The following is a 144,179-nucleotide window of genomic DNA, read 5'->3' as shown; positions in this document are numbered from 1 at the left end:
TCACTGACCTGCTCAATCCCACCTAACGGCTTTTGAGCTGAATTATTCTAGAATGAAAGAGAAAGGAAAACATGAGGAAAGAGACCAGGACAACGTTCGGCTTCTTAAAAGGCTAAATGTTCTTAAAAATACTCTGTGAAAGAAATGTGTTCCTGTTAAGTAGTGCTATTTACAAAAATTGCCGATTAGTAGGGACAACTCAAACAACAAGTGAAACTCTACCATATTTAAATTTAGCAATATGTAAGAAGCTTGAGATGCAATACTGGCTAAGACAGCAATGTTTCTCTATTTTTAGGTAAAGTGGAAACTGAATTCTTGTTATTCAGGAGAAGGAGGTTTTGTTGTTGTTGGCATGAACCTAAGGTTCATTGCTATTGTCTCCCTTTCTTCTTTGAAGGGATCCAGGGGAATCAGGGAGGACAGTCACCTTCCAAGGCAATGAGGAGGCTAGAAGGATAAACTAAGGTTTACCTTTAATTAGCCTGGGCAACGCCACATGTAGATGAGAACACAGGTCACTGGGAGAAGTAGAGGAGCCCCAAACTGGCCTGAAGTCCCAGAAGCGTGGCCTGGGGGGCGGGGGAAACCGACTCCAAGATAAGCCTTCATAGTGAATTATAAAGACTAAGACTGTGTTACCAGGGTTACTTTAAATCAGAACTCATAAATATTAAAGATTGAATACAACTAACTGTTAGGAAAGTTACCAAATTGTATATAGCATGTGTTTCATTTTTGTGATAGATATATCACGTTTAAACAGAATATCATTAAGCATTTCTACTTTCAGCCATGATGGACTAGATTATACCTAACCAACTCTCTCACCAAGAACAGCTACAAAGGTTGAATAAAAGACAATATACATCTGTTTGAAGGCATCCAACAGCTACCAAAAGAGTTAAGAATTGAGAGCCCATAATCTTGTCTTTGTGTTCCTCCCAGAAGTAGGTTCTAAGAGAAGGATTTGGCTATAAGGAGGTGATTCCAGGAAACACTAGTAGGGAAGTAGGGAAGTGAGACAAGGAAGGGAAGGCGATTGAAAAGAGGATTGGTTATCACACAAGTTGCCACTGTGAGTGTCTGGGCCTAGCGTCTATAGGGGACATCTGGAATACCTCATGTTCCAGAGTTATCTCACCCAAGCAGCAAGACAGCTGGAGTATTTATACTCCAACTGCATTTTATCAAGCCTTCATGACCATGATACCAAAACTAGACAATATTCCAAGAATGAAGGAAAATAGACCAGTCTCTCTTATGAACACAGATATAAAAATCCAAAACAAAATATTAGCTAACCAAGTCTAGTTATAAGAGGATAACATACCACATCCAAATTAGATTTATTCCAAGAATACAAGACTGGTTTAAATTTGAGTGTCAATTAGTTTATATCACCCCATGAGCAAACTAGAGGAGAAAATTATATAATCATTTATATAAAATGTTATTTAATATACACTTTGGATACTTATTAAATATATTTTTAGTTTTTAAAAGAACAAAGAGTGAACAATACATATAATTTCCACTCAGCTAATTGCCTGGCTTATTTTAAATCTTAAAGTTAAGTAAAATGACCAGGGTATAAGAGAGGCTTACGCTAATTACAAGATCAAGTTTTAAAGGGCCTAGGGAACCTCTTGGATGGGCGTAGCTATATTGAGAGTAAGAACAATGATGGTAAAACAAAATGTGTATTATGAACCAGGGAGTCAAACTCAATTCTTCAGAGGTGGCAAGTTGGAAAAGATTGAGAGAGGGCAACAACTAGGCCAAGTGTACGTCGGCTCGTGATATAGGTTAAAATAGGGCTGTATGTACATAAAGTCGAGGGGTATAACTGTAGGGACAAGCCTATAGAAGCATGAATCCAGAAGATAAAGGAGACCAATATATCAGTCCAGGAAGGAATAGATGAGTATCTTAAGTAATAATCCAAGTAGAGTCTTACACGCTACTCTAGGTGGAGGTAAGGCAAGTAGAAAGTGAGTTGCTATGCCAAGAAAGCCAGCGACATGTGTGGAAGTTCAACAGGAATGAAATGAGTTCAGAAGAGAGTCAGGTCTAGTTGATGGCCTGAGGGTAAAGCCCTATCAGGCAGCTGAGCCTATAGCGGCCCAAGAGGCAGATGCTGGTGTCAGGAAGATGCCACACTATTCACTCAGTCAACAACATTTACTTAGGGTCTACCATGTTGAAAGCAAATCCTTTCCCTCAATGATGGCAACATCTGGTGGGGAAGACAGGCAAAGAAAAACAGGAAACGTAACACAACAAGGTAAATGTAAAGTTAGAGCAACACAAAATGTATTTTATGAGCACAAAAAGGGGTACCTACCTCAATCTAGAAGTGTACTACCCAGTGTGGCAGACATTAACCACATGTGACTACTTAAATTTGAATTAATTAAAATCAAGTGAAATTTAACATGCAATTCCTTAGTCACACTAGCCATATTTCAAGTGCTCAAAAGCACTTGTGGCTAATGGCTACCATATAAAACAGTATAAATAGAGATTACTTCCACTGTTGCAGAAAGTTCTGCTGGACAACACTGAATTCTAAAGAAATCACAGAAGGCTTTTTGATGCCTGAGTTAGTCTTTAAAATACATAAGAGTTATACAGGTAAATTAAGAATATTGCAAAGAATAAGAAATGAATCTAGAAACTGAGTCAGGAGTATATCATTTAGAACTAAATGCTGTATAAATGAGCTTAGATTCTATCCCTTTGCTGGAGTGTCACAAATTTACTCTCAGTTCAACTCAGACATGCATAGAAAATGTAGACTTCTTTTAACTATGGCTTATGTAACTTCACAGGAAGTGGGAAAGAGGTTGTTAGGACAACATCTGTATTTGTTTGCTGTTGCTGGGTTATGGGGTCCCTTAACCCTGGCCTCTGTGGTGATGGGGTCCCTTGTCCCTCTGGGCACTGCTTGACCCAATGATGATGAGGTGTTGCAGCCAGTTCATGTCAGCTGGCAAGAATCAAGTATATACATCTTTTCTCAACTCTGTTCAGTAACATCATGTTGAGGGCTTGCAATTCATCACAGTAGAAGTATTTACACCACAGAAATCAGCAAACACGTGAATTTATTTCTTTTTTTTTCCCCCCCACAGAGCACTAGTTTAGCAGCATACCACAAATTCCCACTTCTGCAAATGGAGTAGTTCATGGGCTGGACTCTCAACTCACCCAGGGCCGGATGCTCTCCTTGGCTACTTCAGCCTTACCTTGGCCTTCACTGGCACCTGTAGAGTCCCCTCAGTCTCTGCCACATCTTCCAAATGATTCTCTGTCCAGGACTCAGGGTCCCCTTGCCTTTTACTGTGACTGGCTCTAGGGCAACCCTCCTGGCTCTCAATTCAGTAGACAATATAAAGGTGGGGCTACCCAGGGGAAATAGGGGTAACTTATACTAGGCTCTCAGCTTAAAGGATATAGGTGTCAGTCAGTAGTTATTTCAAACTTGGCCTGGTTTTCATTTGGATGGTAGTTCTGTGTCAGTAATTCAATTCTTAATGATGTCCAATAGTCACTTCAGTCCAAAATGTGTTCTAGGTTCCTTTTTGATTGGTGTATAGCTAGGTATTCCCAGCTGAGAGGTTTAAGATTTATGAAATTTTTGGTTTATTAGATTTAAAGAAGATTTATAAGATTCAAAGTGATGTTTTGGTCCCAAGATCCATCTGAGGAATTCTTAGATGCTGTATTCCAAAGAATATATAAAACCCAGAAGAAAAGAAGATCACCAGTGGGACTACTAAGGACAAGACCTTGTAAATGGTGGCAAAGGCACAATTTACAAACCCTTTAGTCTACTGGATACTCCTCCCTGCAATCACTGCTTTTATGAGCTGTGGGTTGTCATGGTGATTGAGAGTAGGCTGAAGTGGGGAGTGCTTATGAAAGATTTATAATATGCAACTTACGGTACATAAATCCTGTCAGCATTTACGCCCCTGCGCCTGCTTTGAGACAGCACATGTCCCACGGTCACGTTTCCATGGGATGCCACGTGGTCAATAATGTGGCCTGGGGATCTACAAGACAAACCTCTGTCTGACCTCAGTCCTTGCCTGTACCCTGAGGAGGATACTATGGGAAGGAGGACCACAGCAGAGGACCAAGCTAATGATGACTTGTACCTGGTCCTGCCTAAGTTAGCCCTTACAAGGCTGCACCATGTTGTCTTTTTCCAGCAATCCAACCTTACATCTATAGGAAGAGAGGAGACAGATCAATGTAGGGTTTGAATTATATGGGTGAGTGTTATAGAAGGGTCAGGGTGCAAAGGAATTGGTAGAGTACTTTCAGTGAATCACCTTAAAGTCAGGCAGGTACTGAAGAAAGCCTAGAGGGCTGAAAAGACCAGAGAAAAGTGATCAAGCGTCAGAGGTCGTGGAGAAGAGGTGGAGAAAGAGTTAACGTGGGAGTGAAGCCATGGAAAGATAAAATGACAGATATTTGAGGTGAAAGGATAAAAAATTAATGTTAAACTTTAGTAGTTATTTCTAGTGATAATGCAATTGAAGATGTGGCCCAGGAAGCAGGTGGTTGCAAATGATTAGAGGTGAAAGTCTGAGGAAGTTCAGGAACTACAAGGCGAAGTTTGGGATAAGACATCAAAATATCCTAGATTGTGGGGGGCTTCTTTGCCAAGAAGAGTAAGCTCTGTGTCAGTCTTCAGTGAATAAGGTAGATGAGCTCCAGCTAAGCAGTGGGTGACCCCCAGAAGGAGGGGAGGTCGACCTGGATACCTGAGCCTCAAAGGAAGATGTCCTTTTACATCAGAATAGAGAACCAGTAACCAAGAAATGGCTGAGGGGAGCCAAAAGGAAACCAACACCTCCTCCACTGGTGATCCTTGGGTGGGAGACTAAGAAGCTTGCAGAAGTGGTATCTTTGGGCACTGAGCAAGATTTTGGTTAGGCCAGGATGGGGGAAAACAAATCTGAAAATATGTAACATGTCAAGGAGTTTGCTAATGATGGAATAAACTTACAAGGTGTGTACTGAGAAGGAGGACAAACATGGAAAGACCCAGGGCTGAGACAATTGCAGAACAATAAGATGGGAAAGGTACAGAGAGGTCAAGAAGGGTGAGGGGAGAAGGTGGATTTAGCTTTTTTGGTGATAAAGGAACACAGAGAGGAGAAGCCCAATGGGAAGCAACAGACAGAGCTGAGGTTAGGATGAAGCAAGTGAGGCACTTTCCTCAGTTGCCTCAAAATTTAAGGGGTGCCAACAAAAACCTTCATTAACCAAAATAAACAATATTTTAGTGCAAAATTTAAAAAATCCAAATGAATGCCAGAAACTCCATGGTGAGAAAAATAGAACAATTTTAAATAAAGACAAGTTGCTTGTTTTCTGACTGTATTATTTTGCAACGGGAACAGTCATTTCCAATCAGCCTGCTATTACCAGTATCCACCTGTCAAGTCCCCCTGGACGGGTTTATGAGAATTGACAATGGCATGCAACAGGTTGAGCAACCCAGGACTTTATAGACTATTCAAACCTAGGAGGCCATTTTGATAAGTGTATATGAGGGCCCACATTTCTTCTTCTGCCTCAGGCCCCACTATGGCTCAGCAGAGCATTAGCCACTGACCTCAGATGTGCTGACTTTAGCCTCGGTTGCTCTGTGCTAGAGTGATCGAGAGGTCAGGCAGAACTGGCCTGCTCTCAGACAGGTAGGGAGGATTTCCTGAGACGGCTGGAGCCCCATGCTACTGACAGAGCTGAGTCATGAAGTCCAGAGCACTGATAGAGCCATGGTTAGTGCCAGCGGTCCTTCACATCTGTGGAGCAGATGTGAGGTGTCCACAGACCCTGGAGAAGGGATCCTGAGCAACTGCACTCGAGGCAAGGCCCTAAGAAACACAGAAAATGTAATGAGTTCTTGTCCCTGCTTCCAAGAGTGAGACCCATCCCACATAGGAGGGTGGGCTGCGCCCCCTGCAACTAAAGATTGAAAGCGCAACTGGACTTGGAGCTGTGCTGCGCCCTCCGCTGCTAGATTGGAGGACAACGACTTGGTGGGCCCTGGAGAGGCACACTGTTCCCCAATATTCCTCAATAAAATTAAAAAAAAAAAACCTGCTCTTAAAATCTATAGTGTCATTACATGTATGTAAAGCTTATATATATGTACCTGTCCCTGCCGAAGTTAGCTCTCAAACTCACTCAGTCATTCACCCAGGAAGTAATTAAGAGTTGACCGAGTGCACAAAACACTATACCAGGGACTATGATAGATTTTTCGGTTTATGGAAGTAAGAAATGAGGATCTTTCCAGCTCTGGGCCTCTGGTAAAAAAAAAATTCTTCCTCATTTCCCTCCCTTATTTCCTCAGTTGCTCTATGAACAGTAACCAGGGTCTCATGTGATTATATCTGGGTGTACATTACTATGTCTTTCAAAGATGGTACTGGAACAATCGAATGTTTGTTGCTATATTTAATTAAACTAAGCTATATTTAATTAAACTAATATTTAAAATCCAACCCTCTTTGCTGAAGAGATCAACAGATAATTTACTATACTATCAAATCTAGAAGTCTGAACCCCTTGAAATAACACCACCAAAGGGTTCTAAGCAGAATAGATGAAAGGGATATTCCTTATGGCATGAATTCATTTGAACTGATACTGTAAATTGCATATGCTGCTTATGGTTTTGTTTCAAATCCAGTAAGATAGAACATATTCTTATGATATTTTTCCACTAAACTTCCATGCCCCATTATTACTTGAATCACGATATAAATATAAATCAGTTCTTATTTCAGAAGCTTCTCCTATTTTATCACATTGACATCCATCAACTGACAAGATGAAAGAAACTTAATGTGCAACTGATGAAATTCTAACCCAAGGATTATTATTAGAAAATAGAGTTGCCCTTCAGGCACCAAATAAAATTTACACCCAAAAATTGCCAATGCGTGATGATGATGAATAACAGCTAACATCTATTGAGCACTTTGTGTTCCAGGCACTGTGCTAAGTGCTTTGCATGCTTTGTTTTGTTTATTCAGCACAGCTACTCATTACACGTACCATTATTATCTACATTTTACAAATGAGGACAAGAGACATAGGGACATGAGTAATTTTCAAGATTGTACAAAGAGTCACTCCCAAGCTTCTGATGGTGGGATAGCTGCCTGTTTTTCTGCCTTCCCCCACTGGACTGTGAGCTGCTTGAAAGCAGGGACTACACTCCATTCACTATTGTCCCCCAGAGGTTTAACTCTTGTCTCACATAAAGTAGACACCCATCAAATAACTCCCTCCATCTTTCCCATTTGTCAAGTCGAAAGCCTTGGAATTGTGGAGAAGGAAGAAACTGTCCTCTACCCTCAAGGTTCTTTGGCTGGTCTAATAATCAACTAGACATGAGACAGATTAGCAATAGAAAACAACCAAATTTAATACATACATATGTATGGAAATTCTGCAGACATGAGAGAGTCAGAGTCCCCGTATGCACAAGAGGTTCAGTGATAGAAAGGGAGATTGAGGTATATGTGACATACAGAGCTAGGGATGAGGTAATGCACGGTCACTGAAGGGAGAACATATATTCTGTAATTAGTAGTTTGCCCTCCCAAATAGGTAGGAAAAAGTCATTTCTGGTGATAACTCTTATCATGGACCAGGCTAACTCTTCTGGTGATAACTCTTATCATGGACCTAACTTAAATTCTTGTAAATAGGTAAAGGGGAAGCAGAAGTTTTTCTTGAGCCCACGAGGTCTTAGTTGCCTTTAGCTCAAAATAATCTACATACCATTGAGTCACATCTTGGGGTGGTTTGTTCCAAAACTCTACATAATCATCCTTGATTTCTCTCTTTTATACCCCACATCCATCCATTAGCAAGTCCCATCAGCTCCACCTTTAAATAGATGCAGAATCTGACAACTTCTTGCCCATTCCACCATCATCATCATGGTCTAGCCACCATCACTTCTCCTGAATTATTGCAACAGCCTTCTACTGGTCTCTGCACTTTTAGACATTGTCCTCCTACTGATCTTGCAAAAACTTAACGCAGATATTTTTATTCGCTACTTGAAGCCCTTCAGTAGCTTCCCATCTTACTCAAAGTGAAAAGCCCAGTGCCCTAAAGACCCCCCCAGGAGCCAACCTCTGTAATCAGTCTGTCATCTCCTAACCATCTCCACCTCACTCCTCTGTTCCAGCCACACTGGCCTTCATGGTGTTTCTTAAACATGCCAGGTGTGCTCCTGCCTCAGGACCTTGGCACTGCTCCCTTTGCCTGGCATGTCTGGCCTCAGATGTCTGCACTGTGCACTCTTTCAACCTCATTTAAATCCTAAATCAAACATCACCTTCTCAGTAAGGTCTTCTCTGGCCACCGTATTGATTATTACAATCCAACCCACCCCCTACAGCACTCCCCGTCTCCCTTCTCTACTTCATTTATTTCCCAGCACATATCATCACTATATGCTATATAGTGCACATTTTAATATTAGTTATTGTCTATCTTTTCCCTCCTCTAGGCCCTAGGCCTCCTGGAAGTGGTTGACATTCTGAAGTCCTTCCAAGAATATTAATGGTGAGCTGGAGGAAATGCTCAGTGCCGGCCTGCCTTCTGGGTATCCTACCTCGCTTACGAAAACCTTAAGTGGAGATCCCCAAAGGTACCAGAGAAATATTATAATCCCCATTTATTAATAGAAAGTTTGGTTGTTTTAAAATCATATAATCACAGTATGTTAAAAGTGAAAAGACCCGATAGATCAGGCATTCTTAATCTTTTTGTGTCCCAGAGCCCTTTAGAAGTCTGGTGAAGCCCATTAACCCCTTCTGCGACTAATGCTTTTAAATGAATAATATTAATATAAACAAATAGAATTACAGAGAAACCTATTATATAAAAATATAGCCATCAAAATATTTTACAAAATATTTTACAGGTGAGGGTTGCACAACAGGGTGAATATATTATAATTAACGTTAGTAAATTATACTTTAAAAATGGCCAAAATGGAAAATTGTATGTTATATATTTTACCACAATTACAAAATATTTAAATTTTTGTGATATAGTAATATGTATTAAATAACAAGATCTAGCCACAAGTCTCATAACTACTATAATTTCAAAGCTGTGAGGGGAGTAAATGATACTTGCAAATTTCTACAACTACCGTAATGTGAATGAAAACATCTGTGATTTCTATTGATAAGAAAGTCTCAGATACTACTAACACGACTGTGGTATCTGGCCTATATTTGTCATTGAAGGTAACACTAAATTTCAGTTAGAGGTTCATGAAAATAGAGACATTACAATGAACTCCCATTACACACCATCTTGTTCTATCTGTTCCCGTTAGAGATGAAACATAAGATGAGGGAGATCTAAGAATCTAAAATAAGATGTCTAAGTAAACTCTCATACCCAGACCCCCAACTCTAGACAAGACACATAGAATCAGGGGACGCTCAGTGGACCGGGTAGGGCCTTGAAGACTCGGATAAGTCATCTTGCTTATGTCTAGGAATGAGTCAAGTAAAGGAGAACTTAGCTATTTCCATTTTCCAGTGAGGATCACACTTACTGCCCTCAGAAAGCTGTCTGCATTTTGATTCCACTACTACTGAGACCTAGGACATATTTTTAATCTCAGTATTTGAGTTTCCTCGTCTGTAAAATGAGACCAGTGACTGCATTCACCGCACTGGGCTATTGTGAGGATTATATAAAATAATATATTTAAAGCTCATATAACAGCACCTGGCATGTTAAGATCAATAAATACTTATTAAATTACCTCCATAGTAACTTACCCCTCAATTTTTCCTAATGATAAGAGGTAATCTGTCAATTCAGCTGTGAGAGTTAAATGTCTGGGAATCTTTTAAAGGCAACTGATTAAATTTAGATATTATGTTCTATGTCTTTCTAGCCCTACTTTAATTTCTAGATTGCTGTCGCCCAGCCTCCAGGGCCTCCCTCCCTCTGCAAAGAATGAGCTGCCACAAATCCTCTTGAAAGAATGCCTTCGCATTCTCTCATGGCTGTTTTTTGTGTGTCTAGGATGAAAAAAGAACACCTGAGTGGGGTAAGTAAGGGTGGCCACTCTCTGCCCTCACTTAATAGCTGTTCTTGAGTTTTCGTATTCTGCAGGCTAATGCGTAAGGGTTGGGCAAATTAGACGTAAGTTCAAACCTCAAAATATTTAGTGTTTTAGGTGAATGTTATGCTGAATTCACAGAAAGGAAAAAAACTACTCTAAATAAACATTTCCTGGCACAATAATTTTCTGTGAAGGGGAGAGCAGTACACACTGGAAAGTAGAGCTAATTTGGGGCTGTGGGATAATAAAGGAGGCTGATAGGAACCCCAGGATGCAGGTAACGGGTGGAGCATTTTGTGAAGGGCTCAGGGGACTCTGGGTACTCAACACCTAGGGTGGGAGCGACTACGTAGGAGAAGTACCAAGCCCCTTTGTTTTCACATTCTTCTCTTTCTCCTGTCTATACCACAAGTCTGTTTTCTCTGTCTCCCGACCTCCATCCTGTCCACTACCCAGGACCACCTAATAATTTGTGAGGTCCAGTTCAAAATGAAAATATGAGGTCCTTTTGTTCAAAAAGTATTTTAAAAATGTTAAGATAGCCAAAGCAGCCCATTAAACCAAGCACAGGTCCCTTTGACGTGCAGCTGGATCCTACAGCACTGAGCGGGTCACACACCCGTGCAGCTGGCCCTGCCTCTTCCTTTCTCTTCTGGTGCCTCATTTCTCACCCATCTGCCTCTGTCTTCATAATGACACTTACCCGTGAGCCTGCCTCATGTAAACTTTAGGATTATAGACTCCTAGATGGTTCAAGCTGCACAAGCTCCTAGAAGGCCAGCTTCTTTAGTTTTACACAACAGAAAACAAAGGCGTTGGTTAAAGGACAACCTTAAAACCTACTGATCACACCTGGTTTTTCTGACCACCAGGACAGGGCTCTCCCCACTGAATCGCTTAGCTGCCTACTTCTCTCTTACAGCAAATTTTCTAGTTAAACTCATTTGGAGGGTTCCTGTTGTCTCTTACTCCACTTGACTGCAGAAAGACACAAGGGGGAAAAAAAGACAGGAGGAGAGCAGAGATAAGAATAGCCTGAAATAATCAACAAATTTAAAAGTATTGAAACTATTTCTTCTTCAGGTAGGGTAAAGAGTTTCATAGCCTAGGGAGATACAGAGAGGAAAAAGGTGGAAAGAAACAAAATGCTAATTTCAGCTCTTGCAAAATTTTGCTCGGGTAACTGGTATTTATTTGCCAGGCACTATTGTAGGTGTTACTAATGCAACAGTGAGTAAGGCAAATTTTCTGATTTTAAGGGTCCCAAGAAGTCAGATTAGTAAAATATAACCCCCTCCCCAAAACGCAAGCTGTTAAACTACATATACCTATAACACTAATTATATTTGTAAAAATATTAAAATAAATAGGGACCTAAATGGTCCCTAAAAAGTGGTTTTGCTGGCTAATGAAATTACAGGTTATTTTATTTTTCTTTAATGTAATTTTCATGCATTTATACTGTCTTGCATTCACAATGAGAAAAACATTTAATGTTTTTATCTTTTGACAATGTAGAGAATTTCTTTGAAGCTATTCCATAAGGAAGTGATCTGAAATATGAATAAGTTTGATCCTTACAGTATTATTTACAATAGTGAAAAATTGAGAACATTTTGCTCAAGATCCTTCCCTTGAGTGTTCTTGAATGATCTCAGTGTAGCTACCACTAGGTGGCAACAAGGACCCGTGAGTCCAACTTCAAAGTTAGTTTCCCAGCCCTAAACGCTCAATGCTTATGGAACACGCACTTAGAATCTTTCTCAAAGTGAATCACAATGTTACATACAAAAAAGCCTCTAACCTAGAAATCCCACTTTTAGAAATAAATTATGAAAGATAATAGAATAAATGAACAATGTATAGCAAAAACTGTGAAACAACCTCATAAGTGGGGGATTGAGTACATACATTATGACACCTTACTAATCATGAAAATCTATATTGACATAGAAGATGCCCATTTAATGCTATTTTCAAGTAAAAAGAAAGCAGATCACAGAACACTAATATAGAAGATAATTTGTTATAATGGTTAAAAGCACAGGATCTAGAGTCACGTGGTCAAATCCCAACTATTAGTTGTATAATCTTGAGCTGTATAATCTTAACCTCCCATAAAATGGAAACGATATTACTACCTCACTGGGTTGTTACGAGATTAAATGAAGTTTTACAGGGAAAGCCCTGAGAGCAGTGACTGGCATATCCCAAGCTCTCAGCAGGTGTTAGCTACCATTTTACAAACAATGTGATCCCACTACTTTTAAAAATATCCAATATATTTATATGTGGACACATGCATTTTCCAGAAGGATACATTATTAAAATGTTACAATAGTTATAGTATCTGAGATTGCAGGTGATATTTTAATTAAATCATTTGGGGAGAAAAATTCTGATGGTGACTCTATGTGCTAAATACACAGAGATCCGTAGCTTTCCTGCCATACCATATTTCTAAGAAAAAACAAAAGATCTTTTATTTAATTAATAACCAAAATCATTGTTTTAAAATGATTTTATTTAATAACCAAAATCATTGTTTTAAAATAAAGTTTACAGTGAATCTAATTTTCCTTTTTTAAAAATTTGATTCCATCTCTCATCTCAAGAGAAATTGTTTGTACATTTCTTTATACGAGGTGTGATCAAATAATATGAGAATGTTTAAATTTTTAAAAAATTATTACAGTAAAAGACATATTGCCATTAATCCCCCTCAGAACACTCCCCCTCACTTTGAACACACTTATCCCATTATTCTTGCCACTTTCTAAAGCAGTTCTGGAAGTCCTCTTTCGTGAGTGTCTTTAGTTGTGCTGTCCTGGCAGCCTCAATGTCCTGAATCATTTTGACTTTGAGGAAGAGCCAGAAGTCCCACGGTGCCAGATCTAGTTAATAAAGTGGATAAGGACACACCGTAATGTTTTTATTTGACAGAAATTGCCATACCAGGAGTGATGTGTGACACGGAGTGTTGTCATGATGGGGATGATTTACAGCACACTTTAAAACACACCTTCTCTCAACCGTAGCTCATACCCGACTGACTGCACCAAACAAGTTGAAATTTGTCACACACTGTTACTAAGGTTTGAAGCACCACTTCCCGTATTGAAGATCCCTGCCTTTCCATTATATGGCACTTGGCAGCAGCATTCTCCATATTTTGTGATCACAACAGAAAGGCTTCATGTCACACATCGCTTCTGGTACAGCAATTTCTGTCAAATAAAAATATTACAGTGTGTCCTCATCCACCTTATTCACCAGATCTGGGACCATGCGACTTCTGGCTCTTCCCAAAAGTCAAAATGACCATGAAAGGAAAATGTTTTGAATCGATTCAGGACATTGAGGCAGACACGACAGCACAACTAAAGACACTCATGAAAGAGGACTTCCAGAACTGCTTCAGAAAATGGCAAGAACAATAGGATAAGTGTGTTCGAAGCAAGGGTACTTGAGTGGGATTAATGGCAATGTGTCTTTTACTGTAATACTTTTTCTTTTAATTTAAATACTTATCATATTTGTTGGTCACACCTTGTACCCATCCTCAATTCTAGCGTGTTGCTGCAGGGCCGTCCTCCCCAGCCCAGGACTGCTCCAAAAGTCACAAACAGCCCTGCTTTCTGCTCTAGTCCCACTTCACTGTTCACCTCCAGTCCTCCAGGTGGGATAAAAAACTTTCCTCCTCCATTCCTACTTCCCCTCTTTCTACCACAGGCCCCCAAATCACTTCTTGTTTGAAAAAAATGAATTCCCCTGATTAGGTTCCCTCCAGTCACACCACTTCTCTGTCTTTCTACCATCATTTCCCTTTTTATTCCTTTTAGATAAAAAGAAGAGCTCCTTTTCCTCCTCCACCCACCCCTCAGCTCAGTTTCCCTTACTTTTTCTTTGTCTTTTTCTCTGTGTCCCTGTTCCAGTAATGAAACATTTAGCTGTTTTCTCTTTATAAGCTTGCCAGTTCATTCAGAAACCAAGATTAAAGTGTCAAAATCCTGGTGTACACCAGAACATTTTTAGAGAATTAACAACAAATTACACTGCTTTCATTACTTCAATTCATGGCGTGAGCTTTAATTGCACCCCTCTCAGTTGCTAACATAAACTTGATACTGGTTATTGAGTTATCTCAATTAACTTTTTTATCTATGTCCTCATTCACAGTGCTAAGAACAAATAAATGGCCTTCAAATAGTAGTCTCTACATTTGAACCTTTGGCAGTAAAAATCAGTTAATTCTTAGCAGACAGAAATCAAAACTGAAGTTGGCTCCCTCTGCTGATTCAAAAGGGCCCCAGCTTTGCCGTCACTAAGAGTATGACGTGACAGACACTGATTCTGGCATAAGGAAATTTTTTTTTTTTTTTTTTTTGCATTGGCTTAGTGATTAAAGCAATTAAAAGCAACTACTACTACAATTTTTTTAAGGGAAGCAAGAAGCAGCTATTAAATTTAACTAATGTAAATGTGTATTACAGGTATTATAATAGTACAATTTTGTAAGGATAAAATATAATAAATGAAAATAAGTTCTGATTTTATTTTTAATCAGCCTTAGAAATTTTGATTGGTTTAAAAATAATTTTTAAATTAGCTTGATCATGTTTTATGTTTAAATCAAAGATTTTTCTCTGTAATCAAAAACAAAGCTCACTTTGAGGATTTATTCATTTGTCAAACAGCTCAGAACGGACGACAACATAATATAGGGAGCAAAGTGGGGGAGGGGTGAACTACAAAAGCAGAAGACACAGTTTCTACTTTCAAGAAGTTTATAATCTACTTAGAGAGCAAAATATACACATAAAATAACTCATGGACAATTTTGGAAGCAACGTAATAAACGTGTAACAATGTTTGGAGATTATCTGTGTTTCAAGACCTTGAAACTTGAGTTGCCAGATAAAATACAAGACCCCAGTTAAATTTTAATGTCATAAACAACAGATAATTTTATTATAAGCATGTCCCATATTAAAATGAAGAGGAAAAAAGTATTGGTTGGTTATTTATCTGAAATTCAGATAACTGGACATCCTGTATTATTATTTTCGAAATCTGGCAACCTTAAATTTGAGGCATGTGGAGTACAGAGAGGATCCTAACACAGTGGTGTTGGTCAGATAAGCTTCCTGGAGAATGTGAGTTTTAAGCCAACTGCTGACTAAAGCAGCTGGAAACAGAAAACATTCCAAATGTGGGAAGTGTGTGTTCATGGCACTGAAATCGAGATGAGCAAGTAATTCCTGGTTAGGATGACAACCAGATTATTTTAGCTGCAGGAAGATTTTCAAGAAAGACAAAAGAGTTGAAAACTGCTGATGTGAATGGTCACTCTTAATTGGATTACTTTCTAGGGAGTTTGTTTAAAGGACAATATTCCTACTTCCCAATCAAAGAGTTTTATTTGTTTGTTTATTTGTTTAACTATTTCCTCTATATAAGCCAAGACCACAGATTTCAATGGTTTGGATACAAAAGATTTAAATTGTAAAGGTATTTATACTTTAAAGATTTCCTTATTAGTTTTTTTTTAATAGTTCCTTTAATTCTTATAATGTATCTCACAGGGGATGCCAGTGAAATTATGCTGTTTTTAAGTCAGGTAGAATGGTTCCTCTCTCTGGTAGTTATGCCACCAACTGGATACACATTTATGTTCATTTGTTTCCTTTCTTTGTTTGATGTTAAAGATTGCTTTTTCTTAATTTAAGTATAAATTATTTAAATATTTACATGATCCAAAGTTAAATCTACCAAATAAGGTACATCTAAAGAAGTCTTATTTCTGTTGTTTCTTCTCTAGTTTATTTCCTCACTTCCCATGGGTAGGTATTGTTATTTTTATTTTATGATTATACTTTTGTTGTTTTAAAATATAATGGTATATGTTTATTAAATATAAGTAAATATATTTTTATACCCCATTCTCATATAAGTCATAGCATGCTATACAATTTCCCTTGATATTGCTTTCTCTTTTTTTAAGTTTTGGAGTTTATACTGTCAGTATCTGAGATTGTTGCATCTACAACTATGTATAAAACAAGTGAGTAGTTATGTGATGTTCAAATACCCGACATTACCGAAAACTGGGATTCTTGGCATGGAAGGAAGGAAGGAAATAAATGAATTATAAGAGGTTAAATAAAAATCCTATAGTCATGAATTTAAATATGAAGTATCAGCATGAACAAACGATGTATTTTATCTTTAAAACAAAAACTATATTTCCTAGCTCTATCTGATGAAAAGTTCTAGAAACAATGACCAAAACAAAAGCAGCAATGAGAACACTAGTACCCCAATTGTGAACCTAAAATACTATTTCCACTAACAGAAATAAGGGCTCCTTAGAAAAGATTGATTGTAGGAGCAGGAGCAATAAAAGATGAGCTTGGAACATCTTGTCATAGGAGACAACAAAGAAGCTATTAAAGACTGCAGTCACATCAAAAGGGCTCAGGAGCCAACTTGAAGGGGTTCTACTGACAAGACCTGGGACCATTAGAACATTGATACAAATAATAACAGCAATGAATTTAAACACATCAAATAGGTTTACTTCATGAGTTGGTAAAGATAGTAAAGCAAAATAAAAACCTAGTAGTTACTATTAGAGGATACTAGTGAGCAACTTACTATCTTGAAAACTGATAAAGGGAGAAAATCAAGCATTTATCCTCCCTTCCTATATAAATTGTACCACTGTGTAACCAAATAGTATTCCAGCTAAGAAATGAAGAATAGGGCCGGCCCAGTGGCTCAGGCGGTTAGAGCTCTGTGCTCCTAACTCCGAAGGCTGCCAGTTCGATTCCCACATGGGCCAGTGGGCTCTCAACCACAAGGTTGCCAGTTCAATTCCTTGAGTCCCGCAAGGGATGGTGGGCAGCGCCCCCTGCAACTAAGATTGAACACGTCACCTTGAGCTGAGCTGCCGCTGAGCTCCCGGATGGCTCAGTTGGTGGGAGCATGTCCTCTCAACCACAAGGTTGCCAGTTCGACACCTGCAAGGGATGCAACTAGCAAGGGCAACTGGACCTGGAGCTGAGCTGTGCCCTCCACAACTAAGACTGAAACGACAACAACTTGAAGCTGAACGGGACCCTCCACAACTAAGATTGAAAGGACAACAACTTGACTTGGAAAAAAGTCCTGGAAGTACACACTGTTCCCCAATAAAGTCCTGTTCCCCTCCCCCAATCTTTAAAAAAGAAATGAAGAATGAATGACAGAATTAGAATATCACCATTCTGCAACCTCAAGCAAATTAATGGATCTAGGCATTAATCAATGGCTGCTAGAATCACAAAGAGAGACAACTGCACATCACAGACCACGTGACCTACAAAGTGGTCCTGTTGAAACTTTTAACCTGAATCTGACAAAGCCTAAGCTCTAACTACCAGTCCACAAGAAACATAGGAGACGAGAGAACATGCCACACACAATGGGGGACCAGTTTCTTCAACAATTAAATTGCAAGAGGAAAAAAATGGAGAGGGTGAGGAAAATAAAAGATTAAAAAAGACTTAAAAGATATACACCTAGTAAGAGAGAGGCAGGGGGATTACACAGAAACACAGAAAGAAGAAGGTGATGTGAAGATGGAGGCAAAGATTGGAATGATGTGGCCACCAGTCAAGGGGTGCCAATGTAGGAGCCATCAGAAGCTGGAAGAAGCAAGGGACAGATTCTCCCCTAAAGCCTCCAAAGGGAGTAAGACCCAGCTAACACCTTCATTTCAGCCCAGTAATACTGCTTCTGGACTTCTGGGATTCAGAACTGTGAAGGAATACATTTCCGTAGTTTTAAGTCACCAAAAAACATAATAATAATAAGTTAAAAAATAAATAAGAATTGGAAAAAAAAAAGGCTTAAGAGACATCAACAATCATGATGTGTAGACCTTAATTTGATCCAGATTCAAATAAGTAAAATAATTTTTTTAAATTACGATCTTTATGAGAAAATTAAAAATTTGGACAGTGGCTTGATAGTTGATGATATCAAAGAAATTTTACTCATTTTAATATGTGATAATGGTATTACAGTTATTTAAAAACATAAGGTTTATTCAGCCAAGTGCCTTTCTGTGTCTCCAGGGGATGTAGGGGACAGACACCGTGTGATTCAATGTATTACTTTTAAGCCCCCGAGAGTGTGGGTCAGTGTCTGCATGAAGTGGAATAAACTGTGTCCAACACCCCCCCCAAAAAAAAAAACCATAAGGCTTTATTTTGTAGAAACATATACTAAAATATTTATGGGTAAAAAGATATAAAATCTGTGATTTGCTTCAAATGAATCCTGGGGAAAGGAGTGGGAAATAAGATGAAATCAGATTGGCCATAAAGTGATGATCCTTGAAGCTGGGAAATGAATACCTTGGGGCTTCATTGTACTTTTCTCTCTACTTTTATACATGTTTGAAATTTTCCTTAATAAAAAGTCTTCCAAAATCCGTATTGCCCACTAATAAACGGCTGCAATTTATGGAACACTTAACATGAATTATTTTTTTGATCATGACAGCAACTTTGTGAGGCGGGTACTATTCCCATCATCTCCATTTTAGAGATAATGAAACTGAGGCTTAGAGAGGTTAATTTACATATCCAGAAAAAAGATTCAAATTCAGCATATTCACCACAGTCCTATAAGCAATTTTCTGGATACTGCCTAATACTGCTGAGTCCTGTGTCTAGCTTTAAATGAAATGAGAACAGAAGCTGTCATGGGACAATTGGCATCTGAGTTTCAGTCACTGAAAAATTTTTTAATTTCCAAAATACATAACAAAAATAATTGGAAAAACAATAGTGTGTCCACGCCATGCCAAGGAAAATATATCTCTACTTCTATTCATAATAAAAAGCCTATTTAAGCCAACACATTATCCCCAAAAATGTATTACTGAGCCTTTCAAAGAACGAAAAGCTAGGAATAATACTTGCAGACAGGCAAAAAGACATATGGTCCTTAAGGGAATATGAATTTGAATAGAAAAACTTGAACAATGGAATGCAGTCTGCTTCTTAGATCCTCTGATGTATGAAATTTGGTCCATTTCCAATAGCCATCAGAAGGTGCTGGCAGGGGCCCAGCTGGCCAACCTGCAAGACCATCTGGGAAAAAGGGAAGTGTTGGGCACACACTGGTCAAGCTGACACCAGCACTGTATTGTTTATTCATTTTTACAGTACCTGTTGAACTACTAGGTAAGGTTAACAAGGAGTGAATCAATTTCAAATCATCCATGACTTCAAAGGAATTAAAGTGTTTCACTGAGACATTAAAGGGGACTTTTCAGCAACATAATGTACCAAGCTTAGAATGACTTATTACCAAGTCTTTGAAAACTGGTCTGAAGTGGATCCCTGGTCTAATTTAAGGCCAGTATTATCTTTTCCCCTGAATGTAACTCAGGCAAGCCATTTTTATCATTCTGCTTGTATCTAATGACCCAGACAATGAGTCTCTGACTGAATATATAGCTTTGAGGTTGAAAACTCTTATCTCCCCTAAACATTCTGTTCTGGAAGGAAATCACTTTTTAAATAGCAAGAGAACAGCCTAATTCTTTACTCTTTTCAAAGAAACAAAGATGCAATATTCACAAGTGTTCTTCAGACACCAGAGATAAAATACTTGATCATAAAAAAGGTGATTTTTTGGGCCCGCCCAGTAGCTCAGGTAGTTGGAGCTCCTAATGCGGAGGTCGCTTGTTCCATTCCCACATCGGCCAGTGAGCTGCGCCCTCTACAGCTAAGATTGTGAACAACAGCTCTCCCTGGAGCTGAGCTGATGCGGGCTGCGGTGTGCTGCCATGGGCTGCCCTGTGACACCATAAGAGGCCGGTGGCCAGTGTGAGTGGCCGGCAGCCATCATGAGCAGCCAGCAGCCAGTGAGAGCTTCTGTGAGCTGCTGTGAGCAGCCAACTGACAACCAGTGACAGACTGCCTCAGCGGGGGGAGCGCAAGTCTCATAATACCAGCATGGGCCAGGAGCTGTGTCCAATACAACTAGACAGAACAACGGCTTGAACCAGAGTGGAGGGCGGGGAGGTGGAAAAAAGGGGAAAAAAAAAAAAAAAGAAGAAGGTGTTTTTAAATGCCACAAGATTCATGGAGAAAGTGGGTGCAGAATAGATTTTCAATAACCCTTTCCCTATCTTGAAAGATATATAGTCAGAGTTTGTTTTTTTTATCGCAGTTTTACTGAATTTCAAGCCTTCCACGTGGTAATAACAGGCAAAATATTAAAAGAGTCAAGAAAATTCAGAATCAATTACTGTTTAATGCAAATGCTCTTTCTGAAAAATAAAAACCTTAGGGGGGAGAGAAAACCCTATGTAGATTCTCTAGTAATGCCCAAAAGTGTTAAAAAAAACACACAATAAAACTGAGAAAATATGTAGTAATATAAGTGCAGATGAGTTAGGAAATCTAAAATTGTTGCAGTAGATTTTCTATATCAATTTTTTCAAATTATTGATAAAATTTTTCTCAATTTTCCAAAATATTAAAGAGAAAATGTCAATATTTGTTAAGCAATCAGAAAAATAATAGATATTGAATTGCTGAAAGAAAAGAAGTATAACTGCAAATGAAGTCTAACATCACTGTCAGATTACTGATAATGTAGGTGCTATCATCCTACTTGCAGTTTACAAAAGCACCTATTTATCACTCACTTACATAAGTCTCTTCCCCACTGTAGGTCAAAGCAATGTAGATTAAATATTTAGTCATTCAGTTAACAAATATAGCACTAAACTTGACAAACTACCATATTATATGCCAAGCACTGTCCTAAGCACTGGGAATACAACTATGAATAAGACAGAGGGTCCTGGCCTGCATGAAGTTTGGGGAGAGACAAATAACTAAACAGACAATAAGATATTAGGAACTAATGTAATTACAATTATAATAACTCTTAGAAAGGAAAGTATAGAGTGCTATGAGGGAATATAAAAGTGGAACCAAAATTTGAATATTTATTTTACCAGAAAACTCACTAAAATATTTAGTGTTGATAGAATATCCATGTTGTCTCCCAAATTTTCCATCCTACCTTGCAGTTATGCCGGGTCATGTGATTGGTTCTGGCCAGTGGGCTGGAAGGAGAAAGGTGTCACTTGTAGGAGGAAGAATTTAGGAGACAGTGCTACCCTCCAACTCATTCCTTCCCTGCTCTGAAGATCCTGGAGGCCACATGTTGAGATGAAGGCCACATGTTCACAAGATGGGAGCAACCTGAATTGGTAGGTCACAACAAGGAGGACAGATACCCTGGAAAGTCACCAACTTTCATCAACATTCTATGGAGCAAGAGATTAACTTTGTTGTGCTAAGCCATGGAAATTTTGAGGTTCATTTATTACCATCGCATGGCCTATTCTTCCTCGACCATATTCTCACAGAAATCATGCTCATTTTCATGACATCTCTCCATTTTACCAACGGAGAAATGAAGACACAGAACAGTAAATTGCCCAACATTAGTCAACAATGAAACAGAATCTCCTGCCTTCTTGGTGAGAGCTGTATTCAAAGAAAAGTGTTTTTCGAAAACAGGTGGAGACCCACTAAGTCCAAAATCAACTTATTGGGTTACAACCAGGAATTTTTAAAAGATAAAATAAAACAGACTAGCCCAGGGTAGAAAATATCAGAGTGCATTCCATGTATTAAGTATTGTTTTAGGGAACTTTTGTTCAAAATATACATACATATATATTGCATTATGCATGCATACACATATGTGTACATATTCATTAGAGTTTCCATTTATATGGCTTTAGTATTACTTTGTGTTATAGACAAAAAGTTTGAAAAATGCTGCATTATACTGCATAATGAGTTGTTTAATGAAAGTCATTTAAAAAAAAAAAAAAAGAAAGTCATTTAGATAAAATAATATAAGGCTATTAATGATGTGGATACATTGTTTTGATACCATTTACTCAGAACTTTATTATCAGAAGAAAAGAAGCATAATGAATTCATTGTAAGATGCCAAAAAAGAAATTGCAAAATTTGCCATTCAGTGTTAATTAAAATAATATTAAATGTAAGAGAAAATGTAAGGGAATCTTGGGCAGCAAGAAGATGAAAGTTAGGATTCAAATTCACTCATTCATCCATCCATTCATTCAGAAAATATTTATCAAGCACCCGCCAAATGCCAGACACTGGCCTCGGCTCTGAGGAAATGCTATGGATAAGCTAGAAATGTTCTCTGCCTTTATGGAGCTTATAATCTAAGCAGAGAAGACAGACACTAGATTTTTGAAATACACATTTCATTCTTGAGCTCTGATGCAGTGAGCTCTGATGCTAAGAAGGGAAGGCCTGGAATGCCGCAATGTGCTGGCAAAGGGTTAACAACCCACACTGAGTCAAAACTTTTTGTGTATATGTACGTATATAGATTTGTCATAACTTTTACTGACATAAAGTATGTGTAGCACATAGTTGACCAATAATAAGATGTACAATAGTCTTTATGGTAGATTCCATATAGGCAATTGATTTCCATGGAATGCTTTCACTGATATTTTGGTGAACTCTTGTATCTGTAGCCAAGGTATGGTTTCAATGGAGGAAAGATTGTAGTTCCAAAATGAGTGTGGGCACATATTTTCATCTATAAAAGATGAAAGTGAAACAGCAAAGACATATGTCAGAACTGGACTCACTCATCAATGATGTTTAATGAATTCTTTGCTGAATAAGGTAATAGTTTTCAAACACTAGAAAAATATTTCCTGAATTTTTCATGCTATTCACAGACATGACATACTTTTAAGTTTGATTTGCTTTAATAACATTTTCTCCATCACTTTCTTAAGTTTAAACAATCAACGAAATAATAAATCAGGCCCTGCTTTGTAGCATTTGCAGATTTCGTGATGTAAACTTCCTGAGGAGCACCGTGCCAATTTGAAGCTACCAATGTGACATCACGGAAGAACACAGAGCTGGAAAGAGATGTACAGTAGTAGCACACCATTATATAATTTTCCGCCATATAGATATGAGACATAAATTACCTCAAGAGCATAAGTAATAATACAATGTAATTAAATAATTCAGGACTGAGGAGCTTTGAATATTTAGCATCTTTATTTTAATATAATTTATTTAATTATAAGTGAATATAATTTAGTTTTTAATAATGGCTGTCTTTAACAACTATCTCACAAAAATCTTGAAATGTTCACAGTTGGCTCTGGTGAACATACCACTGCCTGAACCCAACAAGGCTCAGAAAAAGAGCAAAGTGAAGATGGGGAGCATCTCAAAGGAAGTCTTGCTCTTATCAGTCAAGAAGGCCTTGGTATCCTGGAAGAAGTTGATGACAGCAGGGGATAAGCCCAATGACACCAAGTGTAGCTCCCAGGTATTATTCTCCACCAGTTCCAGTGACTGGGTGAGCCACTGGCTTTTCCTCCAGAGTAAAGGCTTAGGTTAGGTTAACAGCAAAATACTTCCAAAATCATTCTCTTCCAGCCTCTTCTCATCCCTTTTTATTCTCTCTAAAATGCTTAAATTGTTTTTTTTTAATATGACGTAGATTTCAAAGACTTTCTTTTATCTCCCAACATCTGTCTTCCAGTTTGCTGAAAGCCCTTTAGCAACAGAAAAGTCATTTTCTTCTAAAGTTGAAGTTAAAAGATTAAAAACATGTTTAAGTAACACAGTGACAGAAATGGTACAGTAGGGACAGGCAAGCAGTTTGTCAATGAACATTAATTGACATACCAGATCCTTTCCCGGTCGACAACCTGAAGAGACATGAAGGCTCCTAAGAGAGGGAAGAAATTCAACCTAAAAGAGCTAAAGTTGGTCCTCTTTAACAACTTACTTGGGCAAACAGATGTTAATGGGGGTACTGCTGATCTCTATAGCTGGCACATTTACATCACTGCTTGAGACAACACAATGACAATGTCTGTATAATCTAAGCCTTTATTTTTTCATATACTTCATCATAATAAAGGAACCCCCACTCAGAAGATTCATGAAGAATTAAAAGGGCTACTTGCAGTAGTTATGACTAATAAATTTCCACCTCACTAAAAATTTATGCGCATTGCTTTTTATTGCTCTTTCTCACATTCCATTGTAATTATTTGTGTATATGTTTGCTTCATCAAGGGAAGGGATTCTATTTTATTTATATTTCTTAATGTGACACATAGAAGTACCAGCACAGAGAAGGCACTCAAAAAGAGGATCTTAAAATAAATGGGGAAATGTATGTACATTATGTCTTTTTTGTTTGAGATCTTCAGACCCTCACTCCAGCTTGACTCCTTTCCCTCTAGAGCCCCTAGGGTAATGCTCATATTTTCCTGTTCACAGGAATCTATCTTGCCTGGCAAATAACTCAGTATAAATGATCAAGAAGCTTCCATGGCCTGACTTACGCAATACTTTAATATCTGCTATCCACCAGATTCACTATTTCCTGATCCATAGCCTTTTTAAAGCAGCTAGATTCCATCCAGTCGTGTGCTGGTAGGTGTTTAACAACCAGCAACTAGAGCAGGGAAGTGGGGGAGAGAACCGATTTGTAGCATTTATCAATTGTTGTGCTGTAAATACTCTCACTGTGGATGATTTCAAGCTACCAAGGTGACTTCACTGAACACAAATTTAAGAAAAGATATACATAATAGGCTCTCACAACCGACTTCAGCTCACCACTAATTTACATCTCATCAGCAGGCTGTGCTCACAGGTATAACCTTGGAGTTGGACAGAGCTGGAGTCTAGTCCCAACTACCACTGGGTGACTTTGGACAATTTATTTAATCTCTGTAAGCTTCCACTTCTTTATCCATAAACTGGTGAGTGTTAAAAATAAGATAATACATATAAAGTGCTTACCACAGTGACTAGCACATAGTAGGTGCTTGAAAAATATTAGCTGCTGTCATCATCACCATCATCTTTATTAATCGCCTACCCTTCAAGGATCACCATTCAGTGCTTCCGTAGGTCATCAGGACACCACCTTTTTCATCTATACAGCCTGCCAGTTGTCACAGGCAAACTCACGTCATTTGGCTTATTGTACAAATATTTGCCTAAGCATTAGCGTACCAAAATCCTGCTATATTTTTGTTATTCAGCTTCAAACTACTAGGAGATAGGTCTGGAATATTATGAATGGAACTGATTTACTTCTGAAACAGGAAAAGAGAAATGGAGCCTGCATTTGTTGAGTGCCTACTTCAATCTACAAGGCACTGTGCTAGGGATTTTATTTGTTACCTCTCTTAATGCTCACAACAACAAAGAGATATTGAATTTTCATCTCATTTTGATGGATTAGAAGACTTCAGCTCAAAGGGATTAAGAAATGTGCCTGAGGTCACACAGCTAGTGATACAGAGCCAGCCCTCTTCTGGTTGATACGGAAGTCACTCTGCACTGTGTCATGCTATTAACCTCTTCGAGAATACTCGAGTGGTGAGATGACAGGCACTATGAGAGTACACTAGCTGCTACAACTAGCTAGTAGCAAACGCATTAGACAATTAAGAATGAATTTAGCCCACGTGCAACAGAAACTCAATTACAGTATCTTAAAGAAGGATTCTTTTTGTCATGTAAAGATGTCCAGAAGGAGGTACACCAGTCCTCATGCATTTCTTCCTGGAAATCATCAAGGCCTCAGCCTCCTTTAGCTTCCTGCTATTCAGTCCTTCATGGCGCTAGGAGGGCCACCCCATCACCAAGTATTACATCTACTTTCCAGACAGGAAGCAGTATAAAGACACATCTCTTCTAAGTGTTCCTTTTTTGTGCAAGGGAAATAATCACTTTCGCAAAATCCCCATCCTGTAGCCTTTGCTTACATCTCATTGGCCAGAACTAGGTCACAAGGACACCCCAAGTTGCAAAGGATCCAGAGAATTATGTCTTTTTACCTGGACACAGTAATCCTCTACCACAATTGGGTTTCTGTTATGAAGGAGACACTGAATATCAGGAAAGCAAGCAGACATCCTGACCTCCAGTGGTCCTGAGAGCAGCCCACAATTTTGGGGGGTTGAAAGGATAAAGCAGGAATAGCATAGAATTTTCAAATAAAAAAAGAACTTTGAGATCATTAGTCTAGTCAAATTTCCTGACTAATGAAGGAGTTACTTCTACAACTTCTTAAAAAAAGGTCAACTAACTTCTGCTGAATACAGACAACATGTGGTGTCTGGATGCTTGACTATTACATGCAAGAGAACAGGACTTAGGGCTCTAGCAATAAATTGATGACAGAATTGTGGTCAAGAGCCAGAAAAGAAAAATACAAAAACAATGCACAGTTCAACTAGACAGGAAAGGGGTTATTATAATCTACATGAGAGAGTGGAGAGTTCAGTGAGTTCTAATCGTGCAGTAAAAAGATTTCCATCTTCCTAAATCAGATGATAAAATGTTGAAAAAAATAATTAGGGATAAAACTTAAAAGATGCCTAGGGGACACATGATGAAAGGAACAGACTTTCCCCCATTGGCACAGCAGACAAATCCCATGTGCAAGGGCACTCTGCATGTTAATCTGTGGCTTAGGTAGAACTATCCTGGCACGTAGCACCCAGATCCTGGCCTGATTACTTAACTCATTGTTATCTAACTCAGTGGTTCTCAAAGTGTGGTCCAGGAGTGTCTGAGACCCTTTCAGGGTCATTTATGAGGTAAGATTATTTTTTATAATGCTAATAAATTCTTGGCCTTTTTCTCTCTTATTCTCTCCTTAGTATACAGTGGAGTTTTCGAGAGACTACACGACCTGTAATGTCAACATGGAGTGAATGTGGAAGCAGATATGAAAATCCAACTCTCTCTAATTAAGGCAGACACTAAAAAGATCTACAAAAATGTGAAATAATGCCACTTTGCTCAATAATTTTTAAAGAATATTTTATGCTTTGGAAATAACTTTTTCCATAAAAATGTATTATTTAGGTTAACACGTAATGGATTTATTTTTATTTTTAAATGAATCAATAAATGGTTTTAATTTCTCAGATTTGACTTCTATTGTGGTGAATATCAGTAGTTATAACCACACAAACAAAAGCTCTTTGGATTTCTCAATAATTTTTAAGAGTATGAAAGCATTCCTAACATCAAAAAGTTTGAGAAGAACTGGTTTAATCTGTAATCCAGTGGGGATGTTTTGAGAACCAGTAACCCCAGCCCAGCTGAGGTAGTAAATCTGCTCAATGCATAAATGACTCTATAATAGTAAGAAGGCATTAAAATAAGAATAAGGGTGGTGAAGTAACCAAACCCATTATTAATTATTTGGTGTTAAGTTTAGGAATAAGTTTTTAAAATATCCAAAAATCTTGCAATTTAAGGTGTTTGAAATGCTTAAAGGTATCTGACATATTACAGAAACTGATGTATTAGCCCTATGACTTATTGAAATTTTCCATTCGTCTTTTTTTTTTTTTACTTATTTTAGACTGTGTAGCAGAATTTGATTACATTTATAAACAGTATTTAGACAATTAAGAGAACAACATTTAGAAAGCTGTATTGTCTTAGTCTGTTCATGCAGCTATAACAAAAATACCATAGAGTGAGTAGCTCATAAACAACAGAAATTTATTTCTCATAGTTCTAGAAGCTGAGAAGTTCAAGATCCAGGTGCTGGGATTTCCAGTCAAGATGGTGCAGTAGGTAAACACTGTGCACACCTTCTCTCACAATCACACCAAAATTACAACTAAACTACAAAACAACTATCATTGAGAATCATCTAAAATCTTGCTGAACTGAAGCCCTAACTAAAGACATACAGAAGAAGCCACCTCGAGACTAGTAGGTGGGGCAGAGACACAGAACAGGCTGATCCCACAGCCACATGTGACCATTAAAAATTGGGAGGGATATCTTGGCTATGGAGGTCCCCCGGAGGAGCAAGAGGTCCCAGCCCTTCCCCAGCCCAGGATTCCAGTGCTGGGAAGAGAAGTCCCCATAATTTCTGGCTGTGAAAACCAGCAGAGATTGTGACTGAGTAAGATGGAGGGCAGCTGCATTCCCAGGAACTCCTCCTAAAGGGACTGCACATGGATTTACTCACCAGTGAAATCACAGACACTGAGCTCCACCACTTGGGCAGCAGCTGGAGAGGCAGCAGGGACATATGGGGGAACTTAGTTGTCTGACTTCAGGATGGAGGCTGGAGGGGCAGCTTTCTCCCAGACAGAGCAGCTGGCTGAAGCCATTGTTTCTTTGTGGAGCCCTTCACCTTCCCAGTGTGCAGACGCAGGTGGCCACCATATCTGAGTCTCCATCAAGCTGGCTAGCGCCATTCATTTACCATGCCCCAGTGATTCAAGACCCAACCCAGACCAACTTTTGGGCATACCCAAGCCGCTTCCAGTGGCATTTTGTACAAACTTCCTGCCTTAGCTCAAGCTGCAGACTTTCCTTAGGGTCTCTCAAAGGTTCACAGAACCCAGACAAGCAGCATCTGATTTTAGCATGTCTTGAACCTCTGGCTGAGCAGCCCTAAGTCTGGCACTAGTGACAGCAGGCCTTGATTTGCTGCTTGACCTCACAAGGTACTGCCAGGCATGCCACAGGTGGTAGCCATCTGCAGATTTCTTTGTGGCTCCTGCTGGGTGGCTCTGGGTGAGGCATGGGCTTCAGCTGAACTTGACCTGCAGCAGGTCACCGCCCAGGTGGCCCTGGGGCTGTTTCCCCCACCCCCAGCAGCCAGCTTCAAAATAAGCTGGAAGATCACTCAGCCACCTCCAAGAATGACACACCCAAGAAGCAGTTTGGGCAGGTGCCAGAGCCATACTAAGGCAGATCCTGCTCTGTAGGGTCAGCACCTGCACCATAACTCCTCCACTATAGTCAACGCCAGTCCTCACAACCAGTGAGCCCAAGGGTCAATCCCTCCCATTGACGTGCAAATAGCAACCAAAGCTCAACTACAAGAGGAGGACACACACAACCCACACAAGGGATACACCTGGAGTGCACAGCTCAAGTGACCAGGAAGATTGTGCCAATGAGGCTCACATAAGGTCTACTACATAAGGCTACTCTACAAAGACTGGAGACCTAGCTAATACATAGAAACAAACACAGGGAGGCATCCAAAATTGGGAGACAAAGAAGCATGTCCCAAATAAAAGGACAGAAAAGAGCTCCAGAAAAAGAACTAAACAAAATGGAGACAAGTAATTTAACAGGTGCAGAATTCCAAATACTGGTTATAAGATACTCAATGATTCCAAGGAGAACTTTAACAAAGAGATAGAAAAAATAAAAATGGAGATAGAAAACAATTAAGAACCAGTCAGAAATAAAGACTACAATAACTAAAATGAAAATGCATTACAGGGAATCAACAATAGATTAGATGAAGCAGAGGATCCAATCAGCGATTTAAAAGATAAGGTAGGAGAAAGCACGCCATCAGAACAGCAAAAATAAAAAAGAATCCAAAAAATTGAGGAGAGTTTAAGGGGCCTCTGGGCCAACGTCAAGCATACCAACATTCATTCACCTTATAGGGGTAGCAGAAGGAGAAGAGGGAAAGCAAGGAATAGAAAACCTATTTGAAGAAATAATGACAGAAAACTTCCCTAACCTGGTGAAGGAAGTAGCTATACTAGCCCAGGAAGCACAGAGAGTCCCAAACAAGAAGAACCTAAAGGCGCCAACACCAAGACATATCATAATTAAAATGCCAAAAGTTAAAGACAAAGAGAGAATTTTAAAAGCAGCAGGAGAAAAGCAGTTAGTTACCTACAAGGGAGCCCCCATAAGACCGTCAGCTGATTTCTAAACAGAAACTTTACAGGCAAGAAGAAATTGGCACAAAATATTCAATGTAATGAAAATCAAGGCTCTATAATCAAGATTATTCTATCCAGCAAAGCTATCATTTAGAATCAAAGGATAGATAAAGAGTGTCCCAGACAAGAAAAAGAAGTTCATGACCACCAAACCAGTATTACGAGGAATCATAACGGGACTTTTCTAAGACGAGAAAAAAAAAAATCAAAAATATGAATAATCAAATGGCAATAACTACATACCTATCAACAATTACTTTCAATGGAAATGGATTCAATTGCTCCAATCAAAAGATAGGAGAGCTGAATAGATAAGAAAACAAGACCCTTACATATGCTGCTTACAAGAGACTCACTTCAGATTGAAAGACACATACAGATTAAAGATAAAGGGATGGAAAAAGATATTTCAAGAAAATAGAACAAACAAACAAAAATCTGGAATAGCAATACTTATACCAGATAAAACAGACTTTAAAACAAAGACTATAACAAGAGACAAAGAAGGACCTAGTAATCCCACTTCTGGGTATTTATCTGAACAAATCCAAAATGCTACTTTGAGAGGATGTGCTCATCCATATGTTCATTGTAGCATTATTTACGTGAGCCAGGATATGAAGCCACCCTGAATGTCCCTGAAGGGATAAATGGATAAAGAAGAGGTGATACATATGTATACACAATGAAATATTACTTAGCTGTAAAAAAGAACAAAATCTTGCTATCTGTGACAACACTGATGGGCCTGCAGGTCATTGTGCTGAGTGTAGTAAGTCAGACAGTGAAAGACAAATATCATATGATTTCACTTATAAATGGAATCTAAAGAACAAAATAAACAAACAAATAAAACAGAAACAAACTCATAGATACAGAGAACATTTTGATGGCTGCCAGATGGGAGGTGAATTGGAGGTAGGTGAATAGGGGAGGGGATTAAGAAGTACAAATTGGTTACACAGTAGTCATGGGGATGTAGGGTACAGCATAAGGAATACAGTCATTAACATTGTAATAACTATGTATGGTGTCAGATGGGTACTAGATCTATCAGGGTGATAGGTGGGAGGTTGGGGGCAGGGTATAAAAGGTGAAGAGATTAACAGATACAAATATGTAGTTATAAAATAGTCATGGAGATGTAAAGTATAAGGAACATAATCAATAATATGGTAATAACTATGTATAGTGCCAGGTGGGTACTATCAGGGGGATGACTTCCTAAATTATATAAACGTCTAACCATTATGCTGTACACCTGACACTAATATAAAATAATATTGAATGTCAACTCTAATTGAACAATTAAAAAGCGGGGGGGAATGTAAAGAAGAAGAAGAGGTTCAAAGTTCCAGATATAAAACAAATAAGTCTTGGGATGAAATATACAGCATAGAAATATAGCCAATAATATTGTGACAGTGTGGTACAGTGTCAGATGATTGCTGGACTTACCATGGTGATCACTTTTTTTTATTAAATTTATTGGGGTGACAATTGTTAGTAAAGTTACATAGATTTCAGGTGTACAATTCTATAATACATCCTCTATAGCTCACATTATGTGTTCACCACCCAGAGTCAGTTCTCCTTCCATCACCATATATTTGACCCCATTTACTCTCTTCTAAAACCCTCCTCTCCCCTTACCCTCTGGTAACCACTAAACTATTGTTTATGTCTATGAGTTTTTGTTTCTTCATTTGTTTGTCTTGTTCTTTTGTTGTTTTCAGTTTTATATACCACATATCAGTGAAATCATATGGTTCTCTACTTTTTCTGTGTGACTTATTTCGCTTAGCATTATAATCTCAAGATCCATCCATGTTGTTGCAAATGGTACTATTTCATCTTTTCTTCTGGCTGAATAGTATTCCATTCTGTATATATACCACAACTTCTTTTTTTTTTTTTTAATTTAATTTTATTAAATTTATTGGGGTGACAATTGTTAGTAAAATTACATAGATTTCAGGTGTACAATTCTGTATTACATCATTATCCATTCATCTATCAAAGGACACTTTGGTTGTTGCCATGTCTTGGCCACTATAAATAAAGCTGCAATGAACATTGAAGCACACGTGTCTTTATGGATAAATGTTTTCAGATTTTGGGGGGATACCAAGGAGAGGGATTGCTGGGTCATACAGTAATTCTATTCTTAATTTTTTGAGGTACCGCCACACTGCTTTCCATAGTGGCTGCACCAATCTGCATTCCCACCAACAGTATATGAGGGTTCCTTTTTCTCCACAGCCTCTCCAACACTTGTTACTATTTGTCTTGTTTATGAGGTGATCACTTTTTTAGCATAGGGAACATAATGAATAATGTGGTGAGAACTCTGTATAGTGCCAGGTGGATACTGTTGAATAAGTATGCTGTACATCTGAAACCAATATAATATTGTATGTTAGCTATATTTTAATAAGAATCTTTTTTAAAAAAGATTCAGTGTCTGGTGAGAGTCACTTCCTGATTCATAATTGGCATCTTTTTGCTGTGTCCTCCCATGGAGGGAAGGGCTAGGGAAATTCATACATTCCTTGATCTAATCTCATGGGCCTGCCAGTCATAATTTCAAAAGGAGACAGTCTATGTTTGTTAAGGGGAGTAGATTTTAGGTTGAGCAATACCAAGAGAAGAGCCTTAGACCAAGGCAAATTAAAGATTCTATGAGTTTTGCCAGTTGAGTTTTGATTATCCCATTAGTTTCTTTTACAAGACCAGAGGACTAGGGATGATAAGAACAATGGAAATATTGCAAAATCAGCCAGATGTTACAATCAGATTGTATGATATGTCCTGTGAAATGAGTTCCCCGGTCATTATGAAGCTCTGAGGGAATCCCCCAAGTAGGGAAGGAGTATTTTACTTACTGCTGAGGCTGTGGCTTTGTGGCATGGAATGCTTCCACCCAATGAGAAGACATAGAAATTATTTACTAACACATATTTGTATCCTTGAGAAGGAGCAACTGAATAAAGTCCATTTGCCAGATCTCAACGGATCCTAAAGGCAAGGGAAAATGCCCCATATAGTTATGAACGGTTCTCCAGAATTGTGCTTTGGACAGATATGACGTTTTTGGTATACCTGACAGGATATCTTTAGAGATGGCTTCCAGTGGTATTGTTTTCTTCATAAAACCATTTTGTCAGTGTTCCAGTGAGTTAAGTCATGTGTATATTCTAAGATATGATGTTGTATGGAATTAGGGAGGAGTGGCTGATCATTTGGACCTACTCATAAGTTTCTTTTAGAGCCAAATTTACAGCTTTTTGCTAATAATTTCTTTATCTTTTGTCGAACAGATAAATGCTGTGCTTCCATAATGTTATTTTTAAATCCTCAGTTGCTTCAGCCAGTAGCATAAGTATTTCTATTAGGGGCTGAGATTGTTTCAGTGCTGCTAACTTATCAGCAATGTCAGCCAAATGATTACCCCTGCCTTCCATCATGTTTGCCATTGAATGTCCAGGATTTTTATGATTGCTAAAGATTTAGGTAATTAGATAACCTCTAAGAGTTCTATAACATAAGGACTTATTGTATCTTTTGCCTGAAAGAAGTCAAGAATCCTCTCTGTTTCCAGAGCATACCAAAGTCATTGGCAACACTAAAGGCATACCTGATATCAGTATAAATGCTAAGTGTTTTAACTTTGGCCAAATTGCAAGCTGAAATTAATGCATAGAGCTTGCTTGTTGAGCAGAAGTTGACTGAGGCATTGGACTGGCCTCTGTGGTTTCATTTAGAAAGACAACTGCATAGCCTGCTTGATAGTGGCCTGTTTCCTCTCTTAGGTAAGAACCATCATTAAACCAAATTAATTCAGCATTTTCAAGAAGCGTTTCCTGTAAATCAATGTGAGGAGTTAGCAGTCAGTCTTAATTTCAGGCAGTCATGAAGGGTTTCCTTGGAAGGTAGAGGAAGGAAAATAGTAGGGTTCAGAGTATTCAATGAGTAATAGTCATATTAGATGAAGACAATAAAAGAACACCTAGGAGGTTAGTCTGCTAGCAGAGAGGTGCTGAGTATGATGAGGGTTAAGTAGGGCTTCTAATGAGTGAGGCACATAGTCAGTGGAGAACCCATTATTATCTCTTCTATATGCTCTGGTAAATTGGCAGTGGCTACAATAACACTCATACAGGGAGGGAGACCTCTGCCTACCAGATCTAATGTCTACGACAGTATCTAATGGGCTTGTTGACTTTCATGCATTGAGTCTAGACACCTATGGCATTTCCCTCTCTTTCATAGACAAAAAGGAAAATGGGCAATTGATAATTATGATGTCCTAAAGCAGGTGGATCATAAAGATTGCCTTTTATTTCATTGAAGACTCTCTAGGATTCCTCTGTCCATATCTGGTCAGCCTTAAGAAGAGATTATAAAGTTTGAGCCATGACAGAAAAATTAGGAATCCAATTTCTACAATATCTGGCCAAACGTAGGAAACTCCTGAGTTGCCTTTTAGTCTTGAGGAAAGAAAAAGTTAAAATACCCTGAATCCTATCGGAATCCAAGAGGAAATCTTTATAAACAAATAAATATCCCAGCGATTTAACTTGAGTTTTATGTAACTGAAGTTCTTCTGGAGATATCTTATGTCCCTTTTTTCCTAGTTCTTAAAGGAGTTGTAGGTTATCTTCAAGTGTTGCTTCCTCAGAAGGTGAGCAGAGGAGGACATCATCCACATATTGTAAAAGGGTGGGCTGATAAGGGAATTCTGCATTGGCAGCATCTGCCTTTAAAGTTTGAGAAGTCAGTCAGACTTCCAGTGTAGCCCTGAGGCATTACTATCCAACTATATTGTGGTCCTTTCCATATGAAAGCAAATAACATTGGCTTTCAGGATCAAAAGGGATGCTAAAGAAGCACTAAAGAGATCTATAACCAAAAAGAATTTTCTTTCTGGTGGTATGGGTGAGAGTAAGTTATGAATTCTAGGCCAACTGGGTGCTGAGTTATGACTATGTCATTTATTCCTCTTAGATCTAGAATAAATCTCCATCCCCTACCGTGAGGTTTTCTAACAGGGAGGACAGGTTTTCTAACAGGGCTTGTGCAAGGAATGATGAGGCTTTGTTTGAGATATTCCTCAATGATAGGTTTGATTCCTTGAATGGCCTCTGCATTTAAAGGGTATTGATGGAAGTTAGGCAGAGGTTTATTTTTCTCAATTTAAATTTTCATCACTGGTACAGAATAAATGAGACTGATGTTAGTGGCACTTTTTAATGAAATTTCATTTGGAATGGAATCTCAAAAAGGGTTTGGGTCAGCTTTTTCAGTCCAGTGACTGAAAAAAACTGGAATAGCTATACAGCAGTCCTCTTGAAGGTCATTATCTAGAACTTCATGATGTAAAAATAGGGCCGGCCTGGTGGCTCAGGTGGTTGGAGCTCCATGCTTCTGACTCCGAAGGCTGCCAGTTCGATTCCCACATGGGCCAGTGGGCTCTCAACCACAAGGTTGCCAGTTCAATTCCTCAAGTCCCACAAAGGATGGTGGGCAGCGCCCCGTGCAACTAAGATTGAAGACGGCACCTTGAGCTGAGCTGCCGCTGAGCTCCCGGATGGCTCAGTTGGTTGGAGCACATCCTCTCAACCACAAGGTTACTGGTTCGACTCCCACAAGGGATGGTGGGCTGTGTCCTCTGCAACTAGCAACGGCAACTGGACCTGGAGCTGAGCTGCGCCCTCCACAACTAAGACTGAAAGGACAACAACTTGACTTGGGGGGGGGAAAAAGTCCTGGAAGTACACACTGTTCCCCAATAAAGTCCTGTATCCCTTCCCCAATTAAAAAAAAAATCTTAAAAAAAAAGATGTAAAAATATTTCCCCCTTTGAAAGAAAGAAATGTGGGTTTTGTGAGTCAAGAAAAATCTCATCCTAGGAGATGAATAGGGACAGAAATTGGTGGGTTCCTTGAATATAGATCCAAGTTGAAGAAGAACTTAGAAGGGTTTTGGAGATGGTCACGGGTTGATTGGAAATTCCCACCATTTGTATGGTTTCAATACTCTGAGGAAGGGGAATGGCAAGGCTGGTGGGGTTAAGAATTGATATGGTAGCTTTGGTAACCAGGGCCTTGGTTACCTCAATTCCAATAGTCAGATCAACTTCAATGAAAGAATTAGTGAGGAGCATGAGAAAAAAAACCTTTTGATCCTCAGAGCAACCCTACTGCTGAGAAACATAGGTTGGAATCCTTGAGGAGGATTCTCAAATTTTATGGACCATTGGCCTTATAATTGTCTTTTGAGCTTTAAATAATTTTTTTCCAATGTCCAGGCTTTTGCAGTAACAATAAACCCCTTTGAATGGTGGTTTGCATTGCGGGGCTTGAAAGGCGGATTTAGCCATCAATTGCTGTAACTCCAGGTTCATTACTCAGGCTTGGGAGAGCTGCTCAGCATAATATAGTAAATCATGGATTTGCATGGTGGCCCAATTAAGTTGTAATTTTTTTTATAGGTTGTGCAAGTTGATCTTGTAGATCCTCCACAAAAGCTGAATTTAAAAGCATTGAGGTACCATTATTGACTTTATCTATGCTGGAATACTGTTTAAAAACTTCTTCAAATCTATCATAGTAATCAAAAACAATGTTATCATGTTTTGGAACATATTTTAAAATTTTCTTCCAACCAATAACTCAAGGCAAAGCCTCAGGTATCTTTTCATGGAACCATTTAGCCAATTTTGAGGTTTTGTTCATGGCTTGTCACCCTCAATAGGAAAGGTCTCTCATAGGATTTTGCCATCCGTTCTTGTTTAACCACCCTCTGGGATGTTCTTCTCCCATGAGCATATGGATAAACTGATAGAGTCAGAGAACCCTGGATCATATGTTTGGATAGTGAGCAGATAGTCTCTAGCAAACCCAATGGGCTCCTCTATGGGATTAGGGAAATCTTTAGTAATGGTATGTAGCTCACCTTTAATCCATGGGGTATAAGTAATATGGGTTTGTCATTTGGGGCCAGGCCCATCCAACAGTTTAACTTTAAATGGGATAGTAAGACCAGAGGATCTAATGGAGCCTCAGGTTTATCTTCATTAAAAGGGAATTCAGAAAGTGAAAGGCAAAGAGGGAGAGGGCAGCAAAGCAGCAAAGGAGCAGAAGGTGCAGATAACGAGACATCAGACCGACATTTAAAAGTTTCCTCAAGTTTAGTGACCCACTGAGATAATTCTGAATTTGTTTTGGTTAATTTAGAATTTGAGTTTTGAAGGGAAATAATTTTTTGAATCATTTATATGTTTGCAGGCCTCAAAATGCCAATTAAGATACACTTTCCATTCACGTTGCTTAGTCTTGTAGTCTTTTTCCAATTGAGTACACAGACAAACTAACTTGGGGATTTCAAAAGAGCTCCAAGTTGGCCAGTTTAGCTATAAAGCATCCTGAGTAATTATAATCCAGCAAGATAGAAAGATGCAGGATGAGGGCCCATAAATTTTGTACATAAATCCAGGAGAAATCAGAGGGTAGCTATTCAGCAGCCATTCCTTAGAAAGTAAACTTCCTATATTTCAATAGAGTAATTGCTCATCAGACAGGCATTTTAAATTTTGCAGACAAAAATCCAGTAACAGAGGACACCCATATACATCCTGAACCTCAAACAAGGCAGGCAGCTCAGAGGACTTACCACAATGATCAGGGTCCACCAAGAAGATGATAGAGTGCAATGGACTTTTATATGTACCTTACACAAATCCACAAAGGTGCTGGAGTAGGAGGAAAGTCACTTTTGATCCCACTTCTGACACCATGTAAAGTCAATTTTGTCCAAGAACTATGAGGCAAACAAAAGCTTTATTTGGGGGTCTCTAGGAATTGCAATTCTACAAAGTAGAATCCCAACTGTGTTCCTAATGGGAAAGAAAAGGACAGAGTTTATAAAGACAGAAAAAGAGGGCCTTTTAGAGGGGTTACATAAGACATTTTTAAAGAGCTAAGATTGGTGCTGGCAAGCTAACTTACAGTATGTTATACATGATTGATTGCTTATGTCTATTGCTAGGTAAAAATTTTATTTCTTAATAAAGAGTTCAATGCAGAGCCAGTTCCAGGAACTGTATCAGGATGTAGCCATTTGGTTTATCCCATTTCAAAAGTGTAGTTTCACATGGAGAGGGGTGTGTTAGCTCTGCTTCCTGAAGGCCTCCCAAATCCATTTCAGATTGCTCTCTTGGCAGTATGAACTCCATTTTGCTGTTTTTCTTTCACAGTATTAAATTTATAATAGTTTTAAACGTTTATGGAATTCAATAATTGATCTATTTGTAAATGAAAGGAACACATTAATTTATAAACTAATATAACATTAAAAAGAAAGTGAAAGCAATTTTTCTTAATTTTCATAAAAATTCACTAGATGTATTAACATAACAAATTTGACATGGGGACTTAAGAAAAACAAATTTTTCTAATTTTTAATTATAAATTGGATATTAATTAAACACAAGCAAATGTGGGATGTACTTTCCATGCCTAATAATACCACACTCAGATATAAGCTGAAAGGACGTCATAGAATGGCATGCAGAATGAGGAAAACAATCTCCACTGAGAGTTTTTATTGATGTTCAATGAGTTAAAAAATAAATCATTGCCTATATATCCCTGAAGTATGTTACCTTTCTCAGTGCTGAAGTTTGAAGTTAAGCAATAGGTCTGACAATTAAGCTTGTGAAATTGTTGCAATGATGTTGCTGACTTTTTTTGATATCAGAGGGATTATTCATTATGAATTTGTACAAACAGTTAATCAAGTTTACTATTTGGAAGTGCTGAAAAGGCTGTGTGAAAAAAGGTAGATGACCTGAACTTTTCACCAACAATTCATGGCTCTTGCATCACGATAATGCACCAGCTCACACGGCACTGTCTGTGAGGGAGTTTTTAGCCAGTAAACAAATAATTGTATTGGAACACCCTCCCTACTCACCTGACCTGGCCCCCAATTGACTTCTTTCTTTACCCAAAGATAAAGGAAATATTGAAAGGAAGACATTTTGATGACATTCAGGACATCAAGGGTAATACAACAACAGCTCTGAGGGCCTTTCCAGAAATAGAGTTCCAAAATGGCTTTGAAGGGTGGAATAAGCACTGGTGCCAGTGCATAGCTTCCCAACGGGAGTACCATGAAGGTGACCCTAATGATATTCAGCAGTGAGTTATGTCATACTTTTTCTAGGATGGGTCCACGAACTTAATTATCAGACCTCGTAGGTTAATTGTGATTGGCTTTACACAAATTCATCAACATTTTTTCCATGATAAAAATCTTATGAACAAGAAGTTCATCTGCACTGGATAACTTGTCATGGTGTTTTCAAAGAGGTTTTCTTAAGATAATTTTTATTGTAAGTACTGCTAAGACAGAGAAAATTCATCTCACTAGAGGAAATGATCCGACTGTAATGGTATTACCAAAAAAAGCAATACGGGAGCAGGACTGAACACCTTGTTTTTAAACCCCGCTACTTGTCCATGGTTAATGACATTACCTGCCATTCAAGTGAGTCAGCTTGATTCCTTTTCTGTTCCCATATCCAATCAGGAATCAAACTTCAGTTCTTCCTTTGATGTGGTGTAAGGAGTTCACATGGTGTGAGCCTCGATTCTTCCTTTCAAATGATATGACTGTATGATGGTGGCAGTGAGAATGGTGGCAAGTAGATATAATCACCTCCCAGCCCATTTTCATTTCCCCCATCATACAACCCAGCTTTTATTCTTTCCCATTTCCTAATATGGAAATATTTAGAAGTTCAAAACCTAAGGTGAAAGGCGTCTCTCTCAATTGCTGCAGGATTTACTTTAAATAAAAGGCAGTTTTGCTTTTCTAAAGTAGTGTGTTTTGTCTTCAGCAGGTTACTGAAGAACTAATATGATAATTGCGTGTGGAAATACTAACTTAATTTAAAAATTCTGCAGTTCCTTTTCAGTACCTAATCTCTGATCTCTTGCTGGAGTACCAGTCCTTCCGGTGTCCATCAGATGTCCCTCCTAAAGCCATCAGAGTAGACCCGCGGGCTACCCCCAGTTTTCTTAGAATGACCAGCTCAGCCTTTAAGGTCAGAGTCAGAACCTCCCAAAGGGGCCTTCATAGCCAATCAGCTGTTTCTTTTGGCTCTGGTTCAGTCCCAATCCGTAGTTTATTTAAAGTACTAAAAGTTAAAACTAAGCCAAAGAAATAGCTAGGAGGTGACAGCAGCTAATCTCTCAAGGATTTAAATAGAATAAGACACCACATAAGGAGAAGCTTCACTGGAGTGTTTTTACACGGTGCAAGGGATCTTTCATGACAGTCATTCTGTGTATCACCTATGGTTGCACTGGAGTTAAAGCCCTGGTCACAGCCAAATTAAGAAAAATTTGGGGCAGTGGTGCCCGCATTTGCCAGGAAACAGATTTCTATCATTATAGTATGGGAAAATACCATTTGTTATGCCAGAGAAAAATATGTTTTACAAAACAAAAGAGAGAAATATATCTATGGATCAATTATTATTTCATCTTACTCTATGAATTATTGACTTCAGATGAATGATTCTTCACCACAGGAGATTTTAATTCCTAAAGAGTACGGGAAAGGCAGGGGTAGGCAGGCCCCCAAATGTGCTGAAATAAGGTGGAAAATAGGGATTAACTGGTAAATTCACCCCATCAGCTCCAGGGCCCATCAGCTCCAAGTTGTCCTTCAATCTAGTTGTGGAGGGCAATCTTGTTGAGAGCTTGCACTCTAACCATGTGAGTCATCCGGCTACCCCTCCGGAAGCTCAGCAGCAGCTCATTGTCCTTCAATCTGGTTGTGGAGGGTGCAGCTCACTGGCCCATGTGGGAATCAAACTGGCAACCCTGTTGTTCAGAGCTCGTGCTCCAACCAACTGAGCCATCCGGCCACCCCATTCTTTTCTTATTTTTAAATGTCAATAACTTAACAAAAGTATGCCTTGATGTTTATTGTGTTGTATCAGTTTTTCTAGCACATAATGTGCCCTTGTACCCATTTGTTTAGTTCAGGAAAAGTTTCTTTTATTACATACTCAAATACTTTTTCCTATTCTATTTGTTGTCTGTGTTGGATGGTCTCTGTCCTCCATATTGATGGCCTTCTACATATTTTAACCTCTTTGTTCATTTGTCTATATTCACTGATTATTGTAAGCATTTCCTCCATGCCAATAATTTTATTTTCAGTCATTGACTATAAAATTAGTTGAGCTAGACCTCAGATGATTCTCAATGATGATTGTTCTGTAGTTTAGTTGTAATTCTGAGGTGGTCGTGAGAGGAAGCACGTATAGCACTTACCTACTCTGACATCTTGACCAGAAATCCCAACTATATTTATGTATATGTTGACTATTGACTATCCTATTCTTTGCTCTTCCTAAATTATTTACTAGATCTATAAGGGTGCTCTTTCGGGTCTCAATTAATTTCCTTAGCTCTGAAATTTCCCTGTTCATTTCATTCTGTTGTCTTATTATCTCAGTTTTGAGCCGAGTTTTACAGAATAATAGTATTATAAAGTCATTCCATACTTTAAAGCACTCTCAGGAAATCTTGTTTGTTTGGAGAAGGTATATTTTTATTATTTTAAAACCCATTCTCCTCCTTAAAACATCTGGGTTTTTTTTAATACCATGTTGTTTCTTTCTTTTTCTTCTTATTCATTTCTTTCTCCTTCTTCTTCTTCCTGCACTAATGTGTTTACTTACTTGTCATACCACTTCTTTTCATTTTTCATTAGCTAGCTATGTCCTGATCTCTTACTTGGTCTCATATAATTCTTCTACTTTATTTAAGACCAGGCTGTCTGCCCCATTTGTATTAATTTAATATGTTGGAGTTGCTTTCAATCTACTTATCTTTAGCCTAAGGGCATGGGAGAAGGTTTTGAGAGGAGATCCATACTAGGTTGGGAAGAGCTCTGATTTGTCCTTTGAAGTCCAGTTAAATATCCTGCAGCAGTGCCCACCCCACTCAGCTGTGGGTATATCCCTCTCATTCATCCTACTTCCTCCCCACAGAGACCTAGAAGATCAGAAGCCATGGAGGCCCTTCCTACCTCTGTCAAGGCACCATAGGAATAAGTAAATCAGCTGCACATGAAGCATTTTTCCTTTATTTTTCCCAGGGCTACCTCCTCACTCCCTCAGACTGGTTCTGTCCAAATTGGAAGACATTAATAAAAATTATCCAAATTCTCAATAATATTTCTGCATAATGGGTGTGAAGGAAGAGCTATTCCAAAACTTCTATCACTCTCCTTTGCCATCGCTTTTTGAAGTTTATGATGTAAAGTCATTCTCCTTTATTTGGATGCCATTTATGAATTGTTGTCTTTTTAAAAATTTTTTTACTACTGTTCATTTCATTACATTGGGAGGAATATTATTTAATCTTGTTTTATTTTGCTATTTATATTCAGAAGCCTCTTTACATTTCCTATTTTCAAATCTTATAAACTTGTAATAATGTATGGATTGGAAATATGTAAAGAAATATTGCAACTACATAATTTCTTAAAAAGTAAAACTTATTGTCAGACTGTTTATTGCTCTTAGGCAGTAAAACATTCCTCAACACTGCTACTCTGTAATAGTTAAAAGGAATAGATTTCAGCCCCCAAACTCTGGATCCCACAGACCTGTGTTCAAAATCTCAATTCTACCACTCACCAGTTGTAGGATACTGAACAAGTTATCTAATGCCTTCAAGGTCTCCGTTTCTTCATCTGTAAAAAGGGGATAATAATAATACCTATTTCATAAATTGAATTAAATAAAATTAAATGCTTATAACAATGCCTGGCACTGAGCTCATTTACTTTCTAAGTTCTATGTGAGTCTTCCCCTTTCCATGATGCAGACCAATGCAATAGGAAATTTTAGAATTAAAAGGAAACTTAAGGATGATCTTAGCCAAACATCTAATATTATTAAAGATGAACTAAGATATATGAGAAATTATATCAGAAGTAATATTATACCTATTCTCAAATACTCTCCTACTGGGATTAGACATTTGGTCAATAAATATGAATGTTCTGATCACGCAGATGGTGCATTTCTCATTGTAAATTATTAACTATGTATCCAATAGATTAAAAACACAAAATCATTTCAGCAGGACCTGTAACAACAACCTAGGCTCTCTAAATCTAGGTCCAGTGCATTTTCCTTTGATTGACAGCTTTCTCTTATATTATTAAAAAAAAACTATCGGGACGGCCCAGTGGTTCAGGTGGTTGGAGCACCATGCTCTTAATGCCAAGGTCGCTGGTTCAATTCCCACATGGGCCAGTGAGCTGTGCCCTCTACAGTTAAGATTGTGAACAGCTCTCCCTGGAGCTGGGCTGCCGTGAGCAGCAGAGGTTGGCATGAGCTGCCTCGGGCTGCTGAGTGCTGCCACGGGCTACCGTGTGCCACCGTGAGGGGCATGATCAGCTGGTGGCCAGCGTGAGTAGCGGGCGGCCAGCATGAGTGGCCAGCAGCCATCGTTAATGGCCAGCAGCCGGCGAGAGCTGCTGTGAGCAGCCAACCCATGACTGGCGACTGATTGCCTCAGATGGGGGGAGCGCAAGGCTCATAATACCAGTGTGGGCCAGGGAGCTATGTCCTACATAACTAGAGTGAGAAACAATGGCTTGAACAGGACTGGGGCGGGAGGAGGTGAAAGAAAAGGGGAAAATAAAACTATCTTTAATTCCATGAAGGGTTATAAACATATACATAAAGAAATATAGTTGGGATTTCTGGTCAAGATGTCAGAGTAGGTAAGTGCTATGCGTGCTTCCTCTCATCACCACATCAGAATTACAACTAAACTACAGAACAATCATCATTGAGAATCACCTGAGGTCTAGCTCAACCGAAACCCTACAACTAGACATATAGAAGAAGCCACTTTGAGATTGGTAGAAATGGCAGAGATGCAGAATAGGCTAGTCCAATACCCACCTGTGACCATTAAAAATTGGGAGAGATATCTTGGCTGCAGAAGTCTCCTCTGATGAATGAGGGGCCCCAGGCCCACACCAGTCTTCCCAGCCCAAGGTTCCACTGCCAGGGAGAGAAGTCCCCATAATTTCTGGCTGTGAAAACCAGCAGAGATTGTGGTTGAGTGAGACAATGGCAGCTGAAGTCCCAGGCACTCCTCTTTAAGGGCCATGGCACAGATTTACTCACTGACAGACTCGCTCACTCTGAGTGCCAGCATTGTGGCTGCAGCTCCAAAAGCACCAGAGACATATGAGCAGGAACTGAATTGTCTGGCTTCAGGGCAAGGACAGGAGGGGCAGCTTTCTCCCAGACATAGGAACTGGAGTAAGCCATTTTTTGCCCCCATCCTGGTGTGCAGATGCAGGCAGCTGCCATTTTGAGTCTCCATCAATACAGCTAACACTGTTCATTTGCCCCACCCTCATGATTCCCTGAGATCTCACCCAACCCAAATTTCCAGCACATCCAAGCCACTTCCAGTAGTTTTCCCATACAAATGGCCTGTCTTGGCTCACAATTCAGACTTTACTAAAATTTCTCAAAGTTTCACAAAATCCAAATAAGCAGCATCTGACTTCAGCATGTCCTGTACATCTGGCTGAGGAGCCCCAAGCCCGGCACTGGTGGCAACCGGCCTCTGTTCAAGGCTTGGCCTCTCGAGGCACCTCCAAGCCCAGCACAGGTGGTGGCCATCTGTGGATTACTTTGTGGCTCATGCTGGGTAACCACAGGGCTGGCATGCCTGTGGCTAGCTTCGGACCCAGCCAGAGCATCACCCAGCTGCCTCCAAGGACGACACACCCAAAGAGCAGATTGGGCAGGCACCAGAGCCCTATTAAAGTGAATAGGGCTCCTGCACAACAGTTCCTGCACTGTAGTCATGGCCAATCCTCACAACCAGTCAGTCTAAGGGTCAATCCCTCCTATTGACGTACAAACAGAAACCAATGCACAACTACAACAGGAGAGCACACCCAACTCACACAAGGAACACACCTGGAGTGCCCAACTCAGGTGACTAGGGAGATTGCACAGTGGGCCCCACAGTACACCTACTACATAAAACCACTCTACTAAGACCAAGAGGCATAGCAGCCCTACCTAATAAATAAAAATAAACACATAGAGGGAGCAAAAATGGGAAGACAAAGAAACATGTCCCAATTAAAAAGAACAGAACAAAGCTCCAGAAAAAGCTAAACAAAATGAAGACAAGCCATCTATCAGATGCAGAGTTCAAAACTCTGGTTATAGGGATGCTCAGTGATCTCAGTGAGAACTTCAACAAAGAGACAGGAAACATACAAATGGAGATAGAAAACATAAAAAAAGAACCAGTCAGGAATAAAGAATGCAACAACTGAAATGAAAAATACATTAGAGGGAATCAACAGTAGATTAAATGAAGCAGAGGACCGAATCAGCGATTTAGAAGATAAAGTAGCAGAAAACACCCAAACAAAAGAGTGAAAAGAAAAATGAATCCAGAAAAACAAAGATGGTTTAAGGGTCCTTGGGACAATATCAAGAATATCAACATTCGCATCAGATGGGTATCAGAAGGAGAAGAAAGAGAGCAAGTAATTGAAAACCTATGTAAAGAAACAATGACAGAAAACTTCCCTAGCCTGGTAAAGGGAATAGACATACAACCCCAGAAAGCTCAGAGTCCTAAACAAGATGAACCCAAAGAAGTTAATCAAGACACATCATAATTAAAATGTCCAAGGTTAAAGACAAAGAGAGTATCTTAAGAGCAGCAAGAGAAAAGCAGTTAGTAAAAAAGAAAGAAAGAAAGAAAGAAAGAAAGAAAGAAAGAAAGAAAGAAAGAAAGAAAGAAAGAAAGAAAGAAAGAAAGAAAAAGAAAAGCAGTTAATTACCTACAAGGGAGGTCAACTGATTTTTCAACAGAAACTTTGCAGGCTCGAAGGGGTTGGCATGAAATAATGAAAGTGATGAAAAGCAGGGACCTACAACCAAGATTACTCTAACCAGCAAAGCTATCATTTAAAATTGAATGACTGATTAAGAGCGTTTCAGACAAGAAAAGGCTAAAGGAATTCATCACCAACAAATAGTATTAAAAAGATTCTTAGAGGGACTTCTTTAAGATGAAAAAAAAGATCAAATATATGAATAATAAAATGGTAATAACTACATATCTATCAACAATTTCTTTAAATGTAAGTGGAGTAAATGCTCCAATCAAGATAGGGTGGCTGAATGGATAAGAAAACAACCCTTACATGTGCTGTCCACAAGAGACTCAGTTTAGATCAAAGACACACACACTGAAAATAAAATAATGGAAAAGGATATTTCATGAAATAGGAAACAATAACAACAAAAAAAGCTGTGGTAGCAATACTTATTCCAGACAAAATAGACTTTAAAACAAAGGCAAACAAGAGACAAAGGAGGACCCCCTTCCAGGTATTTATCCAAAGAAAGTTAAAACACTACTTCGAGGGAATATATGCATCCATATGTTCATTGCAGCATTCATTACAATGGTCAAGATGTGGAGGCAGCCTTGGTGTCCATCAATGGATGAATGGATAAAGAAAACGTGGCACATATATACAATGGAAGGGAATGGGTTCTTGTCATTTGCAGCAGCATGGATAGACGTGGAGGGTATTGTGCTGAGTGGAGTATGTGAGACAGAGAAAGACATGTGCAATGTGATTTTGTTTAAATGTGCAGTCTAAATAAAATAAATAAACATAACAGAAACAAATTCATAGATACAGAGAATATTTTGATGGTTGTCAGATGGGAGGGGTGTTAGGGTGGTGGGTGAAAAGGGGAAGGGATTAAGAAGTATAAATTGTTTCTTACACAGTAGTCATGGGGATGTAGGGTGCAGCATGAGGAATATAGTCAATAATATTGTAATAACTATGTCTGGTGTCAGGTGAGTACTAGATTTATCAGGGTGATAGACTGGAGGGGTTTGGAGAACAGGGTGAAAAAGTGAAGGGATTAAGAAATACAAATTGGTACTTATAAAATAGTCATGGGAGTGTAAAAAAAGCATAAAAAATATAATCAATAATATGGAAATAATTATGTATAGTGCCAGATAGGTATTAGTCAGACGGATCACTTTGTAAATTATATAAATATCTAACCACTATGCTCTACACCTGAAATTAATGTAAAATAATATTGAATGTCACCTGTAATTAAAAAATTAAAAAGGGGGGAAGATAAAGGGGAATAAGAGGTTCAAAGTTCCAGGTATAAAACAAATAATCATGGGGATGTAATATACAGCACAGAGAATATTGTGATAGCATAGTAGTGTGAGATGGTTGCTGGACTTATCATGGTGATCACGTCTTAAGTATATAAATGTTGAATAACTGTGGTGTACACCTGAAACAAATATAATATTGCATGTTAGCTATATTTCAATTAAAATCCTTTTGAAAAAAGAAATGTAGTTGGATTTTTTTTAACTTGTTTAGGTTAGATAGACACATTAAAGTTCCATACTCTTCATAAGCTATAGGTCTTGCACAGAGATACACTAAGCTCACCAAAGGCTTGCTCTTGTCTATACCCACTATAGCATAAAAATTTTAACCTACTTCATAATTCATCATAATATAGCCATTAAAAGATCATAGTTTTGAAAATGCGGTGGTATATAACTAACTGAAAAACTTACAAATCCTTAGAGGAAAAAATCTGTAATATATTAAACCACAGTGACTTGGACCACCATAAAAATGCTCACGACTCCCAACCCAGACATTAGAAGCCAGAGTATGAGCAGCCTTGGAGAATACAGTTCACTGGATGAGACTTGCATGCCACTCCTGTTTTTCTGGTGCACAGTCACCAAGTACTTGCCTTTGTGCAACACAACACCCAGGCCCTGCCCTCCTTGGCTTATCATCCTCCAAACAGCCCCTGGGCATGCAGACTGTATAGTTGCTGACAAACTTATTCCAACTTCGCTTACTCCTGATGTGGCAGCAGTTAATCAGATAAACAAGTCAATTATAAATGGTTATGAGCTAAAGAAGCCTACAGATTCAACATCACACTCCCTTGCCCTCACAGAAAATGTAAGAGACTGTGGCTTTCAGAGACATCTTCACCTTTATTGCTTAACATAAAGGAAGGTCTTCAGTGGCAGAAAATTCATGCCACTGGAGCCAGAAATAAGCTGACGTCTCATTTGTTAGAATTCCCTAATGGCTGTAGTAGACTACGGCACAAAATATGTCTGGGTGAGACTTGGAAGACTCCTCAAAGAAGTCCAAACATATGGTTACTTATTCCTGGTGTGGCATTAAACACCTCAAGCCATAGTGGCTCTGGTGCTGAAAGAGATGGCCACCCCAGTCATTCCCTCACCACCTGCTAAGGTTCTCAAATGGACCTGAGCAGAGAAGTGTTACGTGACTCTTCTGTTGAGTTGGGACTCCTGACCTTTCCATTCGTCTTTTCCTCCAGTCCACTTGGACCCAGGCTGGGGCAGTGACATACCACTTGCTCTCAAGAGGTGCTCTTTCCCCTTTCCCAGGGCTGCAGCAGAGCACTGACCAGGGGCCTGGAGAACAGTGCCTCCCTCCAGAGCAGCTCTGGTTAAGGTGGACACTGATGATGCCTGACAACAGAGTCTGTCCTGTGCACAAAGGGAAAGCACTTTCTATGGTTCAACAGAGAAGCTCTGTCTAGTCATACCCACCATGCTATACTCTTAACTGAAAACTTGGCCACTCAGAGCATTGAATTTTCTCAGTAACACTGATTCTACCGTAACATTTCAGAACAAAAGATGAGCCAGAAATTTCATTACAGATAGGTTGTTCATTGTTTTTATACAAAGTGTTACTGTAAATAAATTCAAAGGACAAATCTTTGCAAATCAAACAACATACTAACAAATTATAAGGAGGCATCCATTGCTGAGATCCGTAAAATAGTTAATTATACTCATCTACTAGATTCAGTTTTCGACAACAGATTTTCAGCATTTTGCTAATGATGCGTAGTCCTCCTTTTGTTTTTTCTTTCACAGTTGAAGCCATAGTCAACCAGGTTAGTTCAATGAATATTGATTTGAGACTGAAGAGTCACAACTTTGGCATGCCATATCCATCTTCTCATTTTCTTAAGATACAAAATTCTGAGTTTTAGCTGGGCATATTTCCCATCCTCCCTTGTAGCTAAGTGTGGCCATATGACTAAGTTCTGGCCAATAGAATGTAAACAGAAGTGACATACGCAATTTCTTGATTGTGTCCCTTAAATGGAAGATGTGTCTTTTTATTCTACTCCTCCCATCTTTGTGCTTGGAACTTAGACATGGTGACAATTCATCTAGGACCATGCAGATGAGGTTAATATTTTAGGGACACTGCTGGAATTACAGAATGGAAGGAGCTGACATATCAATATTAGGTGAGAAATGAGTCAGACGGTTGAATGAGAAAATTCTGTGTTGTTTAAACCTCTGTCTTTGTTAAAGCAGCTTAATCTGTATCCTAATTGTAACATCCTATAATTTCAATTTCAATTGTATTACATTTAGAATGTATCCTTTGGGTTACTAATTGCTATTTTATTTACACTAGTTGTTATGAAATATTTATAAAGAGCAATAATACATTCAAAGAATTATACACATTTCTGTACAGAGGGATGACAAATTTGCTAAAATTAAAATGCAATTGTTCAAAATGACATTTTATTGGCTAATCACAAAAATCCAAATCTAGTGAGCAAATCCTATTCTCAAGGTTATGCACAGTGCTGTCTACTCATGAAGAACACAGTCTGTTAGGGGAAGTGAACCTGAACATTGAATTTGTTTTTTGGGGAGCAAGTAGAGTGAAAGCTAGAAGAAGTCATTCCAATTATTCATAAAAAACAGTTCCCTGTTGTTAAATCCTCTTGGCAGGTGTAAACAAAGTACTCCAACTTTATATTTAACAACCTTTTGAGTTTCAGTTTTAAAGCTGGCTAAGAATAGTTGGTTCAAAAGAGATAATACACATGTTCAAAAAGTTTCTGATAGGGCCGGCCCGGTGGTTCAGGCGGTTGGAGCTCCGTGCTCCTAACTCCGAAGGCTGCCGGTTCGATTCCCACATGGGCCAGTGGGCTCTCAACCACAAGGTTGCCAGTTCAATTCCTTTAGTCCCACAAGGGATGGTGGGCTGCACCCCCTGCAACTAGCAACGACAACTGGACCAGGAGCTGAGCTGCACCCTCCACAACTAAGACTGAAAGGACAACAACTTGAAGCTGAACGGCACCCTCCACAACTAAGATTGAAAGGACAACAATTTGACTTGGAAAAAGTCCTGGAAATACACACTGTTCCTCAATAAAGTCCTGTTAAAAAAAAGAAAAAGAAAAAAAATTTCTGATATAAACTGAGATTGTTGTAACTAAAACAATTTCAGAAAGTAGATTGCTATTAGATGCATATTTTCACTCATAAATAACTCAGCTGGAGATGTAAGTGAGAAAGTTTTAGTCATTTCTCTTAGAATTATAAAGAAAAGGAAGCAGTCGGGAAAAGAGAAATAATTTTGAAATAAAAAGCACTAGTGCCTAGGAGTTTTCTTTCACTGTGATGCCCAATATGACCATAATTTCTATTTTACTCTGGTTACCACAAATAAAAGACAGTAAAGGTAGAAGTATATTATTAGAAGAGAAGAATTGTGTGTGTCTAATCTTCCTAGTTCTCTTTGGGCTACCAAAATCAGGAGAGAGTGATAATTCAGAAAACAGAAGCCCTAAAAATGTTGCTAAAAGAGAAATCACATGGCCTCAGAATGCCTTAGGGAGATCTGAAGAAGCTATGCGGACTTTCAGTTTCACAGAGTGTGCATAAGTCCTAAGTGGCATCTCATTTCAAAATGAGGATTCATAGTAATCAATTAACCTCTCTTAACTTCTCTATTTTCACTAATGGGATAGTGATCACCATGTTATTCAATCACAGAATGTCAGTCATCCATGATTCTTTCTTCCTTTTTATCCCACTTTCTTATTGTCACTCATTGTCATCCTTTCACTTCTTTTCCACCACCACTGAGTTGAGGCACTTGGTACCTCACATCTCAGACCACTGCAACCGCTTCTCTGCCACCCCATTATCCAATCATTATATTCAATAGTTCACTAAACAAATACTTATACTAATAGACACTGCAGTGAGTGCTAGGAGTGCTACAGTGCACAGATCAGACATCCTTCCTGCCCCCATGGACTTTATGTTGTTGCAAGGGATGCTAACAAATCAATTTTATGATATTCTTGTCCTCAAAGACTCGATAGAACCCCAGATCTTATCCTGTTATGGACTGAATTGTGTCCCCTCCAAAACTTGTATATTGAAGCCTTACCCTTCAATGTGACTGTATTTTGAGATATGACCTTTAAGGAAGTGACTGAGGTGAAATGAGGTCATAAGGGTGGGCCCTAATTTGATAGGATGTGTATCCTTATAAGAAATGGGAGAGACACCAGAGACCTCTCTCTCGCTCCAAACATGCACAAGCAAAAAGCCATTTTACACGACACAGAGAAAAGGTGGCCGTCTACAAGACAAGGAGAGCAACCCCAGGAGAAACCAACCCTGCCAGCACCTTGATCTTAGACTTCCAGTCACCCAATTGTGAGAAAACAAATTTCTGAGTTTAAGCCACTCAGTCTGTAGTCAGCCTGAACTAAGACATCCTGTTACTCTTACTTCCACCAGGTAGGCACTGTACTCTAATACCAGCCCTCAGTGCCAGTGAAGTAAGTCTCCAAAGACACACCACTTCTTTTTCTACTTCAAACCCTGCTCTTGTTACTCCTGATCACAAGTACACGTTACTGTTTTAATAAATAACTTTATTATTTCTTAAAGCATAACTGTAGGCCAAGTTTGTTAATCTCCCCTTTAGATCTTCCTGCCTATGATTGAAGTCTATTTGGAAGAGGAGGCTATAACTAAAGCACCGATGGGATATTCTTACTCTAATTGCAGACAAAGTGCACACAGTGGACTAAATAACCTCTTAGGAACAGAAATCATAAAGTAATTGTCTGCTTGGTAAATTTGCATTGGTCCCACACTTCCACACATTTGATGATTCATTTGATGATTCATTTGATGCTCATAGAAGGGTAGGAAACTGATAATTATCTTGCCCAAAATGAAATATAGCTATGAAATATTATTTTAAAGTAATTAGGTATTCTATATTACTGTTTTTTTTGTTTGTTTTTATTTTTCAAGACAATAATGTCCTAATATATTTATCACAAAAAGATGTTATCTATCCAAAATGTCCTTTTTTGGTAAAGATAACAGGTTTATGCTGAAGCAATCAAAGTACACATATATATTCATAAAATGCCTCAGGATTAAGGGTTACAGTATAGACAAAATGAATTTCTCCAAATAGTAACCATACCTCATACGTGCAAGTCACTGTTACTTGCACCATACATATATATATATACACACATGTATATATATATACATATATATACACACATGTATATATATACATATATATATATATATACATACATACATACATACATATAGAGAGAGAGAAGAAAAAAGAGAGAGCCCATTGAGTTTAAGTAAGTCATCAAATGTAGGATATATTAGATGTAGCAAGGTCACATTGGAATAACAAACTTATTGCCAAAGTTAATTATTTTTTAAATTACACTATCACTACTTTTGTCAACTTTTGAGTATCTGAGGTTATTAATTTACATAAACACTTTGGTCCTTCCCAGCAATGACCTCTGTTTCTTTCTTTTCTGCTCAGCCACCAGAATAGCTACTCATTTTTATGGATATTAGGTCTTAAAAGAATTTTGAGGTATGATTTTTTTTTTTTTTTTTTGTCTTCCAGCAGGACTCTTCTCACCTTCTAAACAAGTTTTTCTCTTAGTAATAAAGATTTCACAGGTTCAGAAATACATCTTAAAATTTAACTGAACTTCAGAAGCCGTTGGTTATATTAATAATGACATGGGTTGGCATATTTAGTAGCAACATTATTCAGCAAAGTGGGCCTCAATGAAACACAACACTTAAATAAATATTACAACTCTTTGGAAACGTTTCCCAGGATGCATTCCTAATTTAAATTATACTAATATATATATTACCTCTAAAATCCTCTTAGGAAAAATTTTTCTATAGGTTAATAATGAGCTTCTTTCTAATTTTTTAAAACATGAATAAAGGGAAGCTGGATGGCTCAGTTGGTTAGTGTGAGCTCTGAACAACAGGGTTGCCGGTTCGATTCCCACATAGGCCAGTGAGCTGCACCCTCCACATCTAGATTGAAAACAATGAGCTGCCGCTGAGCTTCCAAAGGGGCGGCCGGAGGGCTCAGTTGGTTAGAGTGCCAGCTCTCAACAACAAGGTTGTCGGTTCAATTCCCACATGTGATGATGGGCTGCGCCCCCTGCAACTAAAGATTGAAAACGGCAACTGGACTTGGAGCTGAGCTGCCCCCTCCACAACTAGATTGAAGGACAATGACTTGGAGCTGATGAACCCTGGAGAAACACACTGTTCCCCAATATTACCCGATAAAATGTATCACACACAAAAAGGATGAATAAAAACTTATTTTAGGAAGAAGGAAGAAAAGAGTATTCCAGAAAACAGAAGTTGGCCTCTCTGAACAAATTCCTTCTGTGACCCGGCTCATGTGTGAAGCCCAAATGTGTACCATACAATGTTCCCACTATTTCAGCTTTACCTGCTAGAGACAATGAATGATTTTGTATAATTTATATCCCACTTCCATTGTTAGTCACTGTTCAGATTTAAAACGTCACCAACATACAACAGCTTCCCTAGGCATATAGGCAAACCATTCTGTTTCCATGCTTTTTTAATTATTTTTATTGGGGAATATTGGGGAACAGTGTATTTTTCCAGGACCCATGAGCTCCATGCCAAGTCGCTGTTTTCAGTCTAGTTGTGGGGGAGCACAGCTCAGCTCCAAGTGAAGTCGTAATCTTTAATCTAGTTGTGGAGGGCACAGATCACTGGCCCATGTGGGAATAGAACCGGCGACCTTGGTGTTATGAGCACTGCACTCTAATCACTGAACCAACCAGCTGCCCTGTTTCTATGATTTTTGAGGGAGTATATACAAGGTCTGACAATTAAGTTCGCAAAATTGTTACAATGATGTTGCTAACCCTTTTTTGATATCAGAGGAATTATTCATTAAGAATTTATGCTAACTGGACAAACAGTTACCAACTTTACTATTTGGAAGTGCTGAAAAGGCTGTGTGAAAAAGTTAGATGACCTGAACTTTTTGCCAACAATTCATGGCTCTTGCATCATGACAATACACCCTCTCACACGGCACTGTCTGTGAGGGACTTTTGGCCAGTAAGCAAATAACTGTATTGGAACACCCTCCCTACTCACTGACCTGGCCCCCAATGACTTCTGTCTTTACCGGAAAATAAAGGAAATATTGAAAGGAAGACATTTTGATGACATTCAGGCCATCAAGGGTAATACGACAACAGCTCTGATGGCCATTCCAGAAAAAGAGTTCCAAAATTGCTTTGAAGGGTGGACTAGGTGCTGAAGTCAGTGCATAGCTTACCAAGGGGAGTACTTCGAAGGTGACTGTAGTGATTTTCAGCAACAAGGTATGTAGTACTTTTTCTAGGGTGAGTTCGTGAACTTAATTGTCCAACTTTGTATGATGTGCTGCACAGTCACTCTGTAGATGAAGTTTCAACAAAGGAAAAACAAGCCTTATTTTATTCTAATTAAAAAAAATAATATATTTTCATACAAAATATTCAAACAATTCAAAAGAGTATATAGAAAAAAATAAAAACACCCCCAAATCCTAGTTGCTATAGGTGGCTAATAATAAACTAAAGAGTTGGGGAAATAGTTTTCCAGATGTCTATCCATGTATACACATATACATGTTCTAAAATTTTAATAAACTAACACTAAGTATGTTATTTCATAACCTGATTTTTTTCACTTACCAGCATGGCTTTCCATGTCAGTGAATAATTGATATTCATAAATATATATCATACTCTTTAATGAGTGAATAATGTTCCTATTCTTGTATACATCACAGTGTATTCAAGCAATCACCTCTTTAGTTTGCTTCCAATTTTTTGAGATAATAAACTATAATGTAATGGCTATGTGATGTCACTTTTGTATATTTGTCCAATTATTTCTTTTGGATAATTTCCTAGCAATGAACTTTGCTAAGTCAATAAACACTTACCTTTTGAGCTTTTAATTTAAAAAATAAATCTATATTGCCAAATTGCCTTTAGAAAGTTGTGTACCAATTTACTCTCAGCAACACTATATAAGAACGTCTGTTCCTCACAGCCTTGCAAACACCGAATTTTACCCATCTTTTCCAACTTAGGCAATTTGTTATATAGCAATAGAACCAATACACCTATCATATCTATTATCTCAGTTTCTGTGAATCAGGAGTCGTGGCATAGTTTAACCAGGTCCTCTAAGATCTCTCACTAGGCTGCAATCAAGGCATGAGACAGGGCTGGGGTCTCATCTGAAGGCTCAACTGTGGAAGGATTTTTTTCCAAGCTCACTTACATAGTTGTTGGCAGGATTCAATTCCTTTTGTATTGTTGGGTTAAAGGCTGCAGTTCTCAGCTGACTGTTGGCCAGTGGCTGCCCTTAATTTCTTGCCACATGTGCCTCTCAAACATGCCAACTTTCTTCATCAAAGCCAGGAAGAGAGAAAATCTGCTGGCAGATGGAAGTCAGAATCCTCTGTAATCTGATCACAGAAGTGGCACACCCTCAATGTTGAGGGTCTACTGGTTCTTAAAAACAAGTTACTTGGGAGGATGGATGGGACTACACAAGGCCATAAATACCAGAAAGCAAGGACCACTGGGGCCATGTTGGAAATGCCTACCACAGTCCACCCTCTGGTCCCAATGATTAACATCATTTCCATATGGAAATCACATTCATCCTTTCCTAAGGCTCTCAAGAATTTCATCTCATTGTATCATCTGCTCAAAGTCCAGAATCTCATCATCTAAATCAAGTCCAGGTGTAGATGAAGCTCCTGAGATGTACAAGCATATCTTGTTTTATTGTGCTTCACAGTTGTGTTTTACAAATTGAAGGTAAGACACTCCACCAGCAGCAAAAAAAAAAAAAAAAATTATGACTTGCTTTGTTGCTATACCAGCTTTATTGCTGTGATATTGAACCAAACCTGCAATATCTCCAAGGTATGCCTGTAGTTTTGTTAAGTATATCTCCTGGGGTACAATTCCTTTCAATTTGGTGGAAATTGAAAGGGGAAAATGGGAGGTACAAAGGCATCAGTGGTCAGAGCAGTTCTGAAATACAACAGCAAATGTTGAAAGTTCCATGATTAGGGTTCAAGGTCTAGGAATAATTCTCTCTGGGTCTTTTCTCCATCCTCTGGACTCAGTTCCACGTCTGAATCTTCCTTCCTTTTTCATGAAAGGTAGTACAAGATTGCAGCTGAACAGTTTTATCAACCTGCCTCTGGCCAGAATTTTGGAAGTCCAATGGCTACTTTTTATTTTCTACTTTCTCCCTTTCCATTCAAAATGGCAGTGTTTGTGGTCATACAATATTCTCAAAAACTTTGTGAGCCTTCTGTGAATTTCACTGGGGTTCATTCCATTGGATAAGAGCACCATCCAAAAATCTCTTCTAGGTAAGAACTTTTCTACCTTGTGCCCCTCCTAATTTTACTGAGGAACAATGCTCTTAAACTTCCTTGACGCACACCTTTAATCTCTCTCAAGTCTCTTTTGTGTGACTGAATATTCTATCCTTTGAGCCTTCTGAAGCTTTAAGGTTGGGTAGTCACACTCTCAGCGTTTCCCCTTATGCCACTTTTCCAGTCAGTCCTTGGAAGGCATTTCGTAGTTTCAGCATCTTTTATCACCTGGAGAGACTGAGAATTTTCAAAATCATCAAGTCCTGGCTCCTTTCGTTTCATAGTTCCTCCCTCTCTTAATTTATTTCTCTCCTCTCGCTCTTTACCATAAATTTCGAGAAGAAACCCAGTGGGACTTTTGACACTCTTGCTGGGAAATTTCCATAACTATGTATCAAAGTTCATCACTTACATGTTCTGCTTTCCATATAATTGCAGGAGATATTTGGCTACATTTTTTACCATTATGTAACAAAAGTGTCCCTTCCTCCAGTTTCCAAAACATGCTACTCATTTCCCTTTAAGCCTCACTGGAAGTGTCTTCAAAGCCCATATTTCTAATCACAGGCAATTTATCTTTCTTTATCAGGCTCCTCAAAATTCTTCCAGCCTCTGACTGCTGCTTAGTTTCAAAGCCACTCTTGCATTTTAAGGTATTTATTATAACAGCACTCCATTACCAGGTACCCAAATCTCAAAATTAGTTATCTATTGCTACATAATATTACCACAAATTAAGCAGCTTAAAACAACACATTTACCATCTAAAGTTTCCGTGGGTCAGGAATACAGATGTGGTTTAAGTGGCTGCTCTGCTTTAGCATCCTTCAGAAGGTGTTTGCCAGGACTGGGGCCTCGTCTGATGCTCAACCAGCAGATGATCTGTTTCCAAATTCATGTGGTTGTTGGCAGGATTCAGTTCTTTCCGGGATGTCAGACTGAAGGTCTTCCTTTCTTACTAGCTGCTAGTAGGAGGCCACCCTTGGTTTCTTGCCACATGGAAGCTTGTTTCGCCAAAGCCAGCAAGAGAAAGAAAAAAAAGAGTCTACTAGCAAGATGAAAACTACAATCTTAAGTCATATGAGCACAGAAGTAACATCTCATCACCCTTTGCCATAGTCTATTGGTTAGAAGCAAGTCACAAGTCTCTTCCATGCTTGGGGGGGAGGGGGGGTTACAAAAGGAATGTGAATAGCAGGAGCTGGGGAAAGGGGTCATTTTAGAAGCTTTCCTCCACAAAATATTGATGCCTTCAATTAGGAATATATCTTTGTTTGCACCATGTATAAATAGCTATTGTTTTGTTTTTAATTCACATTAATATCAACTACTCTTAAATATCGCCTGAGCATCTATCATTTATGCTAGGCGTTTATGCTAGGTGCAAGTTATATAGTTCAATGATGAGCAAAACCTGACACAATTCCTGTTCTCGTGGAAATTATAGTCAGAAGGTGAGAAAAAATACTGATATGAATAAATGTGAAATTACATGTTCACAAATACTATGGAAATTTGTGGTGCTACAAAAATATGTAACATGAGAAAGTGACCTAATCTAGTGGTTGGGCACAGCTTCTGAGGAGAAAATGGTGTTTCGTATGAGATAAAAAGACTGATCAGGAATTAATCAGGAAACGAACTCTATGCCCAAGAAAGAGCAAGTGAAAGGGGCTTGTAAGAGTAGAAGCATGAAATGACTGAGGAATAGAAAGTGATTGTAGCAAAGAAACCAACAGGTACCTCCAACTCTCATCTCTCCTCTAGAGTACACAGTCGTGTATCTACCTGCTTGTTTGATATCTTTACCTAGATATTTTGGACTCTTCAAAATCAGTGTGCAAAACACCAAGTTACTAATCTTGGCTTGCCACACTTAGTTCTTTCCTAATATTCCTCATTTCAGTGAATGAAACCACCATCTGTCCAATTGGAAGTGAGAAACCTACGAGTTGTCGTAGACAATTCCCTCTTCAGTTCCTCATCAAAATGTTTTTTAAAAGATTTTTATTAAAAAATATAGCTAACATACAACATTATGTCAGTTACAGGTGTACAACATAGTTGTTCAATATTTATATACCTAAAAAAGTGATCACCAGTAAGTCCAGCAACCATCTGACACTGTACTACGCTATCACAGTATTATTGACTGTATTTCCTATGCTGTATATTATATCCCATGACTTCTTTTTTTTTTTTTTTAAAGATTTTATTGGGGAAGGGGGACAGGACTTTATCGGGGAACAGTGTGTACTTCCAGGACTTTTCTCCAAGTCAAGTTGTTGTCCTTTCAATCTTAGTTGTGGAGGGTGCCATTCAGCTTCAAGTTGTGTGTCCTTTCAGGCTTAGTTGTGTAGGGTGCAGCTCAGCTCCAAGTCCAGTTGCCGTTGCTAGTTTCAGGGGGCGCAGCCCACCATCCTTGTGGGAGTCGAACCAGCAACCTTGTGGTTGAGAGGACGCTCTCCAACCAACTGAGCCATCTGGGAGCTCAGCGGCAGCTCAGCTCAAGGTGCCATGTTCAATCTTAGGTGCAGGGGGCGCTGCTCACCATCCCTTGCGGGACTCGAGGAATTGAACTGACAACCTTGTGGTTGAGAGCCCACTGGCCCATGTGGGAATCGAACTGGCAGCCTTCGGAGTTAGGAGCATGGAGCTCTAACCGCCTGAGCCACCGGGCTGGCCCCCAATTTGTACTTCTTAATCCCTTCACCTTTTTCACCCTGTCCCCCAACTCCCTCCTATCAATCACCCGGATAAATATAGTACCCATCTGACACCATACATAGTTACAATATTATTGACTATCTTCCTTGTGCTATACCCCACCATCCCCATGATTACTTTGTAACAACGTATTTACACTTCTTAATCCCTTCCCCGTTTTCACCCACCCCAACCCCACTCCCATCTGGAAATCATCAAAATGTTCTCTGTATCTGTGAGTGTGTTTGTTCTTAGATTCCACATATAAGTGAAATCATATTTCATCTGTCTTTCTGTTCTGACAAATACTCCACTAAGCACAATACCCTCCAGGTCTATTCATGCCACCACAGATGGCAAGAACCCATTCCCTTCCATGGCCAAACAATATTCCATTGCATACATGTACCACCTCCTCTTTATTCATTCATCCATCGATGGACACCCAGGTTGCCTCCACATCTTCACCATTATAAATAATGAACATATGGATACACACGTCCTTTTGAAGTACTGTCTTGGGTTTCTTCAGATAAATAGCCAGAACTAGGATTACTGGGTCCTTGTCTCTTATTATAGCCTTTGTTATAAAGTCCATTTTGGATGGTATAAATATTGCTACCCTAGATTTTTTCTTTTACGTTTTTTCCATTTTCAGGAAATACTTTTTCCATCCCTTCACTTTCAGTCTGTGTATTTTTCAATTTGCAGCATCTCTTGTAGGCAGCATATGTAAGGATTTTGTTTCTTTATCTATTCAGCCACCCTATGCTTTTGATCACTTAATCCATTTACATTGAAAGTAATTTTGTTGATGACGTCATAAAAATGGCAGCATGAGGTAAGCCTTTTGAAATCTCCCCTGGAATTTACAACAAATTGAACAACTATAACTCCACAAAAGACTCCCTGTACAACAGACAGGCAAGACTTAGAGGTGCACTACTGAAATCACCTAAAGGTGGGCAAATTGTGCGAGTGCGGAGCAGGAAAGGGAGAAGTGAAGAGACAGGGCCACACTGGCACAGGACGCAGATCTAACTCAGTGCTCCAAGCTCGGTGCATTCCAGCACTACCGGCAGCTGCAGGAGAGGGAAGAACTTGGACTGCCAGGGCTCCGCTTATGGCCCACAGGACTGAAGGGACAGCATATAACATGGCTAAACCCAACACTCACAGCAAAGACCTCAGAGCAAAGACTGAGGGAAGAAGGCTGAAAACGGTGGTTTAAGCCCTCAGTGAGGAGCAGAGAAAGGAAGCCTTCGGCACTGAGCCTAGCTGCCCCTTCCCTATGCTCCGAGAGCTTGCCTTGCCCCTACCTGCCCAGTGCCAAAGCTGAACAGTAGCAGTGTAAGAGCAAAAGAACAGAATATTTGCAGTTCTGAGAACTGTGGTCCGCAGAAACGGACTCACAGCCCAAGTAGTTCCAGCAAAGGGGAGGGAGCCATGGAAGCAGGACTGGCTGTGGTGGTGGTCATCACCATTGCTCTGGGCCACCTCTAACAACCCACCCCGCCTGTCCCCACCTATATGGGTGGATCCCTGCAGAAGTAAACAAAGCTACTGAAACACATGGGCTTTGAATCTGGTGCAGGAAGAGATTTGGAACTTCAGAAGCTCTCCATATCCCCCCATGGTGGTGGTGCCCTATGACCCAGGTGAACTATTCACAGGGGAGAAGCCCACCTTCCAGAGAAACCCCCATTGCATGAGAAACTGGAATAGTGCATAGAAAATGTAATACTACAGCGTGAGAGAGAAAAAAGGCTGCAGTCGGAGAGAAAATAAAACATTCTACCAACACCTACTGGAAAACAAAAGAAAGACCTCTTCCTATCAACCTGTTGCAGAACCCACTCCTGTAGATGTCTGGGAAGAGAAATAATAAACCAGTAATTGCATGAATAACCAAGGTAACAAGACAGCTCAGGAAGAAAATGAAAAGTCTCCAGAAAAAGAACTTAAGGACATGGAAATATTTGACTTAAATGACAGAGAATTCAAGATTGCAGTTCTGAAAAAACTCAACGAGATGCAAGAAAACACAGACAGGCAGTTTAATGAATTCAGAAACAAAATCAAAGAACAGCATGAACATTTTACCAAAGAGATTGAAATTTTAAAAAAGAACCAAATAGAATTTCTGGAGATTAAGAACTAAACAGAAGAAATGAAAAATGAAATAGCCAGCTTAGGTAATAGAGTTGACCAGATGGACAAAAGAATCAGTGACATAGAAGATAGAAACCAGGAAATGACATGGATGGAAGAGAAAAGAGACTTGAGACTTAAATGAAAGAACTCTACAAGAACTTTCTGACTCCATCAGAAAGAGCAACGTAAAAATAATGGGCATACTAAAAGGAGAAGAAAGAGAGATGGTAACAGAGAGTATATTCAAACAAATAGTCAACAAGAACTTCCCAAACTTGTAGAAAGAACAGGATTCTCAAATCCAAGAAGCAAATAGAACACCGAATTACCCCAACCCCAACAGGCCTTCTCCAAGGCACACTGTATTGAAGCTGTCAAAAATTAACAAAAAAGAAAGAATACTCAAGGCAGCCAGGGGAAAAGAAGACGGTAACCTACAAAGGAAAGCCCATTAGATTATCATCAGATTTTTCAGCAGAAACTCTACAAGCCAGGAGGGAGTGGAATGAAACTTTCTTTTACATAAACTAAAGGGTAACCACACACAAAAAAATCCAGAACTGAAGTATATAACATAATAAAAGAAGAAACAGAGGGGAAAATCATAGAATACCACCAAACAGAAATAACAGACAACAACAACAAAGGCAAAGAAACAATGGAGACACAGTCTTACCAGAAAACCAAAGATAGAATGATAGGAAATACTCACATATCAATCATCACCCTAAATGTAAATGGACTGAACTCACCAATAAAAAGGCACAGAGTAGCAGATTGGATCAAAAAACTACACCCAACCATATGCTGTCTCCAAGAGACACATCTCAGCTACAAGGACAAGCATACACTCAAAGTGAAAGGGTGGAAATTGACACTCCAAGCAAATGGTATCCAGAGAAAATCAGGTGTGGCCATACTGATAACAGATGAAACAGACTTCAGGTGAAAAAGGTAACAAGAGACAAAGATGGACATTTCATAATGGTAAAGGGGACTATACAACAAGAAGACATAACAGTCAATAATATTTATGCCCCCAATCAGGGAGCACCGAAGTATACCAAGCAACTACTAAAAGAACTAAAGGGAGAAACTGACCAAAACACAGTTATACCAGGGGATGTAAATACATCATTGACAGCTATGGATAGATCATCCAAACAGAAAATAAATAATGAAATAGCAGCCCTAAAGGACACATTAGATGAAATGGACATAATTGACATTTATAGAGCACTTCATCCTAAAACATCAGACTATACATTTTTTTCTAGTGTACATGGAACATTCTCAAGGATAGGCCATATATTGGGACATAAAACTAGCTTCAGCAAATTTAAGAAGATTGAAATCATACCAAGCATATTCTCTGATCACAAGGCTTTGAACCTGGATATCAACTGCAAAAAAGAAAGCAGGAAAAACCACAAATACATGGAGATTGAAAAACATACTTTTAAAGAATGACCAGGGACTTCCGGAAAAATGGCGGCGTGAGGTGAGCCTCTGTAAAGCTCCCCTGGAATTTACAACGAATCGAACAACAAAAACTCCACAAAGGACTCCCTGCACAGCACACAGGCAACACGAAGAGGCCCACTACCGACTGAAATCACCTACAGGTGGGAGATTCGCGCGAGTGGAGGGAGGAGGAAACGGAGAAGTGCACGGAGACGGAGACGCGCGGGCGGAGGACGCAGACCTAGCTCAGTGCGCCGAGCTCGCTGCTTCCCGGAACTACCGCAGCTGCGGGAGAGGGAAGAACTCGGACTGCTAGGGCTCCGCCAGGGCTCCACAGGGCTGAGGGGACAGCATATAACACGGCTGAACCCAACGCTCACGGCAGAGACCTCGGAGAAAAGACTGAGGGAAAAAGGCTGAAAACGGTGGTTTAAGCCCGCACTGCCGAGCAGAGAACGGAGCCTTAGGCACTGAGACTAGCCGCCCCATCCCTCCCCTCCCAGAGCTCGCCCCGCCCCCACCTGCCCGGTGCTAAAAGCGAAACAGTAGCAGTGTCAGATCAAAACAACAGAAAATTTGCTGTTTTGAGAACTGTGGACTGCAAACACAATTTCACAGCCCAACTAGTTCCAGCAAAGGGGAGAGAGCTGTGGAAGCTGGACGGGCTGTGGTGGTGGTTGCCGCCATTGCTCTGGGCCACCTCTCACAACTCACCCCGCCTCTGACCCCACCTATCTGGGCGGATCCCTGCAGGAGTAAACAGAACTGCTGAAACCTACGGGCTCTGAATCAGGAGCTGGAAGAGCTTTGGAACATCAAAAGCTCTCCGCATACCCACCGGGACACTGCGCCCTGTGACCTAGATGAACTATTAACAGAGGAGAAGCCCGTCTCCCAGGGAATCCCCCCATTGTGTGAGAAGTTGGAATAGTGCAGAGAAAACATAGCACTACTGTGTGGGAGAAGGAAAATAAGTTGCAGTTGGAGAAATAATAAAACATTCTACCAACAAGTACTGGCAAACAAAAGAAAGACCGCTTTCTATCAACCTGTTGCAGAAGACACTCCAGTAGATGTCTAGGAAGAGAAATAGTAAACCAGTAATCGCCATGAATAACCAAGGCAACAAGATAACTCAGGAAGAAAGTGAAAAATCTCCAGAGAAGGCACTTAAAGATACAGAAATATGTGACTTAAATGACAGAGAATTCAAGATTGCAGTTCTGAAAAAACTCAACGAGATACAAGAAAACACAGATAGGCAGTTAAAGGAACTCAGAAACTCAATCAAAGAACAGCATGAGCATTTTACGAAAGAGATTGAAATCTTAAAAAAGAACCAAATAGAATTTCTGGAGATTAAGAACTCAATAGAAGAAATTAAGAATGAAATAACCAGCTTAGGTAGTAGAGTTGACCAGATGGAGGAAAGAGTCAGTGACATCGAAGATAGAAACCTGGAAATGACACAGAGAGAAGAAGAAAGAGACTTGAGACTTAAAAGAAATGAAAGAACTCTACAAGAACTTTCTGACTCCATCAGAAAGAGCAATATAAGAATAATGGGCATACCAGAAGGAGAAGAAAGAGAGAAGGGAACAGAGAATATATTCAAACAAATTGTCGATGAGAACTTCCCAAATTTGTGGACAGAACTGGACCCTCGAATCCAAGAAGCAAATAGAACACCTAGTTACCTCAATCCCAACAGACCTTCTCCAAGGCACATTGTATTGAAGCTGTCTAAAATCAACGACAAAGAAAGAATCCTCAAGGCAGCCAGGGAAAAGAAGACGGTAACTTACAAAGGAAAGCCCATTAGATTATCATCAGATTTTTCAGCAGAAACTCTACAAGCCAGGAGGGAGTGGAACCAAATATTCAAACTATTGAAAGAGAGAAATCATGAGCCAAGAATAATATATCCAGCAAAGATATCCTTTAGATATGAAGGAGGAATAAAGACCTTTCCAGACATACAGAAGCTGAGGGAATTTTCTAATACACGACCTGCACTACAAGAAATACTAAAGGAGGCTATTCGACCACCATCAACAGGGACAATTTGTGGCAACCAAAACTCAAAAAGGGGGAGAGTAAAGGCCTGAACCGGAATATGGGAATGGAGAGAGTAAGCGTGCTGAAGATAATGGAATACTCTAAATATCAAACTTTCTTTTACATAAACTTAAGGGTAACCACTCAAAAAAAATCCAGAACTGAAATATATACTGAAATAAGAGAAGAAACAGAGGGAAACATCATAGAATACCACCACACAGAAATAATAGACAACAACAAAAAGGCAAAGAAACAATGGAGACACAGCCTTACCAGAAAACTAAAGATAGAATGACAGGAAATCCTCACATATCAATAATCACCCTAAATGTAAATGGACTGAACTCACCAATAAAAAGGCACAGAGTAGCAGATTGGATCAAAAAACTAAACCCAACCATATGCTGTGTACAAGAGACACATCTCAGCTACAAGGACAAGCACAGACTCAAAGTGAAAGGGTGGAAATTGACACTCCAAGCAAATGGTACCCAGAGAAAATCAGGTGTAGCCATAATGATATCAGATGAAACAGACTTCAAGGTGAAAAAGATAACAAGAGATAAAGATGGACATTTCATAATGGTGAAGGGGACTGTACAACAAGAAGACATAACAGTCATCAATATTTATGCCCCCAATCAGGGAGCACCGAAATACACCAAGCAACTACTAACAGAACTAAAGGGAGAAATTGACCAAAACACAATTATACTAGGGGACTTAAATACATCATTGACAGCTATGGATAGATCATCCAAACAGAAAATAAATAACGAAATAGTAGCCCTAAATGACACATTAGATGAAATGGACATAATTGACATTTATAGAGCACTTCATCCTAAAACATCAGACTATACATTCTTTTCTGGTGTACACGGAACATTCTCAAGGATAGACCATATATTGGGACATAAAATCAGTCTCAACAAATTTAAGAAGATTGAAATCATACCATGCATATTCTCTGATCACAAGGCTTTGAAATTGGATATCAACTGTAAAAAGAAAGCGGGAAAAAACACAAATACATGGAGATTAAACAACATACTTTTAAAGAAGGACTGGGTCAAAGAAGAAATTAGAGGAGAGATCAAAAGATACATAGAAACAAATGACAATGAAAATACATCCTACCAAAATTTCTGGGATGCAGCGAAAGCAGTTTTAAGAGGGAAATTTATCTCATTACAGGCCTATCTCAAGAAACAAGAAAACTCCCAAATAAATAACCTCATGTTACACCTTAAAGAACTAGAAAAAGAAGAACAAGTAAAACCCAAGGTCAGCAGAAGAAAGGAAATAATAAAAATTAAAGCAGAAATAAATGAAATAGAGAACAAAAAGACAATAGAAAAAATTAATGTGACAAAGAGCTGGTTCTTTGAAAAGATTAACAAAATTGACAAACCCTTGGCTAGACTTACTAAGATAAAAAGAGAGAAGACACTGATTAACAAAATCAGAAACGTAAAAGGGGAAGTTATCACGGACACCACAGAAATACAAAGGATCATCCAAGAATACTATGAAGGACTATATGCCACCAAATTCAACAACCTAAAAGAAATGGACAAGTTCTTAGAAACATATAGCCTTCCAAGGCTGAACCATGAAGAACTGGAAAATCTTAACAGACCGATCACCAGTAACGAAATTGAATCAGTCATCCAAAACCTTGCCAAAAGCAAAAGTCCGGGACCAGATGGCTTCACTAGTGAATTCTACCAAACCTTCAAAGAGGATCTAATACCAATTCTGCACAAACTCTTCCAAAAAATTGAAGAAGAGACAGTACTCCCTAACTCATTTTATGAGGCCAACATCACCCTGATACCAAAACCTGGTAAGGACAGCACAAAAAAAGAAAACTACAGACCAATATCTCTAATGAATACCGATGCAAAAATCCTAAATAAAATTCTAGCAAATCGAATACAACAATGCATTAAAAAGATTATTCACCACGACAAAGTGGGGTTCATCCCCGGGGCACAAGGATGGTTCAACATCCGCAAATCCATCAATGTGATACATCACATAAACAAAATAAAGGACAAAAATCATATGATTATATCAATTGATGCAGAAAAAGCATTTGACAAGATCCAACATCCATTTATGATTAAAACACTTAATAAAATGGGTATAGAAGGAAAATACCTTAACATAATAAAGGCCATATATGACAAGCCCTCTGCTAATCTCATAATTAATGGAGAAAAGCTGAAGCCCTTTGCTCTACGTTCAGGAACACGACAGGGATGTCCCCTATCACCTCTGCTTTTCAACATAGTGTTGGAAGTCCTTGCCAGAGCAATCAGGCAAGAGAAAGAAATAAAAGGCATCCAAATTGGGAATGAAGAAGTTAAATTATCACTCTTTGCAGATGACATGATGCTATATATAGAAAACCCTAAAGACTCCACCAAAAAGCTACTAGAAACAATCAACGAATACAGTAAAGTTGCCGGCTACAAAATCAACGCACAAAAGTCCATTGCCTTCCTATATACTAGCAATGAAATCTCAGAAAAAGAAATACAAAAAACAATTCCTTTTGCAATTGCAGCAAAAAGAATAAAATACCTAGGAATAAACTTAACCAAGGATGTGAAAGACCTATATGCTGAAAACTATAAGACATTTTTGAAAGAAATTGAAGAAGACACAAAGAAATGGAAAGACATTCCATGCTCATGGATTGGAAGAATCAACGTAGTTAAAATGGCCATAGTACCCAAAGCAATATACAGATTCAATGCAATCCCCATCAAAATCCCAATGGCATATTTTAAAGAAATAGAACAAAAAATCATCAGATTTGTTTGGAACCACAAAAGACCCCGAATAGCCAAAGCAATCTTAAGAAAAAAGAACTATAATGGAGGTATCACACTTCCTGACTTTGGCCTGTACTACAGGGCCACAATAATCAAAACAGCATGGTATTGGCAGAAAAGAAGACACATAGACCAATGGAATAGAATTGAGAACCCAGAAATAAAACCACATAAATATGGACAGATAATTTTTGACAAAGAAGCTAAAAACATACAATGGAGCAAAGACAGCCTCTTCAATAAATGGTGCTGGGAGAATTGGATAGCCACGTGCAAAAGAATGAAACTGGACTGCTATTTGTCACCATGTACCAAAGTCAATTCAAAATGGATCAAAGACTTAGGCATAAGACCTGACACAATAAACTGCATAGAAGAAAACATAGGTACTAAACTTACGGACCTTGGGTTCAAAGAGCATTTTATGAACTTGACTCCAAAGGCAATGGAAGTAAAAGCTAAAATAAACGAATGGGACTATATGAAACTTAAAAGCTTCTGCACAGCAAAAGAAACCATTGACAAAATAAAGAGGCCACCAACTGAATGGGAGAAGATTTTTGCTAACAGTGCCTCCGATAAGGGGCTAGTATCCAGAATATACAAGGAACTCATGCAACTCAACAACAAAAAAACAAACAACCCAATTGAAAAATGGGCAGAGGACTTGAAGAGACATTTCTCCAAAGAGGACATACAAATGGCAAATAAACATATGAAAAAATGCTCAACATCACTAATCATCAGAGAAATGCAAATCAAAACCACAATGAGATATCACCTCACCCCAGTCAGAATGGCTATCATCAACAAGACAAATAGTAACAAATGTTGGAGAGGTTGTGGAGAAAAAGGAACCCTCATACACTGTTGGTGGGAATGCAGACTGGTGCAGCCGTTATGGAAGGCAGTGTGGAGGTTCCTCAAAGAATTACGAATAGAATTGCCGTATGACCCAGCAATCCCTCTCCTGGGTATCTACCCAAAAAATCTGAAAACATTTAGAGATAAAGACACGTGTGCTCCAATGTTCATTGCAGCTTTGTTTACGGTGGCCAAGACATGGAAACAACCAAAATGTCCTTCGATAGATGAATGGATAAAGAAGTTGTGGTACATATACACAATGGAATACTATTCGGCAGTGAGAAAAGATGATATAGGAACATTTGTGACAACATGGATGGATCTTGAGAGAGTAATGCTGAGCGAAACAAGTCAGACAGAAAAAGCAGAGAACCATGTGATTTCACTGATATGTGGTATATAAACCAAAAACAACAAAAGAACAAGACAAACAAATGAGAAACAGAAACTCATAGACACGGACAATAGTTTAGTGGTTGCCAGAGGGTAAGGGGGTTGGGGGGGGTGGGGGGGGTGAGGGTAAGGGGGATCGAATATATGGTGATGGAAGAACTGACTCTGGGTGATGAACATACAATGGGATTTATAGATGATGTAATACAGAATTGTACACCTGAAATCTATGTAATTTTACTAACAATTGTCACCCCAATAAATTTAATTTAAAAAAAAAAAAAAAAAAAAGAATGACCAGGTCAAAGAAGAAATTAGAGGAGAGATCATAAGATACATAAAAACAAATGAGAATGAAAATACATCCTACCAAAATTTGGAGGATGCAGTGAAAGCAGTTTTAAGAGGCAAATTTATATCATTACAGGCCTACCTCAAGAAACAAGAAAAATCCCAAATAAATAACCTCATGTTACACTTTAAAGAACTAGAAAAAGAATAAATGAAACACAATGTCAGCAGAAGGAAATAATAAAAATCAGAGCAGAACTAAATGAAATAGAGAAAAAAAAGACAATAGAAAAAATTAATGTGAAAAAGAGCTGGTTCTTTGAAAAGATTAACAAAATTGACAAACCCTTGGCTAGACTCACTGAGATAAAAATAGAGAAGATACTAATATACAAAATCAGAAATGAAAAAGGGGAAGTTATAACGGATGCCACAGAAATACAAAGCATTATCCAAGAATACTATGAAGGACTACATACCACCAAATTCAATAACCTAGAAGAAATGGACAAGTTCTTAGGAACATATAGCCTTCCTAGGCTGAACCATGAAGTATTGGAAAATCTAAACAGACCAATCACCAGTAACGAAATTGAATCAGTCATCCAAAACCTTGCCAAAAGCAAAAGTCCGGGACCAGATGGCTTCACTAGTGAATTCTACCAAACCTTCAAAGAGCATCTAATTCCAATCCTGCTCAAACTCTTCCAAAAAATTGAAGAAGAGACAGTACTCCCTAACTCATTCTATGAGGCCAACATTACCCTGATGCCAATACCTGGTAAGGACAACACAAAAAGAACTACAGACCAATATCTCTGATGAATAGAGATGCAAAAATCCTAAACAAAATTCTAGCAAATCGAATGCAACAATGCATTAAAAAGATTATTCATCATGACCAAGTGGGGTTCATCCCAGGGGTCCAAGGATGGTTCAACATCCGCAAATCCATCAATGTGATACATCACATAAATAAAATAAAGGACAAAAATCATATGATTATATCAATTGATACAGAAAAACCATTTGACAAGATACAACATCCATTTATGATTAAAACACTTAATAAAATAGGTATAGAAGGAAAATACCTTAACATAATAAAGGCCATATATGACAAACCCTCAGCTAATCTCATAGTTAACGGTGAAAAACTGAAGCCCTTTGCTCTACGTTCAAGAACATGACAGGGCTGTCCCCTATCCCCTCTGCTTTTCAACATAGTGTTGGAAGTCCTTGCCAGAGCAATCAGGCAAGAGAAAGAAATAAAAGGCATCCAAATTGGGAATGAAGAAGTTAAATTATCACTCTTTGCAGATGACATGATGCTATATATAGAAAACGCTAAAGACTCCACCAAAAAGCTATTAGAAACAAGCAACGAATACAGTAAAGTTGCCAGCTACAAAATCAATGTACAAAAGTCCATTGCCTTCCTGTATACTAACAATGAAATCTCAGAAAAAGAAATACGAAAAACAATTCCTTTTGCAATTGCAGCAAAAAGAATAAAATACCTAGGAATAAACTTAACCAAGGACGTGAAAGAGCTATATGCTGAAAACTATAAGACATTTTTTAAAGAAATTGAAGAAGACACAAAGAAATGGAAAGACATTCCGTGCTCATGGATTGGAAGAATCAACATAGTTAAAATGGCCATATTACCCAAAGCAATATACAGATTCAATGCAATCCCCATCAAAATCCCAATGGCATTTTTTAAAGAAATTGAACAAAAAAATCATCAGATTTGTTTGGAACCACAAAAGACCCCAAATAGCCAAAACAATCTTAAGAAAAAAGACCAATGCTGGAGGTATCACACTCCCCGACTTTAGCGTGTACTACAGGTCAACAATAATCAAAACAGCATGGTATTGGCAGAAAAACAGACACATAGACCAATGGAATAGAACTGAGAACCCAGAAATAAAACCACATAAATATGGACAGATAATTTTCAACAAAGAAGCAAAAAACATAAAATGGAGAAAAGACAGCCTCTTCAATAAATGGTGCTGGCAGAATTGGAAAGACACGTGCAAAAGAATGAAACTGAAAAAAAAAAAAAAAAAAAAAAGAATGAAACTGGACTGCTATCTGTCACCATGTACCAAAATTAATTCAAAATGGATCAAAGACTTAAACATAAGACCTGAAACAATAAACTGCATAGAAGAAAACATAGGTACTAAACTTATGGACATTGGGTTCAAAGAGCATTTTATGAATTTGACTCCAAAGTCAAGGGAAGTAAAAGCTAAAATAAATGAATGGGACTATATCAAACTTAAAAGCTTCTGCACAGCAAAAGAAACCATCGACACAATAAAGAGGCAACCAACTGAATGGGAGAAGAATATTGCAAACAGTGCCTCCAATAAGGGGCTAATATCCAAAATATACAAGGAACTCATGCAACGCAACAAAAACAACAAAAAACAACCCAGTTGAAAAGTGGGCAGATGACCTGAAGAGATATTTCTCTAAAAAAGACATACAAATGGCAAATAGACATATGAAAAAATGCTCAACATCACTAATCATCAGAGAAATGCAAATCAAAACCACAATGAGATATCACCTCACCCCAGTTAGAATGGCTATCATCAAGACAAATAGTAACAAGTGTTGGAGAGGCTGTGAAGAAAATAGACCCCTCATACACTGTTGGTGGGAATGCAGACTGGTGTAGGCGCTATGGAAGGCAGTGTGGAGGTTCCTCAAAAAATTATGAATAGAATTACCATATGACCCGGCAATCCCTCGCCTGGGTATCTACCCAAAAAAACGGAAAACATTTATACATAAAGACAAGTGTTCTCCAATGTTCATTGCAGCTTTATTTATGGTGGCCTAGACATGGAAACAACCAAAATGTCCTTTGATAGATGAATGGATAAAGAGGTTGTGGTATACACACACAATGGAGTACTAGTCCGTGGTAAGAAAAGATGAAATAGGACCAGTTGTGACAACATGGATGGATCTTGAGATTATAATGCTAAGCGAAATAAGTCACACAGAAAAAAGCAGAGAACCATATGATTTCACTGATATGTGGTATTATAAATGAAAAACAACAGAAGAACAAGACAAACAAATGAGAAAGAAAAACTCATAGACACAGACAATAGTTTAGTGGTTATCAGAGGGTAAGGGGGAAGGAGGGTGGTAGATGAGGGTAAAGGGGATCAAATATATGGTGATGGAAGGAGAACTGACTCTGGGTGGTGAACAGACAATGCGATCTATAGATGATGTAACACAGAATTGTACACCTGAAATCTATGTAACTTTACTGTCACCCCAATAAACCTTAATTTTAAAAAAAGGCAAATTGCATGTGACGTGGAGGGCAAACAGCAAAGCTTGGGTAACCAGGCAAATTTTTTTTGAGTTGGCTCATGAAGTGTTTGAGCGAAGTGAAAAAAAATACCTCCAAGACAAAAATCTTCCAATGAAGTGTCTGCTTGTTATGGATAATATTCCAGCTCACCCCCCAGGCTTAGAGGACGAGTTGATGGAAGAGTTCAGTTTTATCAATGTAAAGTCTTTGGCCCCCAACACGACTCTTCGTATCCAGCCCATGGACCAGCAGGTCATATCTAATTTTAAGAAGCTTTACACCAAAGCACTGTTCTAAAGGTGCTTTGAGATGACCTCGGACAGAGGTAACCCTTAGAGAGTTCTGGAAGAATCATTTCAATATTCTACATTGCTTACATCTCGTAGACAAAGCATGGAGGGATGTGTCTCACAGAACGATGAAGTCAGCATGGAAGAATTGTGGCCAGAAGCTGACCCTGAACATGTATTTGAGGATGTTGAAGAGGATGCTCCTATTGTTGAGGACATTGTGTCTCTGGGAAAGTCCACGTGCTTGGAAGTGAGCAGTGATGATGTGGAGGAGTTAGTGCAGGACCACAGGACTGAACTCACCACATTAGAACTTCAGAACATTCTGACGGAGCAGCAACAGGCGCAACTGAGGAATTGTCTTCAGAGGAGGAGGGAAGAGCAAGTATTTCTACTGCACTGATCAAAGAAATGTGTGCAAAACGGGTTGAAGTGCAAATTTTTGTTGAAAAATATCACCCTGATAAAGCTGCTGTAAGTCATGCCGCTAACACTTTCAATGATGATGCTATGTCTCACTTGAGACAAATTTTAAAATATCAGAAAAAGCAAATGTCAATTGAAAAGTTTTTAGTGAGGAAAAGATCCAGTGAGTCTAAACCAGGTGTCAGTGGTGTAAAAAAATCAAGGGAAGGAATGGCAGGAGAGGAGTCACCTACAGTGATTATGGAAGAGGGCTACAGAACACCTGAACAACACTCGCCTACTGTGATTCTGGAAAAGGACCACAGAACACCTGAAGAACAGTCACCTATTGTGATTCTGGAAGAGGGCTACAGAACACCTGAAGAATAGTCACCTATTGTGATTCTGAAAGGGAGTCCCCCAATCCAAACCATGACTATCATCATTGCAGGTAAGAAAAAAATTACATTTTCATTTTTATCATCTATAGTACAGTTTTTACATTATTTATTATTGCTTTTACAGTATATTGTGTTTATTGCTTTCGTTGTGTATCATTTTATGTTTCTATGGTATCATTAGATAGTAAAATTCATGCTAAATTGGTGTTTTAGGGGTTGATTTTAAAGGTCTGGAATGGATTAATCCATTTTGCATTATTTTCTATGGGAAACCGTGCCTCGGTTTTCAAACTTTTCAGAACTCTAACAGTCTTCTGGAACAGATTACGTTAGAAAACCAAGGTACCAGTGTATTAGTATTTACTTTTTGTCACTTAAATTTAATTATGAAGCATTTCAGGCATACAAAAAATAGAGATAATATAAGGACCACTCCTGTACCCATAATCCAGTTTAAGAGATAAAACATTATAGATTCATTTGTAACTCCTTGTATACTTCATCCCAAACCCATTTTTCTCTTGCCTTTCCTAGGAATAACCACTATCCTGAATTTGGTATTCATTATTCCCATGTATGCTTTTACATTTTTATCTATAACTGCTTTTTTAAACTTTATATACATGGTTTCGGAATGTAAATATCCTTTGATATGTTTTTGGCTGCATGGCATTCTACTAAATACTCCAATTTTCACTTTTGTTATTATATTCAAACTTCTCTGCTTCCCCTGGCCCTTACCCTCATGTCCCAACCAGTTTTTAGTTTCATACAGGTTCTTAGCATATCTAAGAGACTTCCAAATATCCTGGTCAGTAACACATTTATAAACACATTTATTTCAGCTTAGGATACTTCTGCAGATAATTTCATTATTTACAATTCTTACTAGACTTATTCTGAAAATTACCCTTTCCTCAACTGTATTCCATTGTACTGTAAAACCACCCTCACAGGTGTATAATCTTATAACCCAGGAGTTCATAATGGCAATAGTATACACTTTGAAGGCCCAAGTCAACATTTTTCTTTCATCAGCCCTCAAAGATAAGCTACTTGAGTGGAACTTCCTGAACTGTTATGGACTAAATAAATGTTTGTTGTCCCCACCACCAAAAAAAACAAAAAAACTCATATGTTGAAGCACTGACCCACAATTTGACTGTATTTGGAGATAGGGCCTTTAAGGAAGTAATTAAGGTTAAATAAAGTCAAAGGGTAGGGCCCTTTTGTGATATTAACTCCTTTACACACAGTATGCTTTGCTTAGAATCTTTCAAAGCATTGCTTCATTTAAATTTTACCTAAACTTCATTCTGCTGCAATAAATCTAACTTAGTGTGACTACAGGTGTATTCCTGTGAGTTTTACCAGATGGGCTTTATCAACTGACATGAATGTTCATGACCACGTTAAATGCAAAACAGTAAATAGTATATGACTCCAGTTTTGTTTTTAAAATATAAATATGTGGAAAGATGACTAGAAAGTTATTTATGAAAAATTATTATATCTGTAGTACCTAATACAGTAAACATGTATTTACTTTTTAAGGTTAAAGGACAGTCATGGAAAAAATGATATGATTTTACACAATACTTGCTAGGCTGCCAAGGGAACAGGCAAACCCTGATATAATAGCTTAATTCATAAATCCACAGGTGTTAACCTACAATGGGCAGTGGAACTTCTCAGGAAAGTCATCACCACACTAATGTATCTGGAAACAAAACATAAACGTAGGATTATAAATCTAATTTCATAAATATAATGAAATTTGGAATCTTTTAGAACCTAACGCAGATCCCGATGACATCTAAATTTTTGTCCTTGTAATTTACAGTCCTTAACTATAATTCTGCATAAAGCTTAGCAGGAGTAGTTTATTATTCACAAAACTCCCTTTCACCCATTAATCACACAATGCATTATAACACTGTTGCAAAGTAGGTCAAAATACATTTTTGACATTTGGTCTAATTAGTCTTACACTCCCTATTCTTTGAGAAAGCCTATATTTAGTTCACTTAAGACACTTGCTTATATGCTAATTATCATTTAATGATAAAACACCGGAGTTTGCTTATAGCAAATGGAATGTAAAAAGCCTAAAGTAATCCTCAAGCATCATCTTTTTTTTTTTTTTTTTAAGATTTTATTGGGGGAGGGGAACAGGACTTTATTGGGGAACAGTGTGTACTTGCAGGCCCTTTTTCCAAGTCAAGTTGTTGTCCTTTCAATCTTAGTTGTGGAGGGCGCAGCTCAGCTCCAGGTCCAGTTACTAGTTGCAGGGGGCGCAGCCCACCATCCCTTGTGGGAGTCCAACAGGCAACCTTGTGGTTGAGAGCCCACTAGCCCATGTGGAAATCCAACCGGCAGCCTTTGGAGTTAGGAGCACGGAGCTCTAACCGCCTGAGCCACCCGGCTGGCCCTCAAGCATCATCTTAGTAATTAAAATCTGAAAAGGTAATTCATTTCCCTCTAAGGAGGTGGTCAACACAGAGATGGTCAACACAGCATACAAAAATAGAATTTTTTAAAACTCCTTTTGTGGTCTTGTATAAAAGCTCAAAGTGCAACGAGGAAGCTACTTCTACATGTAAATACAATCTAATGTGCTCCTGTTATTTCTTATTAAAGCTACAAATTAGGAAAATGATGCCGCCTACGGACTTTCCCATTTTTGAATTCTGGGGAGTAACAGCGAGAGCAAGCAAGATGCATGAACAGTACGACAGGACCTGGCCCTAGCCAGGCAGGTGAATGGTAGACACTCAATGTGCGTTAGTTGGCCCTGAACAGAAGTATACCGATTTTGTGAATTACACCTAGATCATGTAAGAAGAGTGGCCGGCCTCAGACTCAGTTGAACCCATTTTGAAAGTATCCATTCGCTCGGCGACCCAGGGTAAAAAGCCGCTTCTACTCCACTACCACTCCCAGAAATAGAATGAAGAAAACCTAGTCGTACTAGAAAGACTTTGACCTAGACCCGGTGACCCGGTTCCTCGCTTTTCACCCTCCTCCCCGCTCTTCCCCACCACCGGCTTCCCCGTGAGCCCCTCCCAGGGACTCATTCAAAGTGCCACGTCGCCAAGTTTAGGGCTACCAGCTACCCCGCGGAGGCTTCCGCCAGTTAACCCCTCCCAGTCTCCCGTCCAGTCACCGATCCCCAGGCACGAATCCTCCACCAGGCCCGAAAGAGTAGTCACCGCCAACCACGACAGCCGCGCCGCGGCCCCAACGGCTTCCACCTCGCCCGGGCCGCGCCCACGTGACACCCGCCCCGCCCACCGGTTCCCACGTGACCTGCGGCCCTCCCTGGTCTACCCTGCGCGCTTCTTGGATCCTGGCCGAAGCCGCCATTGTTCCGCCGGGGGAAGACAGCGGGGCCTGGCACTGGCGCCGAGACGCCGCTTAGCGGCCGCCACTGGAGACACTTCCTCCCGCCGCCCCCACCCCCTTCTTCCTGGCGGCGGCCGAGTGAAGCTGACAAGGGGGAACTGCGAGCCCCCTCTCCTCCTGGCTGCGGCAGCGGCCGATCCCCGGCTCCGGCGCGAGGGGCGGCCGCGATGCGCTCGGCCTGAGGCGGTCGGCCCGGCCCCTCCTTGCTTCCCTTGACTCTTCCACGGCGTCTCTGCGCCCCAGCGTCATCCTGCGCTCCCTCTGACGGGAGGGAAGATGGCTGCACGGAGCTGGCCGGACGAGCTGGCCCAGCAGGCCGAGGAGGGCTCGGCCAGGCTGCGGGAAATGCTTTCGGTTGGCCTAGGCTTTCTGCGCACCGAGCTGGGCCTCGACCTGGGGCTGGAACCAAAACGGTACCCGGGCTGGGTGATCCTGGTAGGCACGGGCGCGCTCGGGCTGCTGCTGCTCTTCCTGCTGGGATACGGCTGGGCCGCGGCTTGCGCCGGCGCCCGCAAGAAGCGGAGAAGCCCGCCCCGCAAGCGGGAGGAGGCGGCGGCCGCGCCGGCCCCGGCCCCTGATGACCTGGTCCTGCTGAAGACTATCAGGAGCGAGGAGCAGAAGAAGAAGAACCGCAAGAAATTGACCGAGAAGCCCAAAGTGAGTAGGGGAGGAGCGACGATAGAGTAGGGGCGAGGGGCCGGCGTGGAGACCCTCGAGCGAGTGGGAGGCCGAGCCCCATCCCCTCCATCCGGGAATGGAAAAGGAAAAGAGTGAGGTTAGTCGAGATCCCGAACGCAGAATTCCCCAGATGGAGGAAGTGATCGGTTGGACAAGTTACTTGGGAGAATGGTGGGAACTCGGGCAGTGTAGGTCGGGTGAGGAAGTGTAGGACCAGTTTCAACGAAGGAAGTTAGATGGTCGTTCTGGGGTATGTTTAAATGAAAGCGCCCAGAGGTCAAGCCATTTTCAGGACTTGACCGGCCGGAATTACATACTACCAACTCTCCTTGAGGCCTACGAGGTAGGGTGCGTGTGTAAGGGGACCTTACCATGGTGTTGGGAAGTTATGGAAAGACTGCGCCTGGAAGACAGATGTCTAGTTCAAGTCACACATTGAGACGGTAGCCACTGGAGGAAACGCAGTGACCTAAAAACTCTGGGGCTTACAGAGGATTAAAGGTACCCAGGTCTAGACGCGCTTCCATTTTAGTTGGGACTGTTAAAGGGAAATGGTTGCCCACTCTTATTTCTGTGAATGTGGCCAGTGGAGGCAGGAACAGGAGCAAGGCAAGAGAGAGTCGGTTACCTAATATACTTTGGGGGGTACATGGACCTATGAGAGAGCTAAGGCAAGTTCAGCGAAGGGGTGTATGAGGTTTCGAAATAGAGTAAAAGGGGATGGATGACAGGGCAGAATGGTGCAGAGTGAGGGATTCATGCACCGATTTACCAGACCACGTGTGGAAATACAGAGAGCATCATATCCGTTTTATCATGCCTCGTATTTTATGTCTGCATTCTTTATTGCCATTTCCCCAGGGTTCTTACATTATATCTTTCATGGTTTTATTTATTTTTAAAAATACTTTACAGTTGAGCAAATAGAGTATGAATGGTGTGTAGAACTAGAAACAGTTCCTAACCTGTGTTTTATATCCACTTAATTAAGGTTTTCACCTTCTCAGTGCAGTAAAGTAAACGTAACCAAGGCCCTACTATGCAAAATTCACTCTGGTGTTTGGTGGACAGTGGGAGGTAGACACATAGGAGTTAGGGTCAATCATGGAGACTTGTGTAGGAGACAGATTCATGAATAGTTATAATATTGCATAGACTGATAGGTGCTGTAGAAGTCTGAGCAATGTTAATGAGGTTTGGAGGATGGGAGACTGTTCCATCGGAGGGATTTAGGAAAGTTATCTGAGGAAGTAGGATTTGAGTTCAAACTAAAGTAATGAAAGTATTGTTGGTAAGAGTACAAAGAATAAGGCTATGTTAGAGACTTGACAGGTCACAGTGCATTATTATGCCTAGGTAAGTATTCACATTTTGCCTGCTGAAGATGCAAGATACATACAAAACCCAGAAAAGGGTACAACTTCGTCATTATGCATACTACCTTTAATTAAGAGAAAACAGTACTGATTTGGAACATATATAATTACATTTGTAGACAGCATTAAGGATTACCAGAAAGTAATGTTACAATGAAAGTAGAGAACGTGGCTCCAAGATGAGGAAAGGTGATCTTGAAAAAAACCACATGTATTCAAGCCTAAGCCCTGTGTAGATGAAGCAAGTTGTGAAAATTTCAAAGCCCTGTCTCAGACTTCTAAAATTTCAGATAGACTTGAGCTCCAAAACCCCATCCAAAGTGCATCATAGCACTCAGATGACTCATCTGAAGAACACAGACTCCAATGAAACTTGTACTGTGAAAAGGCTCATCAGACTTCGGACTTATCCTTTCTCCTTTTCATTTGAGTGAAGGAAGGGGAGAATGAATAAACAGATCTTTTATTAGCTTTGGGGAGTGGAGAATGGGAAAAACAACTAATAGTTGATGTTAATTGGGTGAGAAAATATCTTTGCCTACCTAATGGTAAAGATGTTGGAGAAGTTTATCGACATTTACAAAATTGTGGCTTTCAGATTTTTCTTGACTGCAACCTACAGTAAGAAATACATTTTACATTATAGTACCCTCCCTCACACATATAAAACTATTCTGTTTTTCTTTAATGATATTTGTAACGCACTGAATTGGTTTCACATTTGCCTGTGAGGCATGACCCACAGTTAAAAAAGCACTGCGTTATAGGGCTAAGAAGTATAAGCTGCCTTTTTTTAGTACTCATATGCTTTGCACTGTGTTAAGTATTTACTTGCAGAAAAGCAGGATACAGCTTCCAAATTGAAGGCAGTGAAAAGAAATTCAGTATTCATATGTCTCACTATGAAGGAAATACAAAAGTAAAAGCTCAGTTTCTCCCCAGGGAGCTTTTCACTCCAGTTGTGGAAAAAAGGTATACTCACAGAAATTAACAGTGGGACCCCAAGTATGGCAATGAAAGACTTAATCACAGAATTTGGCTTTGGAAATCAGTTAGAGCAAGATAGTGGGAGAGGCTGAAGAAACGGCAAAGGCCCAGGGAAAGAAACTTAACTGTCAGCCTAACAAGAACGGGGAACTCTAAACTTGAGTAAGGCATTTACATTGTTTTGTTTAGCTTATCTTGTTTATAAATTGAAGATCTTCGTTGAGTTAAAACACTGCTGGATTCCTCAAAGTGTTATCTCTGACTAGTTGCAGTAGAGTTGCTTTGAATGCTTCTTAAAATTTTTAGATTCCTGAGCCCCTCCACAGATCTTATAAATTCAAAATCTCTTAACAGCCTAGGTAGGGAATCTGCATTTTTAACAAGCTCCTTTGGTAAATCTTTGCCTGTTTGAAACCCACTTCCTGGAACAGAGCCATAAGAACCATAGTATAAGAGATTTCTAAGTAGAATCATGTTTAATCTTTTAATCCATCCCTTAATTACTACATTCTAATAAACATTTTAGGATATACTTATTCAAGTGATTCAGTGATGTAAACTACTACAGTTTTTTCTTTTATTTCATTATTTTCAGTTTTCTTAAATATTCCAAATTTTGCAACACAAATTTTCAAAATTTGCTTCTTGTAGGTTGTTTTTGTTTTTAGAGTGGGTGGTGTTTGACTTTTTAAAACCTATTCATAAACGTTTTTTGAAATTCTTATATTACTTTGGTTTTTATCTTCTAATAATGTCTTGCCATAGGTCTTTTAAGCGCATGAATTGTAGTTTGTTCCCCTATTAAAGTGAAGAGGGTAGCACGTTTCCCTGATCTTAGTTCTTGGCATTTTGGGAAATCATTGTTATCTTGCATGCATTTTCCATGACACCTCATTCAATGTGAGCATTAAATAGCTCTCGGTAAATATTTTTCACTTGACTTCATCTGAGCAATGATTTAGATGGATATGAGATTTCCAATAACTGGTCTTGAACAATTGTTGCTTTGAATTTCAACTGGAAGCACATAACGAGGATCAACTTCAAAGAAAAGTCATTTTAGTAAACAAGTTATTTTTCTATTAATGTGGAAATTATCATAAAGATTTGTCATAATGCAGTTGTCTATATCTATAAGCTCAGTGAATGAAAGAGTAGTGTTTTGTCTTGTTTGCGCCTGTATAACCTTGCACAGTGCTCAATAAATAATTATCAAATGCATAATATGGTAAGATGTCCCATCAAAATATTTCTACAACTTATTCCTATTCTTCTTTTCTGGTAAACAGCTATATGAGCCACCTTTTTATTTTTATAGTGGAAAATGCCTATGTTTGCCTCATCTGGCTAAAATTTTGTAAGGTCCGTCTTTCTACAGCCATTCTAATAGTATGCAGTGCCTTGTAGTCATTACTTCTGTTCCAGTTTCACTGCTACTGCCCTACTTTTGGGCTTTATTACCTTTTGCTTCGGCTATTCTTACAGCATCCTAACTGGTTTTCCTGCTTCCAATCTCTTTGTTGCCAATCCTTTTTACCCACTCATGCCAGTTAAATCTGTAATCATGTGACTTTCATGTTTACAACTTTTCAGTAGTTTCCCTATCACCTATTAAATAAAATCTAATCTATGACATGGCATTCAAGCCTCTTCATGATTTTACTTCATCTTAGGTTTATCTCCTACCATTATCCTTAAGACATTAGCCTTAGCCAGACTTCTGTTGCTCTATTCATATATTTTTTTCTATTAAAAGGTCCTTCTTTCTATAATTTCTACCTATCCTTTAAGGCCCAGCTACGTTGCTACCTTTACTATAAAGTCTTTTCTAGCTCTCCGGCTAAAATTAGTCTTTTTTTCTGTGTTTATTTTATATTTCTTATGAGAGCTAAAACAAGAAGTCAGAGCATTCCCTAAGAACATGCCTGGAGGGCAACTCAGATTTTTTTGAAGTTCCACATGTCTGCACGTGATCAGGAAAGTACCTCAAGTGTTGATTTTGGGGTTAGAAATAAATTTTAGGGCAGGCCCAGTGGCTCAGGTGGTTGGAGCCCCGTGCTGCTAACACCGAGGTCACCGGTTCGATTCCTACATCGGCCAATGAGCTGCGCCCTCTAAAGCTAAGATTGTGAACAACGGCTCTCCCTGGAGCTGGGCTCAGATGAGCAGCCAGAGATTGCTGTGTGCTGCCATGACCGGCCGGTGGCCAGCATGAGTGGCCGGCAGCTGGCAAGAGCTGCTGTGAGCTTCTATGAGTGGCCGACCGGCGACCGACTGCCTCAACCCAGGGGAGCGCAAGGCTCGTAATACCAGCGTGGGCCAGGGAGCTGTGTCCTACACAACTAGACTGAGAAAACGGCTTGAACCAGATTGGGGGGGAGGGGGAAGAAAAATTTTAGTAAGGCGAAATCACCAATATGGAATCCCCAAATAATGGGAATCAACTGTGTTATTAGTGTGTATCTGTAACCAGACCATTCCTCTCATCTCCGAACCTCATGTGTAGTAGGTGTATGCTTGATTTCTCCAATTAGAAATCTGACATTTGGCTCAAACTTGAACATCTCTGAAACAGAACTCAATTCCCTGCCTTCTCCCAGTCTTCCCCACTTCCGTAAATGGTAAATGACTGCTGCTGGTTCAGTTATTCAAGCCAAAAATCTAAGAATCATTCTTGATTCTTCCCTTTTCCTCACCTCCTCATATCTTCTTCACCTCATATATAATCCATCAGCAAGTACCATCAATTTCATCCCAAAATATATATATATTCAATCTGACTACTCTCATTCTACTGTCACTCTGGTTCACTTGTACAGCAGTAGCTTCTGTTGACTGTCTCCAATCCTTTCTCAAAACCCTAATAAGGAGTCTTTTAAATAAATGAATCACCATCTTGTCTAAAACCCACACTTCAGTAACTTTTGAATTTAGATCTAGACTTCTTTCCTATATGGCCCAGCACCTGCTTTTCTTTCTAAGCTTATTTTGAGTTGGTTTCCTCTCATTTGTTGCCTCCAACTATAGTGACCTTTTTTCAGTTCTTCAAACACTTTCACAACCCAGTGCCTTTACATGAGCTATTATTAACACTTCTGGAACAATCTCGTCCTCACTGATCTAATCAGCCTTTAGATCTCACCTTCCCAGAAAAATCTTTTCCTGATCATCCAATTTGAAATATGTATCCTCGTCTATTTTCTGTCTCAACTTCTTGTGTGTTTCCTTTACTGTAGTTACCACAGTTTGTAAATTATTTATTTATTTATCCAGTTACGTTTCTGGAGTCTTTCCCCTCCACTAGATTGTAAGCCTTCGCATATAATGGCAAACAATGCCTGGCATATAAGGGCCTTTGATAATTATTTGTTGAACTAAATGGTGAACAAAGTAGCTAAAATGACATCTCACAGTTCAATTGGATAATGTCTTATTGGGCTAAATAAATTTGTCTTTTAAAATGTTGCCAATAGAATTACGTTTTTTATTCTTAGGTAATAGTTTTGTCATATTATCCCAGCTATTAGTAAAGGTAAATTATTAGGTTGGTGCAAAAGTAATTGCGGTTTAAAAGGTGAAAAATAATTGCAAAATCCGCAATTGCTTTTGCACTAACCTAATATATCACTTGCCACCCACAGGGTTTTCTTTTTAGCTTTAAGTCTTAAGTCTGTGGCTCCCTTAGTTTTAATTCTTAGCAGGGTAATCATTTGATTAAAAAATCCTGAGTAAAACAAATAATCCTGATTTTACAGAAAAGAAATCTTGAGATTCATAGAGATTAAGTGATTTATTCAAGGTCATAGAGCAAAAAAGTTTCAAAGACTCCAGAAATCTAATTTCTGATTTCTAGTGTTATTTCCACTGTACCTCTCTGGTTTCAGTAGCATGTTCCAGCATATTACATTGTATTCAGAGAGCAAATCCAATTTTCCCAGTGAGTTACAACTTTCTTTGTTGTTTTTAAATTTTACTTTTAGAATCAGAAGTTTCTGCTGAAAGTTATAATGACTTTCACAGAAGCTCCAGAATTGGCTCCATTTGTTTGGTTATATGACAGGATTTTTTCATCTTGTCATTTTATTCTGCCAGGGGTCTGACAGAATTTTTCTGACAGAGAATATCTTTAATAGTTGCACTAGTCTTAGATACCAAGAGTAGCAATAAACCCTCTGAACATTTGTTTTTGTTGTGCTTCGACATTATTGATTAATGTACTATTTCTTGAAGTTGTGAAAGCCTTGAAAGTATTTTAAAATTATTAGTATTATTCGAAAAAAATCAAGAGATCTAAATGAGGAATTGGTGTTATTCGACCAGTTTCAAATTTTACTGTGTTTTCTCTCCACTTATGCTAGTAGTTTTCAAACTGTCCCATAGAATGCCAATATACCAGAAAGCATCCATCAGGACCTAAGAAAGAAGTACATGGATATGTGCCTGCTGTATCACCTGTAGTCCTTACCTCAGTGCCCATCAGACGTAAAACCTTGAAAACCATGTTGTATTTAGTTTTCAAACTTCACCTTGAGCATAAATTGGCCGTGTGGCGGGTATTGCATGTGCTCTCTGTCCTCTAAAAGTAGCCCTGAGCATCCCTGGTGCCGTCAGCAGCAGGTAGTTTGGAAATCCCTGAAGAGAGTTGAGTTTTTGGCTATGTGTTTAGAAAGCACAAGGATCTTTACCACTAAAGGAGATATCTGAGGATATATAGCAAGGTTTTGAATTATAGGTATGTAAGATTGTTCTCTCAGTTATTTAGAGTTTAATTTGGTGTTGAATTTAAAAATGCTGTGTAAGTTACTATATGACTGAATCTATGGTTTATGTGTATGTTTAGTTTATGTAATATGTGCACATTTGGTAGAGAAGAAAAAACACAGTTTGTGCTTTCAAATAAATGACGAGAAATTGTGCTATCTTGAATTTGTATGAGAACTCTTCACAACTAAAACTAAGAAACTGACCAACTGGTTCTTGTCCATTAAATGAGAATGCATATAAAGCATTTAGCAAGGTTCCTGGCACATGGCAAATTCTTGAAAATTATTAGTTATTGTAAGGCTGTCTGATAGTCTAATCTATCTACTAAAGATGACGCCTCTTGAATTTCTATATCTTGCTTGCCTTTTGTCCTTTTTTAGATGGACGTAATATGTATACTACGCTTCCTATATGCTCTGTATAACTTGTAGCTAAGGAAATTGAGGCTCTTGTGAAGTAATAACTTGTCCAGGATGACTCACATTTGAGAATTCATCCCTGGTCTCAGCTTGCCTTCAAAACCCATACTCCTCCTTTAAGGGATAGTGTGGGGAGAAGAGGTATAACTTTTGTCTTGTAATTTAGTAAGTGCTGTGTACTGTTGTATACCTGTCTTCTTGAGGGAAGGGATTGTACCTCACTTGTCTTTGTTTCAAGGTATTAAAGGTTCTTTCTACATGTTACTCCACTGTGTTCATGAATGAACACAAATGAATATTAAGTGATTTTTTAAGAAAATGATGAAACTACAACCTCTGAGAGGCTATAATTACTTATCATTTGTTTTGTGTTAATTTCTCCAAAGGATTTGTGTCTGGAGCATTGGGCCTGATGGATACATGTACTGTTTTCAACCCTCTTGATCATCAGAACTTAACATTTATTTTGAGCTTGGTAATATGAAAACTAACCTGAATGCTGGAACATGACAATGAGATATGGGCCATCATAGCTTTGGAGAGGAAAGGATATTGAAGGGAAGAAACTGTTTCTTGAGCAAATGAAGTATGCTTTCACATGTTCTCTCATTTACTATAATTTTAACAAGAAACCTATATAAGTACATATTTTCCTTTGCATATTTACAAATGATGGAATTAATGGTTAAGTCAAGGAAAATGCTTAAAGTTGCAGTGATTAAATATAGAAGTTGGCCTTAATCTCGGGTTTGTGCTACTCCAAGGTCCATGGTCTTTTCATATTCCGTTTTTTTTTTGGTAGTTGGTAGACTGTCCTTCTACTTTCTAAACTTAAGAAGTTTCCAAGTAATTTGAAGTCATGGTTTTTACATTTTGTGGCTAAAAATAAAATTTGCATAATTAAGTAAAAATAGGATTTAAATAGTTTCTTTGGGGGGGGGAAACAGGATTTTATTGGGGAACAGTGTATACTTTCAAGACTTTTTCCCAAGTCAAGTTGTTGTCCTTTCAATCTTAGTTGTGGAGGGCGCAGCTCAGCTCCAGGTCCAGTTGCCGTTGCTAGTTGCAGGGGGCGCAGCCCACCATCCCTTGCCGAGTCGAACCGGCAACCTTGTAGTTGAGAGGACGAGCTCCAACCAATTGAGCCACCTGGGAGGCAGCTCAGCTCAAGGTGCGGTGTTCAATCTTAGTTGCAGGGGGCGGAGCCCACCATCCCTTGAGGGACTCGAGGAGTTAAACTGGCAGCCTTGTGGTTGAGAGCCCACTGGCCCATGTGGGAATCGAACTGGCAGCCTTCGGAGTTAGGAGCATGGAGCTCTAACCGCGTGAGCCACTGGGTTGGCCCCTAAATAGTTTATTTTAGATGTCAAATGTTAAACCTTATATGTGCTTACCTTAGATATAGATTCTTTTACAATTTAGAATCAATTTAGTAAATATCTAAAGGCTGCTTAAATGAAGTAAAAGTCTTATTAAGCTTCAATTATTCTGAACTTTCAAACGCTTAGAGGGCAAATTTCTTTCATATGTCCTTGTTCCTGAGGTCCCTAGCCCAGTGCCTGGTACTTATGTTCTTAATAAATGTTTGTGGAATTGTATGGAATTAATAAATTGAAGATTGACTCACATGAAGGGTTTTGTTTCCTTGAAATCAGGAGTTGTTTAATAAGACCCTGCTCTCCTACTACAGTGTTTCCCCGAAAATAAGACCTAGCTGGATAATCAGCTCTAATGTGTCTTTTGGAACAAAAATTAATATAAGACCCAGTGCTATGTTATGTTATATCACATCATATCATATTTTATATTATATTGTACCAGGTCTTACAGTAAAATAAGACCAGGTCTTATATTAATTTTTGCTCCAAAAGATGCATTAGAGCTGATTGTCCGGCTGGGTCTAATTTTCTGGGAAATAGTACGTGGACCCCTCCTCCGTTTTAATTTCCTGATTGTCAGCCATGTGTCTTCATTCTGGCTTATCACTACCCCTCCCAACACACACGCACACACGCACACAATGTTCTTTTGTGAATACATTTTAAAAAGGATCTGAGGGCCGGCCTGGTGGCTCAGGCGGTTAGAGCTCCATGCTCCTAACTCCGAAGGCTGCCGGTTCGATTCCCACATGGCCCAGTGGGCTCTCAACCACAAGGTTGCCAGTTCAATTCCTCGAGTCCCGCAAGGGATGGTGGGCTCCGCCCCCTGCAACTAAGATTGAACACGGCACCTTGAGCTGAGCTGCCACTGAGCTCCCGGATGGCTCAGTTGGTTGGGGCGCGTCCTCTCAACCACAAGGTTGCTGGTTCGACTCCCGCAAGGGATGGTGGGCAGCACTCCCTGCAACTAGCAACAGCAATTGGACCTGGAGCTGAGCTGCGCCCTCCACAACTAAGTCTGAAAGGACAACAACTTGACTTGGAAAAAAGTCCTGGAAGTCCACAGTGTTCCCCAATAAAGTCCTGTTCCCCTTCCCCAATAAAAAAAATAAAAAAATAAAAAACTGAAACAAATTAAATTTTAAAAAAAAAAAAAAAAAAAAAAGGATCTGAGATGGGTGTTGGGGGACAGTATAATAATAATAATAATAATGCAGACATGGCATTGCCTACAAGGAATTTATCCATATAAGAAATGATTATATCATTTTTCTGTTGCTGGTTGATTTTCACCAAATTTGAAGGACATTCGAGGGTTGTCTAATTTAAAATGTAGATTGTATGCTATATATGAAATTAACTTTGGTTGGCCCTGGAGGGAAACACCTCAAGGTCTTCCAGAGAATTTTAAACTGGTACAATAAGAGGCCCATGTAGGCTCCATGATCAGAAAATAATGCTGTCATATAAAACCCAGATTGGTAGTCACATTGGCTTTGCAATTAGTTGCTTTTCATGTGAGCAGATCTATATAATATGCTTTCATTTAGGGATTTGCTAATTTAAATGTGATTAATAATTTTCCAGGACAAGGCCTTCTTGACCAACTAGTAATGGCAGAATAAGCAGACAGATGAGTGTTGCTGATGGGTAAGAGGGGTACAACCACCATAGTGTATCCTTTTTTCCTGCTACCCAAGAATTCTGTTGACTTTACTCTCTTGGGATAGGAGGCTTTTTGTTTTCGTGGTATCAGGTGGGGATTTGTGGGGAGTTGTTGATGACTTACGGAATCCCAGAGATTATGAGAGCTATAGAAAGCCCAAGAGTTAGTGAAAAATTGAGAAATCTGCATAGACCAGAGAGAACAGCTACAGTTAAAGCCTTTACATAAATTGATGTTGTGAAGAAGAAAGTTGGCACAGGTTGGAGCATGGGACTACCTTTGCCTTGCTGATCAGTTCAGAGCCTTTGAAATGAAAACTGTGTTCCCTGATTGAGGACTTCAGATTTTGTATTGCTTAAAAGGAAAGATTGTGGGGGCGCCGGATGGCTCAGTTGGTTAGAGCACGGAGCTCTCAACAAGGTTGCCAATTCAATTCCCGTATTGGACGGTAGGCTGCGCCCCCTGTAACTAAAGATTGAAAACGGTGACTGAACTTGCTGCTGAGCTGCGCCCTCCACAACTAGATTGAAGGACAGTGAGTTGGAGCTGATGGGCCCTGGAGAAACACACTGTTCCCCAATGTTCTCCAATTAAAAAAAAAAAAGGGAAAGATTGTTTCATCTTTCACTTGGGAGGCTGTATCAACAGTGTTTGCAGTTGGTCTCAAAGGAATTGCATTGATTTAGTAGGTTTTTAAGATAGTTTTCAACCAGTTAAGTTCTCATCTTTTATCAGTTAGTAAATAAATTTAAATGACTCAATGTAGTCATTTACATGAGTAAAATGGGGGTGCTATATAAGTGACTATGATGGAGAGTTTCCAAAAGGGCTTAATTAAATGAAGGTTTTGCAGATGTAAACCTTCTGAGCTGCCAGTTAGAGATGGGAAACGAATTGGAGCTTCAAGATCCTGAGTTGGTAAGACTTACATAGAAAGGTGAGGCTGACCACAGGAAATCAGAAAAAGTAAATTTGGCTAAAGAGGATAGTGTGAACTAAGAAATAGCCTGCAGATTGACAAGATGGTGATATTGAAAAGATGATATTGAATTAAACAAAGTTTTAGATTCCAGAGGTGGATATGGCTCTAATCCCGAACTGTTTTCTGGACTTTCTTACCTTTCTCTGTGCACTGCCCCCACCCCCATATGTACACTCAAAGGTTAGAAGAGGCAGCATTAAAGTGGCAAAACAGGACAGAAGAAAGAAAACTAAATCAAGAGTGAGAAGACCTGGTTTTGGCATTAGCTGTCCAACTTGAGCAAGTTGCTCAATACCTGGCAGATTAAATTTGGATTAATTAGGAATTTAATCAGCTAAAAGACAGCCTTTCTTTTGATTTTTGTGCCATGAATCTTTGGGAAGCCTACAAGTTGGGTTTTAGAGTATTAATGCATATCCCTGATAATATTGAACAAATGCTGATAGTCACATTATAGAAACTTTGAATTTTCACGTTTTATTGTATAGCTCTGTTGTAATTAGTAATCTGATGTAAGTCTATTCTGTGAGAACTGGAAGTAAAGCAATTGAAACTAGTATATTGATTTACTAACTTACTGTGTTGAAGATGAGAATGGGCAAGTGAAACAATAGGATCCAGAAAAGACGTTACAGTACAGATACCTGGGAGATCAGGTGGGGATACAGACTCCCCTGGAGTTGTGCAGCACCGCAGGCTGGGCTTCTTAGTTTCAGGACCTAGTGTATTGATGGGAAGAGACTTCAAAGAAAATATTTAAAAATTCAAGTCCAAAGAGTTCTGGTCAAGATGGCAGAGTAGGTAAACATTATGCTTGTGTTCTCTCACAACTACATTAAAATTAAAACTAAACTACAGAACAACCATCATAGAGAATCACCTGAAGTCTAGCTGAGCAGAAGTCCCATAACTAAGGACATATACAAGAAGCCACTTGGAAAGAGGGCTGCTGGAATCTCAGGCGATCATCTTAAAGGGCCAGTGCATGGACTCAGTCAATGACAGACTCGCTTGCTCTGAGCCACATGCTGGGGGCACAACTCAAAAAGCACCAGGGACATAGGGAAACGGGAAAGAACTGAGTTGTTTGGCTGTAGGGGCAGCTTTCTCCCAGACAGAAGTGCTGACAGAATCCATTGCTCCTTGCTGAGTCCTCCCCCTCCCAGCGTGCATACACAGGTGGCCACCATATCTGAGTGCTTTATCAAGCGAAATGACACCATTCATCCTGCACTGGTGATTCTCTCAGGTCCCACCCAACCCAACTTGTGGACCACCCCACCCACCCCCTACAAGCCGCTTCCTGTGGCTTTTCCATACAAATGGCCTGTCTTGGCTCATGGTGAAGACTTTCCTAAAATCTCTCAAAGGTTCACAATCCCCAAACAAGCAGTATGTAGCCTCAGTGTGCCCCATACCTCTTGCTGAGCAGGCCCAAGCCCAGCACTAGCAGCAGGTAGCCAGCCTCAGTTCACAGCTTAGCCTCTCCGAGGCACCTCCAACCCCCAGCACAAGTGGCAACCATTTGCAGATCACTTTGTAGCTCATACCAAGTGGTCCTGGGCAAGGCATAGGCAGTGGCTGAACTTGGCCTGCAACAGAGCTCCTCCCAAGAAGCCCCAGTTCCAACACAACTGGTGGCCAGCTTCAGACCACACCAGAGCACCGCCCAACCACCTCTACAAAAGACACATCCAAAGGGAAGACTGGGCAGGCACCAGAGTCCTGCTTAAGTGAATCCTGCTCCATAGGGTCAGCCCCTGCACAAAACCTCCTCCATTGTAGTCACGCCAGTCCTCACAACCAATCAACCTGAGGGTCAGTCCCACCCACTGACATGCCAACAGCAATAGATGCTCAATTACAACAGGAGAGCACGAACAACCTGCATAAGGACATACCTGGAACCTGGCCCAGGTGACCAGGGAGACTGCGCCACTGGGCCCCATAGGACACCAACTACATGAGGCTACTATACTAAAACTGGGAGGCATAGCAGCCCTACCTAATTCTTTATCTCCCCATTGTAGCTGCCTCCCTGTGTTTGTTTTTATATATTAGGTAGGGCTGCTATATAGAAACAAACACAGGGAGGCAGCCACAATGGGGAGATAAAGAAATATGCCCCAGGTGAAATAACAACAAAGCTCCAGAAAAAGAAATAAACAAAATGGAGACAAGTATCTACCAGATGCAGAGTTCAAAACTCTGGTTATAAGGATGCTCAATGACTTCTGTGAGAACTTCAACAAAGAGATAAGAAAAATAAAAAGAATTAGCCAAAAATAAAGAATACAATAAGTGACATGAAGAATACATTACAGGGAATCAACAGAACATTAGATGAAGCAGAGGATTGAATCAACGATTTAGAATATAAGGTAGGAGAGAACAATCAGAACAGTAAAAAGAACCCAAGGAAATGAGGATAGTTTAAGGGGCCTCTGGGACAACATCAAGCATACCAACATTTGCATCATAGGGGTACCAGAAGAGAGAGCAAGGAATTGAAAACGTATTTGAAGAAATAATGATGGAAAACTTCCTTAACTTGGGAAAGGAAATAGACATACAAGCCCAGGAAGCACAGAATGTCCCAAACAAGATGAACCCAAAGAGGCCCACACCAAGTTTTTACATAGAAAGTTGAGGCATAATTAAAGCATAATTAAAATGCCAAAAGTTAAAGACAGAATCTTTTTTTTTTTAATATTTCTTTAAAAAAAAAAAAGACTTTTTAAGTGGGGAAGGGGAACAGGACTTTATTGGGGAACAGTGTATATCTCCAGGGCCTTTTCCAAGTGAAGTTATTGTCCCTTCAATCTTAGCTGTGGAAGGCACAGCCCAGCTCTAGTCACCATTGTTAGTTGCATGGGGCACAGCCTACGATCCCCTGCAGGAGTCGAACCGGCAATCTTGCGGTTGAGAGGACACACTCCAACCAACCGATCCATCTGGGAGCGCAGCAGCAGCTCAGCTCAAGGTGCCGTGTGCAATCTTAGTTGCAGGGGGCACTGCCCACCATCCCTTGCAGGACTCAAGGAGTTGAACCGGCAGCCTTGTGGTTGAGAGCCCACTGGCCCATGTGGGAATCGAACCGTCAGCCTTCGGAGTTAGGAGCATGAAGCTCTAATCGCCCGAGCCACCGGGCCGGCCCCCAGAGAGAATCTTAAAAGCAATTACCCACAAGGGAGTTCTCATAAGACTGACACTTTCAGGCCAGAAGTGATTAGCAGGAAATATTCAAAGTGATGAAAAGCAAGAATCTACAACCAAGATTACTCTACCCAGCAAAGCTATCATTTAAAATCAAAGGACAGATAAAGAGCTTCCCAGACAAGAAAAAGCTAAGGAGTTTGTCACCACCAAACCAGTATTACCAAAAATGTTAGAGGGACTTCTTTAAGATGGGGAAAAAAAAAAAGATCAAAACTATGAATAATAAAATGGCAATAACTACGTATCTATCAATAATTATTTAATTGTAAATGGATTAAATGCTCCCATCAAAAGACATAGGGTAGCTGAATGGATAAGGAAACAAGACCCTTACATATGCTGCCTAAAAGAAACTCACTTTAGATTGAAAGACACACGCAGATTGAAAGTGAATGGATGGAAAAAGATATTTCATGAAAACAGAAATAGGGGGGAAAAAACTGGGGTAGCAATATTTATACCAGACAAAATAGACTTTAAAACAAAGAAGGACCCAGTGATCCTACTTCTGTGTATTTATCCAAGGAAACCCAAAACACTACTTACAAGGGAATGTGCATCCATCCATATGTTCTGTGCAGCATTATTTACAATGGCCAAGATGAGGAGGCAACCTGGGTGTCCATCAATGGATGAATGGATGGAGAAGAGGCGGTGTGTGTGTGTGTGTGTGTGTGTGTGTGTGTGTGTGTATACACACATATACATATATATGTATATACATATACATACAGTGGAATATTACTCAGCCATGAAAAAGAATGAGATCTTGCCATCTGCAACAATATGGATGGGCCTAGAGGGTATTGTGCTAAGTGAACCAAGTCAGAGAAAGACAAATGCCATGTGATTTCACTTATATGTTGGAATTAAGTACAAAATAAATGAAATAAACTCATCGATACAGAGAACATTTTCATGGTTGCCAGATGGGAAGGTGGTTGGGGGATAGGTGAAAAAGGGGAAGGAATTAAGAAGCTCAAATTGGTAGTTACAAAGTAGTCATAGGGATGTAAAGTATAACAGAAGGAATATAGTAAATAATATTGTAGTAATTATGTATAGTATTAGATGGGTACTACTATATTGGGGTGATCACTTTGTAAATTATATAAATGTCTAACTATGTTGTACACCTGAAACTAATATAATATTGTGTTTCAACTGAAATTGAAAAATAAAAAAAATTATTTTAAGAAAAGAGTACAGGTACTGGGCCCCATTCTTCAAACTCCTGAATCTAAATACATTTCTGGTGATGGGGTTCGGAAATGCTTATTTAAAAAGAAAATAAATCCTCAAAACTAATGATTATGATTAAAAACCAAATTTAGGATTCATAGACTTAATTCTACTCATGAACACCTCTAAGAGCTATCATTTTGTTTTAGGAATGTTAGGAACGCTTAGCCTTTTTAAGCTGTGGCAGTGGGTTCATAAACTTTTTAATCCTACAACAGTAGAATCATTAAGTTATAGAAATACCTGGGGACATTAGAGATTATTTGATACAGAGGCAAACAAACTGTGGTCCATAGGTAAATCTGGCCCTCCACCTGTGTTTGTAAATAAAGTTTTATTGGGACACAGCCACACTCATTTGTTTGTATCATCTATGGCTCTGTTTGGTTCTTTACTGAAAAAGTTTACCCACTTGAATAGATCATACCTATCATTTTATAGATGTAGAAATAAAACTCAAAGGTAGTGAAGTATTCTGAGAGTACACAGTTAATTGGTGGTCACAGTGCAAATATAGTTTAGTTCTCCTTTTTCCTGCTTCCATTCCATTATTTTGTGTTTGAGGGACTGATACCAGGATGAGATCAGGAAATTCATTTGTGGTACAGAATTTTGTTTATAAATTTCTTATTATGTTATAAAACACAGTAGGAGAATAAATAGTCCATCGAGTATTAGATAAAATGGCTGTACAAAATTTTTTTAATTTGGATCGGGGGTAGAATTTGATTGTAGTATATTCTGTTTCTTGAGTACAGATCTTTGGTTGGATCTGCCAAGCAGTTTGATGACAAGATTCTTTTTTGTTGCCTATGCAGCCAAATGGGCGGACTGTTGAAGTGGCTGAAGAGGAAGTTGTCCGAACTCCTCGAAGTGTAACAGCAAAGCAGCCATTAGAGACAGATAAGAAAAATGAAAAGGTAAGTTTGGGAACATATAAAACTCTTAAGAGAGTGACATATAAAAATGATGCTATTTCACAGAATTGTACATATTCTCTCTTCCCCACCCCCACCCCTCCACAGCCCACCATTTAAGGAAAATTGAAAATCCAGTTATCTTAGTGGACGGATAGGTGGTGAAAGTTCCAGATATGTAACATACCTCCTAGTATTTGAAAACAATTGTATTACTTTTGTTAATAGTAGTACATTTCTGACATTAAAAGCTTAGCAAAATTGCCCTATGGTATTAAATGTTAAAATAGATTTCTCTTGTGATGGAGACATAATCGTCTACTTATTAGACATAGTTTGACTTTTTTTAACAAAGGAGACTATTCTATACTCAGATCACTATTAAAGTTTGGATGGATATGCACTTGTGAGTTTTCAAATAAGCCAGTCTGACATGGGGTTTTATTCATTTTCCAGTTGCCAATGTTAGAACTGACCAATTTTTACTTGACTTAATCTGTAAAGTAGGCAAAATGTATAACAAACTGTTAACAGTGTTTCTACCTGCTATGGAAGAGAGAGACTTTTCATTTAATACCTTTTGGTACACTAAATACTCCCCCACCCTCCTTTTTTAATCCTGTGCATGTATTTTTCAGGAAAAATAAACAAATAAAAAACCACCATAGATAGGTAAGTGGTTTCCAGGAACCAGGGTGCAGCAGCTCCAGCGCCATAGAATAGTGGTATGAAATGGTTGCTCCAGTTTCTTAATGCTTGCAATTTCAAAATATCCAGAAGGACTGGTGAGATCAATTCTCCCTCCAGTGAAATTGCTGTAGGGCTAAGACAGCTGCAGGTAGGATGGCTTAATATGAAGGATAGTTGTGGGAAAGACATTTATGTCTGACTTTGTCTTTAGCAGAAAAATAAATAGTAAATGACTTGTATTAACACATAAGCATACAATTTAAGGATTGTGAATTTATACCGTGAATAGTTTATATGCTTAATATATATCTATACTTCTCACATCTAGTGTCTGCTTGTTTCTGGACTTTCTACTAGTGAACATTTTATACTTACACTTGCTTCCACTCCCTGGATTATTCTGTAAAATTTGTAGTTGAAATGATTAATGAACTACTATTTATCTCTGATTGATTAATCATAAATAGATAGGGTCTATCAGGATGTAAAACCACAGTTTGAAATTTATAACTATTCTGAAATTTCTTATGATAGGAAATAATTATAATAATAGACATTTGTTAAGTGCCATCTATAATATGACAGGCATTGTGCAAGGTGAGATATGTATACATGTATGAACATATTTACATGTACCGTTTTTCCCCAAAAATAAGACTTAGCCGGACAATCAGCTCTAATGCATCTTTCGGAGCAAAAATTAATATAAGACTGGATATTATATTATATTATATTATATATTCTATTATATTATACCCGGTTTTATATTATTATATTATATAGGACCCGGTCTTACAGGAAAATAAGACCAGGTCTTATATTAATTTTTGCTCCAAAAGACGCTTTAGAGCTGATTGTCCAGCTAGGTCTTATTTTTGGAAAACACGGTACCTAGTAGAGACAACTTATTGAGCATTTACTGGGTATGCCTTTAAGACATTATAGACTATTCATACACGTTATTTTATCCTCACAAGAGTGCTGAGGGGGTGGCATTATACCTATATCTTACAAATAAGAAACCTAAGGCTTAAGTTACCTAAACTGTTAAAAGTATAGTCATTTCTAACCCAGACCCATCTGACTTCAAAGTCTGTGCTTTTTACTTTTCTGTATTATTTCTGATCCTTTCAAAAACTGCCAGGCAGGTAGTAATAGCCCCATTTTACAGATAAAGGCTCGGAGGTATAGAAAGATTTTGATTTCACCAGTTTCTGAACTAGCGTTTGAACCCTGCTCATTCTGATGCCAAAGCCCCATGCACTTTTTATCACTTGACAGTGCCTCCTTCTTTCAGTTGCTGTTGCTTTTTCAGTGCAAAGCTTCTACCTTTGGTTTGTTGCCTGTTTGATTTTGCCCGTGCAGTAGCTGCAATAATTCACTTGAAGCTGTGATAGTGAATACCTTGCCCTATGAGGCTTGAATAAGGCTCATAGATAAAACTTTGTCTAAAAACTGTATATGACAAGAGTTACAAATCTTGGGTCTAGGAAGGTCTTTATTTGGATGTGAAGGTGGTTGCTTCATTGATGTTAGTCTCTAGTAGAGTATACAAAGGACCAACCATAAGCCAGGCTGAACGCATTGTGCTATTGGATGCTGAAGGGAATAAAGAGAAATGTAAGATACACTTACCCTCAGAGAGATTACAGTCTAGTTAATGAAAGGCAAGGGCAAGAGAGATACCAGGTGACATGAGGCATTGAGTGTCAGGTATTCAGGGTAGATTTTCATGTGTGGGTAGCCAGAAGATGGACTTAATTGGACTCTTACGGGGGGGGGGGGTATTTTAGTAAGTAGAAGGGGGGAGACCAATTTTGCCAGGGGAGGAAACAAATGAACACAATAAGACATTATTCAGCTGAAACAAAACAACATATTCAGACATGCTCAAGGAAAAGCCCTAGACAAGTTTAACTGGTCACAGTGGGGTGGGGATATAGATAGATTGGGTGTATCAGGATGTAAAACATGGCACAACATTTATGATTGACACATCAGTCTTGCATCTATGATTGTAAGGGTCTGAATTGATATAAAAATGTAAAAATTGTTAGAAACAACAGAAACAAAAACGTATAAAATTTGGTCATCATCAGATTGTTCAAGAGGATGTCAGTTGTGTCTGCTGAAATATTGGTATCATTCATTATATGTATTAATAAGCTCTTATATTTTTATGATGTTACACAGTGTACAAAATACTTTCACATCTCTTAACCCTGGTTAACAACTCGGGGGGAGGGTACTATTTTTTTTTTTTTTTACAGCTCATTAAAGAGAGTTTAGTGAATTGCCCAAGATAACGTAGCTAGTAAGTAATGCTCTCTCACTTTCCCTGAGGCAGCAGTTCTAAAAGTGAACCCCTAAGAAGTGGTCCCAGAAAACAAAACTATTTTTATAATAACTAAAACATTATTTACCCTTTTCACTGTGTTGATATTTGCACTTATGATGCAAAAGCACTGGTGGGTAAAACTGCTGACTCAGCACAAATCAAGGCCGTGACACCAAACTACTAGTGATGTTATTCTTTATTGCAATGCACTCATTAAAAACAAACAAACAAATAAACAAAAAACCCTGCTAGTTTCACTTAAGAGTGTCTTTGATGAAGCAGTAAAAATAATTATTAAGTTTATTAAATCTTGACCTTTGAATACATGCTTTTTAATTATTTTGTATGATGAAATGGGAAGTATGCATAAAGTATGCTGCATACTGAAGAACAATGGTTGTCTTAAGGAAAAACCCTTGTGCAATTTAGTTGCAAGCTGGACTAACCACTTATTTTTATGTTACTTCATTTTTACTTGAACAACTGGGAGACAGGCCATGGTTATTTATAGTTGGGTATTTGCAGACATTTCCTCAAAAATAATCAAGATGATCCTGTCACTTCAAGAAAAACGACTGATGGTATTTGTTGCAAATGATAAAATGATTTGTTGCCAATTAAAAATTAAAAATTTGGAAAATTTGTATTTCACTACCATGAGCTTGACAACATCCCATTACTTAAAGAATTTCTGATGAGATCAGTTGTGATACTAACAGATGGGATATTTTTAAAATATCGTATATAATGGAATGTTGTAACATTTTGGAAGATGTATATAACTCAATGAACCAGTATTTTCCAAATGACCAATGCCTGCATGTTATAAAATCAGGCAAGTGAAAAAGAGTCATTCAAAGTGCAAGATAGACCAGTGGATTTTAATGTAATAGAATATGGAAAGTTCGTAGATGCAGTTTCAGATTCCATATTGCAACAATCTTTAAGAAACTACCAACTCACAGGTTTTGGTGTAATATTTTTTCCTTCCTCAACCTAAAGCCCTTCGTGACTTCCGCTTTTTTACTCCACAATCTTGACCATAATCTAAAAGTCCTGCTTGCACCTCACTCTCTTTTCCTAACTCTTGTCCTCTCAAGCTCCAGACACATTGGTTTTCTTTCTTTTTAAACAGCTTTATTTTGAGATATTTTATGGTAATAAAATTCACTTCTTTTAAATGTGCAGTTTTAGTGTATCTACAGAGTTGTACACCTATCACCACAATATAATTTTGGAACAGTAGCCTCTTCCCAGAAAGAAATGTTGTGCTCATCAGCAGTCACTCCCTATTTTCCCCTCTCCTCCCCTTAGCCCCAGCCCCTGGCCACTACTAATCTTTGGTGTAATATCAAATAATATTACAATTATCTAAAAAAACGATTCCTCCCTTTTCCAATTACATATCTTTGTGTATGTAGCCAGATTTTCTTCATGTGCTTCAATCAAATAACATATCTGTAAATTGAATGCAAAAGCAAATACGCGACTCCAGCTGTTACAAAGCCACACATCAAAGGTATTTGCAAATATAATAAAACATACCACTCTTCTCACTAAAATGTTTTTCGTTTTTGAAAATACAGTTATTTATATAGTTATAATTATACAATATGTAATTAGTTATTATTTTGAAATAAATTAATACATATCTAAAGAGTTTCTTAGTTTAAATTTATAATATGGTAGATATCAATAGGTAACCCACATAAACAAAGGCACTTTGACACCCTCAATAACATCTTAAGAGTCTAAAAGAGTATCCTATGACCAAGAAGTATTTATTTTTCTTTAATTGAAGTTTATTGGGGTGACAATGGTTAATAAAGTTACACAGGTTTCAGGTGTACAATTCTGTAATATATCATCTATATATCACATTGTGTGTTCACTACCCAGAGTCAGTTCTCCTTCTATCACCATATATTTGGCCAAGAAGTTTGAGAACCATTGCTCTAGATGGTCCGTGTTTAAAAGACCAAAGACAAAATTATTCGGAGGCAGCATAGATTTTAAACAAGCATATGCTATAGCACCTCTTAGAAAAAAGAGAATCCCTCCCTGCATGCCCAATGAACTTACATGTACTTGTGTTTTACCTTCAATAATATATTTCAGAAACTGTAGTTTTAAATCCAGGGATTGGCAAACCATGATCTGCTGGCCATTCTGTGTCTCTGCCTATTTTTTAAAGTTTTGTTGGAACACAGCCATACATACTCATTTACTTATTGTCTGGTTGCTTTTGCACTATTCCTAATATAATCCTTCAGATTCATTAAAATGTTTCGTTATCTGTAGTGCTTTGATATGGTCTGATTCTCTAGGTCTTTATCTCTTGACAGACTCCCTTGTGCCACAGGGTCTATAGCTTCGTCATTTCTTGGGTTCCCCAAGGAATTAGTTTTCAAGGTCCCGTTTAAGGTAAACAAAGTAGTTTATATAAAAAGAAGGAATATCTTACTAAGGAGACCTCTTTTCTGCCCCAATACTTTTCTGTCTAAACTCCTAACGAATAGCAGAACTGAGACCAGAACCAGGACTTCTGCCCTAGACCATCATTTTTCCATGATACTATCGTTGTACCAGGCAGGAAGTGGCAAGAGGGGATCGAAATGCAGTGAAATGGTGAACTTAGTTTTAAAGATGCCAAGACTGAGGTGCAAATGGGTTCTCTAAGTGGAATTAATTTATTAGGCTTTTGGAAATGTGAGAACCATAGCTGGGAAAGAATTCAGGGATAGATAGTAAAAGGAGTTCTTAAGAAAGGTTTCTTGTAAACTTTTTAAGATTGTGAGTTGATAGCGTGCTGCTTGTACAGTGTACCATCGTTTATGAGCTCACACCAAACATATTTAAATAACTGAATGGTTTGGATGATGGGACAAGCATACAAATATAATAGCTCAGAGGTTTTATTTGGGGGGACAGTGAGAGTTGGGCAGACAGGGGTATATGTAATGCAGTTTGTTTTACACTCTTTTCGTTGAGTAACCAAATATTAATTGAATGCTTCTGTGTGCAAGGTACTATTCTAAGCACTAAGAATACAAACGTTGATAAAACAGGGTAAAATGGTTGAAAAAAGAGTCACTGTTCTCATGAATTTTAGTGGGGGAAAACAACTAAAAACAAACAAATATATTCTCTAACATCAGTTGGTGATGAGTGCTGTGGAAGAAAATAAATACCAGGGTAAAAAGAAAGAGGTCAAATGAAAGCTGTGGGCACTTCCCTGGACCTGTAACTACTCCTTCCTTCCATTCAGGAAATGTATCACATACTAGTGAGTGGAATAATCTTGACTATAGTTTAAATTACACCCTGCCCCCCCCAAACAGGGAAATTGGTTGCAAACCTCTCTACTTTTAAAAAGATTAGTGATACTTTTCATAATTAATCTCATCCTGACATTGTGTCCCAGGTTACTAAGGTTAAGAACTGCTGATATAGACAAAGTAGAGAAAAGTACTTAGTGTGCCCCTTGGACCACCCACCATCCATTGCCATTTAACCATGCCCAACTCATCTGTATGTTTGAGACAAGTGAGAAAAATAAATAGTGGCAAAATGTGGGGCAGTGTAAAATAGGGCTTGCCATATTTGTTGAGATAGAAAGTGGATGAAATTGATCCTAAAGCAATGATTTTCAGACTTTTCAAGTGGCAGTTGCAAAGTTTTCAAATTAATTTTACTAACAATTTTTAATTTTGTCAAGTACATTTTAGAAATCAACCATTACCCAAAAAAAGGGGGGGGGGAATTTTAACAATGGAAGTAGAAAGAACAAAAAATAGAACAGTTTTTGCCATGAGTTACTGAAAAAACTTATACACCAGCCACTAGTCTGCAGACTACAGCATCATAATATCCACTTCTAACCTTTAGAAAATACTCACCATTCCTCTTTTTCATGCTTCATTTCTTTTACCACTCCTGACATTACCAGCAGAGACTCTTGATGGTTATAGAACAATAAATATTGCAGATGTCAGTTCACCAAAATTTTAAGGACCAGTACTTTCCAGAATAAAGAATAGATTGAATAAGGATTACATTTAGAAACTGGCTACTTAAGCTTGTGTATAACTAGCTAATTGCAAAATAAAGTATTTGTACAGTATCCTTTTATGTTAGTTTTGATGCTAAACAAATATTAGGTTGTACTCCCTAAGTTGATCTTTTCAGCATGAATTGGGACTGCCCTGCCTTTCTTTATACTTTGCAATTCTTTAAAATGGCAAAAATCTTCTAAAAGAGCAGTTAGCCATTTGAGTAGATCTACTTTTTCTGCCAACATACACCTTTTGCCACTCTAATAAGTGATGTCACTTATTTTTTGAGTGTTGTCTAATCTTAGGAATATTCATTCATGTTAAGAAATTAAAGGGTGAGCTTAATTGGGAAGTTGTTTTTGTGTGGGTTATTTGATAACCAACTCATCATTTTTTTGATATTTTAAGTTCTTTGAATTTGAGAGCAAATTATTTTTAGTCCTAGAACTACTTCAGCACGTGTTTTTATGACCAGTTTTCAAAGTGGAGTATACAAGAATATCCATTGGGATGAAGGAAGAAAATATTAGACTTTCTATTTATGCCTAGTGTTTTATTTAAAAAATTAAGCTTTACTCATATTTTATATGTGGCTAGTCATTGGCACCCTCATTTGGGATGTTAGAGGAGGTAGTAGTAAGACACTGTATAGGAGGAATCCTGAGAAGGATGGGGAGTTACAATTGAAAAAGTATTCCCACAGGTTCTTTCCTTACATAGCATAGTTGACAGATTGCAACATATGTGTGCTCAATTCCATGGGTTAATTGATTCTATTATTCAGTTTAAACTAAACTTAGTAAACAGACTGCTAAGAAGCTGCAGGTTGCAGATGATAATGCAAGTAAACAACTGGAAAAAGAGAATAGACACTAGTATTCCTACTAAGAACGTTATTAGCCACATCATGAGGTTAAGATGATTTGGTCCCCCAAAATTGAAATTAAGGAAGATTTTTGAAGTAGGAATGTATTTCTACTTTGGTAAAAAACCTTGCCCATACATACTGTGCCTTGAGATTTTAGCTAAAGATATTCTGAAACTATCCCAAATTAGCAGGGTATCTAAGCACTCAGAATGTGAAGACCGACCTCTGCAGTTTTTCAGAGATGTTTACTTATGCAGTATTCAATATGACAGAATTTTATTAAATGTGATTATAAATATTTAGAACCTTCTCTTGAGGTTCTTGCTTAAAGGGAAAGACATGCCATGGGGAAATACTTATTCTTTCTGCCATGGTAGAATTAGCAAAAAACAATGTGGCAGTCAACCAAAACACGTTCCTTCACCAACATATACTGTTGGGCGCAGCATAAAAACATTACTAATGATTTGAGTACGTTAGTATAGCAAAGTAAATTGCAAATTGAGAGAAAGTACAGGGCGTGGCCAGTTAGCTCAGTTGGTTAGAGCACTGTGCTCTTAACAACAAGGTTGCCAGTTTGATCCCCACGTGAGGCCACTGTGAGTTGTGCCCTCCACAACTAGATTGAAACAACTACTTGACTTGGAGCTGATAAGTCCTGGAAAAACACACTTAAAAATAAATAAAAGTATAAAAAAAAAAATTGGGAGAAAGTACAGATATTTCTAACATTACTTGCTAGATTCTGTTTCAATAATGAAATGCGTAATGAACTACTTTGGTGAGCAGCTGAAAATGAGATGCACAGAGATACATTCTCAACATTAGATCACTTATTTAATTAAAAAATTTTGTGTGAAAAACTGAATAAAAACCACTGATAAAGGGCCACTTGGACTGGACTGGAATTAAACCAAGAAAAAAATTGGAGGGTATAGAGATAAGGTTATAGATATAGCAAGCACCATGCATGAAATTCATTCACTACATTATTTCTAAAAAAGTAAGAGAAGATTCATTGATTACATTTTGGCAAAATACTTTTATAAATATTTGGTGTGTGTTTTTTCCCCCTTTCTTTCGCTCCCCGCCCCATCCGGTTCAAGCCGTTGTTTCTCAGTCTAGTTGTGTAGGACACAGCTCCCTGGCCCACGCTGGTATTACGAGCCTTGTGCATCCCTGGCTGAGGCAGTTGGTTGCCGGTCTTTGGTATTACGAGCCTTGTGCATCCCTGGCTGAGGCAGTTGGTTGCCGGTCTTTGGTCGGCAGCTCACGGCAGCTCTCGCCGGCTGCTGGCCGCTACGATGGCTGCCGGCCACTCATGCTGGCCACAGGCCACTCATGGCAGCACACAGTAGCCCACAGCAGTACACAGCAGCCCACGGCAGCTCATGCTAGCTGCCGGCCACTCATGCTGGCCATCAGCCACTCATGGCGGCACACAGCAGCCCACAGCAGCACACGGCAACCTCCGGCTGCTCACTGTAGCCCAGCTCCAGGGAGAGCTGCTGTTCACAGTCTTAGTTGTAGAGGGCGCAGCTCACTGGCCCATGCGGGAATCGAACCGGCAGCCTCAGCATTAGGAGCACAGCACTCCAACCCCTGAGCCACCAGGCCAGCCTAAATATTTGGTTATTAAGGTGGTTATTTATTTGGTTATAAGGTAGTTATGTATTATGTGGTTAGAAGATGGTTTAGTGTACAGCTTTAAAAGTGAGCCACACATTTCTCTTACTAAAAACCCAGAGTTTCAAATATTTTTTTTCATAATAACAAATGACAAATTGTTGTCTACTTAGTTGATACTATTGCAAAAAGTATATACTTAATCTGTCACTTCAATGTTGAGGAAAGTTTAACAAGGGGTCAGAAAGTAGCTGATTTTTTTAAAGAAACTCATGCAATGAAGAATATGTTCTAAGATGTTGATATCATTATGTGATTTTGTAATTTGAAATGATTTGTCATTTACTTATGAAAATTCTCATATCTGCTCAATTTAACAGCTTGGGAGCAGTTTTCTGACAGAAAAATAGCATAGCAGCCCAGATTCTGGAGCACACTTATATGAGATAAAATCCCAGCCCCAGCGCTTTACTAATTATGTGATCTTGGAGTTGATTAATCACTCTGTGCTTCCCTTTTCTCATCTGTAAAGTGGAAACAATAGCATCTGCCTCGTAGAGTCATTTTGAGACTTAATTCAGTTTATTAGAAAGAGCTATATAGTAAGTGACAGCAATACCACCAGTCTTTTAAAGCTTTCTGAATCTTTTTAGTGAATCCATTTGTTAACAACACCCCCAGAAAGTAGAATCTTCAGATTCGATGGCAGGAACAACTGATTGGTGTTGAGGAAGAGTACGTTTTACTAAATTTCCACAGAAACCTTTGCATACTTAGAGTATTAGATTGAAGAATTTGTGTCATGATGGTATTAATATATGTCCTCAATTGGGATCTCTTTACCTTTGTCAGATATGACAGTTTTAATACCAAGTATTAAAATGAATGAATTTAGAAGATTATTCAAAAATATTGAAGCATAGTCGATCGTATTGCTCTTGCTGAAAATAGTTGTTTTGGGTGGGGGGTGGGAGATGAGAGTAAGGGGGATCAAATATATGGTGATGGAACCCAGAGAACTGACTCTGGGTGGTGAACACACAATGGGATTTATAGATGATGTAATACAGAATTGTACACCTGAAATCTATGTAATTTTGCTAACAATTGTCACCCCAATAAATTTAAAAAATAAAAAAATTAAAATTAAAAAAATAAAAAATAGTTGTTTTACAAATGTGTATACTATCAGTAGTAGGATATGTATAAAATTTACAAATAAACACTTTAGAGTATATGCTCAATTTTTTTCTCATAAGAGCAACAAGCTTGTTTAACCCACCGCTGTAGGAGTGAGCAGCAAACTGCTCTACCTGGCATGCTTACTCGGACATTTTATTTGAGTAACCTCATGTTCCATACATGGGCTGCCATCTGGGTAGTGGTGCTGCTTATTTGCTTTTTTGGATAACTCCTAATGAGATTTTAGAATTATCTAATTTCATAGGCATCAAAATTTCTTAATACTTTATCAAGCCATTGTATTTTGTGTATATTCTTTAGCATTTTTTTAAAAAGCAATAGTGGATCTAATGATTAATTATCAAATCTTTTTCATTGTCTAAATTTTAAAAACAAGTCATTTGCTGTTCTAAGTGCAAATATTTTAAGTCCCAAGCGGCTAAATACTGTGTGTATTCATTATCTCTTTAACTCGTTTGCCCGACGGTGAGGCAAAGGTGTAATGGCCATTGTAATGGGAGGGTATCTTCGACCTGAAAGACTCCATAGACTATAACAGAATTTATTATAGGGTAATTTACTTATGGGAAAATTGAGCAGGAGCAGACAGACGGCCCAGCACTTTTGTGCAAATTATTCTCTGCCTACAGACGGGTTAACAGTACTTTTTTAATAGTACAAGGACTGACAGTTAAGTTCGCAAACTCATCCTAGAAAAAGTGCTGCATACCTACCTCATTGCTGAGTATCACTACGATCACCTTCGAAGTACCCCCCTTGGGAAGCTATGCACTGACACCAGCACCTAGCCCACCCTTCAAAGCAATTTTGGAACTCTTTCTGTAATGGCCATCAGAGCTGTCGTAATACTATATCCTGAATGTCATCAAAATGTCTTCCTTTCAATATTTCCTTTATCTTCGAGTAAAGAAAGAAGAAGTCATTGTGGGCTATATCAGGTGAGGAGGGAGGGTGTTCCAATATAGTTATTTGTTTACTGGCTAAAAACTCCTCACAGACAGTATAGTATGAGCTGGTACACATGTCATGATGCAAGAGCCATGAATTGTTGGTGAAAAGTTCAAGTCGTCCAATTTTTTCCTGCAGCCTTTTCAGCACTTCCAAATAGTAAACTTGGTTAACTGTTTTGTCCACTTGGGACAAATTCATAATGAATAATCCCCTCTGATATCTAAAAAGGTTAACAATATCATTGCAACAAGTTCGCAAACTTAATTTTCTGACCTTGTATATATAACTCGGGTACTAAGGATTGAAAAGACACAAGGGCAAAGAATGCAGTAGTGCCAGGGGCCATACTTCCTGGTGGTTTTGTGATAGACAGGTGATTATTTATGATCGCTACTATTACCAGTTTGATATTTATCTCGGTTGTCTTGCCATTTTGGCTGTTGCTAACGAAAATAGTTGATGGCTACATTTTAAGGAACACAGATAATCATCAACTAGAAGGCTTTGATATGGTTCCTAGGGACTATGAAGTTGGTCAGAGGTCACAGCGTGAAACTTAAAAATGAAATCTGGGACACAGAGATGAAGTTAGTTTTGTTCATATCTACATCTATACACTCATTCTCAGGAGTCTTTATATTATTTGTTCATATATACGTTTGTGTGTCTGTGTATAGACCCACAGATAATGTGTATACATACGTATACATATATATTTAACATATAACACTGATGGATTTCTTCTAATGAGAATATTAGAGTTTAAACTTTTTGTACTATTTACAGAGGTGTGTATGAGATGGAGAGAAGAAAAAATGTGAAGTTACAATGGAAGCCAATAGGAAAAGATTTCCTTTACAAACAAATTTTTCGAATCACTTCTAATGTTTAAGTGACAATCTATTTCAAATCATGTTGGAGGTTTTTGGTTAAGGGTAGTTTGCTTTGTGCTACCTCTGAGCCCTTGCTAATATCTGATGCTACACAGACTTCAAGAGCAGACATCTTCTTCATCTTTGTATTATATATCAGTACCTGTCATGAGTCATTCAAATAAAGCAAAATAAATTTTCTGTTGAAAATATAATGAAATAACCTCTTATTCTCTTGCTTTCAAGAAGTTCTGTTATCATTAAAAGAAAACCAGAACACTCGCACAGTAAAACAGTATTGGAAATGTCACAAGGAAATTGGTGACATGATGAAAATCATGGCAATTTTAAATGTTTAGAGATACAAAATTGTCATGCGGGGGACCCTGCTCGCTGTGCCATTTGTCGTGCAGGGAGGCCTGCGGGGTCTCTGCTCCCGCTCCCCATACAAGAACGCAAGATATGGTGAGGCCAAAAAGGAACACCCACGGAGCCATAGGTAGGGGAGTCATACCACTACGGTCTCACTGGAGGCTGGGTTCCCTGGACGTGCGACCTGCTGTCCCTTTTGTCTGCAACCCACCAATGACTCTCTTTCACTCTCCTCCACTCTCCTCCGTAGCCGCAGCAGTTATATTGGCGGCTAATTGGCTAACTGGCTACAGCTGACGGCCAATCAGCCACAGCTGACGGCCATCTACTACCCGAGCCAGCACTCCTCCACGTGAGGCCGAGAGCCTGTAAACTACTTTATGGGGCTCTGCCCCCACAAAAATTTTACTTACTTAAGTTTAGGGGAGAGAAAAGGGGGGAAGTGATGGGGTGAAATAAACGGGGTTTCTGGAACTTGAGCTGGGTTAAGAAAAAATAACGAGTACAGGTCATTTCAAGCATTGAACATCAATCCGTAGGGAAACGGTTTAGTACCCTATACGTCCTGGCTGCAGCACTTTATTTTGAGAGAAAATCCGCAGTCAGTACGTGGGCAAAAGACAGGAATGTTTAGAGATGACAGTCTTGTTGGAACCAAATGATTATGTGAATAAAAGAATATAAGGTTGAGATTAATTTGTGTCATATAAGGAAGTTATTAGCCTTTATAGCTGGTAGATGTCTGGGGTTTTGTTTGGTTTGGTTTTGGTTTTTTAGGTACGTTACTTTTTATTGCGTAAAGTAGGAGCAGCACATGTGCACCAGGGACAGGTGCATCTGGAAAGCAATTGAAAGAAAGAAACAAGTTAGAGCCACTCAGCTGTGCAAACAATGCTCAAGAAACCTTTTCTACTTTGTCTCCTGAGACCAGCACATTGAGGGAACTCCAGCAGAGTGGGGTCACCCATCTAAGGCTTAGGATCTGGGTGGGGGGAGGTTGCAAATGAGAGGCAGTCAGCGCAGCCCCGCCTGTCAGTGTCCTCTGGGAACCTGGCAGCGGGACTTCACCGTGGAGATCCTGCCCATCCAAGGGACACTATATCTGCAAAAAGCAGAGTGCTTTCTTCCTCAGCTGTGGCTGGTGTGGAAGGGCAACTGGCCAAGTTGAGCTGGGACTCGGTACAGGTGTTCAACATCTCCAGCCCAAGAAGTAGTTCATCCCAGCCATGACTACTTGTGGGTGCTCACCGCCCAATGGCACGGCTGTGGAAGGCGTCATTGCTCGCCTTGCTGTACTGGCTCAGGGCGAAGCTGAGCACCTGCTGCACGTCCTCCTCCACATCCTCCTCATTCACCTTGTGGTTCACCTTGCCGGGCTCACGGCCAGGACCAGGGTCAGTACAGCCAGCAGGAGCAGCGGGATGCACAGGCACCAGGCAGAGAAGAGCTGAGGAGGGTTGCAATCCAGAGGCCACCTTGTCTGGAATTTTTTAAATGGGAATGTGAATTAATTGGACTGATATCGATATGTTGGGAGGGAAGCCCTTGAAAATAAGAATTTCTCCTAATGTCTCATTTACCTGTCTCTTCTCCTATTAGATTATAGCACAGTTTCCATAAGTAAAACTTTTATTCAGTCCTATATACTAAGGTTCTAAAACAGTATCTGATCCATAGTAGGTATTTAAGAAATCTCGATTGCATGAAGACTGTTTAAGAGAGGCTAGTTTAATAATTCACCCAGCTCAATGGTAGAGCCTGACAACAAGTGGGGGTTGGGGTGGGGAAGCTATGGTAACAAAGAAGCCAGACTGTTAGACGTAGTGGAGCTGCTCAGAAGTGAGACCTTCACCTCAATTGGATGGCTGGGCAAATTAGTAGTATGTATGCATATTTATTTTAAAGTCTAATGAAATGTTATTAAGTCTCATCTGGATATTCTTTTTTAGTTACTTTTAATGGTAATGGTAAAATAAAACAAGACTGAAGCCAAAAAACAAAATAATCCTTCTTGTTTTTCTACAGATTTTAGTGACAAATCATGGTATATTTCAGTGTGAATGTAATTTGTATCCCTTTTTCATGGTTTCCCTCCTTTAAGAAATCTTATTTAGGGCCAGCCCGGTGGCTCAGGTGATTGGAGCGCCACACTACTAATGCCAAATTTGCCCGTTCCATTCCCACATGGGCCAGTGAGCTGCGCCCTCTACAGCTAAGATTGTGAACAACAGCTCTCCCTGGAGCTGGGCTGCCATGAGCAGCTGGAGGTTGGCGTGAGCTGCCATGAGCTGCCATGGTCTACCATGAGCTGCAACAGGCTGCTGAGTGCTGCCCCAGGTTACCGTATGCTGCCTTGAGCAGCCGGTGACCGGTGTGAGTGGCCAGCAGGCAGCCGTGAGCTGCCATTGGATGCTGTAGGTAGTTGTGTGCTACCGTGAGCTGCTGTGAGCGGCTGACTGTTGACTGGTGACAGACTGCCTCAAAAGGGGGGGGGGGGGGAGCAAGGCTCCTAATACCAGCATTGGCCAGGGAGCTGTGTCCTACACAACTAGATTGAGAAACATCAGCTTGAACTGGAGTGGCAGGAGGGAGGCGGAAGAAGGGGGGAAGAAAAAAAGAAATCTTATTTATGTGTACTGCTTTGTAGTTAGCAATCTGCTTTCACATCTTATTTAATCTTTAAAAGATTATTATGTGAGGTTACTACTGTGTTTCCCCGAAAATAAGACCTAGCCGGACAATCAGCTCTAATGCGTCTCTTGGAGCAAAAATTAATGTAAAAGCTGGTATTGTAGTATATTATGTAATTATATTTTATGTTATATTATACCCGGTCTTATACTAAATTAAGACTGGGTCTTACACTAAAATAAGACTGGGTCTTTTATTAATTTTTGCTCCAAAAGACTCATTAGAGCTGATTGTCTGGCTAGTCTTATTATTGGGGAAACATGGTAGGAACTTTTGTCCCAGGTAACAGTTGGAGAAAAGGGTTTAGAGTGATTTGGCCCCTAATGTATGATTAAATTTGTATTTGAAGTTAAATGTAAGAAGAGTAGCAGAATATTTGGGAGAGCTGGCTAATCTCTTTATGGCCTCAGTTTTTTTATATGTAAAATGGGTACCTACTGTTAGGTAGTTCTGTACTGTACAGCAGGGTAGCTACTTGTCACGTGATTATTTAGCACTCTTTTTCATACTATCTTATTAATAGTTTTTTATTGATTACATTTGAAATGATAGTATTTTGGATGTGTTGGGATAAATATTAAAATTAATGTAACCTATTTCTTTTAACTTTTTAACATATGTCTGCTAGAAAATTTTAAATTACATATGTGGCTGGTATTATATTTATGTTTGACAGTGCTTCTCCAAATCAGGGTTTGGCAAACTCTGGCTTCCCAAATCCATCCAGCTGCCTATTTTTGTAAATAAAATTTTATTGGCATACAGTCACACCCATTAAGTTATATACTGTATCTGGCTACTTTCATGATACAGTAGCAGTTGTGTGGCTGGTACATGTAGAACCATATCGCCTGCAAAGCCTAAAATATATGTATTTACTACTATTTGATCCTTTATAGAAAAAGTTTGCTGACCCGTGCTCTGGACTGTATTGACAGGTGCTCAATGTGTTATCCTTACTTAAGAACGGATATCAGAGAGAGACAGACAGACAGACAGAAAATTCTTGGTGGGTGCCAGTGGGGAGGGACTGCTAATGGGTACCACGTTTCTTTTTGGGATCATGGAAATGTTCTGGACTTCAATAATGGTGATAATTGTGCAACTTCAAATATACTGAAAACCACTACACTACTTTAAAAAGGGTATTGTGTTATGTGGGTGATATCTTAATTTTAAAAAAGTAGTTATGAGCCTGGCTTGGTAGATGTAATAAAGCAGTACATTAAACATGATACATGTTCATGATAGTAAGAACATGCAGTGAAACAAACAAATGCAAATCAACTATGGGAATGTGAAAATTTTTTAATAATTTTTTATATATTTCCATAGTCAAAGATAATTTTTAATCATCTTTAAGAAGTCATGCCAGAAAAAAAAGAGGTCATGCCACTTGAGAATATTTGCAAGTAGTTTATTGATAGGAAAAGCAGTTAGCTGTCATTTATTGCTTACTCAAACCCATATACTGCTTACCCATAAAAAAGACTTATGAAGATACAATCTGTTTAGTTGTAAACTACAAGATAGTGCACAACAATACATACGTAGCCAATTTCAATAAATAAATAAGTGACTACAAAGTATAAATAAAATCACTATTTTATGAATATTCTCTTCTGGAAGCATTTATCTAAATACAGAAATCATGGCTTCATGAAGTTTTTAGCAAGATTTTGAAAAGAGAAAATAATATTATCAGAAGGGATTTGAAAGGCCATTCCAAAATGTCCATATTTTGTGTGTGTATTTATTTCTTAAATGAATTATTAAACATCTACCAAATACAAATCCTAGGTATTTTCATATTACTTTGAAACTGACAAAATGTCTACTTTGTACAATTGGTTCATTAATTTATTATACATAGGGTATGCCAACAGTCTGCTTTATGAAATCCAAAACCAATAATCAGTACATAATTTTCTCTCTGAACACTAGCAATAGATTTTTATTTTATTGCTCTAAAAACAGCATGTTATAGTAGTTCATTTATGACTTAAGTTAGGGTAGCATGACATCTAAGGGCACAGACTTGGAGCCAAATAAACCTATTTCCTAATTTGACTCTACTACTTACTAACTTAATGTGACCCAGAAGATTTAACATTTAATATTTAACAACTCTGTCTTCATTTTTTCACCTCTAAAATAGGACTATCGTGTTTCCCCGAAAATAAGACCTAGCCAGATAATCAGCTCTAATGCGTCTTTTGGAGCAAAGATTAATATAAGACCTGGTCTTATTTTCCTATAATATAAAACCGGGTATAATATAATATAATATAATATAATATAATATAATATAATATAATATAATATAATAAATACAATATAATACAAGACTGGGTTTTATATTAAGTTTTGCTCCAAAAAACGCATTAGAGCTGATTGTCCGGCTAGGTCTTATTTTTGTGGAAACAGGGTAATACCTTCTCCATTGAGTTTTTTTAAGGAATAAATAAAATGAGTGTAAAGTACTTATTAACACGTAGTAACCACTCAATAAATGGTAACCTCGTATTACTGCCATTTAATATGTTAAGTTTTTTAATCAAACACTAAACTTTTTGGTTGTCAGCATCATACATTTTATTACGTATTTTACTGACTCCTTACCTTTTCAGAAACATAACTGAATGTTAAGTAACATTCTATTTTACTTTCAGTCAAAGAAAAATAAGAAGAAATCAAAGTCAGATGCTAAAGCAGTGCAAAACAGTTCACGCCATGATGGAAAGGAAGTTGATGAAGGTACTTGAGCAAGTGAAAGGACTATAGAAAAAATTTAATCCTTTTTTACCAAGGTGCATTATAACAAAGCTGCACTTGTTTTGCTTAATCTTGTATCTAGCTCTTCTTTTTAATAACTATAGATTTTAATGTACAGTTCTGTGACATTTTTAGGAAACACTTTTTTATCTAAATTATTTAAGAATCTAATAGTGCTTTCCCTAAAAGGAGCTGCCTTAAATTTTAAGGTCTAACTCAATATCTTGAGCAATTGAAAAGCCATTTGTTTTGTTTTTGTTTCCAAGAAGAACAGATTGGGTTTTTCCCTCATTGTTCTTAGTTATGCTGTCTCTAGAAAGCTGTGTACAAAATTTTTGAGTAAGCCATTTAATTGTTATCACCTAATAAACCCATTTATTAGTAGTTATATAAAACACTCCTATCAGTTATATCAAGCAAGATAAAGATATACACGATGATTTCTATATCATTTTTCCTAAATCATAGATGACAGATTTGCTAAAAATTATGAGAATAAATAATGGCAGTTAGCTGCCTAAAACAACATAATGAGGTTAGAATAAATCTTAGGATAAATTAATATAATCAGCACTCTTGGTTGTTAGTTTAATATCTAAATTTATCATGATATCTTGTTTGCCCTGCCCCATTTCCCCCTCAAAAGCTACAACTCTTTTGTGTTCCCCTTACTGAATATCTTTGTGTTTTTTTCTGGGGCTGTGTCAGGAGCCTGGGAAACTAAAATTAGTCACAGAGAGAAACGACAGCAGCGTAAACGTGATAAGGTGCAGACTGATTCATTGGATTCAGCTATCCCTGGGATAGAAAATACCATCACAGTTACCACTGAGCAACTGACAACTGCATCATTTCCTGTTGGTTCCAAGAAGAATAAAGGTATATTAGTAGAACATAAAAGTGATTCTTCAAATCCAACTCCATTTAATCAGATGTACAAAATATCATTACGCCAAAATCTGACTATTTTGAACTGCTTGCGTCATTGGCTGATATACCCTTCTTTGTGTGAGCACTGTGGACCGTGTATTAGTTTACCTGATAACAGCAGTGTTGCTTGTTACATACTGCCTAATGAATGGCCTATTGAATTAAAATTGCCTTTCCACCTTGAGTCACATGAGAAAATGATGTTGCCTCTTTTTTCCCACGTGTATTGCTCTGCCCCAACTCTCTTACATCTCCATTTCTTACAGTGGACAATACATTTATTAAGTGGAATTATTTGTCATCATTCTGCACGTTGGGTGCTTTCACTCCAAGATGAAGAAACAAGCATGTTCTGGGTAGTGCAGGATTTCTTATTGCCCCAACTTTTTGAGAATGCCATAGGTGTTTGATAAAGCTAGACTGGAACTTCAAAGGTTATTGAGGTAATGTTCTTCCCAAGTATCTCCAATGCTCAAACTATCCACCACTGATGGCTTCTTGGTAGCTCTTTACAGTGCCATTATTTTTACCCTGGAGATGTTAGTCTACAGAGAGATACTATTCAACGTGCTTCAAGGCATTGACTTACTTCCTTCACCTTTTTATTAAATGCCTCCCCACCTGACACTTGTCTCTAGACTACTTTCTTAGCCTTTTACTTTTTTGCTTGATGACTTAGTGGAATTTGTTGCTTTGGTACAGCAATGACTTCTACTGATCCATTTTCACTATCTCATATTAGCCATGCTTTTGTGTTTCTGTTGGGAGCCCTCTTTCATTGTCTTATGCATGCCTTTGTTGCTAGCACAATCCTTTGTCATGCTGGTTTTTTGATACATTGTGATCATTGTGCTTTTTAGTATCAGAGAAACCGTATCTTTGTTATAACATGCCATATTTCACCTCTTGCCATATTTCATAAGTCCTGGCCCCAAGTACTGGCAGAGTTCTTAAATTGATATGTTCGCTTCCAGGATTGTTGAAAAGGCAGCTGGTATTGTTGAAGTGACAAAGTTGAATCCAATTGCAGAGCCCAGTTCTCCAGTTCCTACTTAAAAGAATCTTGGTAACCATTATAGAACAGCAGATTCTATATTTACTTAGAAATTTTTCAGATCCTTTATTTGCATTTTAGTTAACAAAGAGCGTGGTTACTAAAGAACTCAATTCCTTAAGGAAATGTGAAATACGTTGTGAGTAAAAATGACTCTTTTCCAGTGTAAGAATTTAGTACTTGAAGGAGCAATTTATTTTAAAGAGTAAGTAAAATTAATTTGTATGTTACTACTGATTTAATGTGCACAGTGGCCTATTTAGTATTAAATAAATTTTGTTTCTATTTCAACCAGGTGATTCTCATCTAAATGTTCAAGTTAGCAACCTTAAGTCTGGAAGAGGAGATTCTACACTTCAGGGTGAGAGAAATTACATGTAACTTAAATTGAAGACCCATCAAAATGGAAACTTACGTACATGTCCTTTTCTTCACATGAATGACACAGAGGGGTGAAAAAGGCTTAAAATGATTTTTAATTGCTAAAGTAACATAATCACAGTCCAGAGATTTTGGAAAATAGATAAAAAGAAAAATCACTCACACTTCTAACAGTCTTTGGTATGTTCTAGTTGTTTCCACCTCCCCCATATGTAAAAACATTCTTTTAGTAATAGTTTATATGTAGTTTTGGTTCTTGCTTGCATAATTTAAGCCACTGGAGAAAAGGGATTTTTTTTTTTTGGATTTGTGTTTAATGTAGACTTTTCCACTGTGTATTAAGAAAAAAGCCTTAATACCAATAATCTTTGGTATTCTGCTTTTTAAATAATATCAAATATTTCACAGTAAATGGATTATAAAGTTACACAGTGCTGGGCCTGCCCGGTGGCTCAGGCGGTTGGACCTCGATACTCCTAACGCTGAAGGCTGCCAGTTCGATTCCCACATGGGCCAGCGAGCTGTAACCTCCGCAACTAGAATGAAATCAATGAGCTGCTGCTCAGCTCCTGGGTGGCCAGATGGCTCAGTGGGTTGGAGCGCGGACTCTCAACCACAAGGTTGCTGGTTCGACTCCTCAACTCCCTTTAAGATTGAACATGGCACCTTGAGCTAAGCTACCACTGAGCTCCCGGATGGCTCAGTTGGTTGGAGTGTGTCCTCTCAACCACAAGGTTGCCGGTTCGACTCATGGTGGGCGGCGCCCCCTGCAAATAACAACAGCGACTGGACCTGGAACTGAGCTGCGCCCTCCACAACTAAAATTGAAAGGACAACAACTTGACTTGGAAAAAAGTCCTGGAAGTACACACTGTTCCTCAATAAAAAGTCCTGTTCCCCTTCCCAAATAAATAAAATGAAGTTATACAGTACTTCACAAATAGAAAAAATATACTTTATTTACTTGTTTATGATAAAGATTGAATTAAGTAGAGTGATATACCTTACCTAAAAGCTATAGTGTTGTAGTAAAACATAAATTCAGGAATGAAAAGTCACCCCATTTTAGGCTTGTTCTGGGCACTGTCTGCTTCCTGTATTCCCATGGTTCTCAATCCTGGCTACACAGTACAATCATCTAGGAAGCTTAGAAAAACAACGCACCATGTATTTAAAAAGAAACATGTCCTTATATATGCACACACCTGTATGTATTTACATATACAAAGAGACATATATATATATGTACATATACCTGCATACAAATATATACACACATCTGTACTGATGCCTGGGCTCTACCCTTAGAGTTTCTGATTTTCATTTGTCTGGGCTGAGGCTCCGGTATCTACTTTTAAGAATTTTTAAATTGATTTTAATGTGCAGCCAGGTTTTAGAATTATTGCCTTATACATAAAATATATGTAAACATTTAAAGAAAAAACATGTAACTAAGGAGAAGTCTTTATATTCTTAGTTGGTAAGTATTCTGAGTATAGCAGAATGTGTTTCCTGTTTGTTCTGTGGTACTTTCTTTGAGCTAGTCATTCTGCTGTTGAAAACAGTATATATAAAGTTCAAACCAGCTGTTTTTAAAATAAAAGTCATTCATGGTGGTCATGTCGCTTTTTAAATTCTTCATTTTTATCTTTAAAGCTCCAACTATTTAGAGGACAGTAGGAGGGAAGTGAGCGATAAATATAAACTGAGCAATCATAAAAATTTGAAAATATTCCATAACAAGGAGTCATGTATCAATTCTTAATCTTTATTTTCTTTAAGTTTCTTCAGGACTGAATGAAAACCTCACTGTAAATGGAGGAGGCTGGAATGAAAAGTCTATAAAAGTCTCCTCTCAGATCAGTGCAGGTGAGGAGAAGTGGAACTCTGTTCCACCTACTTCTGCGGGCAAGAGGAAAACTGAGCCGTCTGCTTGGGGTCAAGACACTGGAGATGCTAATGCGAATGGAAAAGACTGGGGAAGGAGTTGGAGCGACCGTTCAATATTTTCTGGCATTGGTAAGAACGGTTAGAAATGTTTAAGTTCGTTTAAAATTGCTTATCTGGTATAGTACATATTGAATTTTCCAGGAATGAAAAAAAGATCCATGAGTAGAAAAATTAGTAATGCCATACAGAAATAATAGGAATAATTAACTCATTTCAGATCCTTCATATGGAGCAAAGTGGGAACTAAATAAGTAAATAATAGCGTTTATTATTTGCTCTTAGTGTTTTCACATACTTTATCACATTTGATTATCGATGTAGTTAACTGGTATAATTGTATTTTCAGTGACATAATAAGTATAATGTGTGTGCAGTCTTTTTGGTTAATTTCAAGTTATAGTGGGCTTAAATAAAAATCAGTAAACAGAAGTACAGTTTATAACATCCATTTATATACTGTTTTACTGTTTATAAAATGCCTATTTATAATTAATTTTCCCCCTGGATTTTAAAGAATAGTAGTTGAGAAGCTTTTTGCTGTTGAGCCACCAACTTAAAAGCAACTTAATTTCAGGTGTGTTGTATGTATTATAGAAAAGAAATCCATGTTAAATATGGAAAACTAAAAAGAAAAGGAGAAATCCACTGTTACTACACCACCCAATGCCAACCACTGTTTTTTGTATTTCTTTATGGTCTTTTTCTGTGTACAATTTTTTTTTTTAACGTGATCCAAATCAGATATGATTTTTATGTTCCCACCTCCCACTTAATATTGTAACATAAATATTTTTCTTACCTTTTGTAAGTGTTTTTGTTTGATGGCCCTGTAATATATTGTATAAGTATAACATAAATAACTACCATGTTATAGGAGAAATAACTTTTTTTTTTAGCCATTATAAATAACATTGCATTGAATATATTTGCTTTGGGGTGATTTCTTTAGGATAGATTCTTGAGAGTGATATTATTAGGTTAAAGGGAATATGAATGTTTACAATGCTATTTGGCATATTGTCAAAGTATTCTTTTAAGAGAGTTGTTCTAATTTATATGTCAGTGACAATATGAATGCCATTTGTCATATGCTAACCAAGGTTGAGTATTCATATTTTTAAAAATCTTTTCTAATTTGGTAAGCAAAAAATACAGAATTGTTCTGGTTACCTTTTTTATATCACTAATGAGGTTGAATATTTTTCACAACTTTATCATTTCTATTTCTTTTATGAATTGTCTATTCATATTCTTTGCCCATTTGTCTAATGTCCTGTTTACTGTTGTTTTTTTTAAGTTGTAATTCCTGTACATTAAACATACACTTTTTCTGTTGTGCTTGCTTCAGATATTTTTGTTAATATATTTCTTTTAATTTTGGGGGAGCAGTAGATACTACAGACTTTTTAGTGTTTAAGTGGAAAAAATTTTCTTCCTATGTTATTTGCTTTTACCATCACTTTTAAGCTTAGAAAGACTTATGCAAACTTGAGGTCGTTTACTAATATTGTTTTTAAGCTTGTTCTCCACTCCCGCTCCACTCCTCTACCCCAGCCCCATTTCCGCAATGTCCAAAAATTGTGTAGAAATACAAAAATTTGTTGGGAAGAAGAGACAATCCCTAAATTCCCAGCTTCATTTTCAGCAGTGAAGAAAGCACAAATTTCTATGCTGTGAAGCGTCCTTTCTCATTTAATAAAAGAAATGGTCAAGTTTTACCAAGTAATGTTAAGAACTCTGACCTTTTAAGATATTTGCAATTTACTTATAAAAGCTATGTAGCGTTTTCATAATTAGGACACAGGTCAGATGGTACTTACTTAATGTTGCTACAGATAAAATTAAGCAGCAGATTAGAGTTCCTGCCTAGATGGACTAGGACCTTTTTGAAATTGAAAGGGAACGCACGATATATTAAATTAGGTTTGCAGTGAATCAGAAGAGAGAGAGATGACTGGTATACGGATGTATATGTTCCTTAAAATGCTCATATAAGTAAGAAATCTCTTGAAAATGTTGAGAAGATAGCATGGTGTAGTGGAATGATAGACTAATTCAGATAGATCTGTTTGATTTGAATCCCTATTCCACATACTAGCTTTTATGGAAATTAGGCATGTTATTTAACCTGTATGAACCTCATATTTAAGTAGTTGTGAGGATTGTCTATAATGAAAGTCAAATACAAAGTTCAGTGCCTGACCCAAAGTCATAGCTTAATTATGATAAATAATAACGTAGCTAGTAGCTATAATGGAAAGAGCATAGACTTTGGAAATCAGCCCAAGTTCCAGTCTTGGCTCAGCTGTTTTCTGGCAAGTAACTTAACTCCTCTGAAACTTTGCCTAGCAGTGTTGCCCTAAGGATTAAAAATGGTTGGTGTAAAGAGCCCAGCACATAACAGACATTCAATAAATAGTAACTATTAATATATTAAGTGGTTCTAATTTCTAAGGTTATCTTTAAATATTGTTATCATAGTTTTAAATCTGTACATATCTTTCAAGTTTCATTGCAAATTGAAGGTTCCAAGTGACGTTCTTTATTTTAACAGCTGCTTGGTCTAGTGTGGATAGGGGAATGAATACCTCTGAACAGAATTCTGCTTCTTTTGCATCTCTCACACTTAACTCTGCTGTTTCTGGTATGTGAAAACAGTCTTTCATTTAGTTAACAAAAAAAATTTCTGTTTAAATTAATTTTAGCACTTGTATTTGAAAAAATAACCAGCGTCAAGTACTGCTATCAACATAAATAATAATAGATATGTAATAAAAAGTGTCAGAGGCCTTAATAAAAGGGGGAGAAAGACCTAAATTCTTAATCTGCAAGTGACTTAGTTCCTTTCTGTAGTGGGGGTAGGAAGTTTCAGTAGCCTAACGTAACTGAAAGTGCGTTGGCACACAGACAACTGCAAATGGAAGGTCTTCCTTTGAGGGTCATGATACTCTGCTGTTACTAGTGTATTCCTACCATATTTCTCCTTGCAATGTGGCATTTTATTTCTATTTGCCCTTATTCATCATAAGTTTATAGCTAAGCCTTTCAGGTTTTATGGACATTCATATAACAACTCTACTTTGAGTATATGTTGATTAGAAAGTACATTATTAACTAACAAACTTTCAATTCAGCATAACTTAAATGGATATGCCTTTTATTAATCATATAGAAGCTATATGTACTTAACAAATGTTACTTAATCATGAGAGATGTTTAGTTTGTAATGCTTGGTTCATGTTGGGATTCATAGACCAGTGTACTAATTATATAGTTCCACAGTGTCTGGAGTCACCATTCTAGAACAGGGGTCAGTAAACTTTTTCTGTGAAGGGCCCAATAATAACTGTTTGAGGCTTTGTGGGTCACTGTCTCTGTTGCAACTACTTAATTCTGCCATTGTACTAGCAAGGAAGCAGCTAGAAACGATACATAAACAGAGGACTGAGTCTGGTTCTGAATTATTATTATTATTACGACTTTTTTCCCCAACTATTTAAAAATGTGAAACTATTCTTGGCTCATGGGCTATACAAAGATGGGGTGGCTGGAGTTGGCCTATGGGTCATACCTTGCCAACCCCTGGTCTCATAGACTACATTTCTGTTCCAGAGGTATAAGTTAATTGCTTCCTTCATTTGGTGACTTTATACAACAGCGATGCTATTCTCTTCATATATTCAGAGAAGGCAACATGGGTGGCTAAAGAAATAGCAACAGTGTTACTGTAGTGCTTCTAAGCTGCAAATGTGCTAATTATGTATGAATTTTACAGTCTTACTCTGTTAAAATGTATATAAAAATATAAAGCTTTTGAATATATTGTGTGTGTGTGTGTGTGTGTGTGTGTGTGTGTGTGTGTGTGTGTATCAAGCAGTTACATTAGTGGAATGCTAGTAAAATTATTTATAACCAAGGTTAAATTTACAAGTTAGTAAGGACTTTGATCAGAAGTGATTGTATGTGTCTTCTATACTAACAGGCATTCCTTTCTTTATATCAGTGGCTCTGAATCCAAAAGGACTCTGAGATAGATAGACAGACAGACAGAAATTCTGATTCAGAAGGTCTAGGGTATATACTGGGAGTGCCAGAAAATGTATACACATGATCTATATTCATCTTTGTTATCAGTATATATTAAGTATTATAATTTTAATAGTTTTTTTTTCCTTTCTTAAAATGTGTATAAATTTTTTGGCACCCTCTGTATATATCCTGACGGAGAACCACTGCTTTACATTTGCATTCTGAAATGAATATATCCTATAGAGCAACAGTTTTTGATCTGGCACCAGTGAACTTGTATGCCCCCAAAACTATATGCAAAATTGTGTGTAAATTCTGGAACATTTAGTAATCTACCACAGCTTTCATAGATTCCTAAAGGACTGTGTGACCCCAACTCTTACCCCCCCTATTCTCACCCCCCCATAAAAAAAATAAAAACGGAAAAAACTCAGAAGAAAATACAGTTGACCCTTGAACAATGAGAGGGTTTTAGAGGTGGGTGCTGACCCCCCCCCATGCAGTTGAAAATTCGTGTGTAATTTGACTCCCCAAAACTTACTAATAGCCTACTGTTAACCAGAAGCCTTACCGATAACAGTCTATTCACACATTTTATATGAATTATACTATACTCTGACAATAAAGCTAGAGAAAAGAAAATATTAAGAAAATCATAAGAAAAAATATTTACAGTATTTATTGGAAAAAAATACATAAGTATACCCGCTTAGTTCAAACCCATGTTGTTCAAGGCTCAGCTGTATTCTCTTCGCACTAAATGCACCTAAATTTAACTTGGTCTCTAAACTAGCAGTTTAACTCTTGTCTTTGGCTTCTCTCTGCCTCACCTCTCTAGAATAACCATCTATTTCTTTACCTTTTCCTTAGACAGAAGGTTCTAGCAAACTCAGACATTTTCTAGTTCTCTCCTTCAGGGTTCTAAGGATAGGCTACCCTGAAACATTCAGAATTTCTTTTGTGCTTTATTATTTTCAATTAAGAAGAAAAGTAAAACAACTTTTTTTGACTTCTTGAAATTTGTAGGTAACTAGTTTGAAGAATATATTATAAAAGACAAAAATCTAATGGATTGGTATCAGGGAAATATATATTTCTAATCAGTGAATTAGATAAGTTATTATCTTGCTTAGTCTAAAATTACCCTTAATACTACTTTATCTTAACTCTTTTTATAATGTCTAAATTTTTCCTTTTAGGAGAAATACAAAAAAAATTAAGTGTCCGTGTACAGAGTATAGAACTATTGTTATGAAACATCATTAGAAAATTCCATTTTTAATTTTATTGCATTCGTTTTCATTTAAGGGTCTACTGCTGAGCCAGTTTCTCAGTCTACCACTTCTGATTATCAGTGGGATGTTAACCGTAATCAACCCTATATCGATGATGAATGGTCTGGGTTAAGTATGTCCTTTTAAAAATTATCAGTTTGGGGGTTTTTTTTTGTTTGTTTTTTGTTTCTTTTTTTCAGAATCTTCTTTCTAGTGCCCTGAATTCATACTTTATGTTATAATTTTAATCCTAATTTCTTACCTTTTAGGTCAGTAATTTAATACCAAATGTACTACTTGTAAACTGAATACCTATAGGATTAAAACTAAATTCACTTTTCATGATTGAGGCAATATTTAAACATGAAGTTTTCTTATAGTTGCTCTAGTTCAAAGTTTTGTTTTAAATGAATGTTCTGTTTCTCTTCCTAGTTTTAATATAATAAATAGAATATACAGGAATGGCTTTGAATTTGTGAGGTGTGCAAGTTTTTTTTAGCATTTAAAACCATTTTTTAGCCTGATTTCCAGTAAAAATATAAAAAGCTTAAAGGCAAGAGTCATAAAAAATAGGAAGAGAAAAATAATACGGTTTTTATGTTCAGAAAGCCCATACCATCTAATTTAAAAAAAAAAAAAGATTGTGGTTTTTTTCCCTACAACTCCAAACCTCAGAATTTACTCCATTCTCAGAATTTTTATAGTACATTATTTTCTGCTATTTATTTAGCACTTAACCTCTTGGGACTTTCTACCATTTTGGTCTTTGTAAAAAAAATTTTTTAAGAATATGTTTCATTACTTCAAGTAGAGTTGAAATCCTTTGAAGATAGGAAGTTTCACTTTTATATCCTCAGTACCTAGTGCAGCACTTTTTACACAGGTGTTTGGTAGTGATAATGATAAAAGCATGATTGTTTGCCAGGCACTGGTCTGAGTCTTGTGTGTATTTATAACTAATGCTTATAATAATTCTATGAGGTACATTTTTTTCCCCCACACTTACCAGATTGAGAAACTGAGGCAAAGAAAAGTTATTGAACTTTCCCCGGGCTGTACAACTACGTAGTTAAGTTGAGAAGGTGGTGTCAAACTTTGGTAGTTTGGCTCTAGAGTTCATACTCTTAACCACTACATGGCAGGCACCGCCTTGGTGATGATTGTAATCATGAAGGTAAGCTCACAACACAAGGATCAGTCTGTACATTAATTAGTCTCTGTACAGATTAGTTGAAGTACCATTCGTACAGATTAAGAAGGTAAAGTTGGAAAGGTAGATTAAGGAGGGCCATACTGTGAAAAGCCTTGAATTGCTGGCTAAAAACTGGGAGGTGGGGATTAGAGTGACTAGTTTAGAAGGTAGATCCCAGTCTAGTCCTAACGTTAAAATATAGTACCTCATATGGCTTGGACTTTGCCACTTATCTTGGAATCTAGATTAATTGAGCTGTAAAATGGAGCAAATAATTTGTCCTAGCTACTTCCATAGATTGTGAGGTTTTAATGAACTAATTGAATAAACATGAAAGCTCTTTGTAAATTATAAAGTATCTTATAAATACAAGGTATTACAAGGATGTGAAAGCACTATTTTTGGAAAAAATAGTCTATTTGTACTTTGGGAAGAATGATCAGGTATGTGCAGGATAGAACAGTGATTATAGGAACAGTAGGAGTAACTAAGAAAATAGCAGTGAGGTGTCCTGGGCAGCTGTGGGTTGAGGCTGAGGAAATCGGAGCAAACAAGGCTCTAGGCTTCTCAACTTGGGTAGAATAGCTCCACTTTTATGTTTCTTAGAATTCTTGTAATATGAAAAACATGATTGGCAGCTAAAATAAAAAACTGAAAATATGTATCCACATGACTGTACTTTAGTATCAGGAATACCGTCTTTCTCAAGTTTGTTAGGCTGTATGGCAGTCTTTTAAGTCCAAAGTTTAACGTCATTTCCTCTATGAGTTTTATTTTTTGTCTTACCATCTTTAATGTGTCTAATTTTGGTACTTGAATTTACTTATTCCCTCTAAATTTGTAGAATGCATGATTTAGTACTTGAGATCACTGAACTACAAAGTGTGTGTGTGTATAATGACATACATGCACAAACACACACTAGCTTTACATTTAACAGTATAATATGATTAATATATTGACCCTCTGGTTTGAGGCATAGACATCATTATCTGACAAAAAGGTATTGATTCTACCCAGGCACTTGAATATAAGGTTAAGATGCTAAAGCACAGAAGATAACATTTTTAAAGGCAGGTGTTAGTTAATCTATCAATTATCTTAGCCATAAAAGAACATTATCATCAGAACCTCTGTAAAAGGTCAGATTTTGGATAGAACTGTTTCTGTTGGCACATCAGAGTGAATGAGTTAGCTACAGCATAGGGAAGGGGCTAAGAGCATGAGCTTTGAGGACAGACTACCTTGGTTTGAATTTTAGCAGGTACATGATCATTCTATGCCTCAGTTTCATCATCTGTAAAAACTGTAGTTCTTCCCCACCCCCACCCAGAGTTGTTGAGAGGATTAAATGATACAGTATATAAAAGCACTTAGAACACTGCCTGATACATAGTAAATATTTAGTAAGTGCAGTGATGCTGTTAATATTCTTCTACGGGCAAAATTAGTCTATTCAGTGGAGTTAATTAGTATTATCTTTATAAACACTGGAGAATGATTTTTTAACACAATTGTTTTGTATTAAAGTTAATACTGAATTAAGTTCTGACAAGAAACAGCTGACTGTCATTTTCTTATTGAGATAAAATAAAGACTAGCTATGAGATGCTTAAGCCTAAAACATTCCACAAGCAAATTAAATAGAGACAAATTTCTTACCATTTTGAACGACAGCTAATATGGTTCTTTGAAAAGACAGTGGCAAACTAATGGGGAAATTTTGAGAAATGAGTGAGTCTCTGTTTATAAATGGAGAGAACTATACTATGAATTAAACAATACAGTTTTAAGGAAACTACCGTATGTCTAAGAAATTTATTAGCACATTAGGCCCAGGAATCTTAAGAATTATGTGTTGAGAAGTCTCCTGGTGACAGTTTTTAGTTTTAGATGATTGACCTGTTATTTTAAAGTAGTTTTATTTGATCCCAGTTAATTAAAAAAAAAAAATCTGAAGTCAATAAATATGGAACAATCACCAGTAAAGCTTTATAAAGCCAATAGAGATTATGCTTCTTTAATGTTCTTATAGAAGTTAAACCATAGGCTACAGTTATTCCTCAAATTTTATGGCCATCTAAGCCTTTGAAAAAATAATTTTACTAAGTACTTTACTAGCTTTTTATCCCCCACCCCCTACCATATTTATTAAGAAGATAGTTTAAATGTTAGTATATTGCCCATTCATTTGCCTAAACTTTGTTTTCTTAATGAAAGAAAATGAAGTTTCTTTTCTGGCAAGAGGCTTTGGAGACCTGGCATATGGACAGCAATTTTCCAAATCTGGGTTTCTTATTTGTGAGGTTTAAGCAAAACCAAGGAGAGCTTTGGCATTCAAATCTCCTAACAGTATTGTTAATGAGTACTTGGTGTAAGATGAGCCCTTGGTTCCAAACATCTACTAGATTCCATATTTGTAAAAATGATTTCTACATTAAGATATACCAAGTGTATCTTATTGAGATTTATCAGGATTATGAAAAATAAATTCTTAATTGTATATGCCTGATAGCTTAGAAACTGGCTTTCTGTTGTTAATGTCATCAGTAATATGTAAAAACTAGCTACATTTACTGAGCACTTACTACATTGCTATGAACTCCTTAACATGTATCTCATATAATCCTCTCAGCAATCCTGTAAAGACTGTATATCACCCATTAAGATTCAGAAACTTAACCAAAGCCACATAGTTATTACGTGGTAGAGCAATATTCAGATGTAGATCTGTTTGACTGTCAGGTCCATGTTCTTAACCTCTGTTAATACTACATAATACTGGCTTAGGATACCTGCCTATGGTAGTACATTTAGAAATGTAGGAAGGGACTTCCTTTTTTGTAACACATTTCATACTTGTAGTCACTTGTATCATGTTTTTCCTCCACTAGACTATAATAAATTTTTCCCTACGTTTTCAGTCTTTCCCCCTCCTCTACTGGTTTTGCCCTCTTCTTCCTTTCCACACCCACTGTGACAGAATCTATCACTTTGTACTGTAAAGTCTATCACTCTGTCTGTTGTACTGACCTATCTCAATTCCTAAGTAGACAGACTGAGCTCCCTGTGGGGAAGGGATTATGTCATACTGATTTTTATATCTCTGGTACCTACCTACCTCAAGTTCTAGTGCATAATTGCTGAATAAGATGTAATTCCACTAAAATATCTATTATTAATGTATTCTTTTCTTGTATCTCTTCTTTCTATAAATTTGGGATTATACTGTATAATTTTGTCTGTGATTTTTTTCTGTGAGCTTTTTCCTGGATCATTATATATTCTTCCAAAGCATGGGTTTTAAAGCCTTCATGAGGAAGTATCATAATACCTCCCCTTTAAACAAATTCTATAGAGTTCATGGGGAAAAATAAGAATAGCAAAGAAAATAAGAGTAATGCAGACAGATTTGTTGTCCTAGATACTAAAATGTATTACAGAGTTAATGTTATGTGTGGCACTACTCCAGGAATAAGACAGTGGAATAGACTAGAAATTCCAGAAACATTAGAATGACTTGTTAACTTTTAGAAATAGAGCCTAATATCTGTCATCTTAAACTAGTATAAATGAAACCGGACTATAAGTCATTACAGGAGTACATATGGGAGTGTATAGGAAGTCCTGGAAGAGGAGGGAAGTATTAACTTTGAGAGCAACTTACTTAACCAGGGTAAACCCAAAGAATGTTTTTCCCTTTTAGAATAACCAGTGACAGCTCCCCAAAGGAGGTAAAATTCATTGCCTCCTAGAGTGAAAGGAATTTGGAAGGCTAGAATAAACTTATTTGTGAGAATAGGATGGTAGAAGCCCAGAAAGTGACTCACATATTTTGGAATGATAAAAGTAATACTGAATAAGATGAAAAATGTAAGAAGGTACAAGTTAAGTATTAAAAGAGGAGCAGGAAAAGGAAGACGTTAAGTGTTCTGCCATGACTTGGTGAATTTGAAGAAGAATCTAATCTTGAAAAGTTCATGAGGAGGTGAGAATGTAGAGTGAAAAATGACAGATGGCAAGCATAATTTTGGCACTGCTGTTAAAGACTGACTAATTCTGTCCCTAAAAATTAAATTAATTACAAAAATGTTATAATAATCAGGGCAAAAAGTTGACCAGGTCCTAAACCAAGTTAGACATAAGTAGTGAAAAGAGCAAATTTAGGACACCTAACAAAGTAGGGAGAGTGGAATTAAATGGTTAACTCATAAGTTTTCTGGAGTTTCTCAGAAATTCCGTTTAATTTGCCATACAATGGGCCCAGCAGAAGTTGGGTAAAGGTTTTTACCATCATGTTATTGGTTTTTTTCTAGCTCTTAAAATGTGCTTGGGAGAAAGAAGAACAATAGTTAAAATTATAGCTTAGTTCAACATAAGGAATTTTAGTTCTTGCATTTTAGTTTTTGGCAAAAATGATAGGTACCTAATTCACACTGTTAAATTTTAGATGGTCTGTCTTCTGCTGATCCCAGCTCTGATTGGAACGCTCCAGCAGAAGAGTGGGGGAACTGGGTAGATGAAGAAAGAGCTTCGCTTCTCAAGTCCCAGGAACCAATTCCTGATGATCAAAAAGTGAGTAAAAGGATTGGCGGTATGTTTATATTTCTGTGGACCCAACTATGTTAGAGTTATTGGGGGTTACAGTCTGTATTATAAGTATATCTAGTGGTCGAATTCCTTCAGAGAGGCATTCTCATCATATTTATGTCAGTCGTCATGCCTGCATGCCTTCTCTGTGTCACTTTTCTTTCCACAAGTTGAGGACTCTTATGTGGAAAGAATCACTAGACACTGATAAGAAAACAAACAGTTCCTGTCCTCTTTATTAGAATTATTATACTAGCCTACCAACTCAGTGTGTTTTAGAGAAGAGTAAATTGCTTCCAACTGAAAGATTAGGGAAGGCTTCGTAACGACAGACAAGACAGAGAACATCATGAAAAAGGCTCCAAAGCAGGAAAATAGGTAACACTTAAACGGTGGAGAGGTAAGTAGTACACATGTGTGGAATCAATTGCTGATAGGATCAATTATCTACATGTCTGTCTTCCCCCTTCTAGGCTGCCCATGAAGTGTTTATTTTTGTAGCTCTAGCAACATGTTAACATTTATTCAGTAAGTAAATAAATAAATGAAAGGGATGACCCTGACCGTTACCACATTTTTATGGAATTCTATAAGTAATGGAAACCTGTTGACAGCTTTTAACCAAGGATAACCTAATCATCACTAGATTTAGGAAAATTAGACTGGATATAGCAGAAAGACAAGATCAGTTTGGGAGGCTGTTGTGTACTGTTTTGGGAAAGCGTTAGAGACATTATATGAATCAGAGTAGAGAACTAAGTTGATAGATTTGAAAAATAAATGGAAGTCGTATTTACAAGAGACATAAAGCTACTGATCAAACTTGCTACTGGTTATTAGGAATAAGGGTGAAAAGTCAAAGAGGTTCTGAAGCTAATAGGACCATTAGTATTCAACAAACATTAATTGAGCATCCACCATGGGTCAGGTATTGTGCTAGTGGAGAAGCAAAGATAAATAATACAGAATTATTGCCTTCAAGGAGCCTATAAGTCCAGTTAGGAAGCAGAGGAAGGAGACATGCAATCAACAGATAAAAGTAGTGTTACCGTATGTCTTGGGTATTATTATGGAAGCACGGGAGTTTCAGCACAGGCAACGTACATAGAGATAAAAGCAGAATGTGATGCAAAGAGTAGTGAAAAATGAGACTGGAGAGGGAGGCAGGGACCAGATTCTAGAAGTCTTTGTATGTCATGTTTGAAACCTTGGACTTCATCCTCTAAATAATGGAAGAATTTTAAGCTAAAGTGTTTTTTGTTTTGTTTTGTTTTGGCTACTGTAAACAATCCATGTAGAAAAAAGAGTGGAGGCATATGTGAACGTAAGAAGACCAATTTAGAGGTTGTTTAATAGTCCAAACTACTGTCCTGGACCACTGAAGAGTGGTGTATGGAGTAGAGGACAGCTTTGAAAAATAAATTGAAGTGAAATAACACAGCATGTGATTAGAATTGAATGGAAAAGGAGTCATCAAAAATGACTTCTAGGATTGTAGCATGGATAACCGGGAGGCTGAAAGTGGTGCTCCAACAGAGAATATAAAACCAAAGCTAATTAATTGGTGGAAAGGTGGTTGGTTCAGTTTGGGATATGTTAAATATGGGATGTTTTGTAGTCGTGCCTCAAAGAAGTTGGTTGTACCAGATTAAAGCTTAGGGGAAAGATGTGTATTTGGAAGTTACTAGTATATGGTGGTTAAAATTTTGAGGATGGGTGAATCTAGTAAAAATCTGTAGAGTTGAAAAGATCAGTAGAATGAGTATAGAAATCTGGAGAACTCCAACTTTTAAGGAGAAATAAGAGACCATGAAAGAGACCTGAGGAAGGAAAGTTCTGGGTCACAGTGGCTGAGACATTTGCTCTCTGGTAATTTAAAGAAGTTTCATCAGAAATCTTGAAATAGTAGCCATATTGCAGTAAGTTGAGTAAATGAGGGTTTAAAAATAGTAACAAGTAAAGATTTTTTTTTTTAGAGTAAGTTTGGATAGGAGTGGAGAGGAGGTAGTGGACAATAGCGAACTGTGGTATCACGAAGGGTTTTGTTGGACATTTCTTGTATTTTAATGGTAGGAGAGATTTTAGTGTAGGGTTTGGCAAACTTTATTAAAGGGCCATGCAGTAGTGCAATAGCCATAGACAACATGGAAGTGAACTTTATCTATAAAAACTGCCATTGGGCCCGATTTGTAGTTTGTCTACCCCTCCTTTACCATTTCTGTGGACAGAAAGGGAAAGGATCTAGAATAAAGTAAAAGTTAAATGATATTTGACTAATAGCGTGTCAGATCCTGGCAGGAGGTGGGGGGTGCACCTTAGGTACAAGTAGCTTGTGTGTTGGCTTTTAATTGGCTGTAGTACCTCTTATCTTCAGAAACCAGAGAAAGAGAGAGGTCCTGATGGGATTTATTACTAAGAGTGTAAATAAATTGGTGGGGGGACGGGCAGTCAGTTAACAGGTAAAATGAAAGTCTGAGAGGAAAAGAAAAAAATGAGTTTTAGATTGACCTACAAAAACTTCCTAGAGTTGCCAGGAGCTGGAGGAAAGAGGGATGAATGGGCAGAGCACAGAGGGTTTTTAGGGCAGTGAAAGTACTCTGTGTGGCACTATAACAGTGGATACCTGTCACTGTACATTTTTCAAACCCATAGAATGTACAACACCAAGAGCTAACCCTGAGGTAAACTAGGGACTTTGGATGATAATGATGTGTTGTCATGCAGGGACTCAGCTCCCGCTCCCCACACAAGAACGCAGGACATGGTGAGGCCAAAAAGCAACACCAACGGAGCCATAGATAGGGGAGTCATACCACTATATTCTCGCTGGTGGCTGGGTTGGAGACACAGGGAGCAAACATCCGCCCAATACCCCAGCAAAGGCGTCTTCCTGCACCCCAGTCTCTCTGGTGGCCAGGCGAGACACACAGAGTAGGAGCTGCACGATGCACAATCTGCCGTCAACTTTTCTGCCTGCCAACCAACCCCCTAGCGTAGCCACAGCAGTTATATCAGTGGCTAATGGCTAACTGGTTATAGCTGACGGCCAGCTAGCCACAGCTGATGGCCATCCATTACCCAAGCCAGCACCTTTCCATGTGAGGCCGAGAGCCTGGAAACTGCTCTCTGGGACTCTGTCCCCACACGTCAATGTAGTTTCATCGGTTATAACAAAATACCCCTCTGGAGGGTAATGTTGATAATGGGGGAGCCCCTGCATGTTTGGGAGTGGGGGAATATGAAAGTCTGTACCTTCTGCTCAATTTTGCTGTGAACCTAAAACTACTCTAAAATATAGTCTACTTTTTTAAAAAAAAGCTTCCTAGTATAGTACCTTAATACACAGCAGTCATTCTGGTACTTGTTGAATGTTTCATGAATGTACAACCTAAGCCTGTTTCTCTAATTAGAATTCCCTGTGCCTCATTATCAGAATTTAACAGTAGAACATTTCCCTCACTGCAAGGATCCCTCAGGTAGCCCTTTTTTTCATAGCTACCCTCTCTCCTCTCCCATCCCCACCTCCCTAGCAACCAGTAATCTGTTTCCCATCTCTATAATTTTGTCATTTCAAGAATGTTCGGTGAATAAAATTATATAATATGTAACCTTTTGGTACTGTTGGGTTTTTTGTTTATTGTTTTGTTTTGTTTTGTTCTTCACTGAGCATAATTCTCTAGAGAGTCATCCAGATTATTACATATATCATTAGTTGGTTCTTTTTTACTTCTTATTAGTAGTCCATGATCTGGATATATTAGGTTGGTGCAAAGTAATTGAGGTTTAAAAGGTTAAAAATTGCAAAAATCTCAATTACTTTTGCACCAACTGAAGACCTCAGTTTACAGGCATACCTCGTTTTATTGCGAGTTGCTTTATTGCGCTTCACAGATGTTTCCTTTTTTCACAAATTGAGGACAAGACCCTCCAACAGCAAAAAGATTACAACTCACTTTATTGTGATACTCGCTTAAGTTTGGTGGTCTGGAACCGAACCTGCAGTATCTCTGAGGTATGCCTGTATTTAACCATTCTCCTATTGAAGGACATCTGGGCTGTTTCCAGTTTGGGGCTGTAAATACTAAAGCTGCTACACATATTTATGTACAAGTTTTTGTACGAACATAAGTTTTCATTTCTCTGTTATAAATGCCCAGGAGTACAGTCCCTGAGTTATGTGGTAGTTGCATATTTAATATTTTAAGAAACTGCCAAACTGTTTTCCAGAGTGACTGTATCACTTTGTATTCCCACTGGCAGTGCATGAGTGATCTAATTGATCTGCATCCTTGTCAGCTCTTGCTACTGTCATTATTTTTTATTTTAGCCATCCTGATAGGTGTGTAGTGGTATTACATTGTGGTTTTGATCTGCATTTCCCTAATGGCCAATGTTGAACATCTTTCCATGTGCTTCTTTGCCATCTGTCTATCCTCTTTCATGAAATGTCCATCTTACCTTTTGCACATTTTCTAAATGTATTTGTTTCTTTACTGTTGAATTTTTAGTGTTCTTTATATAGTCAAGAAACGAGTCGTTTGTTGGATGTGTGATTTGCAAATATTTTATCCCACTCTGTAACTTGTCATTCTCTTAATAGGGTCAAATTCAATTGTAATGCAAATAGTGATGCATTTAAACTCTGAAATAAAACAGAACTACCTATCCAATGAGTTTTTAAAAACCAAGTTTGCACAGCTAATTGATCTTATAGTGAGATGACAGATGTAATAAAAAGTCATTGATCATAGACAATAAGAGACTGAAGTTCCATGTACTTTATTTGTTAATTATGTAACTAGATCAGTTTTATTGCCTATTACTAATTCTTATTTAGTATTTAGGAGATAAAGACTGAACCTAATGAATGAAATTATTTCATAATAGTTTTCTAAATAATGAAAACTTAACCAATTGGTTCACTTTAACATTTTTGCTGTTTTTAAAAAAATCAGGTTTCAGATGATGATAAAGAAAAGGAAGAAGGAACTCTTCCAACTGGGAAATCTAAAAAGAAAAAGAAGAAAAAGAAGAAGCAGGGTGAAGATAACTCTCCTGCACAGGTAAAAATATCAAAACAACAAACATTCATTAAGCACCTAATGCTAAAATGTGAAAAGAAAATATGCAGATGCTAAGAATATGTAGAGATAAAAGACACAATGAGAGACATCAAATTTACTTGAAAGTCACAGAATGTTTTAAAGATTTTCTACATCATACTGTAATAAAAACTTTGTTGCTCTAAGAAAAAATCATATCAAACTTGTAATCCCAAAAGTAAATAAATAAAATTCTAAATTAGTCATATGCATTTTGGTTTATATTGTAGTGAAATGGAAAAGGAGGTATAGTACTTCACACATACAAAAATTCCCTTTTGGTAACTGAAATTTAGCACAATTAGAAAACCTTGTACATAACAAGTAGAGTCTTTTCCTTGACTCTGAGTTTGTCAGCTTCCACTTAGTATTCTTTCCTGCTTTTTTGGCTTCTAATAGAAACTTTCTATCGCTCCAACATTTTCCTTTTCTTTGCCCTTTCCTACCTGGGGAAAAATGTTTAGATTAAAATATAGATGAAAACAAATTTTAATTTCAGACATACTAGACTACTAGAAATATTCATGAATTTATTTTTGAAAGTACTATATCACCATTACATTGCAACTTATGAAAATCTTACTCCTTACTTACAATCATGAACTTAATTGTTTTCATTATTTTTCCCCCCCGTCTTCCGCCTCCCTCTCCACTCTAGTTCAAGCCATTTTTTCTCAGTCTAGTTGTGTAGGACACAGCTCCCTGGCCCATGCTGGTATTATGAGCCTTGCACTACCCCCAGCTGAGGCAGTCGGTCGCCAGTTGTTGGTCAGCTGCTCACAGCAGCTCACGGCAACTCTCCCTGTCTGCCGGCCACTCATGGCAGCACACGGTAGCCCACGGCAGCACAGCAGCGCACAACTGCTCACGCTGGTTGCCGGTGACTCACACTGGCCACCAGCCGCTCCTGGCAGCTCACGCTAATCTCTGGCTGCTCACGGCAGCCCAGCTCCAGGGAGAGCTGTTGTTCACAATCTTAGCTGTAGAGGGAAGAGCTCACGGGCCTATGTGGGAATCGAACCAGTGACCTCGGCGTTAGGAGCACAGCGTTCCAACCACCTGAGCCACTGGGCCAGCCCCTCATTCCTTTAAATGTAGGAGATAGCCAAAACTTTTAGAGGCCTACATATAATTTTCCTATTTATTGTTCTATTTTGGGAAAAGTTTCTGCATGACTTCTTAAGGAAATAAATGCTCAGTTTTTGTTTTGTTTTTTTGTCATGGTAAGCACAACCCTTCATAAATGATACCGATTCATTATCGATACTAGTTTTTTCTCTTTAGTAGTAATTGGTGGGCATTAGGGCTAATGTGACTAATATCAGTGGATCTAAGAGGAAAAAAAACTGGCCCAGCCTGGTGGCTCAGGTGGTTAGAGCTCCATGCTCCTAACTCCGAAGGCTGCCGGTTCGATTCCCACATGGGCCAGTGGGCTCTCAACCACAAGGTTGCCGGTTCAACTCCTCGAGTTCCGCAAGGGATGGTGGGCTCCGCCCCCTGTAACTAAGATTGAACGTGGCACCTTGAGCTGAGCTGCCTCCTGGATGGCTCAGTTGGTTGGAGCACGGGATCTCAACCACAAGGTTGCCGGTTCGACTCCTGCAAGGGATGGTGGGCTGCGCCCCCCTGCAACTAGAAATGGCAACTGGACCTGGAGCTGAGCCTCCACAACTAAGACTGAAAGGACAACAACTTGAAGCTGAACAGCACCCTCCACAACTAAGATTGAAAGGACAACAACTTGACTTGGAAAAAAGTCCTGGAAGTACACACTGTTCCCCAATAAAGTCTTGTTCCCATTCTCCAATAAAATCTTAAAAATAAAAAAATAAAATACAGTGAATTAGATACAGACTTTAGAGTCATATCTATTTTCATATTTCAGGTCTGCCATTTACTAATTGTTTTTTGTTTGTTTGTTTTATTTTGCCCAAGTTCCTTACCTACTACATAGGTTGCTTTGGTATTTTTTTTTTTTTAAGATTTTTTATTGGGGAAGGGGAACAGGACTTTACTGGGGAACAGTGTGTACTTCCAGGACTTTTTCCAAGTCAAGTTGTTGTCCTTTCAATCGTAGTTGTGGAGGGCGCAGCTCATCTCCAGGTCCAGGTCCAGTTGCCATTGTTAGTTGCAGGTGGCACAGCCCACCATCCCTTAGAGGGAGTCAAACCGGCAACCTTGTGGTTGAGAGGATGCACTCCAACCAACTGAGCCATCCGGAAGCTCAGCGGCAGCTCAGCTCAAGGTTCTGTGTTCAATCTTAGTTGCAGGGGGTGCCGCCCACCATCCCTTGCAGGACTCGAGGAATTGAACCAGCAACCTTGTGGTTGAGAGCCTGCGCTCCAACCTACTGAGCCATCTGGGAGGCAGCTCAGCTCAAGGTGCCGTATTCAATCTTAGTTGGAGGTGCAGAGCCCACCATCCATCCCTTGAGGGAGTCGAACTGGCAACCTTGTGGTTGAGAGCCTACTGGTCCATGTGGGAATCGAACCAGCAGCCTTCGGCGTTAGGAGCATGGAGCTCCAACCACCTGAGCCACCGGGCCAGCCTGGTTGCTTTGGTATTAAATGAGATATCTGTGAGGTTCTTTCTGAGGTATATAGCACGTGGTATCGTATCCATAAATGATTACATTTTTGAATTTGTTCTTTTTTCATTAAAGTTGTTTTAGTTGTTGGTATGTGTTTGGTGGGGTTTTTTACTATTAGAGTTCAGCTTAGCATGGAACTAACTTATGTCCTCTCTTTGTACAGACTGTAAATCTTACATATATACTTCCAAACCTAGTTGCTTAAGATCGCATCAAAATTTTTAATTACTGTCTAAACCCACTATCATCCTGAACAAATTTTGTAGAATATCAGTGTTGGAAGGAAACTTTCAAGATTATCTTAGCCAGTTTTATTAATAAAAAGAATGGCCACTTGTATGTATGAGTTTGCTAAAGAACAGTACAATTCACAGTGATGGCCCTATTTAATATATTCTAGTTCATACTTTACTTATTTCACATACCTAAGCATGTAGTGTGCTTTAGAATTATTTTGTTGAAGCTTTTTAAAGTCTGAAGGCCTAAGAATAGACCTGTTTAAAGCTTGGACAGGACCTTAGAAATTATCTAGGCAAATTTTATTTTATAATTGAGAAAAGTAAGGTTCAGGGAAACTAAATGATTTGTCCTTGAGAATATACAGATAGATTGTGTCATGTCCAAAATTGAAATTCCTGTCTATTTCTAAAGTCTAAAGTTTAAGTATCAACTTATTCACTGTGTACTTTTTTTTAAAGAAAAAATACGAGTTTACTTTATTCTGTTTGAGTTGGTTTAGTAAATTAGTGTGATTCCCATTTTGGAATGTGAATGTATTGTTTTTTAATTTACTATTGATTTAAATCAATCCCTGCAGAAAACAGGGATGATGAATGTATGTTCCAAATGTACCTACGTATTTTAAATCTTTGAATAATTATGTTCTTTTAAGCTATTTGAACAGTTTCTGAAATAAAATTATTTTTTTAATATATTCTGGATATTAGTACAACAAATCAAATAGATTTTAATTAGTAAAAATGGGTGATTTATATCATTAATAGACTACTTTTCTCTGTAGGACCCACAAGAATTAGAAAAAGAGATCAGAGAAGAGCTTCCAGTGAATACCTCTAAAGTCCGTCCAAAACAGGAAAAAACTTTTTCTTTGAAAACCATAAGCACTAGTGATCCAGCTGAAGCACTCGTCAAAAATAGCCAGGTAACTTTTTGATATTTAAGGAATAAAATTTTGATGACTTGAGATTTATATCATAATTAATATTTTATTGAAGTACTGTGCTAAGCATTTAAAATAATCAAAATAATTTAGTCCTCATAACAACCCCACAAAAAAGGTAAGGATCCATTATATAAAATAAGTTAGAGGAGTTGAATAAACTTGTCCAAAGTCCCATAACAGCAAAACCAGAGCTGCTAGACTATATTTTGTACTGTTAAATATCTAAGCATACAAGGGATTGATAGAGAAAATGTAACTGATTTCATTTTCCCCAAAGCATACACATAATCTGACTATGGTCCAACCTCTGAAAATATAACATTTGTTTAAATTTGAAATACATATGTGCTTTCTGTGGAAACTTTTGATGTGTCTAAAGGCACCATTTTACAAAAGGTCTAGGCGAGTGACATAAAGACCATAGCTCTTTAAACTCTGATTTCTGTTTAGGTGAATTATATCATATTGAAATATGTTAAGTTCTACTAGAGTTGCATCGTTCATTTATTTACTCATTCAAAAAAATGTATTGGAAACCTACTACATGCTACATACTATTTTAGATTTGGGGATACATCAGAGAACAAAGCAGACAAAAAAAATCTGTGCCTTTGTGGAACTTACATATATAATAAAACATCTTTAGGCAAGAACCTGAATTACCACTAAGAGAAAGAATTTGTAACAGTCTTGTATTAAAACAAAATCTTAACCTTTCTTTCATTTTGAATTTGATGCTTTTATTTCCCTAAACATATTTTAAGGTAAAAGGATGCAATCCCAATATGTCCATAGGTTTAATAGCAAGACTACAAAGCGTCATTTGACGTTTTGATGTTTTGCTTAAGTTATTTTCAGAAGCCATCTTGTAAAGAATATTTGAGTCCTTTTGTGATTTAACATACATAAGTGAGAGAACAGTGTGGGGGGAAAGGAGATTAAAAATAAGTAACATGGGGCCGGCCTGGTGGTTGGAGCGCCGTGTTCCTAACGCTGAGGACAGCGGTTCAATTCCCATGTGGGCCAGTGAGCTGCACCCTCTACAGCTAAGATTGTAAACAACAACTCTGCCTGGAGCTGGGCTGCCGTAAGGTGCCGCAGGCTACTGTGTGCTGCTGTGGGCTACCGTGTGCTGCCATGAATGGCCAGCGGCCAGCATGAGTGGCTGGTGGCCTGCAGGAGCTTCTGTGAATGGCCAACCGCCGACTGACTACCTCAGCCGGAGTGGAGCGCAAGTCTCATAATACCAGCATGGGCCAGGGAGCTGTGTCCTACATCCTACACAACTAGACTGAGAAACAATGGCTTGAACTGGAGTGCGGCGGGGAGGCAGAAGAAGGGGAAAAAAATAAAGCGATTTCCCTTTTAAAAAAAAAAAAGAAAAGTAATAAAACTAGGGTACGAAATAAATACAGGAAACATTAAGAAAGCTAAACTGAATAACAGAAATGCTTCTTTTCAAATACCTGAAGTAGGAAGAAACAATCCTAGTAGTTACCTGGGCTCACATAGCTTCTTCCTTTTGTTTCCTTTCCCATTGTGCTTTCTTGAAGCTATGGAGCCTGGAAATACAAGGGGCAAGAGAAACATTACTTACCCTTGTTTCTGTATTCAAAATAATGATCACAGGTAAAGCTAAAGGGTGAAATGATCTCCTACTCATCTATTACAACCTCAAGGCGCTCCAAATATTGGAGAATCTATTATTACCTGGTTCTAACCATTAATTAACAGACCTCAGTGAGGTATATCAATTCGATTACCTGCTTTCTGCTCCCATTTGAAAGGAGAAGCAAAGTTCACAAATCTAGGCCCTAAGCACCAGACTGGATAAAACTAAAGATTTGGGCCTGAGTTTAATAGTTGCTTTAACTGGCAAAACTAGTAGCCAATAGTCAGCTTTTGTCTAAGGCCATCTGTTCCCTTGGGTAGGAAACTGAAGCTATTGCTGCTGCTGTTTGAGATAGCCCTACCTCTAGAAAAGGAGAAAAGGAGGTATCACCTACTGATGGTTCTGAAATTAGCTATTTTCTTTTTGTCTTTCACATGAAAAGGTTTTGAGGAGTTGAGAGTTGGTGAGAAGTGGACAGAAACATTAAATTGCTAACAAATATAAAATCGTGCAATTTATAATGAAAAAGAAAAATATAAATGTTAATGAAAATGGAATTATTTACTCCTACTTGAGATTTAGTCATCTTAAATCTTCATCTATTTTTATCCCAACTTATATTTGTGGATATTTTAGGGAAAGATCTATTTAGTTATGTCACTAGAGGGCATGCATGAGTTGTAGTCCTTCTTCTGGAAAGCACCTTAGTATTTACCTGCTGCTAAACAACCTCTTGGTATTACTATGATACTTAATTTTATTGGAAATTTTTTACAAAAATCTATCATTTTATTCCAAAATAGCCTATCAAATCTCTTCCACCTGCTGTTCCTACCGAGCCATCTGTTATTTTATCAAAAAGTGATTCTGATAAGAGCTCTTCCCAAGTGCCACCAATGCTACAAGAGTCAGATAAATCCAAGTCAAATACTAAGCAAAATAGTGTGCCTCCTTCACAGAGTAAGTAATCTCATCTTTGGTTTTTTTGTGTGTTCTCTGTACTGTTCATAAATATTAATATCTTAGAAGTCTAAGATATTTAGACTTCTGATCTTAGACGTCTAATGGATTAATAGAGCAGCCTGTTCTTCCTTTGCAAATTCTCAATTCCTTGGAACCTTGTGGACCTCAGTTTTGGGGACCAAGTTGCTGAAATCACTCCAGGCGAGAATAGGCAGCCAAGGACCTACACAGAGGACTACTTGGTACCTGCCCTGGTCCTCCTGGTCCCTGCCTTTTCTGTGCACATGTTCTTGAAACTACAGATTGGTCTGTGCCTTTTTTCCCCGTTCTCCCTCAGCTACCTTTAGTGTCCATTTTACCCACTTTTATGTTTATTACTTACATAGAGCCATATTAAATGATGGTTTTCTATCATAGGTCAAAACTAGTGAAATATTATCCATATGGTTCATATGGGTAAACCAAAGAATACATTGGGATTGAAAGAAAAAGAGGAAGGAAGACATAGAATAACCTAAAAACATGTAACTAGAACTTAAAAACTTAAACATAAAATTTGAGGCATTCTTAGTAGATTTCAAAGCATGTTTTCATTGATACTCCTTTTATATGTTTGAGACGTAACAGTATTTTACCATCCTAACTTTTTTCTCTCTTCTTTTCTTTCTTTTTCTTTTCTCTTTTAGCCAAGTCTGAAACTAGCTGGGAATCTCCCAAACAAATAAAAAAGAAGAAAAAAGCCAGACGGGAAACGTGAATTTTCTTTTCCTGAATTGGACATGTGTTTGCAAACACTGTCTTGAAGATTATGCTGTTTATGCAATAATTTGTGAACATGTACAGAGTTTTATATAAATTTAAACCAATTTTTAAAACAAAACTGTGAACACAACCACCATAAAAATGGAATCAAAGGAAAGTTAATTTATGAAATTAAGAGTTCAGCAGAATATACTACAGTGTTGGAAGACACTTGGGAAAAGTCTTTTCAATTTAACGAAAATGATCTTAATTTAAGAATATTATCCTGGTTTTACAACAGTGCCCTGTTTACAACAGATTGTGCCCTATCTCATCTGCAGCTGAGGAATAAAGGATTCTGATTGAGAGAGAATGTTGCCTACTAATTAGTAGGCAGCTTCTTGGATCTTATGCACAGAACTTACACCATTTGAATCTGTTTTATGCTTAAGTCAAAGTGCTTTGATCAAATGCGTAATAGGCCATATCTTTACATATTTGTTGGTAGCAATTTGTATTAAAGGAATCACAAGTGCAAATAAAAAGTCATTTATCATTTGTTTAACTAAACTGTCATGGTTTAGTTTACAATTTTTAAAAAGTTCTTTATTAAAACATTGAAAATGTAGTTGACACTTATATGGCTTTTGAAGTTATTTTTGATAGTCTTCATTACTTGAATTGTTCAAAGTACAGTATATTTTAAATTAAGAAAGGTAAGCTATATGTATTTGTTTTATGCTTTTAAGGATCAGACTCACAAATGATGTTCTTTATGATTTGAAAACTTCCAGGCAAAATGCAACTTACATTTTTTCTTCCCCTAGCAATTACTTTTTTCCAGCATCAGCTCTTTTTCATTACTAATACTTTCTTTGACTTTAAAAATGAGATCTTTCACAAACTAGTTATACAGACAGAAGTTTGAGTATATGATGGAGAATAAAAAACTAGTCAGACAGCTTTAATTGACATTGTCAAGACCTCCAGTTATCAGGAATACATTTTTTTACTGCCTTAACCTGTAGTGCGTAGAATATGCATCAATTTCTTGAAGGGGATTCGTGTTTTTATAAGAATTTTCATGTAATTATTGCAATCATGGTCAAATAAGGAACGTTTCCTGCTTGAAACTGTATTGATTTAAATGTGTGAGATGTTTCACCATTTTTAGGCACTGTGTAACTATTGTAATAAACTGGCAGGTATCTTTGTAACTATAAATAGTGCATGCTCAGCCATGTACACTGTAAATAGCCTTTACCAAACGTGTTTGACAAGGACCATAATTATCATCATTTAGTGAATTGTGATGAAGAAAAAAAGCCATGATTTATTTGATGTGATTGGCTTGTTTTTATGTGGCGCCAAGAATGACCCTGTTTAGCTGTCACCAATGGTACTGATCTATCCATCCAACATTGTCTTCATTATATTTGATTGTGGTTTGATAGTATTGCATTGTCATACTAGGAAAGCTAAAGGAACAAAATGGTTTTAGTTTTGCTGAAGACTGGCCTTATTAATGGACAGCTTTCCTAACAAGCGATTATTAACTCTTTATCAGGTGGTAACATGTTTCAGGAACATAGCAGTATGTTTACATGTTAGAAGTTTTGTTTAATTCTATAATATTTCTAAATTGATTTGTTTAAATAAATTCAGCAAATGGATAGCATTGTTTTTATTTGCTTCAATATCGGGGTAAATATGCTAAAGTGCCAGGAATGGATTTCTTCAGTGACTTATTCTGTTAACTTTACATAGATGTTTCCTAGAAAGATCCAAGGATTGCTAAGTTGCCAGCACTTTGTAAAGGTATGACAAAGAAGAATTCATAGGGAGTCTGTAATTTTAGGATGTGCCAAAAGATCTGTGCTCACAAAGTTTAATTGAACTCTCTCAACTCTACCTCACCCTTTCTTTATTTCAGAGTTTTGTTGGCAGTGTCAAGTGTTGGACTTTATTTCTCCAGCTTATATTCTCCACCTTAGTATCTCCCATTCATCCACCTACACCAGATATTAGAGACACTGTCTTTTAAGAAGAGATGAAGTGTGCAGATGGAGAAGTGCATTGCTAAATTGGGGTGGATTCAGTATGGATGTCTCTGTTCCTTCTCTCTGGCTCAAGAACTAAGACATGGATTTTAGATTTTATGAGAGGATAGCTCTGAGTGATAAAATGAATACGTTTATTCTCTTTCACTTGCATGAGATACAAATTCTTGCACAATTAAAGTATTGTTGTTCATTGCTCTTTACCTGTCCCGGAAGGTCTTTGTGTGACGTGAAAGCAGTTTCTGGAATCTGAACACAGAAACTGTTCCCCATCATCAACTTAGAAGGCACTAAAATCAAGGTAGTGATTTAGGGAGGACAGAGAGGAGCCTATTGTCCTCTGGAGGCTTGGATTAGATGCCCCCCAAACTGTTAGTAGGGAAATAACTGATCCCTTTAGGCTCCATCAGACCTGGATGGGAACCTTGTTCTGATTAGCAAATAAGACTCTAGAGAAACTACTTAAAATCACCCTAGGCCCTCCTGTCTCCACAAACAAGTATTTATGAAAATTTTGTAGCAGGGAGTAGTTTTAAGATTTCCCCAGACAGAAATCCTACCTATCTATACTCTGGATTGAGCAAAACAGTAGTTGAGAGAGTCCAAAAAAAGTACTGAAATAAAATGTCAATGTAACTTACCATGTTTACTTTATGCATGCATTTTGTTGGGGGGAGCAGTGGAAATTCATCCGAATCTAATGGTATTATTTCATAGGCTAATCTGCTTTGTATTTGGGTTAGATATTGAAGGGCAATATTTAACTACAGAGTTTAGTTTTTCTTAATTAAAAACTGTCCTCTATTAATCTAGTGTGAAATATCTTTCAAAATTTAGAATTTAGGTTTAAGATGTCTAATAGATGTCTTAAGTCTTTCCTGTAAACTCATTGCACAAACTGGAATTACTTTCCAAAAGACTTAGGGAATGCAAATATGTTATTTGTAAAATGCATTGAGTATTGTAAATAAAAGAAAACATTTTTGTTTTGTTTAAATTGCTTGTTATAGTTCTCTTATGGGAAAGGACTCCTGTCA

At 38.3% G+C, this 144,179-nt stretch overlaps 1 protein-coding gene across 5 annotated transcripts; it reads left to right on the top strand.

Annotated features, from left to right (window-relative positions):
* The first annotated feature begins 77,318 nt into the window (after window positions 1-77,318).
* MTDH (metadherin) lies at window positions 77,319-142,755 on the top strand. Of its 5 annotated transcripts, XM_019714983.3 has the most exons (13): window positions 77,319-78,078; window positions 94,952-95,053; window positions 113,389-113,473; window positions 114,200-114,370; window positions 115,771-115,836; window positions 117,639-117,875; window positions 120,361-120,450; window positions 123,144-123,242; window positions 128,752-128,876; window positions 133,847-133,954; window positions 137,605-137,745; window positions 140,182-140,338; window positions 141,028-142,755. In XM_019714983.3, exons 1-13 carry the CDS (start codon window positions 77,698-77,700, stop codon window positions 141,096-141,098), a joined length of 1,833 nt encoding a protein of 610 aa, XP_019570542.1. In that variant the 5' UTR covers window positions 77,319-77,697; the 3' UTR covers window positions 141,099-142,755. The 5 variants fall into 5 exon arrangements, with proteins under 5 accessions (XP_019570542.1, XP_074173042.1, XP_019570545.1 ...); XM_074316941.2 differs by lacking the exon at window positions 137,605-137,745; XM_019714986.3 differs by lacking the exon at window positions 123,144-123,242 and having other exon boundaries at window positions 77,364-78,078.
* The last annotated feature ends 1,424 nt before the right edge of the window (window positions 142,756-144,179 follow it).

Source organism: Rhinolophus sinicus, chromosome 6 (assembly GCF_057876585.1).
Source record: "Rhinolophus sinicus isolate RSI-liver-muscle chromosome 6, RSI-T2T, whole genome shotgun sequence".
In the NCBI taxonomy this organism is placed as follows: domain Eukaryota; kingdom Metazoa; phylum Chordata; class Mammalia; order Chiroptera; family Rhinolophidae; genus Rhinolophus; species Rhinolophus sinicus.
The sequence above is the reverse complement of the archived record's forward strand: the minus strand, read 5'-3'. Positions and strand labels throughout refer to the sequence as shown.

Excerpts from the sequence above, each read along its gene's own strand:
- MTDH (XM_019714983.3), top strand. The coding sequence starts at position 77,698 with ATGGCTGCACGGAGCTGGCCGGACGAGCTGGCCCAGCAGGCCGAGGAG. Across the intron at positions 114,371-115,770 it reads TGGTTCCAAGAAGAATAAAG|GTGATTCTCATCTAAATGTT; the intron begins GTATATTAGTAG and ends TATTTCAACCAG. Across the intron at positions 123,243-128,751 it reads TGATGAATGGTCTGGGTTAA|ATGGTCTGTCTTCTGCTGAT; the intron begins GTATGTCCTTTT and ends GTTAAATTTTAG.